Source organism: Cajanus cajan, chromosome 4 (genome assembly GCF_000230855.2).
Source record: "Cajanus cajan strain Asha chromosome 4, NIPB_CcT2T_4, whole genome shotgun sequence".
Lineage (NCBI taxonomy): Eukaryota > Viridiplantae > Streptophyta > Magnoliopsida > Fabales > Fabaceae > Cajanus > Cajanus cajan.
The window spans coordinates 69,046,529-69,164,407 of NC_138520.1; the positions used below are offsets into that span (position 1 = coordinate 69,046,529).

The 117,879-nt window shown below is 31.1% G+C and overlaps 8 protein-coding genes and 1 long non-coding RNA gene across 34 annotated transcripts in view; 5 read left to right on the plus strand and 4 right to left on the minus strand.

The window, feature by feature from the left end:
- The window catches only part of LOC109818412 (cysteine-rich receptor-like protein kinase 19), a 5,427-nt gene extending 4,239 nt beyond the window's left edge, over positions 1 to 1,188 (plus strand). Inside the window, exons 5-7 of one of the 2 annotated variants that reach the window (XM_083072913.1) lie at positions 99 to 339; positions 435 to 588; positions 706 to 1,188. In XM_083072913.1, the coding sequence (XP_082929039.1) occupies positions 99 to 339; positions 435 to 588; positions 706 to 1,038 (728 nt within the window). In that variant the 3' untranslated portion in view covers positions 1,039 to 1,188. The remainder of the gene's footprint in view (positions 1 to 98; positions 340 to 434; positions 589 to 705) is intronic. The other variant, XM_020383867.3, reaches the window with a different exon arrangement.
- A 5,488-nt stretch (positions 1,189 to 6,676) lies between these two features.
- Positions 6,677 to 10,804, plus strand: LOC109818419 (Protein kinase superfamily protein). The gene is made up of 6 exons (XM_020383881.2): positions 6,677 to 6,917; positions 7,050 to 7,423; positions 7,526 to 7,661; positions 8,667 to 8,803; positions 8,912 to 9,035; positions 9,849 to 10,804. The coding sequence occupies exons 1-6, from the start codon at positions 6,866 to 6,868 to the stop codon at positions 10,340 to 10,342; spliced, it is 1,317 nt and encodes a 438-aa protein (XP_020239470.2). The 5' UTR covers positions 6,677 to 6,865; the 3' UTR covers positions 10,343 to 10,804.
- Positions 10,805 to 11,656: 852 nt separating this feature from the next.
- On the minus strand, positions 11,657 to 20,911 carry PECT1 (phosphorylethanolamine cytidylyltransferase 1). Its single transcript, XM_020383884.3, has 9 exons — positions 20,460 to 20,911; positions 19,640 to 19,875; positions 18,683 to 18,867; positions 17,491 to 17,562; positions 16,957 to 17,024; positions 15,260 to 15,380; positions 13,995 to 14,060; positions 13,762 to 13,884; positions 11,657 to 12,215 (listed from the first exon to the last, which is right to left on the minus strand). The coding sequence occupies exons 1-9, from the start codon at positions 20,777 to 20,779 to the stop codon at positions 12,144 to 12,146; spliced, it is 1,263 nt and encodes a 420-aa protein (XP_020239473.1). The 5' UTR covers positions 20,780 to 20,911; the 3' UTR covers positions 11,657 to 12,143.
- Positions 20,912 to 44,151: 23,240 nt separating this feature from the next.
- SCR (GRAS family transcription factor) lies at positions 44,152 to 48,088 on the plus strand. Its single transcript, XM_020383896.3, has 2 exons — positions 44,152 to 46,618; positions 47,070 to 48,088. The coding sequence occupies exons 1-2, from the start codon at positions 44,634 to 44,636 to the stop codon at positions 47,527 to 47,529; spliced, it is 2,445 nt and encodes an 814-aa protein (XP_020239485.2). The 5' UTR covers positions 44,152 to 44,633; the 3' UTR covers positions 47,530 to 48,088.
- Positions 48,089 to 49,362: 1,274 nt separating this feature from the next.
- GAUT7 (galacturonosyltransferase 7) lies at positions 49,363 to 62,893 on the minus strand. Of its 3 annotated transcripts, none has more exons than XM_020383871.3 (10): positions 62,540 to 62,892; positions 61,587 to 61,615; positions 61,404 to 61,460; positions 60,911 to 60,976; positions 58,498 to 58,777; positions 58,348 to 58,397; positions 57,341 to 57,642; positions 54,625 to 54,979; positions 53,988 to 54,521; positions 49,363 to 50,188 (listed from the first exon to the last, which is right to left on the minus strand). In XM_020383871.3, exons 1-10 carry the CDS (start codon positions 62,694 to 62,696, stop codon positions 49,910 to 49,912), a joined length of 2,109 nt encoding a protein of 702 aa, XP_020239460.2. In that variant the 5' UTR covers positions 62,697 to 62,892; the 3' UTR covers positions 49,363 to 49,909. The 3 variants fall into 3 exon arrangements, with proteins under 3 accessions (XP_020239460.2, XP_082929041.1, XP_082929040.1); XM_083072915.1 differs by lacking the exon at positions 62,540 to 62,892 and adding an exon at positions 61,072 to 61,183; XM_083072914.1 differs by lacking the exon at positions 61,404 to 61,460 and having other exon boundaries at positions 62,540 to 62,893.
- A 3,160-nt stretch (positions 62,894 to 66,053) lies between these two features.
- On the minus strand, positions 66,054 to 77,099 carry LOC109818416 (putative protein S-acyltransferase 14). 6 transcript variants are annotated; one of them, XR_014433350.1, is made up of 8 exons: positions 76,543 to 77,099; positions 75,761 to 75,980; positions 75,581 to 75,672; positions 73,900 to 74,023; positions 73,734 to 73,825; positions 73,277 to 73,345; positions 72,998 to 73,096; positions 66,054 to 66,623 (listed from the first exon to the last, which is right to left on the minus strand). XR_014433350.1 is itself a non-coding variant. In XM_020383873.3 (7 exons), the coding sequence occupies exons 1-7, from the start codon at positions 76,750 to 76,752 to the stop codon at positions 66,498 to 66,500; spliced, it is 933 nt and encodes a 310-aa protein (XP_020239462.1). In that variant the 5' UTR covers positions 76,753 to 77,097; the 3' UTR covers positions 66,054 to 66,497. The 6 variants fall into 6 exon arrangements, 4 of the variants coding, with proteins under 4 accessions (XP_020239462.1, XP_020239465.1, XP_020239463.1 ...); XR_014433351.1 differs by having other exon boundaries at positions 73,277 to 73,342; positions 76,543 to 77,098; XM_020383873.3 differs by lacking the exon at positions 72,998 to 73,096 and having other exon boundaries at positions 76,543 to 77,097.
- Positions 67,956 to 70,742, plus strand: LOC145956942 (uncharacterized). 2 transcript variants are annotated; one of them, XR_014433349.1, is made up of 3 exons: positions 67,956 to 69,689; positions 69,773 to 70,442; positions 70,534 to 70,742. XR_014433349.1 is itself a non-coding variant. In XM_083072925.1 (2 exons), exons 1-2 carry the CDS (start codon positions 68,287 to 68,289, stop codon positions 69,987 to 69,989), a joined length of 1,620 nt encoding a protein of 539 aa, XP_082929051.1. In that variant the 5' UTR covers positions 67,956 to 68,286; the 3' UTR covers positions 69,990 to 70,742. The 2 variants fall into 2 exon arrangements, 1 of the variants encoding a protein (XP_082929051.1); XM_083072925.1 differs by having other exon boundaries at positions 69,773 to 70,742.
- Positions 77,100 to 84,641: 7,542 nt separating the features above from the next.
- On the minus strand, positions 84,642 to 94,128 carry LOC109818411 (carbon catabolite repressor protein 4 homolog 5). 13 transcript variants are annotated; one of them, XR_014433341.1, is made up of 8 exons: positions 93,163 to 94,128; positions 92,839 to 93,002; positions 92,360 to 92,425; positions 91,959 to 92,040; positions 89,405 to 91,728; positions 85,989 to 86,036; positions 85,653 to 85,750; positions 84,642 to 84,858 (listed from the first exon to the last, which is right to left on the minus strand). XR_014433341.1 is itself a non-coding variant. In XM_083072917.1 (8 exons), the coding sequence occupies exons 3-7, from the start codon at positions 92,958 to 92,960 to the stop codon at positions 91,316 to 91,318; spliced, it is 453 nt and encodes a 150-aa protein (XP_082929043.1). In that variant the 5' UTR covers positions 92,961 to 93,002; positions 93,163 to 93,219; positions 93,351 to 94,124; the 3' UTR covers positions 85,106 to 86,036; positions 89,405 to 91,315. The 13 variants fall into 13 exon arrangements, 9 of the variants coding, with proteins under 9 accessions (XP_082929043.1, XP_082929047.1, XP_082929045.1 ...); XM_083072917.1 differs by lacking the exon at positions 84,642 to 84,858 and having other exon boundaries at positions 85,106 to 86,036; positions 89,405 to 91,451; positions 91,682 to 91,728; positions 93,163 to 93,219; positions 93,351 to 94,124; XM_083072921.1 differs by lacking the exon at positions 84,642 to 84,858 and having other exon boundaries at positions 85,106 to 85,750; positions 89,405 to 89,515; positions 91,682 to 91,728; positions 93,163 to 94,124.
- Positions 94,129 to 108,119: 13,991 nt separating this feature from the next.
- On the plus strand, positions 108,120 to 111,195 carry LOC109802856 (uncharacterized). Of its 5 annotated transcripts, none has more exons than XR_014433346.1 (7): positions 108,120 to 108,473; positions 108,937 to 109,009; positions 109,171 to 109,284; positions 109,406 to 109,523; positions 110,074 to 110,127; positions 110,227 to 110,376; positions 110,898 to 111,195. It is a non-coding gene; the product is annotated as an uncharacterized LOC109802856 (long non-coding RNA). The 5 variants fall into 5 exon arrangements; XR_014433347.1 differs by having other exon boundaries at positions 108,122 to 108,473; positions 108,946 to 109,009; XR_014433348.1 differs by lacking the exon at positions 108,937 to 109,009 and having other exon boundaries at positions 108,133 to 108,473; positions 109,177 to 109,284.
- The last annotated feature ends 6,684 nt before the right edge of the window (positions 111,196 to 117,879 follow it).

Here is a 117,879-nt window from a genome sequence, read left to right on the forward strand (position 1 = left end):
AGCCATACCCATGTAATCTCATAAAAAAAAATAGATCAAGTGATGGATTACAAAATATGCATAGCTTAATTTTCTCACTTGCTAAAAGTTTCTTGTAGATACTCATGAGCTGCAAAAAGAATTCAGTTGGTCTAAGCGTCACAACATTATAGGAGGGATTGCTCGAGGAATTCTTTATTTACATGAATATTCTCGACTTAAAGTTATACATCGTGATCTTAAACCTAGTAACATATTATTAGATGAAAATATGAATCCAAAGATTTCAGATTTTGGTCTTGCTAGAATTGTTGAAATAGATCAACAAGAAGGAAATACAAACAGAATTATTGGAACGTAGTAAGTTTTGAATTAATACTCACTCACATCTATTTTTATCCTTTATATGATACATTTAAACTTATTTTCAATTGTTTTTATTTCTATTCTTGCAGTGGGTATATGTCTCCAGAATATGCAATGCTTGGACAATTTTCTGAGAAATCGGATATTTATAGTTTTGGAGTTATGGTTTTAGAGATTATTACTGGACAAAAGAATGCCGGTTCATATGAATTATACAATGTTGCTGATGGTCTTTTAAGTTTGGTAAGTGCATTATCTTACAAAAAATATATATTTTTATTATTATTCATGACAAATTAGTTATTTTATTATTATGGTCCAAAAAAAAGTTGTTTTGACTAACTTTACAAATTGTTATAGGTTTGGAGACAATGGATGGACCAAACACCATTGAACATATTGGACCCAAAGTTGAGAGAAAATTATTGCAAAATGGAAGTCGTTAAATGCATTCAGATTGGTTTATTATGTGTTCAAGAAAATCCAGATGCGAGACCTACAATGTTAGAAATTGTTTCATATCTTAGCAATCACTCGATTGAATTGCCATCTCCACTAAAACCAGCGTTTATTTTACGTAGTAAAATGAATCCAAAAGTAGTTGCACATGAATCAAGTTCTAGCCAATCTGCCAATAATTCTATACCATTCTCTATCAATGAGATGTCAATAAGTGAATTTTATCCTCGATAGAAATTTATTTTGTATTTGAATTTATCTAGTAATGTCTTTAATTTTGTAATAAAAATTCACTTGGTACCTTTATCGATAGATATAAAATTATGAAGTATATTTTATTTTATTTTTCAATACTTTTGTACATTAAAAATCTTTGAATGATTATTAAATTAATCTCATGAAGCAATATAAATGTATTTCATATTTCATGTTTTTTCAATGGCTTATCATTTAAATTTTTCTAATTTTTTCTGACTTTCTTAATACCTAAAAATATAACTTCGACGTGTTGTTAGAATGACACCATCATATACATGACATGTATTGCCATTATTTTAATATAAAGTTGTTACATTTAAAAGAAGATGGATAAGGGTATTTGAAGATATTGAAGACATGAAAAATGTTTTGACTTCTCACATGAAGAGCTAAACTTCAAGTCGTGAATGTAATAATTTAGTGCTCATGCTTAGAATTATTTAAGTAGAGTCATATGAATCAAGTCCATAATAACTAAAAAGTTTCTAACACAAGAAACTAAAAATAAACAAGTTAAAAGAAAAAACATGTTTTCACAAGTAAAATCAATGAAGCCAAAAAATGGTTTCAAAATGACTTTCAGTTTTTAAAGAGAAAAGAGTAAGTCTATGTTGTAATTGATTACACAAAGAAATAATCAATTATTACACGAGGTAGCATTTGTTTTGAGGTATAATGTTTGTATTCTTAGGAATTTTATACTTAGGAATGTTATACTTGTAAATGTTATCTCTTAAACGCATTTAGTTGACATTATTAATTTAAAAAAATATTTAATTAAAAAATATGAAATAATAAGTGAAAAGAGGTAGTTATTAGAAAAAAGTAACTTTCATTCCCATGGAAATATCGAATACCCATCATTCATTATGAGAATGAGAAGCATGTCAAATGTGAAAGTTTTACATTCATAGGATTAAAATATACTCAAAAATATCATTTTATAACCTAACAAATATAAGAATAGATATTCTCACCTTTACATTCCTAAAAATAGAAAAACATTAATTGAAACAAATGCATTCTAAGTATTATTTTTTAAAATGAGAGAAAAACTCTATGTTGTAACTAATTATGTAACAAAGTAATTGATTACAATATGTTTTACAAAGTCTAGAAAAACCAAAATCCTTTTTTGTAACCGATTACAAGACAAAGTAATCGATTACATAAAAGTTATAGTGTTTTTTAATAATCTTAGCCAAAGGATTCTATTAGGTGGTAATAGGAATGCATATGATCTAGGATTGATTTGGCTAGATTACTCTATAATTACTCTTTTGTTTATAGCGAATGTCTTGTAATTTGTGGTTGATTACAGAAGATTAGATGTAACTTTTATGGGGAAAGTGAATCAACATAAATTTATGTGTGATTTTCTTTTTCCCTACACTTTTAATTCTTAAAATTTCATTATATATATATATATATATAATAATAATAATAATAATAATAATAATAATAATAATAAAAAGCTTCCTTTTATGATGAAACACATACAATTCAGTATGGAACATGGAGGAAATCAAGGTTGAAGTGAAAATTGACATTTTGTCTAGATAACATGACATCAATTCAATATTTTGAGCATATCTAAAGTTGTATAATGGAACATGGAGGAAATCAAAGTTGAAGTGAAAATTGACATTTTGTCTAGATAACATGACATCAATTCAATATTTTGAGCATATCTAAAGTTGTATAAGTTCAAATGACAAGAAACCAATGCTAAAATTTCAAGTACAAAATTATTTACAACTTTCATGAAGATACATAGTCAAAAATCTCATGTCTTGACCAAGTTATTTACCATGCACATGATAAATGCTACAACAATCCTATTTTATGTTTTTGTACTTTAATTGTAATTGACTTAACCCCATTTTTATTCTTAGGTTTGAATAGACCTTTTAAAGTTTATTTTACCAAGTCTTTAACTAGGGGGAAACCCTAGGAGAAGCGGCGACTTTAGATAGAGATTGAAGACAATTTTTCTTTCTCTTTTTCTTCAACTTCAAGTTTTAATATTTTTTGTTTGTCTTCTTTTAAAATTTGGGCCTAACCCTCGAACTTTATTGATTCTTAATTGAAATATCTTTATATTTTTATGTGGTTTCTCCTTTTGATCGTAATTCTTATTATTTTATATATGCAAAGCGTTTGACCATCATTTTTCATAATCTTATATCTTTTAGGGGAGAATTGAAAGTTGAACCTAAATATTGAAGCTATAAGAATTCATTTTAAATTATGAAAGTAAGCTTAATTTATTGAGAGGATCCAATGAATTAAAAAAGAATATATTGGGTTTAATTAAACATGACTATCATAAATGTATGGTCAATTCAATTAGATACATTTTAATTAGTATCCTAAAAGATAATGATGATTACCTTAGGTTAATTACCTTCAAAAATAATCAATAAAAGGATTGAGGTAAAAAGATAAAGTCAACAAGGAGTCATGTCGTGAACACCCAATCCTAGAAGTTTTCTTTAAATTGATTTCCTCTAATTTCAATATTCTTGATATTTTTTTATCTTAATCTCCATCACTCATTTTACAATCAAATAAAATATTGTTTTACCTTCTTAAAGTATGATAATGTGATAGTTATAAAACATAATCCTTGTAATTCCATATTGACAATCGTACATTTGTGATTTTTTTCTTATCACTACTTATCAACTTTTTTATGCTTTAATGAGTGGAACAATTTTGTGTATCAATGTTAAACATCTTTATGTTGATCACTCTCTTCCTAAGGAACAAGTTTGTCTTTTTTTAACAAAATATTTTGTATTCTTAAAAATATTTGTCAATCCCAAAGAAGTTTGTTTCTTTTTGACCCATTAAGAAAAATAATAAAGATAAATGATTGAACTATTAGATACATTAATTAAATAATACTTTTAACGCATCCATCTTAAGATAGATGATGTGGTTTGTTTGTTTTGTTAAGTTCAAAAACATAGTTAGAGAGTTATTCCTTTTTGAACAATTTTCATTTGTCTTTCTTTTTATGATCTTTTATACATTAAAAATACATATCTATTTGTTATCATTAAAACATTGACTTTGAGGGGTTCTAATTCATTTTTTTTTAACAATACACAAGAGTAATATTGTTGCAATATAAAATAAGACCACATGTACCCTAAACAATGTGGAAGCCAAAAATCAAATTCTTCAACCATATAACTTAATTGGCAAGTAATCTCACAATAAATGACATACTTTGCCTCTACAGTAGAATAAATGGTGTCTGTTTGACACTTTTTCAAGAAACTACTCTTATCGGCAAGAAAATAAATTAAAAATATGCGTTTAGTCATTGGGAATAACTTACAAAATCATTAATTACCTAAAGTTGATCAAACTTCACATATGTCAACATATGATCCATAGTGTCTTTTTAAGTATTTTAAAATATTTTACCACTTTCTAATGATACAAAAAATAGGTTTCTTAAGTATTTTTCCAAGGTATTAACAAAAAAATAGAAAAGAATACAAACTTGAGTTTAAACTAGGTTGCAAATAGTTAAAGCATACAAGACATTGTCAATTTCAACCATCTTTCTCATTCCAAGGACATTGAGATATAAAAGATTTTTTTCCTCTTTCTAAACAAAAGATAATACCATGACATGCACATGGGATTTTTTTAGAGTCTTTAAAATATGGTAGTTGCGATGAAACATCTAACGTCATGGAATTAAATAATCAATTGAGAAATAATCAATCATTTATCATCCAACCTTTAAACTCTAAATTTCATCTTCACCATTAAATAAAATCTATTTGAAATCCACACCTTTGCGCCAGTAATAAAGCCTCTAAGTTTATTATAGAATTGTTGAAATGACGAGAAATTCCCCAAAAAGAAAGTGAGTTCTATCCAACTTGACTCAAGCCATTGAAGTCTTATAAAGTATTTTTATTCTTCCCGGTATTAAGAGTTTTGATGTCTATAAAAAATTGCAAGTTCAAAAAAATAAAATTCTAAAGAGAAAACTACCATTTTGGTCCCTTATTTTATAAGGAGTCATCATATATTAAAAACATAACAAATAAATTTCTCACTTTTCATTCCATTAATCATGTTGATCCTTGTTATGGTGTAGATTTTAGTAAATTGTAAAAGTCAGAGAGTATAATAATAATACGTTAGTACTCTAAGGTTTTTACATACATTTTAAGAACAACAATAAATATATCACTTTCTGATATAATTTTGCTAAACTAATCTTACTCTCTCGATAAATGCATATTACTTTTAGTTGTAGTAATTAAATAATTTATGAAAAGGTAAGTTATGAAAAATTAATTAATATTGCATTAAAAAATTAAAATATCAATTATTTTTAAATATTTTTCAAATATTAAAATTGTAGTTGATTTAGAATAGGAGAAAACAAAATTATATAAGTGAGTAACCATAATAAAAGTTGAATTTTTTTAATATTAGGTATAACAACGTAATACAAAGTGAGAACCTAAATATATGATAGTGTACACAATTTCTAAAGCTTGAAAACTTAGCATTATTTTATTGAAAATAAAAAGCATAAATCTATTAAACAAAATAATAAAACAATCATAATCGTGAGATATAGTAAGAATAACGTAATACAAGAAACCAAGACATTTCAACTATTTGATAAGATGTAAATCGAATATATTATCTCCTAATATTTCTTAATATCTTCAAAATAGTTTTTTTTCTTCTTCTTTTTATAACCATGCATTACATCAAGTTTTGATTGTACGGAGTAGAACTCGACCTTTGCAAGATATGTGAGTTACTAACCTTTACTTTAAAGAAATATGCCTCCCTGTCGTGTGATAGAACCCATAAACGTTATTCATAAAACAGAAAAAAGTTTCCTGCAATGAGTAAACAATAATGTCTTTCTGATCGGTCAAGGGTATCAATAAAGGTTTGAATTATGCAAATATTGCATTGCATATATGGAAGAAAATGCAGCAGTTTTCGCACGACGGGGACAAAGGCTAGTTTATTTTATTATTTTCATGGCATGCTTTAACTTTAAAATAAATTAATCAAAATCATAGGTTTATTACGTTTTATTTTTTCCAAATATGAGTTTGGACATTCACCAAATTTCAAAGACTTAATAAGTACTAAAAATAGTTAACCTGAAAGCAATTCAATACCTACTACTAATACTCATTTAAAACTAACACATAGTATTTATAATTTTCAATAGTTTATTTTGCTATATTATTAATATAAAAATGTGTTAAATTAAATTAGTTGAATTTGGATTCATTAATAAAACGAGATTCCCGATTTCGTTAGTAAACCATGCATTAATAATAACATAACACATCAACGCATATAATTATAGGAGCGGAAACATTAAATGTAGATTTAAACATAATTATCATTTATTAAGACACAATCTGTTTGAAGCATGAAATAGATGATTAAAAGTAGTAAATTTGTCTTAATGAAGATTCACGTATTCAAAATTCAAATTCAAAAATACGGAATAAATAAATTATAATAAATTGATGTCAGTTGGTTCACATGTTAATGTCCAGCGCTAATTATATGAAATTAAGACATAGTCTAAAAGAAAAAAAAAAAGAGAAAAAGAAATTAAGGAGAGTGAGATGGGAAGTATTAGGATTTAGGAGGAGAGAAAAAGAGAGAAAGGGTGGAAGCGAAGAATGAAAATCTGGTTCTGCCAGACACCAACGACAACAGCTACATTCCGACTCCGCAATCGCCGCCGCGAGAGTTGCTTCCACGACGTCGTTTTCCACTTGAATGAATGGGAAACTGCGGAACCAGAGAGGAATCTGCCGTAGTTTCCAACGCTCAAGGTTCAGATCTAGGGCTCTCAATTCCGCTATTACTAAATTAACCGATTATCTAACCGCATTCCGCTGAATCCAATTTCCCTGAGTTAACTCGCTCACTCACTCACTCGCATTCTTTGTTTTTGTTTGGTTCAGTTCAGCAGCTTCACCATGCGACGTCGTTGGGCGCGAGTGCGAGGAGCCAGAACGCCGGCAGCGAGAAGAGGCACGGTCACGGTCACAGGCACAATCTGAGCGAGTGCGCTTCGGATCTGAGCGAGTCGTGTTCGACGCCGCGCGGTAACAGTGGCGGCAACACGCTGCTCTACACGCACGTGATCGCGTTCACGCTGTACGAGTTGGAGACCATAACGAAGAGCTTCCGCGGCGACTACATCCTCGGCGAGGGAGGGTTCGGGACCGTTTACAAAGGCTACATTGATGAGAACGTGAGAGTGGGACTCAAATCGCTGCCTGTAGCGGTCAAAGTGTTGAACAAGGAGGGACTGCAGGGACATCGCGAGTGGCTCGTGCGTTTCGCGTCTTGCATTTTGCGTTTTGCGTTTTGCATCTTTTTTTGTTTTAGTTTGTCTGCTTAATTTTTTTTTTTTTTTTGTGTTTTGGTTGTGCAGACGGAGGTGAATTTTCTAGGGCAGCTTAGGCATCCTAATCTGGTGAAGTTGATTGGGTACTGCTGTGAGGATGACCATAGGCTGCTTGTGTATGAGTTCATGTTTCGAGGGAGTTTGGAGAATCACCTGTTCCGAAGTATGGCGAGTTTTTATTTTAGAATCAGAGTTTTTGTTGCTTTAATGCATGATTAGCTTAGGAATGGAATGGAAATATGGAATGGATTTGGATCTGAGTGAAGAAGAGAGATTCATAGGTGTTTAGGTTTCTGAGAGTAATACTAATACACGACGAATGAGTGATTTCATTAATTAGGTCTTGTTTGGACAAATCTCTCAACAGTACTTCTAGAGAAAGAAGGAAAAAGTAAAATGAATCAAACTTCTTTAATAAGTTAGGTGGACTTATGCATCTCAGTTTTTTCAGAATTTAGATGTGACAGCTTCTATGAAAGTTGAAATGCATAAATTGATTTTAACTGTGGTAAGAGGCTTGATTTGTTTTACCTTTACCTTATTTTCTTCTCCTATAAGTACGTATTGAAAAGTTCATTCAAATGAAACCTTAAAATGTAAGACTACTGGAAATTGGTTTTGTGCTGGTGGATTTGGCTTTCCTTATGTGAGGAAGCTATGGATGTTGATTTGGAAATCCATGAAGTACATTGGAGGAGCCAAATTATTGTGCTGTTCGATAAGTTTTATGGCACATTATTATAGAATCTAAGCCACTGGGTGCATTACTAATTTCTACCAAGAAAATGGATGTTTGCTTGCACTTGTCGTGCGTGGTGGGTTAAACACGCTATCAATTGATCGCACATGACAATTTTTTCTTGACTTCCAAATCGAAGTGTTGAAGATTGCCTAATGTCTATCTACTCTAGAGATGATCACTGTTGTTTCCTCAGTTCAAGATGCTAATGATGGACACACGCACTTTTTGATCAGTGTTGATTTAGAATCTGGAAACGTGGTTACTGATCTACTTCAATACATTTGATGTTTTATGTTTTGAATCTGCAGTAAAAAAAAATAAAAATAGCAAGACTGATAGTTATGAGGCTAAGATTTTTTTTTTTTTTTTTCTTGAAGTGTCTTTTCAACTTGTAGCTAATGATATGACCTTTCCTGATGCTTCCAGAAGCAACTGTTCCTTTATCATGGGCTACAAGAATGATGATTGCTCTTGGAGCTGCCAAAGGACTTGCCTTTCTCCACAATGCTGAAAGACCTGTAATCTATCGTGACTTCAAGACGTCTAATATACTATTGGACTCTGTAAGTTTCTGGTATTTTAAAGTTTAATTAACCTCTGTGTGTGTTGTATTTTATGGTTGTTATTAAGGAATACTATTTTTTTCACTGTGTTACCAAATGACTATATAGGACTATACAGCCAAGCTTTCTGATTTTGGACTAGCTAAAGCAGGACCACAAGGTGATGAAACCCATGTATCCACCCGAGTCATGGGTACATATGGATATGCTGCCCCTGAATATGTAATGACTGGTACGACCTTTGATTTTGAAATGCTCAATTTGTTGACAGAAAAAATGGAACTATAAATTGTTTGAAAACTTGGACATCCATTAAGGTTGATTGTACTTATCATGTTCAGTAATGTTAGAATTAGCTAGGATGATCTATCATGGGTGGGGCGACACAATTTAATGGTTGGTTCCCTTGTTCTGGACATAACATAACTTCACTATACAATGTTGTCCGTGTTATATATTTATGTTTTATACAATAAGTTTGTCTGCAAGATAGTATGTCTTTCTTGGCTTCACCAATAAGGAGATGTGCCGGGCATTGTGCCTCACTTTTAGTTGGAAGGACCAAGAAAGAAGGTTGGATGTCAGATGATTATTGAATTATAGTGAAAATCTGTCTCAATAATTATCAGTTAATTCCAATATTATGTAACTGTACAGAGACCAAAGATTAGTATGAATGAAATCTATTCTGGTGGCATCAAGGAATTGTTTTTATCTCATTGAGGGTCAATCCCGATTGTTTCCAGTTCTTCAACATTGCAGTTTTTATTGGTAACATGACTACAGAATTTCTCAAGACAATCTATGCTTTCCTCTTGAATAATTTACAGATCATTATCTTATTTTGTCTCCTTTCTTCTGCATCTTTCAAAACAAACATTTTTACATTGTATAGTTGCATAATTAACAATTCAAATTTTACATTAATTTTTGCTTGCACGTACACACCGAGCTTGTTATAAAATGAGTTATATGGTCTTTGTTTTGCATTTCCTCTGGTGCATGCATTGACACATCTAAACTTGACTCGTGTGAAAATGGTCAGGCCACCTGACAGCTAGGAGCGACGTCTATAGCTTTGGCGTTGTTCTTTTGGAGCTTTTAACGGGAAGGAAATCTGTTGACAAGACCAGACCCGGAAAGGAACAGAGCTTAGTAGATTGGGCAAGGCCAAAGCTCAATGATAAGAGAAAGCTCCTACAAATAATTGATCCTAGACTGGAGAATCAATACTCAGTGAGGGCAGCACAAAAAGCATGTAGCCTGGCTTATTACTGTTTGAGTCAAAATCCCAAAGCGAGGCCACTAATGAGTGATGTAGTTGAGACATTGGAACCCCTACAAAGTTCAAGTGTTGGTGCAGGTGAAGTCTCATTATCTGGATCAAATAGTGGAAGTGCTGGTCCTTTTGCGATGAACAAAATCTCTGACTACCGAATGCGTCACAAGTTTTCAAACAATGTTGGTCCTGGTGCTTCTTGTCGGTCGCCAAACCCAAATTGCTCACCAGGTGGTCCAGCAGCATTACGGGTCAGATGAGATAATCTCATGCTATGAACCCGTCTGGTGTGCTTGTCGAATCTCCCCTTAATCTCGAGAAATAGTAATTGTTGTTAAAATGTGGGTGAATCCTTGTATTTGTTGCTTTGTACATGATGATATGGTGTCAAGAAGCCCCGGTGGATAATTTTTGTATCAAAGTTTGGTCTTCGGTTCATCTGGGTGGGAATTATTGTGTGGAAATCTGTGTATTTGTAATCATCGTGGCATCAGAACTAATATAACTGGCTCCTCACAACATCAGTAGGAGTAAGACGACTCCAACACGCAAGTACTTAATGATCTTTCTTTGAGATAAGATTATTAGGGGTAAGATAAGACAGTCTTAGTTAATATTTCTATGTCATGCCCGGTTTCTTGTCTGCACGTTCCTGTCTTTTTAAAGTGACCAAATGGTATTTTGAAAAAATAAAGATGGAGGGTCATTTTCAAGCGTTTTAAGGTTTTTGTTAGTTTCCTATTTTGAAGCCTCGTAAAGGCACTCCATTATTGTATGAGGTCATTTTCAAGCGTTTTAAGGTCTTAGTTAATATCACGATAAAGGAAAACTGAATGAGGTTGTTTAACGACCTCCGCGAAAACGAAAAAGAAAAATGTGTGTAGTTTTTTTAAGAAAATTTGTGAACTTTTAAAATAAACACCTTCAAGATTTATTTCATTTGCATATTAGAGACGCGTAGATGCAAGGATACTCAAATTGCATCAGTAGAAAAAAAATACTATCGGCTGTACACGATGCGAACAAGCTTATAATATTTTTTAATGACGTCTAGTTGTAACATCTTAATATACTGGTTAATCAAATTGAACCATCAACCATTGACTTATAAGGACATTTTAGGATTATCGTAATTGAGTAATTTTATATTTACCTAAATTTATTATTTTTTTACAGCAACAAAATTGGATTAATTCCATATTAGTAAAAGCAACAATACAATTTCGATCACAATGATAGAGGTATGGACTTCCTGTGAAGTAGCACTCCTTGCAAAAAATGAGCTGTCACATTTTCTTGTCTCCTAAAGAACTTGATTAGTTTGGAAACAAAGTGAGTAATTGCTCACAATCTTCAACTACAACCCCAAATTCAGAAACATCATCCTTTGGCTAAAAGATTTCCATCTACCACCATTTTATAATCCATTTCAAACAGATTTGAATATATATCTAGTAAGTAAAACGGGTAAACTTAAGCGATTAATATCAATTCATTTATATTTATAGGTTCTACACATCCTCAATATTATGTTATCACAGTGTAATTCAAATCCATGTCCATAAAAGAAACCATAATCTTTAATAGCACAACTTTATTGATAATGACCAAATAGATATACAAACCGAAAAACTATCTCAATTGTCACTTAACTAATACATTCACTAATTTATCAAACCCACAAAAAAACAATACTAGAGCAGACAACATAATCCTCCATCAAATTCTCACACGGCAATAATACAATATAGATTATTCGAAAGAACAAAAAAACATGAAGATGAGTTGTTCAGCTTGGAGCGTAAGTTGCACATTTCAGTTTTCGAGTCTATTCAAGTATACCTCAAACTAATTTAACAGATAATTTAGTTAATCACGAATTTATTTGGGGAACGCTTTCATACGTGTGATCAACTACTGTAGGTGAAATATTGGTTAAATAAGTTTGGCAAATGATAACACTGTAGACTCGGAATAGAGTACAACTTGGTGCAGCAAGTTGAACAAAAACTCTCACTTTTCCAAGATAGTAAAAAGCTTGGCGGCCACCTATAACATAAATTAGTCTCCGGACACATGAGTCTTGTCCTCGTAGTATCTTTTCTCACTCTCCCCCTTCTTCTCATTACGTTTCTGCATGCCAAAAGGAGTGAAAAAGAAGATGAGATACAATAACAAAGAAACAAATTTGGCATACACAACATATGTAGGATGATAATCAGAACTACCCTTTACACATATGTCAAATCTTCATGCACACGGCACTGAAGTGCAACCATATAACATTTTGTCTATCACTCATAATCACGAAAGTTCAGCTTCTTTGAAATCAGCAAAGAGTGAAGTATTTTAGTAATTATTAGTGAAAGAAAAAACGAAAAACATTGTCACTCCCACTGCCAGACTTCAATGTGTACGTTACTAGTTCCAACTACATTATTTGGCCCGTCATTTATAGTGCTACAATTACCTCAATTCTTGAAACCAAATCTCATTTCAATAAGTGTGAGAAAATCAATCCACTCCTAACCTCCCAAAAAGAATTGATTCAAATCGGTATATCAACTATAAAGTACTAACCAAACCCCTGCACAAAAATACCTACGCTTTAAAGGAGTAGCTCACCCACCTTTGCTACCATATTTAGAACTAATAAATTATCTCTATAGAAAATCAATGCCACGGAAAGCCTTGAATAAAAGGTTTCTAAACTACTGAAATTAATTACCAAACAGGCCACAACAGCCAAATTGGCCAAATATCAATCACATTCTAAACTAATCAAAACAAGAGGATTAACCGAAAGGAGAAATGGGCTTCATGAAAAGGACACACTAGTAACTGCATGCTTGATCTTGTTATGAAGTTGTTAATCATTAGCTAACAAGACTAATTACGATTGTGATTTATGGATTGTTTTTTAAAATATATATACCTATCTACCCCATGATTTTGAATAATTCTCACTACAGTAATTAATAATTAAGACAGGCCCTTACAAAGTAGGATTGTGACATATTTTGATAAGTCTCATACCAAATACTTAAAAAAAAGTAATCAAAAAAATAAGCAAACTCCTCAACTACAGAAGAGGTTAAGGTGAAAATTTGTCTTGGCTAGACACACAATATCTTATTTCTAGTACAACTACAAATATAATCACAAGCTAATTCACAGACCATCATAATTAAAATGCTTAATATGCTACTCCCTCCGTTTTTTATTCATAGTCGTTTAAGGTTTTGCACGAGACTTAAGGAAATTATTGATATTTTAGTTTTCAAAAATATTTATTACTTACTTTCCTATTCTACCATCTATTTTTTTATAGTATTTCGTTGGAAACATATTGCCCTTTTAAATGTAACATTAACTTTTCATAGGTAGTTGAAGAAAAAATAGGTAGACATTAGAAATAAATAGACACATTGTTCAGTAAACATACATTAATTATCAAGGGTAAAAATGAGAAAAAAAATTAATAAGTCATTGATTTTAGTAAAATTATAATGAAAAAAAAAACGACAAATTCTGACAAAACGACTATGAATAAAAAACGGAGGGAGTAACATTCTAACAGTAACTAACAAGCATTTTAAATTGAAAAATGATAAGCCAAAGAATCCAACAGTTACTACTACTAACCAAACAAAAGAAATTGACAAATGTCTGAACAAACCTGATATGCTTCATGATTTGCGACAATCCTTCTAATTATTGTCGTAGTTGTTATATCTAAAGTACTTTCTAAAATTTTGAAGATGCCCATGCTAATAGGAACAGCATATGGATTACATTGTTCCTATATGAAAACCAATGTCAATAGTTAGAGATGCAGAAGCAACTTATCAACTTAAAGAATAAAGTAATAATTGTAAATGCATCACTGTAGCAGAGAAATAAACAATTTACCTTCTGAAAATCATTATTTTCTGCAACAGTTCCATGAACAACTAATGAGATGTCAAATGTAGTGATCTGCACTCAAATGAAATCAAACCAAGTGATGTTAGAATGGAAAGTGTTCCAACAACTAACCAAGAAACCTTATCCCAGTAAGTAGGGATGGCTATGTTGCTGCATTTATAACAGTTTAGACAGATGCAAAGAGAACAAAGTTGTTCAAGAGAAACAAGAAATGAGAGATTTGTGAATGCCATAAACTCAATCAACTTAGGCAGTATATTTATATATACAAATATAAAAGGGTTACAAGGATAATATTAGAATGACCAAAACCAACAGAGAGCAAATACAAAAAAGATAAAATAATAATAAGGCTTAAATATGTTTAGCCCCTATAAATGATCGGGTTTTGATTTTGGTTTGTGTAAAAAAATTTCTGTTTTTCATCCTTCTAAAATCTTTAAATATTGTTTTTGGTCCTAATAAAATATTTTTAGTCCTAATAAAATGAGTCAAATTTGATTTTAGTCCCTATAAAATATTTTTCTTTTGATTTTCAACTCTCTAAAATAACTATTTTTAGTCCCTAAAGATGATTTTAATGTAAAAACACATTTATTTTAAAGACAAAAAAAATTAAAAGTGTCACACAGGTCACTTAACTTTTTGATAGACAAATAAGTAATAAAAAAATGATTATATAATAGCAGGGACTAAAAATAGTGGTTTTAAATTTTATACGGATGAAAAATAGAGAAATTTTTTTTACATAGACCAAAATAAAAATTTGTTCATTTTAGGGACTAAAACCATATTTAAGCCTAATAATAATAATACAACAACACTGCCCAATCTCTAATCTCTAAGTATTCAAAATCACAACTCTTTTAAAAAGTCATAACCAGAATCCAGAGAGAAGCTATAAGCAAAATACTAACTTTATAAGGACAACAATGTAACCTTTATTTAAAATGGATAACGGAATGCTCAAGTTCCCCCTTTTTATCATACAATGAGCATCACCTAAAACAAGGCCAATCCAAAGGAGAGATATTGTGCTAATTATCAAGTACTTTGAAACTTCAGAATTTCAAAATAGGGTGATTGGGTTAATAAACTTTGCTTTAATTACTAGTATTAGCATTCAGTAATAATAATAATATTAAATCTAATGGCTCGAGAATGTTTACAGCAATAGAAAAGAAAGAATCATAATACATAACATTCATAAAAAATAAATAAATAAATAAATAAGCTAAAATGAGACTAACCATATCTTTGGACACCTCCCACGGTGCACCAATTATAACCTCATCTACATAGCGACATGCTAAAACACTTAGACTTCTTTCATGAAGATTCATGATAGGACGATGTGATCCTCTGGTTGCACTACAGAGAAAGAAAACACAAGATAAAATTTCCAAACATTACCACCCTGTATGAAATATAAACATAGACAATATTAGATGCTTAAATTATATTAATTCAAATTTATAGTTCATAATTGAAGGCAAAAAGAATTGCTACTACTGTAAGCATAGTTTTCCACAATGATGCAACCCAGTAACTATGGAGCCTCAGCCAAACACCATATAGATGGAACAAGTAAATAAAAAAGAAAGATTAATCTTTAATAAGATGCTACATAGAAGTACACGACAAATATTAGATAAAAAAAAAAACACACAATCGGGCAGCATATTTCAGAGAGAACAATTTGAGAAAATCATTAGCCCAAATGGTCATAGAGAAGCCAAGAACATAACATTGTATTTAGAATTTTAAACCACCCTAGAAAATAAACAATTAGTACATCGTCTATACTCATGGTGACAAAAGCTGCCATTATTTTTTTTAATTGTGAGACTTAGTGTAGATTACAACAGAAGCATTGAAAATTGCAATAAAATAGTGCAAACAACTTCCAACAAGCCTAAATGTAACTGTCCCCCCAGACCCTACCCCTTATAATATTCATATAGGAATCCTCCATGGCAGAGAATGGCCTGGCAGACTTTACAAAAAACCATCACTCTATCGCCATGGTGATGTGGCTTCACAAAGTGGCAACATGACAGCCACCTGATAGAAACTGGACTAGAAACTAGAATGAAATTTATTAATCAAATCCGTAATTGTCAATGAGTACCAGTGTGATTGCAAAATGGGCAAGGGAAAAATCTACAAGAATGACTGAATGAACTAGCAGGAGTATGAGAGCCTGGTCTTCCCACCCAAAACTAATCTCATCCGCTAACTTTCTCTATCATTTCCTGCCTCTATTTACAACAGACTAATTAATTACCTGTTCTAACAGATTGTGAGGCCTACTCTCTAATGACAAGGCCTAACTAAAAGGGCTCTCTGAAGAAAGTGAAATCTGGGCCTAACTCAATTTTCCAAATCCAGATTGTAAGGCAAATGTTGTTTTCGACTTATATACATTATTATAGCTATCTTAATAATCAATGTGGGATCTCCAACAAACTCATCTTAACACCATCACATCAATTGAATCATAGTGGGATAGCAACACAATGAGTAAAATTGCAACCCCCCCCAATAACCTGACCACCCAAGCCACCAGGAAATGTTACTTTGTTCAGGTTTGCACATGCTTACATAATTGTGATTTATGATATTATATTATGTTTCCTATTGGTCTTTCTTTCCTTCCTTTTACCTTCCTATTGCATTTAAATTTAAGAATGTGATACTTTCAATAAGTTTGATACGCTAAAAAAAATAGTTTGTTACTTTAGTAATTTGTGATTGTGATGCTTGAAGTATGTTATAATCTTTTGATATGGCAGCATGCCTCATAATTGCCACAATGCCATCCGGCTTAATTCCATAGTCCATTCTTGGGTTGCCACTATTCAACATTAATAACAATAAAAAATACAAAAACAAAACTTAAAAATTAAATAAGGTGGGAAAAGGCAGAAATATAAAGGTTGACAACCTGACTGTCTGATCAGTGTGTATTCCAACGAGAAGAAAATCTCCAAGACTCCTAGCAAGCCTCAAGATCTAATTAACATAAAGGTCAGTCAGTAGAATGTACAATATCCAGACACACCCATTTCAATTCTATACAATCTAAATGGTAGTAGCAGCAGAGGTAAAAAACTATTACAACAGAATAGTATAATTTAACATAGCTCACCCACCCAAAAAAAACCCTCATCTGATAACCAAGCATTTTATATTTTATTGCCAGATATAACAGTTAGGCAATGACATCAGATTATTGAATAAGTGCAACACCAAAAACAAGGACATTAGTTATATTATGTTTCTTTCTCACTACCCTCCAATCAATGTTGAGACCAAGACATTTGACAAACTACGTGCTTGTTTGGATTAGCTTACTTTGCATTAAAAACAGCTTATAATAAATATGTTACAGCACTGAGAGAGCTTTTGAATAAAAAGCTGATTTTAAGTAATGATCAAGCAAAACCAACAGTTATTTAATAGAGTATGTAAACTATACCTCCACATGTCCAGCATGAAAGAGATCAAAAGCACCATCTATATATACAATACGAGAATCAGGTCCTGGACCCTGGAAAAGCAAGCATGAGTAAATTATCAAGTGACACGAAGAAATTACTACATACGGCATATACAAAGCATGGCTCTATTGAGTTATTTTAAGGAAAATGTTAAACTATCTCTAGGTAGCAAGAAATAACAAATAAACCAACCGTTAAGATTCAATCACAACCTTAATAATATTCAGGAGACCAAATCAGCAACTTATACAGAGAGATATGCCATAGTTATTGCCATTTCTCTCAGCACGTGGGAGAAAGTCAGATAGAGGGAGAAAAATGAAGAAAAAGGAACGATATGCCTTAGTTATCCATTTCTTTCAGCATATCAATAGTGCAAGTTTCCAATGAAGGACTCGCGAGATAAGTCAGTCATGTCCACCACAACAAGCAAGCATTGTTTGTTGTGACATGTGTAGGAATTGAAAACCAATATGCTTTTTCTCTTCTTCTTTTTTTTCCAGGAAGGTTGCTATTTTAACGACTACTAAGGGTGATCATGGGCTCAGATCAACCCATCAACCTGAACAAAAAAGGAGTTTGGGGCTAGTTCAGGTAATTAGGGTTCTTTTTGGGTAGAAGTATGGCATAGCTGATCAATTTGAGTCGTGTTCATGTATTATGTTTATTCTTATAAACACACTGAACCCAACCTGGATATATTAGGTAAATGCCACAGAGAAGCTATGTGAATGCCTTGTTCACAAATCACAAGTTGATATTCTAGCATTTCTCTCCAACGGTACACACCCAACAACCACAAATTGAGAACAAGCAAAATATTTTAGCAACATGGTTGACTTTTTCATAATTCCTAGTGCCTAGCCTTCCCTGTCAATTGATATTCTAGTAAAATAATATTTCTTGATCCTCCAGCCCACATGTCTAATACATGAGCAAAAGTAAATCCTTAAAAGTGATCCAGTTGAGAAGGAAATAAGCAAACAATAATGCATTTGTCAATGATATTCAAAGACCCATTCCTGTAAACCAACATAACGATGTGAAATGAAATACATGATTCAAGCATCAGAAGACTAAAAGATGCAGAAATAATATAGAGGCGTAAGTAAATTGATAGCAAGCTTATAAGCAGTATGAAATCAGAATGAAGATTTTATATGAACATACCCTCCCATTTGAGAACTGAACAATTCTACGAGATGTAGGCAGAAAATGAGATATACGAGTTCCACTTGCAGCAGATGCACCAGCTTCAAACTTTGGACTATGGCCATTGCTGAACTGTCTTTGTAGAGAAGAATGATTATGACTGTCACTAATAGACCTTTCTCTTACACAGAGAAGCATGCGACCTGGGCAACAAATGATTATTTAACATTAATTATATATTCTATAAGTACAATAAGAGGCAACCAATCAGAATAAATATAACCTCAAGGAGAAAGCACAAACACAAGCTAAAGGTCCAAATGTATGCTTGCAGAAAGTAAAACATCAAACTAAACGACACAAAGAACCATCTAAAATGCAACAACCAGTAACAACCATTGCCAGTTGAGTGAGAATGGGCTTGAGGTTTTGTCATCAGGCTTCGGTGGACGTAACTACAGTCCACAGAGCAATAAGGAGTAAAGAGAGTAGTCTAAATAAAAGGTAAAGTCTGAAAGGTCTTTTAAGAAATTTGGTCAATTCATAGGAATGAAATTCAATACATAACGGGAAAAAATACAAATTTGAAAACTCGAGATTCACCCATTCAACAAAATTCCAAATTAAGCCTAACCAAGAAAATAACCTAAATGGAGGGAACATATATTAAATTAATACCCATTTAATAATTTGTTTATATAGAATGTGAAAGTTTATTGGAGAGAAGAGAGGGAAAGTACAACAATGAGAGTATATCCTCCCCCAAACCAGAAAAAACAAGATAAGACATAGAACATAAAACAAAACAACTATGCCCTCAATGCATATCCAAAAAGGCAACCACCTTGAAATACTCGAGTACAAGAGACCATAAACAACAAGGTGGCATTCCAAAGTACTTCTATCCAAAGAGTTAAACAGCATGCCCAATTGCACCAACACCAAAGAAAGAAATCAAAGCAATATAAATCTAACCAACAATATCAGTGCTTGAAACCCCTTCAGTGCGCTTTATCTGCTTATATCGACCAGCCTTCTTAGCATGAGCATAAGCATCAGTTCCATCGGGAAGAACACAAGGATCGTCCCCATGAATAATGTAATCTATCTTGTACTCATCAAAAAGCTTCTTCATGAACTCCTCAGTTATCGCATAGGGAGCCTCAGGAATAACCTCGTCCACCCACTTCACCGCATTAACCATTATCAACCTAACACACATTAACATCTCAAATCAAAAGCTAAACCAACATACCAAATCCCCCATATCACAATCAAAATAAACAAAGACAAAACTTAGTCTCAATTCCGTAGGTGCTTTTGGTGCTCCTCTCCAATCAAAATTAAAATCTCACTTAGGAACCTATACCAATATTTAAAGTAAACATTTGCTACGCAAACAAAATAAAACTTCAATTCTGATTAGAGAATAACCACCCAAAGCATCTATGGAATTGCATCTAAGTACGTTTTGTGCTTTTTGAACAAAACTTAAACGTAGTTTTCATAGGTGTTTTTAGTGCAGTTCTCCTGTTAGTTGAAGTTTCACCTTAGGAACCTATGCCAGCCAACAGTTAGTGTAAGCATTCATTAAACAGATTAGCAATGAAACTATAATTCTAATTGGAAAACAGCACCTACGAAACTGCATCTAAGTTTTGTCCAATTAAAGATCACAGGATAAGTAAACAACAAAATAAGGGCGTTCAAAGCAATACTCAAATCGCTACTCATGAGATCACCACCCCAGAAGAAACGGCTAATTAAATCACAAAAAGGAATATAAAACTGAAACCTTTCGTGAAGAGGGGTAACAGGGGGACCCTTATTAGCAATGATCTCTGCATCACTAACAACCCCAACGATCAACTGGTCACCGAGGGCACGAGCTTGGCGAAGGGCATTGCAATGGCCATAATGCATCATGTCGAAGCAACCGTCCATGTAGACGCGAACCGGTTTCTTGTTGCGTCTTCGGCTCTTCCAGAACATTCCAAGCTGGCCGGAGTACGCACCCAGCAGCGACACACCCACGATCACCCCTCCCACCATGCACGACACCACCCACTTCGCCGTCGCCGGCTTCTCCGTCGCCACCGCCTCGTAACTACCCATTTTCTCTCTCTCTCTTTCTCTCTCTCTCTCTCTTGCTAGCTATCACCGCTTCTTCTCCTTCCTCATTCGTAACACCGCAAATGGAATGGAGCAGAATGAAATGTGGGAATTGCCAAAGCAAAATATTCGGCCTCGATGCTTCAATTGTCGCTGTAAGATTCTGTCGAACTGGGCCTATGGAACCGACAACGTTCGAGACGGCCCATGCTTTCGCTTTTTTTTTTTTAAAATTAAATTACGACAACGTTTCAACCTATGTTTTGTTTGCCATGTACAAGGTAACATGGATGGCCAGAAACATTATAGGCCCAAATACAGGCCCGTGGGCTTTTGTCAGCGTCACTCTTCAGAAGCCTTGTTCAAGCCACGTTATTTGTACATGATTTTTGTCAACTTCAGCAATGTGGTGGGTCGAGAGACAACGTCAATACTAACGAATTTGACGTCAAAATCAAATAAATGAATGATAGAATAAGGTGACATTGTCAATACTAACACCGGCATGATTTCAATCACATACTGAGACTGTAAGTAAAATTCACTCAAAAAATTATTACACAAATAATTTTATTTAATCACAGCTACGAGAAAATCTCCCTAAAAGAATTACTGTATTGGGTGAAGTTTATTAGATAAATATTGATACTAGTTTCATGAGGTGAATCTCACATTTTCCCAATGTTTAGTGTATGCAATTATTGGTATTTGGAAAGTCTGATGCAATTTGCAGGTATGGGTGGATCTCCAAAAGTCCACATTCCTCTTCCCAATTTTCCAGATACGACTCCCCATATATGTCATAAAAATGTCCAAAATAAAAAATACATAAATATTCTCTAACGGTGCTCTCATGGCAATGATAACATTAATCATTTGACATTAATAAAATATAAATTTAAATATATTTTTTTCCATATAATTTATATTTTTTACTTTTACTCCTTATAATTTCTTTTATTCTAATATTTTATAATATTTTAAAAATAATAATCATTAATTCTCGTTAAAAAAATTATATCACAAATAGAATATATATTATAAAATTGGTTTTTTTTTCTTAGATAAAATTTCAAAACATATTTCATTATTGTTATTTTATCATATTTTTCATTTGCACCATCTTCAAGTCGTAGAATGTCATGTCTTAGTTGTTGGCAAAGTTAGATCACCAACCTCCCTTCTCCATGAGGTGTATTGTACATTATTATTGGAGCGATCACAATAGATGATGGTGGTCTTAATAGTCTTAAGCCAAATGGTATAGTTCTTCTTGGTGTTGGAGAAGGTGAGTTGGCAATGATACCAATAAAGTGGTGTATACTCTTGCAGCACATGAGCTCCTGCATAATGGGGGAGTAGCTGAGCGTGAAGTCAGATTCCTCCATAGTGAGGTGACAATCAATGGCAACCTCACAAAGACAACGATCATTGAGGACAAATTTGGAATCATTGTTAAGATTGCAATTTGTGAAAATTTGCTTAGCGTCGAGGATTAAGGTTTGGATTAAGAGCTTTAGAGTTTACATTGTTCCAGAGAGGAAAAGTACGATCATGAGGATGAACATAAGGGTTTGAGTTTCATGAAGTGCATTTTAAATTTTTATCTAAAAAAATATAATCAATTTACCTAGGTGACAATAGTAAAATGAAATATAATAAATAGTAGACAATGATATAAATAAATTTGCTCCATAAATTCTTATATGTTATAATTTATAGTTTCTACTTTATTGTGTTTGATAGAAAAAAAAAAAAAAAAGAAAGAAAGAGGGGAGAGGGGGAGAAGAGAATAGAAGAGATGGGAAGTAGATAAGAAATTGAATGAAAATTGAAATTATTTAATAAGAGAGATATAAAAGAGAAGTGGGGAGAATATATATTTTTTTAATTAGTCTACATTATACTAAAAAAATAAATATTAAAATGATATTATAAATTAAATTACACAATTCTCATTTATCTTTAATATGTTGTTTTATTTTTTTTTTATGAATTAAGTTCACATTAAAAAAATGGTCATAATCAATTGTGTTTTTCCTTTAAACAAAACACACTTGGTTATGTATGTATGAATACATAATCGATTATGTTTCTCTTAAAAAAAATAGCATAATCAATTATGTCTCTATCGTATGTAATAGTGTTTTAAACCAAAAGAAAATGACAATCAATTATGTAGCATAAGGGAATAAAACATTACAAGCAAAATAATTCTTCCTCTTCTGTGCAAATCTCCTCTCTTAATTTCAAGGGTATTAAAAATGTGAGACCCGTCATTTTATTACTTTTACTTCTTTTCTTTTTTATTACATCAAACACGACTCTTCTTCATTATTCCCTACTAATCCACATGAATGGTGGATCCCTATCTCCTAAATCAGCTGCGTTGCTTCAAGGACTAAAGATATGTTTTGTAACTCATTTATATCAATACAAACAAAAATTTACATAATCTAGCTAGTGTACCAAAATGAGAAGTGAGTTTTTTTGTCTTTTTTATTTAACGTGAATTTAGTATTTTTCTTACAGGAAACCAAACATGCATAAATTGACCATTGATCACATTTCCTCTCCAGCAGCATGTTTTCGGGCTTCTATGGCTCAGTGCATGTAGATTTATCCGGCCATTAATATATTTTTTTATTATCAATATTATAGTTTTAGTTATTATTTTTTTGAATATATATATATATATATATATATATATATATATATAAAGAGTAAGTAGTTTTTGGTTAAAATTGATGATTAATATGAAGTAGTCACATGGAAGAGTAAGTAGTTTTAGGTTAGTTTATAGTTAGTTTTAGTTGTAAAAAGAAGTAGTCACATGAAAGAAATAGAATAAGCAAGAAGAGGAGAAATAAAATGAGGAAAGAAGTGATAGAATTATTTGCATTTGATAGGAAAAGGACGAAAGAGTAAGTAGAAAAGTGAAAATGGTTGCTAGCTAGGTCCAAAAACATGCTGCAAGCAAGTTAGCTTTAAAAGCAAAGACAAAACATGTATCTCATCAATCTATCGGGAACTTTCTCTCCTATTTTGTACTACACGATGCCACAGCCACAAGAGGCTCCACCATTTTAACAACATCACCGGCGTGGAGCGAGGGAGAGGGGAGAAAAATGGAACCAGTGTGTCCCCCGGGTGTTGAACCCCATGTTACGAGTTTGCAAACATATACTTAAATAAGTTTATAAATAACTTTTAATTTTAACCATTAATTTAATCACCATATTCATCAATTAGTACAACATTATTCTATTGGAATCTCCAACACATTTTTTAAGCCAAAAATTACACATAATGGATAGTTTGATAATAACCAACAAGATGTAGCTTAATATGTCCAACATTTAATAATCGATAAAATAGACTTTAATTCAATATTATAAAATTGGTTTATAAAATTAATCATATTATTAATCAATGTAAGATGTCTCTTACATTATATTAACTCAAATTAGTTGTATTATCTATTGTAGTTTTACTTGTTTCAAATGTGATTACTTTTTAAAAAGATTTTCTATAGTCAATAAAAAAATGTACGTTTAAATTTTGGTCAGTATAGTTTTGTGAGTGTGCAATTTTGATTATTAATTTTTTTTATTACAAATTTAGTTTCTTTTTTTTAAATTAAACAATGTGAATTAACCATTAACATATCATGTGTTGTAGTATTAACTATTAAGAATTAAAAATGAAATTGTTTTAATATATTACAATTTTGAATTAAAAAAAAATTATATGTAAAAAAAATATTATGACTTACATGAAAGCTAACTAAACAATAGTGAAGTAGTATTAATATTTTTTTTAACCTTAGATAATATATTAATAGGAAATTGATATTTTTTAATTTTGAAATTTAGAACTAAATTTGTAATAAATAATTTAGACACTAAATTATATATTTGCATAATTATAAGAATTAAAAGTGAATTTGAATTATATATATTATTAATTTAATCACAATAATCTAATGGTTGGATTCTTTACATTCATTATAGGCGACTCTTTTTAAGTGTGGGGAATGAACAATGATTATTGAATTATTAAGCCACATATCCTTTGTGGAAACTTGAGCAAAATTGCATAATTCAAAAATAATTTTTAATTTAGCCATCTTTAGAATATTAAAAAATTAGTAAATATTAACTTTTACATACATATATCATGTGTGAGAAAATTAAAGTTACTTTTATCATTGAGATGAAATGACAAAATCTCAGTCATAAAACGGTTCAAGCATGAACCATCAAAATCAGTTATATATGAGGAAGAGCATGGTGGGTCAAGATCTTTTTTGTCTTAAGGTCAGCAATGTTGACTTGGGGGTCGAGGGTTATCAAGCGAATAATAGTCCACTACATGTGATCTTGATAAAACAACGTCAACAGAAATGAAATTTTTACTTTGATTCAAGAACACCTACATGATTTTGCTTTTTTTTTTTTTTTTTTGTGTTAGTGTAATAATAGTACAAGTAAAAGGAAATTGCTCCAATTATTTTAAATTAAAAAGAAATCATAAGTAAGGTACATTTTATAACATAAGGACTAAGAATAACAAAGTGTACCTAAAGTCTTGAATTCTATGTGTATCCGCAAAAACATCCATAAACAAACGAGTATTTATCCATAGTTTTTAATATTCGCACATAACAAATATGTACTCACAAAATTGTATGGATATGAATTTGGGTTAGTCACTTCATATTTATTATATATTGATATAATTAAAAAATATCTACATTATTATATTAAGGAGATATTATTACTTTTGGTTTCCTTTTTAATATAAATTATTTTAATTTTTGTTCATTTTTTATAAGTTTCTAAAATTATTTTTTCTTACATCAATGTTATTTTTTTTCTTTATTTATTGTATTATAAAACTACTCGTAAATAATTGTAATTCTTTTTGTTTAAAAGTTATTCATGAATAATTGTTCATTAAAATATTTTTTTAAATACAATGTAAGTATGGAGTACATTGTGTGCATGTATGCGTGTGTGCATGTGTATGTATAATTGTGATTTCGACGTAAATGCAATTATAACTTCACTTTCGTCAAGTGTGACATTTTCGTTGTCATTAAAGTTGGACACAACCACACCATCTATTTCTATCATTGTCATTTACACATGACCATTGTTTCATTCTCTCAGTAGCTCATCTATATCTATTTCTATTGTTTCATTCTCTCACCAACTCATCTATATCTATTTCTATTGTTTCATTCTCTCACCAACTCATCTAGACACCATCATGAATTGTGTGACATTTAGACTTAACTGTAATATTTTTTTCTTCTTGTTGGTTAGATTGAACAAAAAATATGAGGGGAAGATAATTGAATGGTGAAGGATATGTTCTATAAATATATTGGCCATGTTCTTTGTTGTTCATATTGGTGTGATTTTTACATAGGAAAGCTTTAGAGTATTTGTCACTTGTACTTTCTTGTATATTTATTTTTTTATTATTTATTTTTCATATGCAGAGATGTCATCTTTGCTCAATATAATTGTAGTAATTGTTTTAATTATTATTTTTATTATTAATCTTATATATAAATAAAGTGTGGGTCGTGAGTGTGTATATGAATATCTAGATACCTAATGATGAGGATTGAAATTAGGGATGACAAATATACTCATACCCGTGGGTATTACCTGAATTCGTCCCAACTTTGACGAGAAATACTCGGTTTGACCACGTACAGGTAAAAACTGATATATTAAATCGGGTACGAGTATTGGTACGGGAATATACTTACCCGCCCCGTACTCGTACCCGTATCCATCCCCGTTCCCATTCTTAATTTTCCATTTGGTAAAGATAGGAAAGATTATAAAGATGAACCTAGGTCCTCATGCTTCTAACTACCCCAACCCCTTCCCATTCTTAATTTAATATTCACTTTCGATTTAATTATGTTAAATAATTTTAATATTTTATTATGTGTGATTATTTATTATAATATGAGATAGATAAATAACTTAATTATAATATAATAGAAAAATAATTTAAAAATATTATATTTTTTTTACAAAAAAAATAAAATTTGACAGGTACGGGTACAGGTACGGGTATACCCGGTACCCGACGGGGACAAGGACAGGGATGAAAATTATATACCTGACTGGTACGAGTACGAGGATGGGAATGAGTTTGACTCGCAAGGACGGGGACGGGTATCATGAAACTCGTACTCAACCCGCCCTGTTGCCATCCCTAATTGAACCTTATGCGATTGGATATATATACTATTTGTAAACATAAATATTGATACAGTAAAATTTTACCTATTTTCATCCCTACTAAAAACAAAATAAATTTGAAAGAAGCTATGAATATTTAAAAAAAAGGTGAGTGTGATAAAAAGTGCCTTGAAGGATTACAAAGAGCCTCCCATAATGATAAGACTCTATTTTAAGAATTGTTTTACCGTAATTTATTCAATCTAAATATCCTATTTTGCATGGAAAAAAATTGACATTTAAATTTTGGCTTAAAAACAAAAATATGGAGAGAATTGTGATATCTATCAAATAGGGGTGAACACTAATCTAAAACTCAACCCAAAACTAAAAAAGCCAAAAGAAAAAAGGTAAATGGGTGGATTCAAATGAGTTATCAATTTAGGTAGGTTAAAAATGTGATTTAAAGTGGTTAATTTCGTTCAGGTTCAGTTTAAGTTTTTGGACCTATCAATACCCGAACTTAACCGTCCAAACAAACTAAAGGCTAAAGTAATTATCATTTAGGTCCAAAAGTTAAGCTTATTTTGGCTCATCTTTAATCTTTATTGTTAATGTACAAAAACTCTAGTTGAGAGTATAGTTTTTAATTTTCGTTTTTATACATGTGCCTAAAAATATTTATTATAATATTTAAATTATTTGAAACTTGAATAATTTTATTCATTTTGATTCTAAATAAACTAAATAATATTTGAATAGTTGAACGTATAAAAAAGGATACAAGAATTGAAAATAAAGAAATAATAAATTGGATAAAAGCTTTATTTGGGCAAATTAAATGATTCAAAGTCTAATACATCTCTACCCATAGAAAATTGTCTGATAAAATTGAGACTCACTCAAACTAAAATCCGCCTAAACCAATAAGTCATTTAGTCAGGTTTGGGCCTAAATAATGTAAACCATAGATTATATCGGTTTGGGCTAAATTGGCCCAAAATAGATCAAACCCCACTAATTTTTTTTTGATAATCCAAATAATTGAAAATAAAAGGAAGTACAAGGGGTACTCCAACCCATTACAAAAATACCACATGTGATACATGTATTACGTACCACTAAAAATATTGTTCCAAAACTAGGAACCTGAGCTAGTCCATCACATCCAAATCCACAACTTTGAGATAGAAATTGCAGAATCAGATTGTACCCCACTGTTGATCACCTCTATTATCAAATAAATTATAAACAATATTATATATTTTCTTTAGGTCATTAGCATTAATTAGTTCTCATACGTGTTAGCTTAGTTTAATATCACAAGTAATTTATTATTTCATCTATCTAACACACAAAATAAATTAAAATTTCATGTTTTGAGTAAGACTAAAAAGTATAAGCAAAACAATTTATACTTTTGTATTTTTTTTTTCTAGCCTTCATTTATATCTCATTAAACTTGTAAACACTATTTTAGGCTTGAAGATATAAATAGGAAATTATTAACCCATTGTAGAAAACTTTTATATAAAACTTTTGATGAGTGAATTTAGATAAAATTTTGTTCTTGTCAAAGAGTTGGGTGTGTCTTCTCTTAAGGTTCTTAGATTGGACATTATGGTTAGAAACATCATCTAACACTAAGGCCAGAAATAACGCCCAACATAAGTTAAATTGATTTATCAGATTTTGTCACTTAAATAAAGAAGTATGGTACTATGTCAGGATAGAACAATTTGAGTATGGGTCTACAATGACATTAGTTTGCAACACTATACCACTTATGAGATTAGCTCACTGACTACCCTTCAAATACCACAACCCTCCGATACTAGGTTAGAGACTAAGTCCCCAACCTAGTACTTTACTCGGTTGGTTGTTTTATACACGTGTGTCTCAGCCTTGCCCATACATAAAATACCACATAAGACTTAGAGAAGACAATTGAAAACAACATACCCATTCATAAGTAAACTTACTTACTGAAGGGTTCAACATAACGTATACACAATGGGATATTAAAGTTTAAAAATACCTTTAAACTTTCCTCTAATTTCTATGTATCATAGCTAAGATGTGTATCTAATCCATATATTTATAACTTATTAACTTAACAACTTATTCATCTTTCAACATTCAACTTAACAACATGCAACGTTCAGCTTTCAACTTCACATCATGTCAACTTAAATAACGTAACCAAAATACATCTTTACAACATTCAGATCTTGACAAAACAACATCATAAATCAACTTAAGCAACTAAAACGACTTACAACTTTACAACTTTTACCTTTAACAATTGTCAACATCCATCTTACAACTATAAGACAACTTAAAACATCAAAGCAATATAACAACTTAACATCAAAGTAGTTTTACAACTTTAAGCGTATATCAATGGAAACAACATCTTGACAATCAATTGAAAACAACCAAACAATTTAACAATTGAATAACTTAAAGCACAACTTACAACATGTATAGTAGTTTCAACATAACAACTTCAATCACAACGTAAAAAACTTTAAACATCCTCATACATCATCATTCATATCAACAATTTAACATATATTAACTTAGGATATCATATATTACCATATGTTATAATGGAATTAACACATCATTCTCAACATGTAATAATCAATTAACAAACCATGACAACTTCCACGTAACACAATACAATTGGAGTTTCACTACTCCAATCGACCTCATCTTTATCTCATATGAAAGCTAAAAATATTTTCTACAACTTTTGTGAAGAACTCGGGTTCTAATTCCATCATCTACCATGTTAAAAATTGTAAAACTCACAACAATTTGTCTAATTACTGGTAGCTTGACCTTTGCTCACTAAACAGGTCACAACTAGAGTTATAGACTTTTTTTTTTGTGATTCCAAAGTCATTGGAAAGTTAACATCCAAGGCTACAACTTTTATGAAGACCTCAAGACTAAATTCTATCATCTACCTTCGTCGCTACAACACTGTATTTATGTTAGCTTAGTTTCTCCCCATAGTTGTAGCGTTAGATCTCTACTAGTCCAATTTTTTCACATGGCTACAGTGTTCAACTATGGCTACAGCGCTGGATCTCAACCATCCCAATTGGTCCCTATGATTACAACACTCAACTGCAACTACAGCGTTGGGTGTTGAATTTTTCTACATTTTCATAGTTCTTCCTTTGTTTCTGAGTGACTCTCAACAATTTTTTTTCCTTAAACATCATATACAACTCATTTTTAGTACTAGATTCATACATACAACTAAAATAAAACATCACATGCATCCATCAAAACACTAAGATCACCCATTTTTATCCAACTCATTCAAGAACACCCACAACCCCAAATGACATGCAACCTACTAAACTCAATCATGAATCACATCTTTGATGATGATCAAACCACATGCAACTCAAAATATAGTAATGGTTTAAGTTTTAGCTTCCTTTACCTCTTTTGGGGAGTCAGAATTTGTCAAAAGGAGAAAAGAAGAGGAAGAAGCTCCGCTTGCTCTGTATGATTCTAAAGACAAGCCATAATACAACAACTCAGACTTCTCCACCACTCTGGCTAATGACTAACCCAATTCCAAGTTGATCCCAAGAGGAGAAGAGAAAAGGGAAGAAGAATTGCTCCAAGCTTCCTAGCTTCGTACTCAACTTCGAATGAAAGAAAAAGAAAAGGGAAAACTAGTTCTTTCTCAAAACAACTTTATGAATCTCTTGAAAAATAAGAGACGAAAATAGAGTGTTACAATCAGGGTCATGTAATTTTTTTTGGGTGGTATTAATTAACTAGCACCGGTGTGAAAATAAAGTTTATTCATCGGAAGTCATATTTTGTAAATGTAAATTAATTCTTAATTGTCAATTTTAGATGTTGGATGAATCACGACTATAAGCAAAAAAAAAAAAAGACTTAAATATGTTTTTGCTTTTATTGTGTGATTTTAGTTTCTCAATTTTATTTTAATTAAACAATTTTAGTCTCTCAAGTATCACAATTATGCAATTTTATTCTCCTTCATTAAAATTTAATAATTTTTGTTGATGCAAGGCTAATGAGGTGACATGATATATCAATATTTCTAATTAATTTCTTTCCTAATATATTTATATTTTTGTAAATGTATATTATTATATACTGATTTGTATTTATAAAATTTATAATCACTATTAGATTTTAATCCTTTAGCAACATTTTCTTGTTTACATTTGTTAAAATGTTACTATATATTATATAAATGTTATTTTGTAACACTTTTTTGAAAAATGTTATTATAGATAGAGTAACATTTTTTTATTTCAATATTACTCTTTCCAATTATTTTCAAAATCAAAGTCCCATATTGAGTAAAAAAAATTTACATAAGTTATTTTGCAACATTTTTTTGAAAAATGTTACTATAATTGCTTCTAAAATCAAAGTCCCACATCGAATCAAAAAAAATATATTTCTCTTATATCTAATTGTAACCCATAATTAAAGTCGCACATCGAATAAATTAATGACTTATAAAGAGTATATATACTGATATAGTTATATTTAAGATAAATAAAATTTGATATTCTATATATAATTAGTGGTGACTAGCTAAAAATTTATTTCCCTAAAAACTTAAGGAATTCCTAGAAGTTTAGGAGACATATCAATATAATAATTGATAGTAATATTTAAATTAAAAATAATTATTATTTTATAAGATTAACAAAATCTTGGCAACATCATTAAAATGTTACAAAAATACTACTTTGATAACATTTAAAAAATGTTACCTAATTATGCAAAAATGTTACTAAAAGTCTTTAGCAACATTAACTATATACAACATTTGATAATATGTTGCTAAAACAAATAAACAATATTTATATATAATTAAATAACATTTTTCAAATGTTGCTAAATACTATTTGTGTTATAGTGAATTTATCTACAAACATACTAATAATATTATTGATACTAATAATATAAATAAATAATTTCATTTATTTAGTAATAATAAATATATATTATTTCATATAAATAAAATTATAATATATATAATTTAAATAGGTCAACAATTGTATAATTTTAAACATTATATATCATTAAAATTATTAAATTTTCAATGAAAGATTAAAATTGGAGAATTATAATATTTAAAAAATTAAAATTATTCAAATAAAATTTGAGACTAATAAAATCATACGAGCACAATATTTAATAAACTAAAATTATTTGATTAAAATTGTAAAAATTAAAATTTTACAATCGCAATTAATAAAATGTAATAAGCTAAAAATCTGCTACGTTGGATTTTTATTTTATTTTATACGATATAGACCATTTTGGAGATACCATTACAAACACCTGAATAATCCATTTCGGATACACCAACATTGTTCAATTCGGACAAAACAAACATAATCTTGAAATTAGATTTGGTTTCATGTATGCACTACTATTGGTGTTTGGATTATGCGATAGTGATCAATGATATATAAACTATCATATGTGTACGTACTATTGATGTTTGGATTATGCTAAAGTGAATGTATATTAACTATATTTTCTTTTACGAATATAAACTATCATTTATGTAATATTAGTGTTGTTCTGGTATCTCTAAAAGTCTTACATTATTTAGAAGTTAAGGTTAAAAGTAGTTTATAAATATTTTTTTTCCTTAACTTACCGAGGTACTTTTTAAAAGATAAAACCACGCCGATCCTAGCGCCAACTTATGGTGGGAACAAGTGTCATAATCAAAGTTTAAATAATATACCAATAATAAAAATATTTTATGAATTAGTGTAATTTTTATTATTTAATTTAAGATTTAAATATATTTTAAAATTTTAAATTTAAGATAAATTTATTTTTTAATCTCTCAAATTTAAATTTATTTTTTTAATTTTTATAATTTTAAAAAAATATTTTAATTTTTATATTTAAATTTTGTTTGAAATATATTAAATATTATCGTATAAAATATATTTACAGATATTTCTATCATTAAAAATATCACTTAAATCCATTTAATATTACATACTAATTTCTATCTGTCAGTTTTAGATATGTTATTGATAATTTAAAAAATTAAAATAATTTTTTTAAAAATTACATAAATTAAAAATAATATTTTTATATTTGAGAAATTAAAAATAAATTTATCTTAAATTTAAAAAATAAATACATATTTAAACCTTAATTTAATTAAGAGTCTTATGATAGTATAATAATTAGTATGAAAAATTTTACACAATTAATCACTTAAAAATTATAGTTTATATAAAATTTTAAATAATTATTAGAAAATTCAAAACATTTATCTTTTAATAGTGAATTGAGAATGTGAACAGAAAAATACTTATTTTATACGTACTCGAAAATCCAACAATTTTATTTTAAAATGACCTCTAGTGTGATTAAAATATTTAAAAATAATTTAGGTATGTAGGTGAGGTGGTGTACGATATACAGTGATCTCATTGATTAAATGGTGACATTACCCTGAGCAGAAATCTGGCCTTTTTCGAGTGTCTGTCTCTCACGTGCTACAACTTTCTCTTACTATCACTGACACTGTCAGACTAAATACATTATTCTACACACCCACTTTATACCTTCTTTTCTAACCTTCTTAACCACATCTTAAACATAAACTTCTTTTATTTTATATTAAAACATCATTTTAATTTATGATTTTCTTTTAGGGAATACACTCGTCACAATGTACTTAAAAAATCTAATTATTTACTAGCTGTTCTAGAGTTTGTTAGGGTTTATGAAATGTATTTTATATGCCATTTTACTGAAGCTTTTTGAGGTGGATGCTAAACATTTCTATAAATGGGTGTAAAATTTAAGGCATTGTCTTCTCACTCATCTTTTATAATTTTGCAAAATTTTCACTAAATTTTTAAATTATATATATTTCTTACTTAATTTTAAAAAATTTATTCATATTATAACTCTATTTATTAATTATTTAATATTTTTAATTAATTATTAATATAAGATATTAATTGTTTACAAAATGTATTAATTGTTGATGTAGTTTGTTAAATACTAATATGAAATATTAACTTAACATAATATATTATATCAATAATTAATGTGATGTATTACTAAGCATGACAATCTAACTCATCCCCGTGGATAATCGCTCGAGCTTGCTCCGATTTGGACGGGAAAACCCGTGTTTATCGGCTTCGGGTTCGGGTTCAGATTTTTTCCCAATTGATAAAATTGGGGGCAGGGGCAGGGACGGGGATATTAATGCCCACCCCGCCCCCGCCTCGCTTAATAATATAATTAAAAAAATATTTATATATATATATAAATCAAAATTAGAAATATTTATATGTAAAAATTTATATTATTTTACTTTTCTTTTATTTTTTAAATTGTTCATATTTATTTAAAAGAAAAAAAAATAGGAGCGGGAGCGGGGGCGGGACGGGGTAACCCGAACTCTGCGGGAGGCGGAAATGGAGACCTAGATTTTACTCCTGAAAGGTATCAGTGCGGGGCCGGGGTGGTTTAAATTTACGGGCGGAGGCGGCGAACATAAAACCCGCCCGTGCCCCACCCCGTTGCCATGCTTATGTATTACCATGTGAATAATTAATATGTAATGTAAATAATAAATTAATAATAAATATTAATTAATATAATAAAAAAATATGAAAATTATGTAATAAAATATATAATTCTAAAATTAAGTGATAACATTCACAAAACTTAGTGATAAAAAGTAAAATTATAAATATACATATATATATATATATAATCTAGAAAGGGTAGAAAAGTCAATTAAGTGATTGAAAATTTGACATGTGATAAAGGTCTAACAATATTACTTTTTGAAAATATTAATAGTTTGAAAAACTGTACTTACTAGTAGTAGGGCACGCGGTACGAGAATGGCCAGAAATAAAATAAATGGAGCGACGATGCATGTACTATACATTATATATTATAATAAACAAAAAAAGTGATTTACCTTTTATTTGCTCATAGCAAGACGTTTACCTTTTTAGATCACACAAAACAGTGCATAGTTTATTGTAGTCTCGAGAGAATCCAAATAAGGACAAAATTTTTATTTTAAATATTTGTTTCTAGTGAAAGACGTTTCCCTTTCCCCCTTCATTTAAATTTTACAATTTCTCTTTAAAGAAAAATAGTCAAATTTCAGAACTTTCGGATTGGATTTTTATTTTTCATACACGCATAATTTTTTAATTAAATAAACTTTAAAATTACTTATTTAAAGAACTAATTATTAGACGCTTTTTACCCGTACTACACATTACTTTGATTTATTTTTATTATCAAGAATAGGTTAGATGCATTTGATTCAACATGTGTTTACTATATTAGTCTACATGTATTTAGTTTAACTTATCTTTTAAGAAAATCATTTTTAACTAATTTTTTTGCAATCTTTCATAAAAAATAACTAAATACAGCTTGTCAGTACTTTTTAATGTTTAATTATTGGCAAACATACTATTGCTGTTTCTTTTGGTACGTCGTAAGTAATAAAGGAAACTAGGTAGTTTCTAACTCGATTTTTGAATTAACCAAGTTTTCTTTCATACATACTAAATATCTTTCATGAAAACATCACGTGGGTACCATGAAAAATAAATGTTCGTATTAAATCCTGGAAACGTACAACTAACGGATTTAATATATAAATAAAGATAAATTTATTTATTTCAAGAGTTGTTTTTATAAAAAAAAAATTACATTAAATTTTAACAATTTAGTTATTGAGTTTATAATATTTTAATGAATATATCAATTTTAAAAACTTTAACAAAATTTAAAATAATATTTAATATTTCATTATATAAATTCAAATTAACATACAAATTGTTTGTATGATTATTTATCAATTTAAATTAATGAAATAATTTTTTTAAAATTTTATAAAAGTTAGAGATTTGATTTATTTATCAAGATTATTTAACTCAACAATTGAATCTTTAAAATTCAATATGACCATGATTATTGAGTAAGATAGTTATATATCAATAGCTATTTTTAAGATAAGTAGATCTTTTTCTCTCTATATATAGGGAGAATTCATTGAGACTAAAAACTTATACCAAATTTATATTTTTAGTAACTTTTTGTATAATGCAAATTTAACATATCCAATCATAGGATTATGTAATATTATACTCAAAATTATATATATTAAATTTCACATGATGTCAAAATTATTTGAGTCGAGTTTTTCTTTTGTTAACTATATTTTGTCATTAATATAAATATAATCTACCATTAAATTTTATTTGATTAGTCTTTTTTCTTATAATTTAACCCAAACATAATGCCAACAAAAAAAATCGATAATCTACATTTTTAAGCCTTGGTATTAAACTTAATATTATACTTGAACAATTTTAGTATACAATTTTTTAGGGGTGAAATCATGAGTATTTTTTTTAAGATATAATCTTACTTGAGTTAAAATATAATTATTATTCTTACCATAATTTTGGTAAGTGCTCCGATAGTTGGATAACATCCTCGTTGCTCAAATATTTGCGACATGAGGATACCTTTAAAGACACTCAAACGCTCAAGTTAAGAGTCTTAGAATAGTGGATTAAGCCTAAAAAATACTATTCCATTGTCTAATCTCTAGTCGATGTGGGACTTGGATTTTTACCAATACACCCCCTCACGTCCAGTGCTATTGGGCTTAGTACGTGGATAAATGGTGGGTAGCTGACCCATTTTTAAGAATTTAGGATAGCTCTGATACCATCTTAGAATAGTGGATTAAGCCTAACTCAACCCTACAAAACCGGCTTGTAAGGTGAGGGTTGCTTTCCACTTATATACTATTCAATTGCCTAATCTTTAGTCGATGTGGGACTTGGATTTTTTCCAATAAGGAGGAAGTTTAGGGTTAAGAGTTAGGTTAGGTAGAATGATACTTGGTGCCCCATATATATATGTGATTATTGTGCTATTTAGGTTTATAATGTTGCATGATATCTTTAAGATACGTCCTTGAGATTACATAAAGATATTGTTGTTGATTAGTGGAGATATTGCTCCAGATAAATAAATATATCATGTTAGGTGATCATAATGTGCCAAAATACGATATTAAAGAGGATATTCATACTGAGATTCTTGCTAGTCGTTAGGGATTTGTCACTTAGGGTTTTAATGCATGATCATGGACGAAGGGCTTGATGTGGACGAATTGGAGGATGTTAGCTTTGCTTGGCCGAGGTGACGTGGGCAAGATGGAGGTGGATAACTTGGCCGAGGTGGGTAGCACATAAGCCCCTCGAGCTCTGAGCCTATTGGGACGAAGGAGGTAGAAGGAAGGTTGCCCTTAGTTCTTCATTTACTGATATGAAAGGAGCAATTGGTGGAAGTCGTCATGTTTTGTTGAAGCTGATTGGTATAGGAGGCACAATGACCCTATGAGCTCCAAGCTTGCATTAGGCGAGGGAACTTTGTATAGTTTTGGTTGTTTGTGTTGCAATTAATGCATGGTTATTGATAGTTTTTTTTGTGCATCAATGGGTAATAAATGCATTATGTCAAATTTTGTACTTGTTGACTGTAAATAGGGTGGGAGCTTTCATTTTCTTTTGTAGTTCGTTGGCATTCTTAGCTTGGTGGTTTGCTTCTTGCACTCTACAAGTTATGTTTTTGTGTGGTGAGGATCCCGTTGGTGGCTACTACCTTGGATGACTTCTTAAGTTGTTATTTATTGTAGGTATTGGTGTATAACGGTTGGTTTTGGTATTGATGACAATGGAACGCAAATTGGTGAAGGGTTTGATGCCTTGAAAGTCAAGGTTGGCTGTTTTTGGGCAAAATTGGATAGCATGCATTTGAAAAAGGAGGCACTGGCGATCTTGCGCACGTGTTTGGAGGTTGAGATGGGATGGTTAAGTCATATGAAAGACATTTTGTGGAGGAGGGGTGTAACGACCCGCCATGGTCCCTACACTTAGTGGAATTGCACTAAAAATAGTGAACTAAGATAAATAATAAAATTGGATAACTTATAAATACAAAACATAAACAAAGATATATATATCATTAAGTTTTTTTTTTAAGTATTAGGTATTTATACAGTTATCCAAAACTACTATCTCCTAGTGCCGGTCAAGCACAAAACTGCTACCCAAGGTGACAACTCTAACACGAGGATCAAAACTCCCCGTCTCGCAGTGGTCACCTCAATTCCAAGCTAGCCCTGACCTGCTCCCATACCAAGTATGATCATCGCAGTTCCACCACATGGAAACAGAAGGGTAAGCTAGAGTTCAAAATCAAACATGGAGCAAGACATCACAAACTTCAACATATTAACAATCATGCAATAAATACATAACAATCATCATCACAAACGACCATACAATTCAACATAAAAACACAACTCATTCATACAACTTAGAAGCAACTTTAATACAACAACAACAACAACAATATACAACTTAATATTTAATGCGTCGTCACGCATATACAACTGGGAGATCTCCAACAACTGAGGTTGAGCAGTCTAGGTGGCATAAACCCTACCGAATCCAGCGTTTGACCTATCTCAACCAGGTCAGGTATAGAACAGCTTTAGGAACTCCAAAGAGAACCAGGTATAGAGAACAATAGTTGATTTCTCAGGTGTGCCACTTAGACTCGGAGGTCCAGTACTACTGTCAGGACAGAAGGGTTTGGGTATGAGCCTACCACGGCCTTGGCTAGCTTCACCAATCCACATGTGGAGTTAGCCCACCCACTGTCCTCCAAGTACCACGCACCCTCCAGTATCTAGTCAAAGACTGCATCTCTAACTAGATACCTTACTCAAATTGGTCATTCAACCATGACATGGATCGACTATTTCCATGTCGCCCACACAGTACTAAGGGATTCAACTTTAAAACAGCTTTCAACTTTAAAATAGCTTTCAACTTTAAAACAACTTTCAATTTATCACCTTAGTACTATGTATCTCAACATAGGACATATATCTTCACCATATGTCCCCAACTTTTCAACTTGAACAACATAATCAACTTTTCAGCAATAGACATCACATCAACTTTACAGTAATAGACGACTTACAACTTTATAACAACTCTCAACAATATAACTATAAACATGTTACAACAAGAGGCAACTTACAACAATAAGCATCTTTCAACAATAGGCAACCTATACAACTTTAAACAACTTTTACATAAATAACTACTTCAACTTATACATCTCAACTTATTAATAATTCAATAATAAACAACATAAAAATAACTTAATTTTACCACGTATAGCAACTTTAACAACATATCACATATTATCAACACACAACATATGAACAACTTAAGTTAACAACTTATAAACAACTTCAACAATATACAACATATTTAAAATTCATTTATAAGGTCAACTTATATAAACAACATAAAAACAACTTAGTCAATCTACACTCTAGCTTCCCTCACCTGAAGATTGGCTCAGAATAGCCAACAACTGTGAAGAAATAGAATTCTCTTCCAAAGCTCAACCTGGAACTTCAATCCTCCCAAAGCAAGCTTTCTAATCTGAATTTCAAGAAAAGCTAGAAGGCATTAGTGGTCTAGAGGAGAAAAGGAGTCAAACAGAGAAATTTGGGAGAGAAAGGAGCTCACTGACCCAGAGACCTTCTCTCTAAAACTTCTCTCTAAAAACTCACATTTTCCTGAAGGCCCCTAACCCCTATTTATAGATTTTCGGACTGCCCCAGAACGGCTCGTACCGAGTTCGGAACGGCCCGTTCCGAACTCCCAATTCACGCACAAAATCCACGCCCAGAACGACCCGTTTTGATATCAGAACGGCCCGTTCCGAGATTCATCCGGAACGGCCCGTTCTCCCTCCGGAACGGCCCGTTCTCTCACCCAGAACGACTCGTTCTCCTTCATTTTTTTAAGAAGAAGGAGGCTTTGCACGATTTTGATAAGTACGCCTTAGAAGTCAAGAACTTATCATTTAAGTGAGCGATGATGATGTCCCATGTTAGGAAGTTTATGGCTTGCATGTTTGTGCTAGAGGTCAATGCTAGTAAAGAACATGTGCGTGGTTTTTAAAGAGTTGTGTGACAAATTGCCCATTATAAGCCCAATTTTCCATGTGATAAATCAAATTTTGAATTCAATGTGGTTGATGGAGAGCTGTTGAAGGATGTTTTTTTCAACGAGGACAACACAAAGGATTTGTCGGATGAGGACATGCTGGTGGGTTGTGACGAAAAATTTGGTGATGAGGCCTCGCCTTCTGGTGTGGGCAGTGATGGTAAGGCTCTTGATAGTTTAGGGTGGTGGTGGAGTCTTGTTTTTTTTTTTGTTACTAATAAACTCTTTGATGTCTAGATTTATTTTGATATACGTGGGTTATTTTATCATGAGTAGTTGTGTGAGGGATCATTTACTAATGAGAGGTTGTGAGGCATGGAAGTTTGTTGTGCGAACATTGTGTTAGAGATCTTTCAGACATGAGAGTTCATTCAGTCATCATGTGAGAGAATGTGTAAGATATGAGAGCTCGTTTGCTCGAATATAACGTGTAAAACATCTAAAGGTGCAAGAGCTCGTCTATTCATAAATTACGAATGAGAAATGTATAACACGTGAGAGCTCGTTTGCTCAAGTATCAAATGTAAACAATTTGAAGACACGAGAGCTCATTCATTTAGAAATCACGTATGAGAAATGTGTAAGATGTGAGAGCTAATTCACTCAAATATTGCATGTAAAAAATTTGAAGACATAGGAGATCATTTGCTTAGAAATTGCATATGAGAAATGTGTAAGATGCGAGAGCTTGTTCGTTTAGACATCGTGTTTAAAAAATTTGAAGACGCGATAGCTCCTTCACTCAGAAATTGTGTGTAAAATTTTGAAGACACGAGAGCTCATTCGTTCATAAATCACGTACAAGAAATGTGTAAGATCAATAACTCATTTGCTCGAAAATCACATGTAAAAAATTTTTAGACGTAAGAGCTTGTCTACTCAAAATTAAATATATAAATAATGTATACTATAAAATAAAAATTTTAAGTTTGACTTATTATATATTATAAGTTTTTTTTTTAGGTTTGGTATGATATTTTTAAAAGGTTGGTCAAATCTATTAACTCATTTAAAAGTTTATTTTATATTAACAATATTAAATATGTCAATGAACTTAATTTTAAATAAGTCAACAAATCTATTTTTATATATGTGCGAGTCTTTTTATAATTTGCATTATAAAAAAAATAGCTTACTCTATTATTATTATTATGATTATTATTTTTTAGAATTTAAAATAAAAAATTGATGTAAGATAGACTACTTATACCCATTCATGTACATTCACGTACAAATGTGATGAAAGAGATAATCTCATTGAAAATTATAAATATTTCCTTTATCTCATTTAAATTATTCTAAATAATCAAGCATGTAGATGAAAGAAAAGAACATACAAAGATGCGGTTGTCAAATTTTCTATTTTCTATTCCTTAATTTTATATGAATAAAGAATGTAAAACATTTAAGTGTAGTAAAAATGTTAAAAATATTGATAATTTATTTTTTATTATTATAAATTTATTTATTTAATTAATTATATAGTTAATAATGTAATATACTTATATCATATAAAATATGCTTCTAAATAATCAATCAAGAAAATATAGAAAACAACATGCAAAGATGAGACTGCTATATTTTCTATTTTATATTTCTTGATTTTGTATGGACAATAAACATAAAATGTTAAAGTGTAATGAAAATGTTAAAAATATTAATAATTTGATTTTTGTATTATAAATTTAATTAATTAATTAATTATATTGTTCATAATGTAATATTCTTATATCTTATAGATAAATAGATTAATTTATTAAGTCTAACCATTTTTTTTATAAATCTAAATCTATCTTTTTCAAAATAAATAAATATTTTTTAGAAGTATAAATTTTAATTAAATAGACAAAGCAAACTAAATTTTAAATGGGTAAAGATTATGGACCCCAATTGAAGATGTAACCGTCCTATTCCCAATTTCCCATCTCGTCGACAACACATGTGTAATTTCTTCGTTCTTTCAAGGAAACATGTTCGAAACAACATAGTTGAATAAATAATTGTTGTTTGAATAAAAATCATTTTTGAACCTTGGTCTGATGGTTGGATAGAGACCAGTCAAAATTATTCCAAAGATTAAAATGAAAATTATAACAGTTCTATGATTTTAAGACAGATAAACCAAAGGGTTGTAATATAAAATGTTTATAATGTAGGTTTTCCAAAGGGAACATTGAGTGCATATTGTGAAACAAAGCTGTTTATAATTGTTTAATGTGTTAGTTTGGATGGAGTTTAAGATGAAAATGAAAGAAAGGGAAAGGTCGAGAGTTTTAATATTTGATATGGCAGGGAAATCTTTGATATGATAGTGCAGAATGTTTTGATCAATACATAGTACTCCTACAACTACAAGTCATGTGCAAAACTGAATTCTTTATGTTTAAGAACTCGTCTCAGAACAACTTAATTCTTGTTCTTTTCCGTTAGGATAGGAATCACGCCATCTAAAAATCACTATTTTGACAGAAATGCCAATGCCTTGTTTAGTGCGTGTTTGATTTTCATTTTCAAACGTAATTTTATCCTCTCTTCACGTTTATATATTCATTTACGGAGAAGTTGATATTTTTTACTTCTGATGAAACGTGATTTTTCACGTCCAGATTCCAACTCAAACACGTTCTTATTTTTCAAAGCTTTCAAGATTAATTTAATGCCAACTAAACTTGATAAAGTGAACTTTTAATATTTAAAATAGATTTACATCTATATATATATATTTTTTATATTTATTTCTAAATATAATTTTTATAAGAGGCAATTGTTTGAAATCAATTGTTTTAGTATTACTCTTTTAAAACATAGAAGAGTTTAACTGTATATATATGTCACGTAAATTACCTTTTTAAAATTTACCATTATCAGATAATTAACATCTGTTAATAGAAGTGATGCTTACGTACTAAAAAGAAAAGGAAGTTAGGATTCATACTCTTGTAACTTGCGTTCTATCTGCCTTCCATGACATTTTTAATGTAAGTGAAGTTTTTGAATTTTCTAAGATGAACAATTTTATCATGATAAATACCTAACAAAACAGTTAATTTATTTATGTAAACACTTGATAACAGTTTAAAATTTGTTTCAAAACAAGAAAATTAAATTTGTGGCCAGAAATGAGAAAACCCAAACAGTTTTTTTTTATCTCATTTATTTTCCCATGTCCTGCAAAAAGTTATGCATGTGTACCTTTTTATTTTTTTTTATAAGTAATGTTTTAAAATTGATAATTGATAGTCTGGACATAAAATTGTATACCAGTTTTGTAGAAACCAGGGATGTAAAAAGGTAAAAAAAAGAAGAGTAAAATTAAATTTGAAAATGTGAGAAAAGAAAAATGAAAAAAGTTAGAGCAGCAAAGGAAGTGGCGCTGTTCTGAGCTTCCTTTTAAGTCATTGATTTTGGTGCCAGCTTTTGGGTAATGTGTCCGTTGCAGTGGTTGGTTTGACAAAATATGTAAATGGGAAGGAAAAAAAGGAATAATAAAATGGAAAATGGGATGAAGTCAAGAGGAAAAAGCTAGTGGGTGATGCCGCAGTTGAAAGCAAAATGTCAAACACTACGATTCAGATTTTTGGGAACTGAGGTTTGACAGCTCTTCTCCTCTCCTCGTTTCTAGCGACACTAGACTTCCTCCCTATCCTCTCCCCCCCCTTTTCCATTTTTATAATTACAATTATCTCATCTGTCATTGTTTTTCCATTTTCATTTTCTACTTTTCATACAACATATAATCATTCCTAGTTCCTACTACTACTTTATTAACAATTACTATATATTTACATTATATGTTAAATAAAAATATGCCCATGAGAAATGTGTTTAATGTAAATATAGAATTTAATAAAACATTGGTTTACTAAAAGTTGAGTATGCATTAATTATTATATAAAGTGTGTTAATTAGAATTTAGCAAATAATTTTGGAAATATTGGGTAGAAAGAGAAAGGGGTATTTATTATATTTCTATGTTATAATGAGTTGTGTTGGGAAGACGACGAAATGGTGGAAAAAAATATCTGGGGGTGCCCTCATCTTGCTTTAATTTCCGATCACAATTCACAACTGCAACACTACCTACCACCGTTCGTCCTTCTTCTTTCTTTCTTTCTCTAGCCACCTTACACCTATTCTTTTAAATTAACTGCACCATATGCATATATCATATCACATGCCACATTCATTCATCTCATCAAATAACACTAACATACTTAGCAACATATAAATAAAATCAAACCGCACAAAGACGAGGCACTAAGTGTCACCCCTCCCATCCAAAAGCCAAAAGGCATAGAGAATCGTGTTAAATGGGAATCCTATTCCCACTGTCCCAATCCTCACAACGTTATCTGCTTGTAACTTTGGCCATGCCATGCCCCCCCTTCTTCAAATTCATCACACACACCACATGAACTTGTTCTAAGCCATGCCCCCTTGCTTAAGCCTCTATTTTTTCATCAACCCTTTTTCACTTTTCTAGCTATATCTCCCCAAATGGCTGCTTGTGCTTTGTTCACCACCAACAACAACGCTGCAAGTTCCACTAGTACTACTCCTTTGACCAGTGCTTCTAACTCGAGCAACATGAGCAACGATGAACAACAACACAACCTACATGCCATGCCACACCCTACTACCACTCATTGTGAGAGAAAAATGGTCAGAAAAAGAATGGCTTCTGAGATGGATGTTAACGTTCATGTTCACGCCACTCCTCCACACAACAACAACTCTTCTTCCACGAGTGATTATCCTAGGTTTCCTCGTAGAAGCAGCTCCAACATGAACATGTTAGAAAAAGGGGCCACCACCTCAGCAGCAACAACAACGATAGCCGCAGGTACTTCTAGTAGTAGTAATAATAATAATAATAATAATAACTATTATAATAATAATAACAATAGTAATAATAATAGTAACATTTCGTCAAGAGATAACGTTGCTATTCCAAATTACCCCACTGTGACCGTCACTACCAACTACTCCACTATGTTGCTACCTTCTTCCACCACCATCAATTCCTCTGGTGTGCCTCCAAACTACAGCCACCAACACCACCATTTCCAAGGACTCGTTGAAAGCCAAAGCCACGACCAGCAAAACCCTCTCCCTGCAGTGTGTGGATTCTCAGGGTTACCACTCTTTCCTTCTCAAAGCCAAAGAAACCGTGACAACAGCAACATAAGAAACAGTGGTGGTAATATTGTTGACGTGGTGGCTTCTTCTTCTTCTTCTCCTTCCATGGATGACACTTCAGCAGCGACAAGTGGTTGGATCGATGGTATATTGAAGGATCTCATTCACAGTTCCAACAGTGTTTCAATCCCTCAACTTATCAGCAACGTGAGGGAGATTATATACCCTTGCAATCCCAACCTCGCTATGGTTCTTGAATACAGGTTGCGTCTTCTTCTCACTGATTCCACCCCGCAAAACAAAAGAGGTGGCGCAGAAGGGGTTTCTCTTCCTCCTCCTGTGTCCTCAGCCAAGCTCATGAACCGTGTTGATGGCATTGTTCCTAATTTACACTTCACAGATGCTTCAGGTGGTGCTGTGGTTGTGAATCAGCACATGTTGTCCAATTGGGGTGTGCCTCCAATCACTCACCATGATAACAACAACAATAACACCACCAACACCACCAACAACAACGCTTCAGTTTCTTTGGTTACTTTGCCTTCACCACCACCCCATTATTCACCACCACAAGAGAAGCAGCCTCAAGAGGAAGATCTAGGAGCAACCAGCACTGCTGAGGTGGCACTGACAAGAAAAAAGAAAGAGGAGTTGCGGGAACAGAAGAAGAAAGATGAAGAGGGTTTGCATCTCCTCACTTTGCTGCTTCAGTGTGCCGAAGCGGTTTCAGCTGAGAATCTAGAAGATGCCAACAAGATGTTGCTGGAGATTTCTCAATTGTCAACACCTTTTGGCACTTCAGCACAGCGCGTGGCGGCTTATTTCTCAGAAGCCATATCAGCAAGGTTGGTGAGTTCATGTTTGGGGATATACGCCACTTTGCCTCACACCCATCAAAGCCACAAGGTGGCATCAGCTTTCCAAGTTTTCAATGGTATTAGTCCTTTTGTCAAATTCTCACACTTCACCGCAAACCAAGCCATCCAAGAAGCTTTTGAAAGGGAAGAGAGGGTGCACATCATAGATCTGGATATAATGCAAGGGTTGCAGTGGCCAGGTTTGTTTCACATTCTAGCTTCAAGACCTGGTGGAGCCCCTTATGTGAGGCTCACGGGGCTTGGTACCTCCATGGAAGCACTTGAAGCCACGGGTAAGCGTTTGTCTGATTTTGCAAATAAACTTGGCCTTCCCTTTGAGTTCTTCCCCGTGGCTGAGAAAGTTGGGAACCTTGACCCTGAGAGGCTCAATGTTAGCAAAACCGAAGCCGTCGCTGTTCACTGGTTGCAACATTCCCTCTATGATGTCACTGGCTCAGACACCAACACTTTATGGCTATTGCAGAGGTAGGTGAAGAAGGGTTTTACATGCATTGATATAAAGGGTTAGGTCCATTCATTCTATTTACGCACTGCATGGGTTTTGCTTATATTATGCCTAGTTATAATTTGCATGATCTATTGAGGGAGCTGAAATGAGCTGAGTGGGGGTTACCGGGTTAGTACATGTGGAAATAGTTTTGGTACTTTTTCATGAAAGAATTCCCCAAAAACCTTTTTTCACCTTTATAGGTTCTAGTACTCACTTTATGTCTCTGCCTTTTTCTTTTTCATAGGAAGATTGGGAACAATGATTATGTCTTGTTTTGAATCACTCCCTGCACACATATTAATGGGGGAGAAACAAATAAAGAACTGTAGAGTGCATATAATATGTCTTGAATGACATGGTGATGGGTCTGGTCGTTTTATTATTACTAACATTGCATTTCTTGCATGGACTTATTGTGTTATGCAGGCTGGCACCTAAAGTGGTGACAGTGGTGGAACAAGACCTTAGCAACACTGGTTCATTCTTGAGGAGGTTTGTGGAAGCCATACACTACTACTCAGCATTATTTGACTCTCTTGGTTCAAGCTATGGTGAGGAGAGTGAGGAGAGACATGTGGTGGAACAACAACTATTGTCTAGGGAGATTCGGAATGTGCTAGCTGTTGGGGGGCCATCAAGGACTGGAGAGCCAAAGTTTCACAACTGGAGGGAAAAGCTTCAGCAGTGTGGCTTTAGAGGTATATCTCTAGCTGGTAATGCTGCCACACAAGCTAGTCTACTCCTTGGTATGTTTCCCTCTGAGGGATACACCTTGGTGGAGGACAATGGCATCCTTAAACTTGGTTGGAAGGACCTTTGCTTGCTCACTGCTTCAGCTTGGAGACCTCCCTTCCATAGTGGCACTGCCATTACACATCACAACTAGCTAGGCTTTTGCGTTGGCCTTGTCATCATCATCATCATCACATTCTGATCCTATGTAGCATCCATCGTCCCTCTTTGTTTAGAGAGAGATTGTTCGGTGATTCCAAAGCATGTGATTTTTCTTGCCTAATGTGTACCACTTCAACAGTAACATAAAAAGAAAAAGAAAAATAGTTAAAATAGGAAACAGTGATGATGACCAAATGGTTGAAGGGGTGCCCACTTAAGATATAACGCAAGAAAGTTCTCTTGCTCGGGGAGCACTTGAGAGTTTTTCTAATAGTATTTTATTCAGAGAACTTATAAGGATGTTACTTTTATATTCAGAGAGTTGGATAATAGTTGCTGGATTTCTCATTCTCGCTAAATGTTTAGATCGGTTACAAGTATTACCTGCAGTTTATTACTACTGTCTAGTGGAATTTTTTGTTACCTCAAATTAATATGACCATTGTTGGTTGTTCAGTTTGGTTTGGAACAGTGGCTTGAATGGCTTCTCAACCGCGTGATATTAGCACAAAGGAAAAGCATATTCTAAATTTGGAATTTGGATACCTTCATTTTTCTTTTCCCAATAAGTCATGTTGAAAGAGATATATATCTTATAAAAGACAAAGTCACTGTAGATGAAACCACATTCATTACTTCTGCTACGAACATTCAACGATCTTTTTTGTAAGCACATTGTGCTTTTCTTTCTTATTTATAGCATATAATCTTTTGTTTGTGAGCAAGAGGAAAATCAAAAGCCGCATATTCTAAAGTAAAATGATACTTATTTCTCTGGAAAACATGGCAGTGTTCCAAATAATATTAGTTTATACACCAAAGTTTACTAAACAATATTTTGAAATTAACAAGCTATGAACTTTAATTGCTTTGGAAAACATCGTGATATTTTTAAAATTAAATAAAACGTGTACATTGAAATCCATTGCATTCGTGTTAATTTTATCAACAGTTTGATGCGTAAATAATCCATTTGTGTCCCTGAAGTAATATTTTTCTTCCAATTGAAAATGAATAATTAAGGAACAGGTTCAGTAAAATAGAAGAAATTGTGCCTGCCATGTACATCGAGTTATTTTTTCTAGTGTGGTGTGAATTTAGTTCCATACAATACGATCATAATACAGCTAAAATCATTTTTTTTAATCAGGAAGAGGGTAAAGCAAAGTAAAAGACAACGGTCTCGATTACATTTGAAGTTTGAGCCCGATAACAATTGATTTAATAGATATTGGTGCTTCCTGAATTAAGCTTTTAAACAAAATTGTTTTCGATATCTACTTTTGTTTTCTAGTAATCACGTTATTTTCATGACACTGGTAAAAAAAAAGGATATTAGTAATTCTAAAATGACTCTAACTAATGCACGCACTTATCTCGAATCCACGCCAAACCTTATTCCTTCGGTGCCATCCAAAATTTCATCCACGATAACCTTCAAATAGTAGGTAGTTTGGTTCGCCAAATGTGCCTTGCGTTCCTCCTAACCTAAGATTCAACATCAGCAGTTACCAGCGACCCTACTCTGTTAAGATGCCATAGGATCCTGATCTTCTACAGTTCAAGACGAACAGCAGCAGGAGTACTTCTCAATCACACCTTCCAATGTTTATATTAAATTATACATTTTTTTTTTTTTGGCTAAATAACTGAGCGTTTTTAACGGAGGTTGTCCATAGTTTTCCCAAATCCCATTGCCTCCGCGTGCATCTAGAGAGCAAAGTTCCACACTACGACCTTGGATCCTACTCCCCATGAAAAGCATGTTTCATTGATACAGTACACAATAATGTATTGCAAAGAGTAGTTACTGTTAAACTATTGCTAGGGGACAAAATTGTTACTTTTTCTTTTATAGAGCTGTTGGACAACATTCTTGTCATCAAATAAGAACAAACTTTGAGCAAATTATGAATGCAAAAGACTAGAACGAATAGCTCTACCTGTTTCTCAGCTACGAATAATTTACATCATGTAGAATAATAAAATCTTGAAACAAACAATTGTACTGTCTTTATATTTGAGTTATTTTTCATGGACCACTGCCTTGCTCATGTATAAATCTTCGTAGTGCCCACCGGCACAGTAGGGAAAAACCTCAACACCAATTAGCTATCTTGAAAACTGTGAGGCTACTCAGACTTCTTGATCCTTTTGCCAGAAATGCAGGGAAGTTTCCAGGTTCCTTATTGACTGATTAATTTTATAACTGGTGTGTTAAACTCATCACCACCATCGCTTCTTCCACAAAACCCCTTCGAAAACTAGATCAGAAAATTGAGCGCACCCAAAGCACAGGCATCCTCTTGTTTCTTAAGAGCTCAACCCTACAATTTCCAAAACATGCAAGCTTACACAAGGACCATAACTTATTATGAATTTACATTGCATTCACTTAAGAGTTGATCTTCTTTGTTCAGAAACTTCTTCCAGTAGCTTTTATACTGTGGAATTCCCAGATCAAGCCAAGGTTTCATTTTCCCATTATAGTGTAGCACTGCAGCTGTCTTAATGGGCTGAGTATCAATTCTATAATCATGACCCAGTCCAGACACAACCCACGACTCATTGAGTGGATATATTTTATTCTCAAAGGTGAGCAAGCTTGCCTGCCATGCATCAGCTTTAACAGAGCCTCCTTGCATGGTCAACTACATAAGGAAATAAAAAGATCAGAAAGTCTAAATAGCCCAAAATATACAACAGCCTATATCGATTGATCCAATCATTAGACATTAAAGACAATACAGCACATAAAACAGAATTTTATAGGAAACTTCATATTTGCTATGTAAACATGACCATCAAAATGTAAAAGACTTGTTCAGCTTCTTTCCCCCAAAATTTTCTCAATAGTTAAAAAAAGACAAAGAAAGAAACCAGCAGTAAGAGTGAGCCAAATAATAAAATCCAAGTTGGCAAGTTCAATGAAAGTATTAAAGAATAAATTAAGGCTTTAGAAAGTGATTAACGAATTGCTCAAGTTGGATTTTGTAACAACGCATTTTTTTTTATTAAAATAAATAAATAAATAAGTTAGAGTAATTAGAATATAATATAAAGAAAATATTTTATTAATAAAATAAAAGGAGAGAAGTTAATTAGAAGATTTTGGACTAGACGCTGGGTTCAACTTGTGATGGGTTATTTTATATTTGTATTTTGTAAAGATATATTTTTTTTATCAAAGGAGCATAATCTAATTTTATTTATGAAGTCTCTATTTATAGAAAAAAGTTGTGATACAAAATCAAATATTGATATCATCTTATTCTAAAAACAAGGAAACATCCTAAAATAATCAAAATAGATTAAATATTTGAAACATAAATAAAAGATTCTTATCAAAATTAATTTATTTTTTTAAAGATATTTAGGCATATTCCCCACAACCTGGATGTTAATTAAAATAAGTAAAAAGATGGGGATTAAATTACTATGTGCCTTCTGAAAAATCTAAAGCACTCACGGGAGAAAGAGAGACCACTAAAGGAGGTGTAGATTAGCAGTCGGAGCTACAGGAAGTGTGTTAATCCACAAGATCGTCACTCAAGGTAAGGGGGAGTGAGATTGTCAAATCTATGGACATATGAGAAATAAGGGTAGAGAGGTGATCCCTAAGCCTCTTAGGTTGATGAATTTAATCTGTGTAAAGGTATATGAATGAATTGATGATTGATTCCTATTTTACTCTATGAATTCGTGTGTTGATTCATGTTGTATTGACATATTGGTGTTGAATTGAAGTGGTGATGGGTTAGAGTAATGTGTGTATAAATTGGCACTTTTGATTTGGTGGAATATTTTGCATGATTTGATGATTATGAATGGATGAGTGACAAACAAGTATTTGACTGATTGAAGTGAGAATTAAAGTAAAAGGATGTGTATGGATATATTGGAGATTAGGGTTGTATGTATGATTTGAGACTTTGGTGTAGTTTGTTTAATTCTAAAAATTTTGGTATGAACATATCTCAGTATTTAGGTGATTTCTCTTTGTATGATTAACCAACTAGAGTTCCGTTTATTAGGTTATAAACTAGACATTTGAGGCTATAGTTTAGACTCAAGAATCATATAAAAATGTTAGGAGATGATCGAGTTATGTGAGTCATAAGACGAGTCTCACATTTTGCGCGCGAAACGTAAGTATTACGAGGACCCTTATATGATCGAATTAGGTTGCGTGGTATGTTGTAGGCTTGAATATTAGCTTTCCAATGGTGCTTAAATCACCTAAAAAGAAGGTCTAGAACTCAAGTTATGATCAAATTAGTGAGTAAATGTTAAATTGTCATAATTAAGCTAAAATATTGCAATTTTGTAATTTTTAAAAACAATAGATGGTAAAATCATCTTTTGAGATCAACATAGAAGTTGTAGATAATTTATCTTAGTTTTCTAATAAAATTAAGATCAACTTGATAGCCTAGGTATAATTCTAACATTTAAACCACATGATGTCATAAATACTCAAGACAAAAAGTGATAATTTAAGAGTTGTAATGGTGAATTATTCTTTAAGTAACTATATTTGATATGAGTAATGACAATGAATAATGTTATGGTGTGTGATGTTATAATGATGAATGTTATAATATGTGATGAATGACTGATGAGAGTGTATAGTAATGATGTGCATGAGATAGAATTGATGTATGAGAATTATATTGATGCATGAAGTGTTGAGTTACTATGAGTAATGTGATGAGAAGTGATAGTTAAGTCTGGTACTACGGACTGAAAAATGAGGAATAGAATTGTTGCATGTTTGTGATGTGATTCATCATTCATGCACATATACTTTGTTTGTGAGATAATATGAGTCTATACAGGTGGGATATCATAGCTCATCTAATAGGAATGGGATGCTGTAACAATCAACAAGACCCTGATAAACATCCCTTGGTCGAGAGTGGTTCGAGATGGATCACTATTCATAGGTGGTCTTGTTCTATGACTCTTAGGCTATTCTGTACTAATGATGATGAAGAGAAGATTGATACCACATGCATGTAGAGTTAGGAGCATGCACAACACGAGTCTTACTTTATAATTGAGATAAATTTTATGACTTGTTTAATTATAGATGATGAATGTATGACAATGATTATTGTGGATGTGTGGATAAAGATTTATATGTATTTGAGATGTACTTATTGTAGATGTGTGTCTATTCTTATGTTTCATATATGAGATGTATTCTCACTCCCTATGTTTGTGTATCGTTTGTATTTGGGTTGGTCGCCACTTATAGGAATAAATCAGGTACAAGAAGAGATATTTGATGGAAGAGAGACTTACAGCTTCACTTATTTGGGGATTTTTGCTCTAATTAGTGTGTCATCAAGACAGAGATTTATTATTTTAGTATTTTAATTGGAATTAGTGAAGTTTAATTCAATCATGTTTCATGTTGGAGTTTTGTCCAAATGGGCGGTTTGTGCCTTGTTTTAATTTTACACATTATTTAGTTATGTTTCTTTTTATTCAATACAGTTGTTGAAAAGATTTTGTGAACTCTTTTACTGACAAGTGATGAAACTTATATAATAAATGTTTGTGATTTTAAAATTTATTACAAATTAAATTCTTTATTTAAATAAATGGGGTAGAACTGTAGAAGGGTGTCACAGATTACACTCAACAGAGGAGAGTATTCATAAACATCACGTTTAAATGTATTAATTACAAGAATAATGTGACTAACAATTTTTATCCACAATTGAACTATTTCCAATACTATGATTTGCATCTAGATCAATTTGGGCTAACCCAACCCATGTGGGACAATATTTAATTCAGATTAACAAATTGTTAGCCAAGTTCAGCCCTATGCAGGCTGCCTCCTAACTTGTATTAAAAGATTTCATATTAATTGATACTCAAAATAGATAAGTATTTGTTTTAAAATGACATTTAATTAAACTTCAAAAAGAGAAACTTATTAATTCTAAGGCCAGTTTGGATAAACACCACGGTAGGCAATTATAGAAAAAGAAAATAAAGTAAACTAAGGAGTCAAAATTCATCAAACTTCTTGCAGAAGTTAAAATCAACCTATACACGTAAATTTTTTTAAAAGTTCCTTCGTCTAACTTGACTTAAAATCATGAACCATTAAAAAGCTCTCCCAAGTTAGACACGAACCTAAACTTTAGCCCTAGTGATTAATAGTTGATTTTGGCATTTTTTTAGTTTGTTGGGCTAGGCAAAATCAGGCCAGCTGTACTAGGTCAGGCCAAAATAAGTTTTTGTGTCAATTTTGTTAGGCCCAAAACAAGCTCATTTCATTGTCTTTTTGGGCCAATCAATTGAAGATTGGTTCAAATTTGACACTCTTATTGATACTACTATAATCAACAAGACTATTTCAATATTGTTATTTCAAACAACAGTGTTTTCCGAAAAGAATGTAATGCGATTGCAATAAACTTAGTCACATACCTCTTTTATCAACTTTTTGTAAGTTTGAGTAAGACCAAGCTCTCTCCACCTCACCAGGTCAATTATGTTCAACCCTGACATCCAAGCACAAGAATTGTGATCAAAACCTCTCTCACCAAGATAACTTCTCAGTTGACCCAGCTTTACCGAGCAGAACTGCACTGCACCATTAACTTTATCCCCCAAGTCCATGTTCCATAACGCAGACAAGTCTTGTTGAATAACAACATCATCATCCAAAACCACAACTTTCTTCAAATTGCTGAATAAATCAGGAAGTAAATAGTGTGAATCAGAAAAAATTGAAAGGTATTCTGTTCTAATCTGGTTCATGGATGGATTATCATAACCACGAAATGATACACGGAACTCCTCGGACAAGGATAGAAGCAATGGATTTTCCTTTTCACTGTCCAGCTCAACATTCAGCACTTGAACAGAAGCTTCCTTATAATGGTTCCTCAAGAACCAGAGCTTCATTGCATAATAATTTTCTCCATCAGTCAACACATGAAAAACCTGATTTGAACTTTCCTGAAACATTTCACAGCAACAAGTAAAATTATTATTACATCAGCGATCAGCTAAAATTAAACCTGTATCAAATCAGTAGTGCATGACTAGATGCATAGCATACCTTTGCATGAAATACAGTGGAGTTGATAACCACTGAAGTTGCAAGCACATTATTAGAGAAAATAACATAATGGTGTAATGAAGAATCAATAAACTTTTCCTCATCAGTCTTCTCTTCATAATTTGGGGATTTGAAATATTCTACAGTTAGTTTCAGTGACAGGCAGTGAAGACTCTTTGGCATTGTCTGAACATTAAGTTTATACAAGAATGCACTTTGTTTCATGTGGAAGATGGCTTCATCCTCGGCCAAATCAAATATTTGTCTCAATTTCTTGTCAACATTGTTGCAATCCACAGGTACTGATTTTGCTCTGGTAATTGCATGTTCCATCTTCTTCGAATAGCTCTCAGCCCTGAAAAATAATATTGACTACCATGTAAACTTTCTGTAAATTCATACCATTTTAAAGGAGAAAAAAAGAAGAGAGGAAACACAGGTGTAGTCAGTCCTTCTTAAGAGATGTAACAAAACCATTCACGTGCTTAAAATCTAAGAGCTTCGCTCTTGGAGAGTTGGTTCATAAAATGATATTAGAACCTCCTTCACCAAGTGATCACAAGTTTGATCCTTCCTGTCCCCCAATTCTTCTAAATGAGCTAGTGGCCAAAGTGATAAGAATCTGCCAAGGTCCAATATTTTCAAATATCCTTTTCAACCAATGAAAGACCCAATGACTAGAAGAAGATCTAAAAGAGTTCAAAATAATAATTTGAAGAATGAGCCCAACACCAATTACTAAAGATGATACAGTGAGCTGGATTTAGATGGTAATATGGTATACTTAACTTTTGGGCTTAAAAGTTACTTAATTCAATTTTCTTAATTTTAATGTAATTTTCGTATTTTATTTTAATTAAATAAATTCAGATGGATTTTCATATTTCCTAGGCCAGTTTTGAGAGATTTTAGACTTAGTGGAAAATAAATGCTAGTGGGAATTTATTTCCTAGTGAAGCTTAGTGGAAAGTTACTACATGTGAGAGGTTGTTTATCTTAGTCTATAAATAGGAGCCTCTTATAAGCATTCAAGGCAGACTTGAATATTAATCAAGTGAGTTTCTCATTGTGAGAGTTTTTTCCTTTGTTCTTGGATAAGAACTTGATAGTGTTGGTTCTACCGCCAGGTGATTGTTAGGGTCACGCTTCACTTTGATAACTTAGGTTTTACCGGTGGGCCACAACTGGGGTCAAGCTCTTTCAAATTCCTTTACCTACTTTCAAGACAGTCCAATCTTATAAAAATCGTATCACAAAGGCTTTTGCACAAGTGTATTAAGAGAGGTAATAAAACCGATGAAATGCTTACACCTAAAACCTTAAAAATTCGTTTGGTGATTAGAATATGGTAAGTTAGCATATCATAGTTAAGATAGGATAAAAGCCAAATGAGTTTTAGTCTTATTCAATATTTGATATAGACAAGGATAACAAACTAGATAGTAGATACCCATATTATACCATCTATCCTGTATTTGACATAGATCAATAGAATATGATATGCTTCATTAAAATTACATATTTTTCTAAAAAGTAATTTTTAATTTGATTTTTTAAAATTTACATATTATAAAAATTATAATTTTGATTACATTGCACAAAATTAATTTCTTGAAATTATAAAAATATGTATATAATATTTTTTAAATTATAACTATTATTTAAATATTTTCTTCAAAATAATGTATAATAATTATTTAGTTTTTAATATTTCAATTAACAATATATTTTAAATTTACATGTCAAAATTATTATATATACAAATGTGCGCACACATTATAATGGCTATGCACCGAATATAAATTGCCAACCAATTACAATTTAATGATGGTATGACTTTTTAGGTATTTATTATAAAAGTCAACAAACTTACCATACATGATGCTTTGTGATTGAATGGTACTATAAAACTACAAACTTACCATACATGATGCTTTGTGATTGAATGGTACTATAAAACTATTTTAAACTATCGATGCATAGCCTATTTTTTTCATCTCTCTATATGCAGAGAGAAACCTTATCTTATCATGTTGTTTCTTAACCTAACTCCTCCTTCAAGATAAGAAATATACTAGATTAATAAGATAGGAAAAGGGGTATAATAAGACTATCATATCCTATTGTGCAACATCAACTGATTACAACATAATAAGATGATTATACTATTATATCTTATCCACCAAACAGTCCCTAAGCTTTTAAGAGAGTTGATTCATAACTACCATGAAAGGCAAGGATGATTACTAGCTTTCGGTGTGGGGTAAAACAAAATAAAGGGCATATTAAACCCAAAGATAGCACAAAGTTGAGACAAGAAAGAAAGATAAGGCTATACTTTGGAGAATAATGTATCAAGTTAATAATTGTCCAGGGAACTATAAATGGGGTTATGGTGCTGATTCTGCTGAAATGAGTATTCAAGTAGAAATAAAGTCATATACAATTGAATTACGTTAAGAAAATGTTAAAATCAGCTGGATTCAAGAAAACAAGCAATGCAAGCAGATATAAAAACTGAAATTCAATAGTTCTATTTTTATTTTCTTTTATTTATAAAAACTGAAATGCAATAGTTATATATATATAACACTGCTTGACTGAAGGTGAGATTTTGCCCAATTGCATGAGATTCCAATAACAGCTTAAACAGAATGCAACTCAGACAAGTAAAACTTGAGGGAAAAGGAAAAATAATATGAAAATATCAGCTTACACTGGTGGAAGATCAGCATCTGTAGTAGATTCACTAAGCATATGCTCCATCTCTTGTATATTCTGCTTCAGTTGGCGAGACATTTTATCTTGTGCTGGGAGTTTTGCAATGCTAGGGTAATAAGCTCTAGCCACAAATAGTTGGTCTTTCAATTTCTTAACCAAACCATCTTTCATTTCTTGTCTATGTTCTTGTTGCCATAGGCAATAACTACCAAATGTGAGCTCACATGACTTTCCACCATCGTCATTAGAGCTTGTTTTAGGGCGGGCGACTTGTTCAATGTGACCACTTCTATGATTCTGTTTAAGAATTTAATCAGTTCAAGTCCTCACAAGAATGTCAATATATAAAATAGCTTGTAAAGAACTTTGCTGGAGATTAATGCTGCGTAGAAGTTATATAACTTTATCTTATAACTATGAGCCTGTGAGTGTTATTGGGCTGAGCTTGTATTAGTTGAACTACATTAGTAGTTGACCTATTTTATTATTAGTATAAACAGGGAGTCTAAGTCTGTTACGAATTGAACTATTCTGAGCAATCAATAATCACCAGAAGACAGTTTGAACATGGTGCATGAGTAGTAGATTCCAGTTTCCATTGTGACCTGTGTTTTCCCTGTGTTTTCCCTTCCATTGTGCAGAATAGAGTTCCCCCAAACTCTGAACTCTCGTACATTATTATGTCATAATCATCTCCTCAGATTTTTCTTAAAACCTTGGCAAAAGATTTTGATTTTTTTTTTGAGGGGGGGTTAGCTGCTTAGGTCCCTTGGTAGAGATGGGTTGGGTTGTTTTATATCTAGATGTTTTCTATGCTTGCAGTTTTACTACTTGAGGGGCAGCATTAGAGAGTATGACTTTGTCTAGATCTAGATTTATGCTTGTTCAGATTATTAGTATAAATTGGGGCCTGAATCAATATTATGAATTAAACTATTTAGAGCAGTTACTGATTAATGTGTTGAACAGAAGTTTCAACCAATTACAGTAATATATGCGTACATTTGAAGTTGGAGGTGATTGCACAACTTCATTAGGTAGCGCCTTTGAACCTGAAAAATTATTAAAAATTAAAAGTAGAAAAAGGAAAGGAAATGAGATACCAGAAGGTATCATGGATGTGAAAAAATAATATTGAATCGGTATGATCACCTTTTTGTTTATCATCATTGCCAGCCTTATTGATAGTGTCCGTGGTGCCACCTCTTTGTTTATCCTCATTGCCAGCCTTATTGATAGTGTCCGTGGTGCCACCTCTTTGTTTATCCTCATTACCAGCCTTATTGATAGTGTCTGTGGTGCCACCTCTTTTTTTATCATCATTGCCAGCCTTATTGATAGTGTCTGCGATGCCACCTATTTGTTTATCATCATTGTCAGCCTTATTGATGGTGTCATTCTTACCTTCTTGAGTATATTTGTGGAGAACATCCTGACAAAATTAGTACAGATAATTAATGATATTGCCAAAAAATTCTAGATCTATATGATGCAGTGTCCCCTCGCCCCCTTAAGTTCCATGTGTTTGGTGGATTCTTAGCCTCGTTGATCTTTCTTTCTTATCTTACAACTAGAGGAAAGAGAGGAACTTTGTGCCTCTCTACATTTTTGTTTAAAATAAAAATAAAAGAAGAGTGAGAGTGAAGGTTAAATAAAAGTACTTGATGAGAGGTTGAAACTCATAGTTTGGAAACTTAGTTGAAGAACAAAACTAATGTGGAGACAAATGAAGGTATCCCCTTTATTTAATTATTATTATTATAATTAATAGCTTTAGTTTTTAAACAAATCAGTACATTTATACCCCCAATAATACAAAAGAATCATAATCCATAGAAAACGAGTCAAGTTAATATGGAGCAAGGAGTTTAGAAGATTAAAGGATACTCAGAAGGAATTAAAACACTAACTAGATACAATAATTAATCATCTAATTCTATGGAAATCCAAAACTGCAACACTTCACGATCCGGGTAATCCTTAATTCTTTTACGTTGAGTAGACTTAAAAACAAAAAATCACACACTAAACCCTTATCCAGAATATAAAGACACCAAATAAAATATAAAAATCCCTATTGGACTAAATCTTAATCATAATAGAAAAGTACTGTTAATAACATACTATGAATTTGAGATTGGGGCCTAACTCAAGCCCAACTGGCTTGTAAGGTATGTACTGAGAACTGCCCCAGCTTTTATAAGCTCTACTTAAGTTGTATCTCTAGGCTCTAGTTGATATGGGACTAAACCACTACTCCTTGGAGTCTGCAACCAAAGAGGTCGTAACTAAGGCGAACTAGGGGTACTGCAATTAAAGCAGCTTTTCAACACTTACCCTCAAGTCCAAACCATCTTAGAATTTGGACTTAGGACCTAACTCAACTTCACAAAATTAATTTGTAATGTAAGGACATCTAAGCTTCTATAAGCTTTACTTACACTGTATTTCTAGTTGATGAGAGACTAAATCACCATCCTTGAGGCTAGCCCCAAAAAGGCTGCGACTAAAGTGTGCTAGGAGTGACTGCAATTAAGATGACTTTCCAACAGATACTACTTATACTAGTATTATCGTTTATACTATTATATATATAACCAAATTGAACAATATGCAAACTTTTAATATAAATGTGGCAAATAACCACAACTTAATTATTTATGGCATGCTTAAAAACTACATTAGACCTTCACTTTTGGGCACCAGTTCTGGCATTGGCTTTGTCCTACTTTGGAACAATTTCGAATGGCTAGGTACAAACTACAAAGGCTTCAGCAAAATAGAAGAGCCATATATTTTGTGGCAATATGCAGTTTATTTAGTCATTTGGTGCATATAGTTAGTTAGGATAGGATTATCTTGTACCTCTCAACTATGGGATAGTATAGCATAAATGATATTCTTCTAAACAGCCATTTCAAAGATGCTTATTGATCGGGCAGCATTTGATACATTGCTTTTATATTCTATTGTTCTCTTATGTATTTTTCTTTTTCTTTTCTTGTGAATTTGTCCTCTCCTTTTTACTTATACTTTTCCCCCATTTTTGTTCTAATGAATTTATTTCACCATAACTATAATAAAAACCAAAGTCCTCAACAACTTCAATAGATGAAATATTAAGATTGACATGGAACCAAAAACCTTATGAAGAAGACAATTACAGAAACGTGATTAACCCTTCAGTATGTTTGGTTCAAAGGAGGGCAGAGAAGGGATTCTAATGAGAGAAAGAGATGAAAACTAAAGTAACCTACTATTATACCCATAGAGTAAACAAATAAAACTATTAAGCTTAAAAAGGATAATTTAGCCAGCACAATTCACAAACTTTAAGCTCTCAATATTTTAGAGAAGGGATTTTCTCCCTCTTATTTCCCCTTCCCCCTTCCATTCCCCTTCAACGAAACACTGTTAAGTTTTGTTTTCAATTACAGTAGGCAACAATAAACATATACATTTTCATTCCTCAATTAAAAAAAATGAGAGAATCAGCAATTCATAGGTACAAGATTTTATCAAACAAATAAAAAAAAATTAACCACCAGAGTATTATGCAGAGAACCTTTGGAAGAGTTGGTTCAAACTTTGTGATCAGTTCCTCCACATGATGACTCGATGATTGTTCTCCCTGCAAAAGAAATTTTCGAAAGAAACATGAATTTGGGATTTGGGGAGAAAAGATCGAGCTTTTGGATGTTTGTGTAATTAGTTCTCTGGTTATACGTTTCTTTTGGACTGCATTACTGATTAATGATTAGTAATACACTATTAAATGGATGAATTGCTTGCTGCTTCTTCATTGTTTTGAGAATATCTCATCAATAATTGTGCACACCTATAAAAGAATCGAAAAGTACTCACTCAGTTGACTACTTAGAAAAACGACAAAATTCGCTGGAACTTTCATTTTTTTATGCAATTGGTGACAACTGTAACTTGACCAGCGACCACAAATAAATCAGTGACGTTACTACAACCAACAATATTTCACCTAAGAATGCTATAGAACAAACGGACAGCTAAAAATAGCTAGGGGAGGGTGTAAACCACCATACCTCAGACTTATTATGGCCAACATCATGTTTATCATATCTTTCAAGAGTTTTCTGATTCTGAATTGGAAAAGAACATAAGCAAAGGGAGAAAAAAACAATAAACACAGTGACATCAATACAATGTTAATACACTGAGCTGGAAAACTGTAGCAATTCACAGATACATTTAACTTAAAATCTTACCGAAGGAGAATTTCTCTGTTCGATATATCCTGCAAAATCACAACGAAAAATGGAGTCCATGAGTCAGAAGAAAACAAAAGAAATCAAGCCAGTGCACAAAATCTCTGACTAGCAAAGCAAATTCAGTAACAAATAATGGTGCATTTATGATCACTGCTAATAAGTACACATAAATATCTGCTGATAAATACATATAAATATATCCAAAGCGAGACATAATTTTTAAGATTCCACTACACTACAGATATGTATTTATTAACACAAGATCGCTATTTGCAAAAATATGTAGAACGCAGATTCTCCACGTAACTAAAAATTGAATGAAATTACTCCATCCAATTATTTCGCTCACAACTCTAAAAAAACAAAATAAATCAAACCATTGATTGTAACATATACGTCTTGTGTGGCGTTCGTGTTCCAATTATACACACATTTAACTTTCCCTCGTAAACACGTTCTTACTATTATTATTAGAGCAAAATTTAGATGCAGTGTACCTTACGTGCTTTTAGTGCTGCGTTACAATCAGAATTAGAGATGAATGATGACATTAATGCAAACCTTTATTACACAAATTAACGAAGTGGAACTCCAATTCAGATCAAACAACAGCACCAAAATCACCTAACTAACTGTATCTAAGTCTCGTCCATGTTATCATTATAGTTTATTACTTTTTCACTATCGAAAAGAAAACGAACACAGATCTTTATCGACAGCAAAAGCGTTTCGAGCTCGAAGTGCTGCAACAGGCGAAAAGGAAACTCGATTGATTGATTAAAAACATGCGAAGATTCGGCGACGCAGCGTGGGAAAACAATAGATCTAGAGCATAGTGCAGCGTGGCGAGCGAGGAAGAGTGCGAATCGACGCGGATCTGCCGCGAACGGAGAATGTGGGAGAAGGGAAGGGAAATCATAGAGAGGAGAGAGATCTCGGCGAGATCATACCGGGAGAGTGGAAACCGTTGTGGAGGCCTAGTAAGAAGACAAGAGGGACGAGCATGGAGAGAATGACGAGACCGAGCACCGCAATTACGAGCCCTCTCCACCGTCGTTTCGCCGGGACGCCGTACGACGGAACCGCGCCCATGCCACCGCTCTTCATCCTTTTTTGTTACTCTTTCTTCTCTCTCTCTCTCACGCGCTCTCTCTCTCTCTCTCTATGGAGATGATATATCTCTGTGTCTCTCTCTCTCTCTTTCTTTTTTTTCTTTCTTTCTTTCCCTCTCACTCCACTTCTTGCTTTTTAGTTTTTAATAATTAATTTTTTCTTTTTGAGATATTCGTGATCGCATTGGACATTGGACTCCAGCATTCTTTTTAATTTTTCGAAAATGGTTTTTATTTTTGGTCTGTATTATTTTCTCAACCGCCGAGTGCCGACTCAGGGAGTTAAGTTTTATTCGGCAGCGTTTGCCGCTCCTCTACGCGCCTCCATTTGTGCGCTTGACGTAGCCGCGATCCCAGCCCTACGATTTTGATCTGCCAGTTATGAAATTGGATCTAGTGGTCGGCTACGTTTTGTAGCAACGGCTATGGTAGGTAGAGATGGATCTAGTGGTGCGCTGAGATGTAAATTTTCCTACGACTATTTTTTATTAATTCTCCTAATATTTTATATATAGTATTAAATATTAAATATTTTATGTTTGTAACGTATTAAATGTTTATTTTTTATTTAATACTTTGCTTATAAAATAGATCGAGAATTTGTATAAATATTTATAACACAACAATATTCTTATGGAAGAGGTTGATAAATCGATCTAATTAATATAAATTATAATCATTATAATTATAATTTAAAGTTTAAAATAAGTAACAAAAAAATAAATTAGTCCATACTTAAAATATTAGTTTAGAGTTTAATTTTCTTATTTGGTTAGTTTAAAGATTTTTACTGCAACCAAAAAGAAGTTTACAGATTTTCACACTATCAATTAATTAAACATCACTTAAAGAATAACTTTCGTAGTAATTATTACAAAAATCAACGATTATATCATGCATGATCATTTATAATTAAATGATAGTTATAAAATAAAAAAAAGTTTCACCCTCTCTAGGTTTATATACCACTTAACAAACAACAAACTGAGCAAAAATTGAAGGAAAAAAAATGCATTTTGTATCCAATTGGGTGATATTGGATTTGAATTTAAAACCCAAATTTGATAAAATAAAGTGTATTTGAATACATGTTCCCTTCCGTTGAAAGTGAATGATTTGTGAGTAGAATTTTGTTCAAAGTGCATTTGAAAGTAGAAAATCCACAAATCAGACAATATTGAATGCCTAAAGCTAGCCTTACGACATAAGTTTTTTTTTTTTGGGGGGGGGGGGGGGGGTGGGGGTTGAATATACCAAATTTGAAATTGTTTTCAACAAATAAATGCATAAGGAAGGATTAATACACTTTTTAGTTTTTAATTAGTTGTGAGCATGCTTTGTCTTTTGAAGTCTTTCGTTAGATTGATTTTAACGAGTAGTCGCATTATGCCGTTGACATACCAAAACTTGTAAAGGAGATCAGAGAGAGTGAATTTTCATTGGGAAGAGAGTCGCTCTCATTTTTTTGTGTGCTTGTTTTGTTGACAGCACACATTCTTAAACATTTAAAATGAGAGAAAACTTTAGAATCAATGTACGTCTGTCCTTTCACACTATCAATTTTTGTGCACGAGAAATTCATTTGTGGGTGGGTTTTGATAAAGGTTGCGGGTTTGGATTTTCTTCAATTTCAGAATTGAGAGAGAGCTTTTGTTGGTTTTGAAATCTTTGTATCTTTACTGTATTATATTATTACTCGTAGATATAGCCCATATGGGTGATCAACGTTAGATATTTGGTGTCTTGATCATTTCTTTGTGCTTCTATGAATCAACGTTGTTGTTTGGTTTTCTTCTTCTCTTTTTTGTCTTCTACTATCATAACTAATATCAAGAGCTACCAAGATTTAGGAGCTATTGGTGGGTTTGATTGAGAATAGAGAAATTAGATTGTCGAAGTTTTGTGGAGAATGTTCTTTCTCTAGTCACCACCTAGAAAATTTCCATCGAACAAGTTGTCACATAGCATTAAGATTGGGAGGAAGGAAGAAAGGGAAACGTTCTGTTAAGATTAAATTTTGTTCCTTCAACTGTTTGTTTTGGTTCCATGAGAGAAGAAATGTCCCAAAAGTACTGGGACTCATATTTGCAATCCATCCAAAATGTACGAAAGCCAGAGGGGGAGTTGTTCCTTTTATATAAAATGACCAATTATTCTTTTACATGACAAAATCAATTAACCAGTTATCGTTGAAGGAAAAATCTTCCTTGAAGGATCATTTGCATAGGTTGAACTCAATGATAATTGGTTTGCACAACAAAGACATCTTGATTGATGATGAAGATGCTGCAATGGTATTGTTGGTATGTTTCGTTACCTCCATCATATGAGAAATTCATAAATGTTATCAACATGGGTAAAAGATAATATCACATAGGAAGAAGTGAGGGAGAGCCTTCATGAAAGAAAACTTTGATAGAAGCCATTTGACACTGAGGAGGTGCAAATTGCTTCTCTTCATTACTATCTAATGGTTGGCAAGAAATGTAATGGTGTCATATCACCCAGCATATTGACGGTTGTATGGAAAAGACTACATGCCCCACATCATGCATGATTTTATTTCATGTGACTAATTAGATTTATTTATTTTTATAACTATGTTATTAATACAAAATATCTATTAATTTTATTGATAATTATTATCTGTTAGAGAACTTGAATGTTATTTATTTTAAACCTAAAAATTGATTCTAGTGCTATATAATAAAAAAAATACACATCAAAATATGTAATTCAAATTAATTTACACAAACATCACAATCACATTCAACAGTTCAAAACCAATTCTGCCAAACTCCAAACCAAACTGTTACCAAAAACTACAAACCAAACAGATAACAGGTGTAGATAGTAGTGGACATTGTTGTCAACATGTATATAAAAATTCTTGATTAAGAATTATGAATTGGTGGCAAAGCCTCAAGCACCTGTGGTGCATATAGATATGTGTTGGAGTAGGTAGATTTCTGATTGAACATCCTAATCCAGATGTGAGGTTCCATCAGTGAGGTTAGTCTACTTACATGAAACTTCAGAATTTTTCTTCGGTTCTCATTGTAAAGAAAAGCATGATTCCTTCTCCTTATAGTTAATTTTTCGACCGTTCTCATTGTTACTTAAAGCATGATTCTTTCTCCTTCACAGTTATTTTTTTAACAAACACACTCGCAAACACTAAGTGTGATTGTACTTTGTATACAAGTTAAAAGTATTTTTTAAAACTTTTTTTATTGAAAAAAACTCTTTATTTAATTATTTTCAATAGAAAATTTTTCAAAAATACTTATAATATTGTATTCAAACAAGATCTAAGTAATAGAAGCATCTTAAGAAATATTAGACATTGGGGTAAATGAAACATGAATTGCATATATTTACAATAACGTAAAAGTTGAATTACATTTGAACATCATCTATGCAACGAACAGTTGATTGTAGAACTTAATCAACAAACATTCCAAGCAACATCAGTATGACCAATGAAGGGTAAAAAAATTTAACAGGAGAAAATTCCTTCTTGTACATATCCTAATCCTGAATGAGATAACGTCATCAGGAATTTGAACACATTAACTAGTCAAACCTTTAAACCCTGTTCCTCATTGCTCATCATATGAAATTGGCGCAACCACACGTCTCATCAGAGAAAGAAAAATAACATCAACCATACCAAGTGCCTGCGCAAATGAATTGCTACTGGGACTCCCAGCAACCAAAAGGAGATGCTTTGGATGCTCCATGTTTTCTGTTACAAAGGTAAATGCAGTTTCTCATGATGTGGCAATGCTAGCTCTCAGAACTCTTGTGCGCTGAAGCCTGGTGTTGATGGATACTCAAGGCCCTGAAGAACAGGCATCCTTCTTATATCTTCTTCTGAATAAGCAGGGATGAACCAGTACCCCTTGTCCATCCCAAACACCTGGTACCACCACAGAACCATAAATCATATAATGTAGAAACTTCAAAATTCTGAACTTGTTCAAAAATGATTTAATGTAACAAGCATGGAGAATTAAAATGAACATATTATCTCAGAAGAAATATAAAACACTATTTTCTTTATCTTCTGAAGTTATAAGAGAGAGCATCTTAATTCTCAAATATCAAGGCATGGCTGCAGTGGAAGTTTAACATAATCTCTTGGAAGTTTCAAACCTTGCAAATTTTTTATTATATTATTTCCATTTCCACATCTTGATACTCCAAAACTCCTTAGCTTCACACACATAAAGCAACTGAGATACTAAATATTCATGTGGGTCAATAAATGCACATACATATATTTTACCATACACACCACAAATCAATAGTTTTGCCTGGAAGAAATAAACTTAAGCCTTGTTTACATAAATTTCTTAACGAACACGTATAGGAGAAGGTAAAGGAACTAAACTTCTCCCATAAATTAAATTTGAACTTTTATGAAAGTTCTCCCTTTTAAATTCTTCAAAAACTGATTTTAACTTACGTATAAACTAATCTACTCCTAAATAATAAACATGAATCTTCATCTCAAATGAGTGTTTTCAAGAGTCATTGTCATTCTTCAATAAGAATGTTTTCAAGATTTTTTTTTTATATGAGTGTGTTTATGAGAATTATTATTGCTCTCATTGAGCCAACATGTCTTATCCTAATCTCACATATTGGGTATTTAGTTCTAAATTAAATTTCAATATTTTCTTAAAATAAATTATCAATAACTATAAGTAACCTTGTATAGCTGCTATCACAATGTAAATTACTTATCATAAATCTAAAATATAATTATATATTCAAAAAGTATTTATATATTATAAAATTTAGTTATAGAAAAATAATCATTTATCTTGTACATTGCATAGGCCATAAATATTGGTTTTAACCATGGTAGTAAGAATCGCACGATACGCGATATGTATCGCACGATACGATACGATACGGAGCCTCTGCGATTCGAATCGCATGTGGAATCGTTTTTGATTACGAATCGTATGCGAATCGCTTGTATCGTGTTCGGAATCGGAAAATCGCGATTCATAGGAGAAATCGCACGATTCTGGACATTTGCGGGTCACCTCCGAAACCGGGTCGGGTCATGTATGATCCGGTTCTAAAAACCCTAAAAAAATGATTTTTTTTTTTAAAAAAAAAACGAAATGAGACAGAAACTCCCGCTTAGACTCCATGTACATGACCCACTTAGTGGGTTTCACTTTTTGTGGTCCATTTGCGTGATTCAACTTCTCTGCTTCGTTTGTTTGGGTTGCTTCGTTTGTTTGGGTTGTTGTTTGTGGTCCAAGGTAAGGGCTTCCTTCTTGTTGCTGCTTGGGTTGCTGTTCGTGGTCCAAGGTAAGGGCTTCCTTCTTGTTGCTGCTTGGGTTGCTGTTCGTGGTCCAAAGTAAGGGCTTCCTTCTTGTTGCTGCTTGGGTTGTTGTTCGTGGTCCAAGGTAAGGGCTTCCTTCTTGTTGCTGTTTGGGTTGCTGTTTGTGGTCCATTCCTTCACTTGTTCTCTATTTTTTTCTTTCTTATTCCCTCTACAACTTCCCTCTCTTGCTGCTGTCTAAGTTTCTATTTATTGGTACTTGGTAGGCCATTAAAAAATGGGTCATTCAAAAAGAGAGCCCGATATCACTTGGAATTATTGTGATAGTATCCCTCCAAATAGACTCAAAGTAAAATGTAAGTTTTGTTCTCATGTTTGTTGGGGTGGTATTTCAAGGATGAAACATCATCTTGCTGGAACAAAGGAAAATGTGATTGCTTGCACAAGTGTCCCGGATGATGTGAAGGAAATATTTGTCAAGCTCTTGGAAACTAAAGATAAAAAGAAAGAGGATTGCTTGAATATAGAGAATGGGACAGTAAAAGGAAAAGAGGGAACATCTAAAATTTTCCAACAAAAGACAATGAATGAAGTTTGTAAAGATAGGGAATTTGTGATTCAAGAAATTTGTAAATGCATTTATGGTAATGCATTACCATTTAATTTGGTAAGGAGTCCTCTTTTTATTCAAATGTTGAAGGTTGTTGGAGAATATGGGAGAGGTTTGAAGCCACCAACTTATCATGAGGTGAGGGTTTCTTTTTTGAAGAAAGCTGTTGATAACATCCAAAAAAGCTTAGAGAAATATAGAAGTGATTGGGAGAAATGGGGATGCACCTTGATGTGTGATGGTTGGACGGATGGGAAAGGAAGATCACTCACTAATTTTCTTGTTAACAGTCCAAGTGGGACTGTTTTTTTGAAATCTATTGATACTAGTGATGTGATAAAGGATGGGAAAAAAATGTTTGAATTGTTAGACAACATTGTTGAAGAAATTGGGGAGGAGCATGTAGTCCAAGTTGTGACGGATGGGGCTTCTAATCTTGTGGCTGCTGGACAAATGTTAATGGAGAAGAGAACCAAACTATTTTGGTCCCCATGTGCAGCCCATTGCCTTGATCTAATCCTTGAGGACATTGGAGAGCTTCCGGTATTCTATAATACCATTGCTAATGCAAAGAAGATTACTACCTACATATATAGGCATACATGGGTCCTTAATTTGTATAGACAATATTCCAATGGAGGGGAATTAGCAAGACCAGCTGTGACAAGATTTGCAACTTCTTATCTTACACTAAATTGCATTAAACAACAAAAGAATGCTCTTAGATCAATGTTTGCATCGGAGGAATGGGCTACTAGTCCACATGCTAGTAAAAGTGAGGCAAAGCAAGTCATGAACCTAGTGTTGAGTGATGATAGATTTTGGAGATCAATTACATATTGTCTAAAGTGCGTGATTCCACTTGTGAAAGTGTTAAGGCTTGTAGATGGTGATTCAAAGCCAGCCTCACCATATATTTATGAAGCAATGGATAGGGCTAAAGAGAAAATTGCTCAAAACTTTCAAATGCAAGAGTCAAGGTATAAAAAAGTGTGGAAGATTATTGACACTAGGTGGAATCTGCAGCTTCATAGGCCTCTTCATGCAGCTGCCTATTATCTCAATCCTAGGTAAATTATTTAAAAATAATTATCATTTTAAGAACTACTATTTTCTTTGTGCCTAGTAGCTAAGTTATTTCTTATTTGGTTAGGTATCATTATGACAAGAACTTCAATCCGGATAGTGAAGTGTTAATTGGTTTATATGAAACCTTTCAAAGAATGGTTCCGGATATAAGGACAAGAGTTATAATAGATCAACAACTTGAAAAGTTTAAGGGAGCTAAGGAGATCTTTGGAATGGACATGGCAATAGCTACTAGAGATAAGAAACAACCGGGTATCCCTTTAATTTTTACTCTTTATTAATATCATAAACATAATACATAATAATTAATAACTACATTTGTAAAATAAATACATTTTTTTTTGTAGCTCTTTGGTGAGAGAGTTACGGTGGAAGAGGTAAAGAGTTACAAAAGGTGGCCATGAGAATTTTGAGTCTTACATGTAGTGCCACGGGATGTGAGAGAAATTGGAGTACATTTGACCAAGTGCATACTAAGAGAAGAAATCGATTGGAGCAACAAAGATTAAATGCACTTGTATATGTCAAATATAATCTTCAACTTGAGATGAGGCAAAATAGTAGAGAAGAGAATGGAGATACCTATGATCCCATATGTTTGTCAGATATTGAATCCGATGATGAATGGATCACCGAAAAGGAGAATCCTTGCTTGCCTATTGATGCCTCATGGATGGATGTACATGAGTGCTTTGGTGTTGATGAGGGAGCTCCAAAGAAGAAAAGAAAGAGAGGTAATTATTTATATTTAAAAGTTAGTTTAGAACTTGGAAGTTGGAATTAGAACTAGACCTTATTATTTTCTTATTTCTTTTGATTACATAGGTCCAAGAAACTTGAATGCCAAGATTGGTAAGGGAAAATCAATAATAGAAGATGAGGATGAAATTGAAGATAATGAAGAAGAAGAACTTTTGATATTAGAAGATGAAGATGACTTGAGTGATGTAGATCTTGGGGTTGGGGATGATGAATGATCTTGGATAGGGGCATTTTGTATAGATTTTTTGAGGCTATATGACTGAATTTGTGTGGCAGTAGCACCACTTGTTGTTGAGTTTATGCTGCAACAACACTAATATTTTTTTTGGGTAGCTATATTGCTGAATTAGAGTAGCAACCAGTCCCTGGTATATGCATATATTTAGCAACAACAATGGTTTTTGTTGTAGGCTTTGTTGTTGAACTGTGCAGTCATTTCTTTTGGCCTTGAGACTGTTTTTATTTGTATAGTTGTATCTTTGTTTGTATTGAAGTTTATATGTTACTAATTACTATATATTTATGTATGACTTCATTTTTATATGTCTTGTATGCATATATATACACTATGTTTTTATTGATCATGAATCTTACGATTCACGATACGATTCGATTCACGATTCAAAAAATAAGCCTTCCGATACATTATTTGTATCTCGATTCAACTACCATGGTTTTAACTTGTAGAAAAAGCTTAATTCATTTGACCTTTTTATTCTCTTCTCTTGTAAGTGCTTAGAAGTTTATCTAAATAGAGACTTAGAATACTTTTAAATCTCTATCTTATTTATGCCAGAGTCAATTTATCAATCCTACTCTCCTACTCTCCTACTCGCATAGATAGGAACAAGTACAAAATGATGGTACCATCTCTAATGTGGAAAGATCAAATTATAGTTCTAAAATATACACAACTATGAGTCTGTTTGGATACAAACTTAGAAGCAATTTTGAGAGTTTTTCTATTGAAAATTATTTTCAGTAGAGAAGCTCCCAAAATCACTTTTAACTTGTACCAAATAAACTCCAAGTGAAACAAAATAACATACGTATTTTAATATTTGCATTAGAATCAGAAAATATAGACAACTTCATGCCACATTTCTTATTGCAGAAGATGTTCATATTCATCATCTTGAAGCTCCATGCCTTCATCTACTTAAACTATCAACTAGACCTATGAATGCTAGTTTCGGAATGTTCTATCCACTGCTCCTGCCGGAACCAGTAGTAGGTTGCTCATATTAACCATGCGTGGACTAAAACATCTTTGGAACTTATAACAGTTGGCTAAAGTATTTGTACAGTTGCACTTCCTTATTTAAGAAAATGGTGCTATGCTATGGTCATTAACTAGAATAGATTAAAGTCCAAATCATATGACTATATGGAGCTAAGCCCATCTCAATTTATATTTTAAGGTTATAAAAAAATTCAGGGAAAGAGGAAACTGTCCTAGTCAGGCAGGCCTTGTTGCCAACTCTATTCAAACATATAAAGCCATTGGTCATTAGCAGCCTACTCTGGAATCAAGTTAATTTCCAATGTACTTTCAAGAGAAAATTATAATAATATCTGGATTCGTTTGCAAACATAAACACAAATAAGTGAATATTTGCATTAATGTTCAAACAAATCTACATGTTATACATTTAAAAAAAAATCTTATGGAATCAAAGTCTAAAAGTGGTCTGGCTGGCATACCAATTTATTTGCAACATCAGTGGTGCCCTAGTATAGCTGCTTAATGAGAGAAATTAGGATGGCAAAACAATCATGCCAAAACTAGTTTATGCCGCATGGAGATGCCATTATATTCTAATTTCAATGAAGTATAAAACACCAAATGTAACAGATTTCACTCCTTAGAGACAAAATTAGCAGTCAAACAAACTACCTTCCGCAGCTAATAATATACATTTGACATTTTAAGAAAATTTCATGTTTGGATTATATTGGAAATTGATATCTTTTTGCGGTAAGATAAGAATCAGAACCCAGCTAAAGAGCTATCTAAGGGTATTTGTTAGGAAATATTTAATACTACTTACATTCCTAAATATAGGAAACAAACGACCGTCTTATTGTGCTCCTAATTATAAGAAACATGGATCTACTTTAAAATGTATTAATTGATAATTTTCTTTTGCCCTTAATTTATTATGAGATTATTAATGAGTCTTCTACTCGTTTTCCATAAAAGTGAATGTATTTATTGGGAAATTAATACTATAAGTCATGTTCATTAGTCGAAAAAATTATTTCTTGACTTTTGAGTAGTGCCATTAAATATAATGACTATCTACACTATTTAATTCTAGGAGTATTTTTGAAATAAAATTTCAAATTATGACATTACTAACTAATTTAACTATTTTCATTGATCTTGATGAATTAGGAATTTGTTTTTTATATATAGAAACGATTGTAGTACATTTTATTAAATAGTTCCAATTGCTTAAAAAGCAAGAATAAAATGATTTTTTGTGTCTTCACTATAATGAATGCTTTCCTTTTCATTAAATACCTCTTATTTTTGTTTCCAATTCCATAACTAATTCCCTATGGCCATCAATGATGTTCTCCCAACAGATCAGAGTGAAAGAGAGTCTTAAATTGAGCTTCCCTACATAATTTTGTTCAATTGCATTGAGGAGATAGAATTAGTGCTTGAGTAGTTAAAACACATTGTAAAACTCTGTTAAAATCATTTATTAAGGAATTTGATCGCAGTAGGTTTAATACCAACTGTAAAGAACATCAAAAATGAAAATAAAAACAATACCAAAAAGCAACATGCACAAACCTGTTCAAAATTTTTTCTACGACCAAGGTCATAACGCCATTTTGGAGCAGTCCTCTTCTCATATGCCTTCTTACAAGAAGGGAGAAAATTCCATCAGTACCCACATTATACAAGCTATCCTCCCATTATGATAAAAATTAGAAAGTATTATATAGAATACAATAATGTTTTCACAACACATGGCAATGCACATGCATGTGCACATAAAAGGAATTTACCTCTTTTTCAGAATGACTAGCGCAAGCATTATCAAAGATTCATAATTTCAAAGCAATCAAACACTATCATTCAACTAAGACCAGAACTGTTTCTTGGGTAAAAAACAAAAAATGTAAGGTAGAGACATCCCAAATCAAACAAATAAAGGCAAGTTGCATGAAAACTGAGTTCAAACTCTTTCTTGTTAAGATAGACAGATTGACAGATTTCTGAAGTAGAAAAGGATGCAAAATTATACCTCATTAGTGGTTGCATTAGCAGCTACCAATAACATGTGCATGACAAGAAATCCCAAGAGACTCAAGCAAAAGGCCAGATTCAAAACTGCAGCTAATCCAACAGTGTTATAGAAAGTCAAATATGAAACTCACAAATCAATTAGAAACCATGTTTCAGGACCTAACCAAAAGTGAGAAAAGTTGTGGCAAGAGTGCCAGGTGTTCCAGGAATTTCTCCATCAGTAAAGAATGCTTTGAATTGTGGCAGTAATGTTATAGTCACAAGAGTGGTCTCAAGGAAAGTATAGAACTGTAATAAGATTAAACATTATAATATATAATTATGGAATTCCAAAATGACAGGTACAAATAACCCAACATATTCACAATATCATAAATCAATTAATAATTATATGTTATATGTTTTATACTAATATGACTTCTCATCTTGAAAATGATCAAAACTAAAACATCTTTTTCAAAATACAAATACCCGCAAAAGAATAGTAATTTCATGTCTAATTAGTGTCAGAGATATACTTGTGTTGGGGGTACTGGTAGGTAAGTTTCTAGTTCAGTGGCATAAACTGTTTGCTTCTGTTGTATTGTAACACTTAGCTATTAGTTCTTCAAAGTCTATCAGTGTTAGTTAGATGTTCTATCAGCGGTATCCAACTGTATAACAGACTCTAATAAATGTAAGAACTCAACAATGAGTTTAGGAGAATACAAAAAACCTAGTTTGGTTAGTTTCTCAGACTGGTATCTGAATTTTACTCTTTTCACTTTCTCTCAGTTTCCCACACTTCCTTTTATTTTTTCACATGCTCATATTCTTTCATGATATCTAGAGCCTGATGTCAGTCATGGTTTCACCATTACATCCTTTCCAGAATTAGGAAAACCACATCCTCCTTCGCCAGCTTTGGCAACAGCTCTAGCTACTTTTTTGCACTCAATTGGAGTGAGATTAGATGAGGAAATTTTTGTAAATCTGGAAGCAACAAGTGGTGGCTGTGATTAAAGGTCCCTGGCTTCATTGATTTATCATAAAAAGTTCCTGACTGTTTCTTCCATGAAGACCACGAATATGGCAGAGCCAATGAGGAGTGCTAGCACTGGGAACAAGAAGTTCTCCTGGCTTCTCTCTTTGTTATCAAAATTGTTACTTATTTGGGCGGTTATTTCATTCATGGAATCTATGGTATGAAATCCATCATTTATTCAATTCACAAACCAATGTCTGTTTGTTCCATCCTGAGTTAAGGAACAGAAAGAAAGGTAGCAGATCTACCTCCAACTATCTCAAGGATCATGGATCTCATTGGCTCCTTGATCATTGGTTTTTCCAGTTTCACAGAAAGAACATCACTGAAGCATATTCAGGGGATACATTTTGGTGTTTCTTTCTCTTCAACTTAGGAGTTAGGAGTAGAATTCTATATTTGAATTCTAGGTGGAGTGGTGGAATTGAATCCCCACACACAATTTTTAATCCCAAATAGTTACCATCTATTTCAATAATTCCTCATTCCATGCAACCCTAAAATTTAAGCAATTCCTGGGCTGCAATAGTGGAAAATTCAGGAAGTATCTTGCATTTTAATGGCAACTTGAAGCAGAAGGGAACATTAAGGAAGATCATACTGCACTTCAATGGAGATACTATCATTAAATATTATGGATCCAATGAAGATATGAATGAAGAACAAACCATTTCCACACTTACTAAGGTATGAAAATTAGATATTTGTTTCTTTCTTTTAACAGAAAGCAATTGGGATACGGAAGATGTTATGAAAACAATTCAATTCACATGAGTGATCACTAATCAGTTTAATAAGTTTTTGAGCTAAGGTGTCCATACCAAGAAAAGAAGGAAATACTTGTAATTCAAAGCCCCAACACAGTTGACTACCCAAACACAATGGTGGTCCATCTTCAGTACACATCGTCCACCTGGCATCAAACCAGAAAGGGTAAAAGTTATCCTAACTTGTTTCAATTTACCTTTATATAATCAAAACTTTTGTGTGCCAAAACTCACAAACAGAACAATGATGACATCGGGGTGGCTTGGGCTGGCTGCACTTCCGACAGTATCTAATCCGTTGATTTGAAGGATCAGATTGCAGATTACTTAATTCCACCTCATTTAATGGATCAACCTCTCCTCTCTCCTCATCAACGGAAGGCTTCCAGTTATGAGGAACAGTCCCCGGATCCGTAAACACAACAGCAAAGTAACTCCACAATAACATAACCAACTGCATAATCAAAGAGAAATATTATATGACCATATTCATTCAGTCCACATACTAAAAGACATAATACTTGAGTGATCTCCTGATGTAATTATTCAAAAGATTTCTTCTTGAGTAAAACTGCGTATCTTAATATGAAATGCAGAAGAGAAAGGGCTCCAAAACACTTTTATTCAATTACTAAACAAAAAGGAATAATATACCTAAGAAATTGATTTTTAACCATATTTAATGATTTAATGACGCCGTGTGATCCATGCCAGCTACACCTAGTGTGTTGTTGTACTTAGAAAATTCAAACTTTCCAAAATCACCATCAAAATTAAATACTCTAACCCACCATATAATCCCAAAACATCATAATGGTCATAACAGGCAAGCTAAATTTAAAAAACTGGCCCACTTCTTCCCCTGAAATTTGTTTTGAAAAGGTTCATTCTTTCACAGACAAATTCAAAACCCAAATGCCAGAAACACAGATTAACTCAATTCCCCATCCAAAAATAAAATGAAAACTATAATTTTGAATTGTTACAAAAAAAAAAAAAAAAAATTTAAAACTTACCAAAAAATGAAACAAAATCAACACCGCCAAGGAGATAAGAGTATCAAGGCCACCGAGAAACAAGGCAGGTCCATAATTAGTCAAAACGACAGCGTAATAGGTAACACCCACAAGCCCAAGAACCATCAATATCATGATCGAGCCTAATCCTCTCAGGGAAGTGCAAAACTTAAACACGTTCCAACCCATGACAACCCCGGATCTATACATGGCTAGAAAAAAAAAAAAGAAAAAAAAAAAGAGGAATCACAACACAATTTAGCGCCAAAAGATTGTTCCTTTACGCACTTGGCGGTGATCCCAGAAGCGGAACACAACACCAGCTGCCGGTGACGGAACCGGCAGAATCATCAATGTCCTCGAACAAGGAAACACGCGGGAGGATATGGCAGTGCTCCAATTCTGGAGAGAATGAAAAAAGAAAAGTTTTTTTTTTACTTGCGTGAATCTAGGGTTTATGCAGAATTGGACGGAAGATTGGGAATGTTTTGGACAATGACTGAAACGTGGAAAACTTGAAATTACCGATCATAGAAGACATTGTATCGGTATCATTGGTATAATCAACGTTCAAGTATTGCATGTGATTAAACTATTTATTATATTTTATAAATTTAAATATGTTTTTAATGCAACAAAATTAAATGGGTTTAGATTTTGGTTGTGTATTTTTTTTTATAAAATATTTTTTTCACAAAATAAGTAAATTTTAATTTCAGTTCTTGAAATTTTTTTTTTATTTTCATCTTTTAAAATTTAAAATTGTGACACTCTCTATCCCAACATATATATATAATAATAAAAAGAAATATCTTATTGGATAAAAAAATATTTAAAATTGAAACGACAATTCTAATAATCATGTGAGTAGAGAATTCATATTCATGTCCTTAATCCAAATAGCAAATAAAATTACAAAGAATAAAAATTGAATTTTTCAAAATATATACTTTAATAAATCATAAACAATGTCATATTCTAATTCTATCTATGTCTTGATGTCACATGTCTTATCAGAACAAAATCTCACATAGAAGCCTAAGCTCCATGTCCACATCCTGAGCCTCATGCAACTAATGGTCTCTTATATATCAAACAAGAAAAACAACACAAAAAAAGGGAGTGAGAAACATCTCACTCTGGCTCACAGTGTAGGAACGCACACCGGATAGCCAAACGCAAACAATAGATCAATCAACAATAGTTTATCTAATCATCCAAGTCATACAAATAGTAATTTATCATCATTTAATAATAAGAATGCATATGCATGGACACAGACTACATATTATCATGCATGTAACGCCAGTAAAACATCACATGGCATATTGCCGCTAGCAATACACAAAGAGTAGTCTAGGAGTACATGTCGGGTCACACCCTCTGCGCACTCTCACTAGAAGGATATACTACCAGAGTCTCGTCAGGATAGCTAAGCCGCGCAAGATACATCCCATGCACACAATGGGCGAGACTGGAACTTCCAAACCGAGCTATCCTCAAGGACTAATCCCCAAAGCTTTTACACTAGGGAGCCTTCTCTGGCGATGTATTCCATATCGTACCCATAAAACATTATGCAAATGATGCATGTCAAACAAGACCCTATGCATTAACACATCACATTATTATCATCACATCTCATCATCACATTCACATTATCACATTATCACATTATATTCACAATTCTCACAGAGCACTTTAATCCATATTAAAACTCATCTATTTGCGAAATTAAACAGATATTTACACTCTGCAAACATTAAGGAACACAACAAAGCAATCTGAAGGCAAAATAGAAAACATTCATATTTTGCCCGTTTTCTCATAGGATTTCCTGTAGGAACCCACAGAGCACTCTAATTCATATAAAACATATTTGTTTTCAAAATTAACAACATACTCATGCATCACATCCAACAAGGAACACAACAAAGCAATTACAAGGCAAAATAGAAATATTCCTATTTTGCCTGCTGCTCATAGGGTTCTCTCAAGAACCCATAGAGCGTTCCAATTTATGCAATAAACATTTAAAGTAAGACAACTCACGTATATAATTATTATCACAATTAAATTTACTCATACAAGCACCAATGCACTCCCTTAGAGTTTCCCGTAGGAAGCCATAGGAATACCAAATTCCACAATCATAGCCTAAATAAAGTTTCTATTCATACACGCATATTAATTAAGTAATTGGAATATACAAGAAAAATATGACATGCAACAAACACAAGATTGGGGGTCAATCCCACTACCCAGCATACAATCCCACACCCAGAGCGAGATTTCTAACTCCCTCCTTACCTCGATAAACAGGGGTTGAAACTGAAGCAGGATCTCCTCCTCCGAGTTCCCCTTGGTCTCCAGAAAGTGTAGAAGAAAAAGGGACAAAAATGAAAAATGCATTTTTCTAGAGTGCCAAAATGACATCAAGATTTGGCCAGAACGGCCCGTTCCGAATCCGGAACGGCCCGTTCTGGGCACATAGAACATGTACAAAAGCCTCTCTCAGGCCCGTTCCAAAACTAGAACGTCCTGTTCAAAGTCAATACTTTATTCTTTAAAACCACATCCGGAACGGCCCGTTCTGGGTTGAAATTTTACCTATGCATGCTTGAGTTGGAACGTTCCGTTCCCAAATTGGAACGGCCCGTTCCGGGACTATGAAATAAATAAATAAATAAATAACACACACACACACACATATATATATATATATATCAAATTAAAATAAAATATTAATACAATTTAAAACATGATTTTCTTCAAATAATAATTATAACAAAATATCATAATTAATAATATTATACAAAATAATTTTCATAAATGATTATTATTAAAAACTTTTAAAAATTCAATCAAACCCATTTAATTAATCAAAATAATTATAAAGAAATAATCTTCATAAATGCAAAAATAAATAATAATTATTCGTAGTATTAGTAGAAAAATTCAGGGTGTTACAAAAATCATTATACTTTTTTACCTTAACAACAATTTTAATGTAGATAAATAATATTTAGTTAAGATTTTATATATAAAAAAAATTAAAGATATCAAACTTAATATGATATCACCAATAATGTTTAGTATTATATGAAAGGATCACTTAGACCTTTAATAAATAAATAAGTTAAAAAGTAATTAAATAATAAAAAAGACTAAAAATATTTATTCTAAATTTAATGATGAAAAATAAAAATAAATTATAAAGACTAAAATCAAAATTTATTTATTTTGCGAGTATTAAAAATATATTTAAGTTTATTTTATATTTATGTGGTGTAAATTTAGGTATTTGAAAATATAAGTCATCCTTACTTTAATTCTTAAAAATAAAGAAATTATGAATGAGTTCTTAAAAGTTTTAATAGTTTCGTTTAAGTCCCTAAAAGTGATCAGTTATTGTCACTTTATTTTCTAATATATATTAATATTATCATTTAACTAAAAAAAATTAATTTTAAATTAAAATGAGTAACATTTTACACTTTATGAGATTTTCTTTTATATTTCCAAAGATTAAAGCGATTATGACATATATTTTTAAGGATTTGAATGGTACGTAGTATTTATGTGTGTTTTATTTATTTAAAAACTATTGTAACACATGGGCATATTAAGTTTAGGATTTTAGTTTTATAATATTAATTCTTTTAATTATTCTTTTATTTTTATAGTTTCATCAATTTTATTTTTTAGTCTTTATAATTAAAGATATTTTATTTTATTATTATACATATCATGTTTATTTTCTTTTAACTTTTGGCATCTATTTTTATAGAAACTAAAATAAAAAAATTTATAGAAGTATAAAAACTAAAAAAAATAAAAATGTAAAAAAAAAGAAAATAAAAATAATATATAAGGACTAAAATAAATTATTTTTAATTGTAAAAACTAAAAAATATGTGTAATAAATATTTATCATGTACATTTCGCATGCTAAATGTTATATATATATATATATATATAAATAATATATTATATATCAAATAAATACTATACTTTAAATATATAAATTATATTTAAATTCTTTATAATACAAACATATAAATTTATATTATAGTACAATCTGATTTTAATTATTAATTATTTATTTAAAAATATTATATTTTAATTTATAAATAAATAATAAATAAAAATATTGAATTATATAAAAAATATTGAAACCAATTAAATAATAAATTGTAAAAAAATTCTAAAAATATTTATGTCAAATAATAGTCCCTAAAAATATTTTTTTAATTATATAATCATTCACAATTAATATATAAGGGTTGTTTGATTTGGTTATTTTTAGATTCTCTATATTGGTATTTAAATTAATTCAGGTCAAGCCAATATAAATTTTTTTATAGCAATTTTAATGTCATTTCATGAGTCAAAGTAGAAAAATACTTTCAATATTGATTATTGGGCAAGTTTGCTTACACTTAAAAAAGGAGATTATAAAAAAAGTGCTTCTTAAAAAATTATTACTTTTTTAAAAGTAGATAAAATTTACTTAATAAAAAACAAAAATTTACCTATTTTAAATCGCATGGATAACAATCATATTAGATTATTATTTCATGTCATCATCCATATGCACCATATTTTAATCTCTATTCATAAGAATTTAAAAAAATATATAATTTTTTTAGTGAAAAGAATTATAGAATATTGAAGAATTTTAATGGGTAGCTATGAATCAAAACTTAAAGCACATGAATGATGACAGAAAATACTAATTTAATGCAATTGTTTAAATATAAAGATATAAATATTATTTTGTGAAATTTTATAAATTATAAATGAATTTTATCATTGGAGAATAAATTATAAAAGATAAAAGATAAAAATTAATTATAAGCATAAGAAGTATTAAATCTTTAAATTTCAAACTCACTACTTCAACACATAATTGAATGCATGTGTCGTATAGGGATGTGAGAAGCTTTCCAATTTTAATGCCAATACCATATGCATCTCTCTCTTTTCCCTTACAAAGTTTAGGTAATTTAGGTTAATGGTGCTACACATATATTATTCAAGTTTGAATTCTCACTACATTTCTTATCCATTCCATAAGTTTTTAGTGTATAAGTAACATTAATAAAAGTCATTAGGAAAAAATATTAATGTCTACATTAAAAAATATAGTAATGAGCAAGAATTACACACAGAAAAATAAAGAGGTTTAAATTCATGTTATCTACATTATGTATGATCTTCATATCACCGGCAAAAATCAAACAAAGCCCTTAAATATGCATTTGGATGAGAATTGAAGGAAATTAATTTTAAATAATATGATTTAAGTTTAAATGTTTTTATTATAAAATTGAATTAACAGTAAAATCCTGTATAAATTTTTTATTTAATCCAAAAAATCACCTAGAATCACTTCAACTTAGAATCAAACATGCACTAAATTAAACAAGTCATCACTTTACAAGTAAAGTAAGGTTATATTAATTAATGAAAATATTAACCAACGATGTATGTATATGCTACACATGAACACGAGGTAAACTGTATGTTTTTTTTATGTAAGTGTCACTTCGAGCTTAAGTGTTGTCATGTGCATTTGTATGAATATTATCTATTTGGGTGCATAATAAAGATTTTAACTTTCACTACAAGAAAAATGACATGGAGTGATAGATAAAAACTATCACTAAAAAACCTTGTAGGTACAATTCAATTATACATCTATTCATGGACATTTTATTTATACATTATGAGAGTCTTATAACCACATTTATATACTGTCACTATAATCTTAATTAATTTTGATTTAATGTATTGGCTTCATTATTCGCACGTAAAAGTTGTTGGTTTGCACTTGCAGATCTTAGATGTGGATAAAATTAAAATTATAGAAAAATAATAATTTATACCTACAATTTTCATTTATCATTTAATATTATTTAACTAACTTAATTATTTTTTAATATTGCATAATTTTTTGTTAATATTAATTATTTACGTATTTTCAATAAAGTATAATTTAATATGATTTCAATTTTTAGATATATTAATAGAAATAGTTGTGAAATGTAGTATAATACAATTTTTAAGCGAAAAATGTTTAACGAATGACTTAAATATATATATATATATATATATATATATATATATATATATATATATATATATATATGCGTGTATAAATTTTAAGAGCATAATATATCAAATTTTACATCTATAAATTTATTTGTAATTTATTCATATGGATACACTACAAAAAATTGAAGTTGGTCTGACTCAAAGCACTACTGATGAATTTGAAATTTTTTCTAATGATGTTGTTGGTAGAGTGTTTGGGCGAGAACACTCTGGGAGAGTGAGATGCATGGGTATGGGAGCAGCTCCTATTAATACATTTCGTAATACTAGGCTTCGAATTAGTGATTTGAGCCTCTCTTCATCCAATGTTGCTTCATCATCATCATGTTCTAACCAATGCAAACAAAAGTTCAATCTTTTGGAATCCCAACTACAAGGAACCTTCAATGCCCTTAAGGCCTATATGATAATGAAGGAAGGAAAGATTCCTGATGAACTGGTTAGCTTTTTTGTTTCACAGGTAAAGTATTATGACTTATTATTTGGTGATTGAATGTAATGTTGGATGTGACTAAATAGGCTCAAGTTACTTGTTTTTGCTTTCTCTTATTTGTTGCTTCAACACCATATAGAGGTGACAATTTGATACAATTTTATTTCTTAAGATATTTATTAGTTTGATCTTGGAGATTGCACTTGAATTATGGAATTATATATTAGGACTAAATTGCACTTCCTTTATCTCTAAACTGTGCTGATACTAATTTATTTTTCTTATTTCATCCTAGTGATGTTGGAAGTGAACCTGAATCGTCGTTAGATACTAGAGGATCATCTGGTGGTAGCAATAGCTAGTCTAATATTTAGACCTAGTTTTTTTTATATTATGGACTGCTTTAGGTTATCATGGTTTCTGAATTTATAAAGTGTTATAAAAACTTAGTTTCTTTTGGTTATATATTGTGGTGCTCTACTTGTTGTCAACTTGGACTTCTAAATTAGCTTTTATTGTTGTTGATCTTTTGTAGTTATGTTACTTTCATTACTACCAATCCATTGTCGATGACTATTATGTTGGAGTAAAAATTTGGCTTTAAGTTGTGCACTCAATGTATTCTTCTTGTCTCAGATATCAAATGTTCGATTACTACTATTTTTTAGGTTGTTATTGTCTTTTTTATTTGGCATCTTGTTGCCTATATGGGTTCTTTGTATCGGTAGCTTGTACTCCCATTAATTCCTTTTTTTTCTTATAAAAAACTTAGTATTATCCAATGGGATTTGGATTATGTTATGGGCACCTCTTTATTTTTTTTGTATACAGGTTAAATGTAATTTAAATTAAAAAATAAAATATGTTGTGAAATTAAAAAAAAATCATTCAAATTGAAGAGGTTTTAAAACGCCGCAAAATTTGTTTTAACCCCCTTAATCAAAACATTTTGGATGCTACATAAACCCTGCAATTGAAAAAAAAAACTTTGCAAATAGAGGAAGTCAAAAACCCCTCAAAATGAAAAGGGTAGCGAAAGTTGGTAAAAACTGTCATATAATACTTGTGGCAAATGTAACTGCGACAATTTTATAATATGCCATTAATTATTTTAAGGGGGTGAAAACCGCCGTAATATGAAAAAAAATCCCCGCAAAATGACGAATTTCTTGTAGTGATAATATTTTATGTACATAACTTTAACTTTTTAATTCTTCAAATATTTAAATGTATTAGATAAACATAATGAGTTTATTGTTTACTCTAAAAGACACATAATTTTTATATTAAAATCTTCTCTTTGATTTTTTTTTAATTCAAAACCACAAAAAAACACTAAACAAGTATTGATAATATTGGGTATTTAAATGAAAAAAAAATGTATTCTTAATTTATAAAATGTTAATTACTTTATAATTAATTTTTTTTTTGTAAAAGTTTAATTATAATCTTTCATACCTCTTGAGCTATAACATGTAAATAATTGTTGATTTCTAGATCTTTTAAACATTTTCTTTGAAAAACAATAATAATATTTTCGAGCAACTTCTCTAACTTTTGAATTCTAAATTTTGCATTAGATTTTTTAGATGAAACACTTGAATTAGGTATTTTATAAAATCTACCTTTCATGTTTCTTTGTATAAAATCTAACTCCATTACAAATATAACCACTATTTTCTCACAATTTATAGTGGGCTACGTGCTAACCACTTGATATCATTTGTGACAATAGCACTACCTTGCTCCTCCAAATATGTAACCTACCACAATTTTAATAACATTCAATCACAAATTTCAAATCGTGATATTAATAATGGATGTTTCTAAACACTTCCATTCACGAAACCAATTCGGAAATGTTTGATTATGAATTTTGTCAATTTCATATAGAGATAGTTGATAATTTCATCTCTTAATAAAATTAATATGTTCTCTATGTAACAAAAAAGGTTGAACAATTTAAAAAAGAAATAAAGGTATAACAAACAAAATTTTAGTAACTAAATATAAAAAATGAAAAAAGTCATCTTACTTTTGAAAGGCAACAACATTATTGCTATAAAAGCACATATCTATGTGTTTGAAGCAATGTTCTCTTATTAAAAGACTTTCAAGAAACTTTTTTTTTTCACATTGAACCTAACTTGACCTTTTCTCTCCAAAGGTCTACCTCTTGGGTTTCTACAAAATGAGAATCATCATTTCAACTATATCTGTTAAAATGAGTTTCCACCTCTAGAAAGATATCATGAACAAAATATCAAGTATTCATGAGCTAAATGTCCCTTTGAAATAGAACCCTCTAGATGTGCTCAATTATGAACAAATGACTTTAAAGTATAAAGGAATCTAAAAAAATATTTTAGGTTACATTATATGATAATATCATTTTACTATATAAATCTAAAATTTTATTAAATTACTATAAAAAGTACCTTTCAATGGGATACATCCATCAATAATGAACTGGAACTGCAACTTTTGTCTTATATGCCAAATGGATCACTAAATGTACCATCACAATGAAAAAAGATTGAGGAAAAATTTACTCTACCTGACACAATGTTTTTGCTATTTGATGCTACAAGTGCTCCAAATTATGCTCGTTAAGCACCTTACCACATAACTCTTTGAAGAAATGACAAATATCAACTATAACAAAGCTCACTTTGTCAGGCAAACAATATTTCATAGCTATATGAAGAAACTCTTGCATTATAAGATGACAATAATAGCTTTTGAGACCAAATATTTTGTGTTACTTCACTTGTACACATCTTGAAATATTATAAAAATATTCATCTAAAGCTTTTATTTATTTAAGAACTTCCAAAAATGTTTTTCTCATTTGATTTCATTTGGTAACAAGCTCTAGGAAAATATTAGTTACCTTTAATTTGATGCATCTTGGGATGAAATTGACTTCTAATGTTCATGCCTACAAGATCATAATGTGTGCCTTATCATTATCATTTGGTTTCCCTTCTAAAATCAACAATGTTCCAATAATATTATCACAAACATTTTTTTCAATATGCATCACAGAGATTATGACAAAGAATATTATATTGTCAATAAGGCAATGAGAAAATAATAGTTTTAAATATCCTATATTTTAATCTATGTATAGTATGTAGGATAACATACACATGCAGAAATAGTCTGTTCTACAGAAGTAATATATATATATATATATATATATATATATGATGTAAACTTACAAATCTATCTACACAATGTTTGTTTGAGGCACAAAATTATGGTTGAGAAGAAGTGGACGTATTGGATGACCATAATCCATGACTAGTGAAATTCAATGGTATCGGTTAGGGACATTTTTTTTCAATTAAATTTGAAGATTATAATAACTTTTAGGTCAACTTTAAATATTTGTAATTAGTGTATGAATGCTCAACAAAAGAATAAGAGAAATAATTATAAGAGGCATAATAAAAAAATTAGTGAATAGCTACCAAGTGTATTTCAAGAGAATGAGTAGAAAAATAAAAAGAGAAGTAGTGTTATTTATACAAGTTTGAAGGGTGCCACATTTTTAAAAGAAGTGGACTTGATTTCTAAGCTCAAAGGAGGACGAGTCATTTGATTAACACAAAAATATTGCAAGAATTGGCAACAACAGTTATAGGACAAGTTTAATAAGGTCATTCTAGACATTTTATTTTAGAAAATTTGGCTCCATGAGATAAACTCCAAATTTGGAGAGGGGGAGGGTAGAAGTAAATAGGATTCAATAATGGAATGAGATTGATAAGGTCAAAATCCCATCCTTTTCCGTCAGCTCTCCCATCCCTCACTTTTATAAACCAAATAGAATTTTTTTCCTATTTGTGAACCAATTTTATTGAGGTATCTTATTCAATAAGGTACTAAACTTAAATCGCCAACCAAGCTAAAGGTACAAAAAAATGGAGTTGATGTATCCTATTCACATAAGTCTATGGATGTAGCATTTTGGATCAATTTTATTAACTTGAGATCCAATTCTGCTTATAACCAATGTTAAGTTAGCTTGGGAGCATGACTATGTTATATTTGTTCGCTTGGATGTGATATATATAGACTCACTAGATATTTTTTAAAAAAATAAATAAATTATATTTTAACTTTATAATAAATAATTTATATTGTAGTACAAAATTATTTTTATTTATCGATAATCTATTTTAAAATATTAAAATAATAAATAATAAATAATTTTGATCAATAAAAACCAAATTATATATAAAATTTAAAAAAAATCCTTAAAAAGCCTCTCATTAAAAAAAAAACTCCTAAAAATACTTTCGTATAAAATAGTGACTCGTGTTTTATATATATGAATTAATTTAAAATATTAAATTTTAAATCATAAATGAATATGACAAGTACTAGCTTGGATACCTATATAACAATAAAATGCATATATATTTATTCGTACTTGTTCTCATCTTCACTTTAAATTTTGAGAAACTTAATTATTTTTTTTAGAATTTACTTGAGATTTATGTAAGATAAAATGTAATTAATGTAATTTTGTAATTTTCACTCTATGTTGAATTTTTTTAATATTAAAAAAAATCTAATTAATTTCTAGGCAAGTTTAGAGTATACAGTACGAACTTGGAAACGAGGACAATGATATTGAAACTCGCACCTATTCCGTCTATTGCCATCCTTGTATCCAAGGCAACATTTATCATATTCATTTATGATTTAAAATTTAATTTTTAAAAAATAACTTCTATATCTAAAACATGAATATTTATTTTACATGAAAATGTTTTTAGGAGTTTTTTTTATGAGAGGATTTTTAAGAATCTTTTTAACTTTATATACAATTTGGTTTTTATTTATCAAAATTATTAATTATTTTTAAAAAAGGCTATCAATAAATAAAAATAATCTTATACTACAATGTAAATTATTTATTATAAAACTAAAATATGATTTATCTATTTAAAAATATCTATCAAATCTATATATATCACATCCAATCAAACAAATATAACATAGTCATGCTTCTTAGCTAACTTAACATTGACTATAACCAATAACGAATCTCAAGTCAATAAAATTGATCCAAAATGCTACATCCATAGACTTATGTGAATAGGATATATCAAGTTCATTTGTTGAACCTTTAGCTTGGTTGGCGATTCAAGTTTGGTACCCTATTGAATAAGATATCTCAATAAAATTGGTTCATAGATAGGAAAAAAAATTCTTTTTGGCTTATAAAAGTGAGGAATGGGAGAGATGACAGAAAAGGATGGGATTTTACCTTATTGATCTCATTCCATTATTGAATCTTGTTTACTTCCACCCTTCTTCCAACTTTGGAGAGTACATTGCATTATTAAATCCTATGTACTACCACCCCTTCTCTAAATTTGGAGTTCATCTCATGGAGCCAAATTTTATCAAATAAAATGTTTAGAATGACCTTATTAAATTTGTCCTATAATTATTGGTGTCACTTCTTATAATTTTTGTGTTAATCAAATGACTCATCCTCTTTCGAGGCTTGGAGATCAAGTCTATTTCTTTTAAAAGTGTGGCACTCTTTAAACTTGTATGAATAATACTACTTTTCTTCTTATTTTTCTACTCATTCTCTTAAAATACACTTGCTAACTACTCACTAATATTTTACTATACCTCTTATAATTCTTTCTCTTATTATTTTGCTGAACATTCAACTTTCATACTCTAATTATGAATATTTAAAATTTTCCCAATAATAACCTAAAAGTTATTGTGATCTTCAAATTTAATTGGAAAAGAAAAACATATCCTAAACTTTAAATCCTAAACTTAAAATAGATAATATCATTATAATAAATAAAAATGCGTATAGGTGAAAAAATTGAATTAAGAAAGCATTATATAAACAAAATACATTTTCCGAATGTTTTATCAACAATACTTGCAATACAATTTGTAGCACTAAATCAACAATCCCAAGTTTAAATATTGATTAAATAATTATATTAAAATGTAGTAATAGCTTTTATCACTTTTAACCATCTTACCCACTCAGTTTGACTAGAGGTTGGTTAAAAAAATTATAAATGTGAGAGGAGGTAAAGTTAAAGAAAAGAATCACACATAATTCTTGTATGAAACATTTTAATAAATAATAGTTGTAGTGTAATTAGCTCATTAATTCCTAACAGATTACTAAAAAATTATGCTGCTTTTAATGTTAATTCTCTATAATATCTCTAAGGAAAAGACAATTAACAGACTAATAATGTGAACTTTTCAAACCAAAATTTTAGGAGTTTGTTGATGAAATATACACACCACAAGTAGATCCGGATCCTCAACTTGATCTTATTATTTTGCTTTAGTCCAGACGAACAATTATCCCCTCAGAAAGGCACAAATCTCAACTCTGCCAGCTGGTCTCTCTTGCTAATTAGAGAAAATGGCCAAAGAAAAACATTAGAAAATTTAATATATCAAACAAGGTAAGAATAAAGTTAGTGGATATGTTGCAAGTCAACGATAGTATATATTATATTATCATCAAATCAAGGTCATGACTCATAATGTGGCAGTAAGTGTTCATTGGAAAGCTATATATTGGTAAAATATATAGCAACTACTGAATGAAACAAATTAAAATACATAAAACAAACTGAGATTATGACAAAAAAAAAAGCTTCTTACAATATTAATTACCCTCTACCTCAAAGGTCAGATCTAGCTGTAAAAAGTGGGCCTATGGAAATTTCATAATTTTATAAATGAAATATAAATTAAACAAAGCTTAGAAACATGAAACAAGGCAATCAGAGACTTGTTTTATGATAATTAATATACAGTATACAAAAAGATAACAGACCTCAATGATTACTAATTAAAACCACTCCATTATTTAAATCCTATATAGTTACCCAAGGTTGCTATGCTTTATTAAGCTTTAGTGTAGTATTGACTACTATGGTTTAGAAAATCCTTCGTGTATGTCAATTCAAATTTTATTCACCAATAAAGAAAGATTATGAGAAATCGACCAATAACATTTTACACAAAAATGTGTTATAATGATATCAATGTCTTCACAGGTGACAGGTAGCTTTCTCGCATCTATAAAACCCTACAAAATGGAGAATTTGAAAACTTCCCAACTAGAGCCTTCATTCTCTCTCACTCTCACTCACTAACAGCCAGCCAACATTCTTTCTCACTCTCACCTTCACTTACTAAAATTATCACACACGCAACTACAGCAACACATGCACTTTCATACCTATATTCTTTTCACGTAGACTGACACATAGTATTGAGAAAAATTTAAGTCTTACATCGACTAGAGATTAAGTATATAAGTAAAAAATAACTCTCACCTTACAAGCCGATTTTGTAGGGTTGGATTAGGCTTAAATCCACTATTCTAAGATGGTATCAGAGCTATTCTAAATTTTTAAAAATGGGCCACCCACCATTGATACATGCTGTTAGACTCTTGTGAATATAAGAGAAAAAAAAGAAGTCAAGTCTTGTTCATTGGATAATAACCGAGGCTAATAAATAGCATTACATGAGGATAAAAAACTGCAAAACTACCTAAGCGAATATCACATGCACCATGGACATGAGGGGGTGTATTAAGAAAAACTCAAGTCTCTCCAATTCTAGATTATTAAAAAGGGTCATCTACCATTTATCCATGTACCAAGCCCAATAGTACTGAATATGAGGGGGTGTATTGGGAAAAATCCAAGTCCTAAATCGACTAGAGATTAGGTATATAAGTGGAAAGCAACCCTCACCTTACAAGCCAATTTTGTAAGGTTGAATTAGGCTTAAATCCACTATTCTAAGATATGGTAATCACACTCTACACTCCTATATGGAGGAAACACACACTAATTCTTTCTTTCACGCTCTCACCACTATACATATTTACTCTTGGAGGAAGCACATAGTACTCAACCTAGCTAATTATCATTATTAAATAGTGTCATCCTTAGCACCATTGACAAAACAGTGCCCTCTTGAAGCATCCACTTCCACTAGACTCGTTTCAAAACACCATTGATACAAGACTTGTAATGTATTAACTATTAAGGTGTCACGTGGGGCATGGTAAAAAAATAGTGCTAATACACTACTACAGGAGGGACATTTTACATCGGTTCTCTAAAGGCATCTACATCGGTTCTAAAATCGATGTAGAATAGGGCGACGTAGAAAATATATACATTTTTACATCGGTTTTCTTGAGAACCGATGTAGATTGCATTTTTTTTTATAAAAAAAAATCATGCTTATTTTTGGATTATTTCTTATTACTTCTAGAGCACGACCAGTTTTCAAGGATTTTAATAGTGCTTGGCAGTACCTGAAATCAAATAACAGCAATAAGATAAGAGACCATATAAAAAGAATTATCGCAATTAAAATAATGTTATATGAACTTACTTCAATGAATCTGAAACCTTCCCCACTTCCCAATCTTGGACCAGATAATTAAAATAATGGAATAGAAATACTCCAAGTGGTATGCAAAAGATATGTCACAAACAACAAATAATTGTGTTCATATTACCATTTTAGACATGTAAAGCTTACATTGTTGTTACGTTACACGAGTCAAATTCTTTTTTATCATGGTTTGCCTGTAAATTGATAATGAAACAAAGAGTAATAAGATATAAAAAAAAAACCTAAAACAATTGGTTTCATTGCAGCAATAACACATGTATACATACGAGGTAAAACAAAATTTTGGGTGGGAGGGGGGAGAATTGCATCACAGATGATAGATTCTTCCGATAAAAAAGAACATAACAAATATAAAACATAGGAGGGAAACAACTTAGCAAAATAAAAAACAAAAGCTAAATACCTCAAAAACACAAAGCTGAGCAACATTATTACGCATGCCAAATCTTTGGAACTCTATATCTTCTTGATGCAAAAGATTGAATCTGCATTCACATTCCAAAATATACTTTCAATTGGCAAATTCGGAATTCAATAATTTCTTAATTTCTATGTTCTATTAGCACATTTTTGAGCTATTGATATTTTGGTGCTTCAAGGAATACTTAGGCAGCTCATTTACTTATTGGCAAAGGTCAACAACGTAAGATATTCAATAAACATTTTTGAGCTATTGATATTTTGGTGCATCAAGGAATACTTAGGGAGCCTGTGACGAATGAAAATAATAACCCAGATAAGCTACTTGATTAAATATTTGGAGTTTAAAACTTAAACTATAGTTTAAATATGTACGAAATATACCTTGTAAACACCTTTAAATCCACTGTTTTGGAAAAGATCATCCATATCATTAAACTGATCAACCTCCTTTAAACACAAGATTTATGAGAAAACAATTATTGACAACTCAATTCTACGATGCATGATGTTAGCTTACAATTTCAAGCAGAGAATAAATACTAAATTGGGTAAATTAAGAAGTTTGTTTGGGCAAACTGAAATTAACACCAGCATAACTTGTATATCATGAAATCCTATAATGTAACATGCTTAGAATATTAGAGTCACAATCCCCCTTGTCATATGAATACATGTAATCAAGAGCTATAGCTAAATAAAAAACTATGTGTCAGTTATATCTGTATCTTTAGCTCTTCTTTTCCACCTTTCAAAGCTTAAAAGAGATGCATAAATCCTAAAGACAAAAAATGGTTGCAAGTTTGTACCAAATAGTGTTGCTACTCAATGCATAACACCAGGAAGGACTGTTATTAAACTACCTGGAAACAGAGTATGTTGGCATTATAGTTATTAATCTCTTCAAGTATGAGCCTTTTCCGCCTGTTCCACTCCAAGAAACTATGTGGAATATTAGAATACAAATCCAGATGCTTTGATGCATTTTCAACACCAAGTATATTGTATGAAACAATCACAACCTTATCTGCAAGGGAAGGAAAGGCTCAGAATAGTAAATGAGATAAGCACAATTTAATCTAAAGACTAAAGACTAAATGACACAGTTAACATTGACACCCAAATGTAGAGTAAGGTATTAGCTATATCCATCACGGACTGTTAGTTAATAAGGAAAAAAAATATACCCATAAGCAAGCATATTCCATCTTGTTGATAAATGTATCACCCCACTCCTAAAGTAACTGAAAATTTGTGAGAAGGCACAGACCAAAATGTATTTGTATATGTAGAATGGCATCTGATAATTAAATTATCCAGTTTTGAATATTAGATGACAATCTTTACTAGAGAAATGTAACACAAAAATGCTAACCTTCTCCATAAAAGGAAAATGACCACAACAAACTGTATCAACTGTTCTACTAAAAATCAGATGAAAACACAAAAATACACATGCACATGCGCCCACGTGTTTGATGAATTTGGATGACATTTGAATCCATAATTTCATGGTGAAACAAAATTTGGATGACATAAGTGTCAGTGTTGACTTCATGGACACGTACGAGGGCCTCGGCGGGTATGGTTGCGGAAGGCAGGGCAGAGGGCCTCGACAAGTATGGTTGCGGAAGGCAAGGAAAACGGTGGGTTTCCATTGCGAATCCAAGTTGTCGAGACCCAATCTGCCGTAATCGCCGTTTCCCCAGAGTGCGAACCTCTTCCCCGATGCGGACGAGAGCGATCGCGTGAAAAACCCTAAAGGCGAAGCGCGGAGGGGGAGTCTGGAGACGCTTCCCAACCTCGACCCTAAACCCCAAATTCAAGCCAACCTCCTTCACCTTCGTCTCGACGGCAGAAACGAAGCGCGGAGACGAGCTGCGAGAAGTAGCGGCACGCGAGGGACTCCGGAAGGCGGCCGCGGCGGGAGAGCTTGGAGAAGAGCTCGCCGCCGCAGGCGAAGTCCACGATGTTAGGGTGGTGCTGGAGGCGGCGCATGCGTCAATCTCGTGCGCGATGCGGGGCTCCATGGCTTTTACCGCGACCGTGGCGCCGTCGAGCAGCGAGTGCGCCTGGTAGGCCTTGGCTAAGTGAGTGCTTTAGGTTTGAGAGCGTTTTAGGCTCACTATTTTCATTTCTACATCGGTCAGTCGTATAACCGATGTAAAATCGGTTTTTAGAATAATCAATATTTTTATTTATTTAAATTATTTATAAAATTGTTACTGCACATTTTTTTATATCGTTTCGTAAGGAGTCGATGTAAATATGGTAACGTAGAAAAGCTAATAGTGATAATAAAATTGAAATAGTTAACTCATATCTATCGACAGGTTATAAATTATATTTGTGTAGGTTGGAGTTATAGGAAAAGAAGTAGAAATGCTGAATATGTTTATATTACCTTCTTACATATCCTGAAGCAATAAAATCTGCAGAAAAGGAAGTAGAAATACTGATATGTTTTTATAACCTCTTACACATCTGAAGCAATATAATTTGCAAGAGCATGTCAATTGCACTTGTGAGTATCCAATATCACTCGGTAAACTACACAAAATTGTCTAAGTAAACACATATACAGGAAATTAACTCTTAAATGTTTGAGTTTTGATGCAATAATTTTGTGCAGGGAATTTGGTAAACTACACAAATTTGTCTTAAATAAACAAATATGTGAGGGATTAAGGTTTATATGTTCAAAAGAACTTAAGATTTCATCCAGATTATCAACATATTATCACAAATCAAACTCGTGACTCCCTAGTCATCTATCATGAAAAAAGCTCCAAGACTTTGCCATCAGGAGTTGTGGTTACTTTCACCTACTGAATCGTAAGTTCAAGCTCCGATGTTACGCCTAAATAATATTTTGACAAAAAGAAAATCAGAACAAAGACACCACACAGAACATCATTTCAAGTGAAGAGTATTTCCATTACTTTGTAACAATTCGGCAACAAAAATTTTATATAATTAAGAGAAGACTAAGCAAAAGGACAATTCGGAAAACAAATTGCAATGAAATAAAGAGTTCTAGAAAAAACTGAGTAGAAGAACACGAATGTTAATAGATCTGCAAATTTGGGACCAATCCTTCATATTGTATAAATAATGCGTGAAATAGAGACTTGAAAAGAAGAATTTGAAATCAAACATTGAGATTGTTTATGTTTGAAGTAGTAAACAAATTATATGAAAAGTGAAATTTTTATATATTGATTTAAATTAATAGAATGAAGTATTAAATGATTTTTAATTTTTTTAAAATTTTGCATACATAATTTATGCATTAATAATTTTAAATTCAACAATTAGACTAAAATTTAATATAAAATATGAGTTATTGAACAGAACAAGTTTAAATAGATTATATAATCTATAACATTGACAATAATTTAATTTAATATACACATCTTTTAGATAATTTTATCCTTAAATTTTTAAATAATAAAAAATAATATTAAAAATTAATCTTTCTTATACATATAAAACTTAAATTTAAGACAATGAAGTTTAAAAATCACACATAATAACAATTCATCTAATAAATATTAATAATTTATATAAAACTACCTTATGTCTCGATCTTAATAATAATAATGATGTTGAAGATTTAACCTTAGCAGCTGGCGCCGCCACTGCCACTTCCTCCGCACCCTCCACGGCCAGTGCCACAGGCACATGCACTGCCACCAGTTCCATGATGATGACCTGTGGAACCATGATGATGATGAGTTCCACCAGAAGTTGTGGTTGGTGCTGTTGAAATGAGCATGGAGGCACGACGTTGATGTCTTGTAGGTGGTGGTGGAGCTTTCACTCCTCCACTGCTCTTGTGTTTGTCATCATCTTGGGAGAAAAAACATCCCATGGCTTCGATGTACCAAAGTTTTCAGCCTCACACTCACATGTAAAGTCCGTAACAAAGTCTCTTGTCCAGAGAATATAAGTCTATATCCCGATATGCAGTTGATCTTGAGCTTTTATAATCGATTTAACTTAAAATTATAGTTCATCGGTGGAAATAATGTTTTACATAAATTAGTATTTGATTGTCAAATTTAAGACATTATATGGATATTGTACCAACCTGATCTAAAACCGAGCTTATGATAGAATTTGACCGAGTTGATAGCTCGATTTTTGAGAGTAAACGCACGAAATGCCAAGGTGATGTGGAGAATAAGTATGTCAGACCAGACATATGGTATTGGCAGTACATCTTGACATATTGATGACGTCAGATACATGACTTATCATAATAATGATCAACTCAATTCTATTAACCTTCAAAAAGTAATCGTATAACAATTACATCGAAAACAACCACATGGAACAGGTAATGATATAACTAAGACATGGAACATATCAGACAACTAACTTGATCTTCGAAGTCCTTTTTACAAATACACCTGAAACACTTGAGAAGAAAGAGAACTAATCTTAAGAGACCAACTTCAGAAGACTAAAAGAAAGGAAATGATCAGAGGAATCAATCTGACCTGAAAGACCGACTTGATTTTAGTAAGAACAGATATGTTGATTATTATAAAAAAATTTCAAAATAGCTAATTAAATACAAAAATTATATATATATATATATATATATATTATTCATAAGAATATTAAAATTTAAATTTAAAACTGTGTGTATATTACTCTAATCTTACCAACAGGTACTCAACTCCGATGTTAGTAATTGTAGTCCCATAGTGCTACATGAACACACATATATAAAGACAAAAATAGAATTTTATTCTCTTACTTTTACTTTAAATTTAGTTTCTTGTTTAAAAAGTTTTACTTTGATTTCTTAAAGTATTTTTACCAGTCAAATTGATCATTCTGTTGATTTTTTATACTAACAATATTAATTTTGGCTAATGTAGCATTCTAACAACTTGTCACATGTTATTAAATTGACCAAATTAGTAAAATAATTAAATTGACAGTAGGACTAACTTGATCTAACATAGATACTTAAGGGATTAAAGTAAAACTTTTTAAATTTAAGGGACTAAATTGAAATCCAAAATAAAAATTTAGAACTAAAATTATATAGAGAAAGATAAAGGTGGGATCGACTTATTCCAAGAGTAAATCAACCTACACTTACGTCATTCAATACCTTATATTTTACATTAAATTTTAACAATTCAATCGTCAAATTAAAGATTTTTAATATATAGGTTGAGTCTGTAAAGTTTAAAAAATTTAAAAAACTATTTCATACTTTGTTTTATTAATTTAAAATGATGGATAATCGTAAAAATATTTTATTCATTTATTTGAATTAATGAAACAGAGGATCAATTAATTTTTAAATTTTTTAAAATTTTGCAAACTTGATTTATGCATTAAGAACTTTTAATTTAATAGTTAAATCATTAAAACTTGATATGAAACATGAGTTAATGAGTAGAGTATATCTTGGTAGACTTATTTCACTTAATAACTTATAGTCTACAACGAGTTTTAACAATTCAATCATTGAATTAAAAGTTTTTAATGTACAAATCAAATATGCAATTTTTTTGAAAAAAAATTAAAAAATATTAGATACTTCATTTCAGTAATTCAATTTGACAGATAATTATAAAAATATTTTATCCATCAATTTGAACTAATGAAATAAAATATCATATGATTTTCAAAATTTTAAAAAATTACAAACTTGATCTATATATTAAGAATTTTTAATTTAACAGTTAGATCATTGAAATTCAATGTAAATGATGAGTTATTGAGTGATGTAACTCTACAAAAACTTACTCTTAGAGATAGTGAATCTCCTCTCTTTCTATATATATACACGTGTGTGTATGTGTGTGTGAGAGAGAGACACATAGAGAGAGAATGGTTCAAATTACTCCAAAAGTAACTTTGGATCAAATTATTTCACTTAATAACTCATGATATGTGTTAAATTTCAATGGTTAAATTTCAATGATTCAATTATTATATTAAAAGTTTTTATTGTATAGATCAAGTTTACAAAATTTAAAAAAAATTTAAAAACTATTTAATACTTTATTTCATTAATTCAAATTATTGAATAATCATAAAAATATTTTATACGTTAATTTAAATTTATATAATAAAATATCATATCATTTTCAAATTTTTAAAAAATTTATAGACTTGATTTATATATTAAAAAAATTTAATAATTAAATTGTTAAAATTTAAATATATCATAAGTTATTAAATAAAATAATTTTATCGAAAGTTATTTTGAAATAATATAATCTCTTCTTTCTATATATATACACACAAGGAAAAAGAGAGAACATGTGAAGAGATAACGAAAGTAGAAAAAAAATTACAAAAAGAAGTAACGTACTATACTATCCTTCAATTAAATGAAATACTTAGAATGGAGGGGGTAATAATGTCACTTAAAGAGACTTGGATGAGAGTAAAAATAGAAATTGGGGGGTGGGGGGGTCCAAAACTGGATGAGATCATAAAAATTCAGAGTTACAAAGAAGGGAAAGAAAAAAAGAGAATAAGAAGAATAGAGCGGGAACAAACCTTTAATTAACACTTATTCATTACCATTAAAATTGAACTACATTATTTTGAATTAATGTTTTTAAAAAAAATATATTTCTTTAAATTACATATCAAATATAACAAATTAACATTTTTACTATTAAATTATTCAAAAATTAAGAATAAGACATTTTTTTTATTCACACAAGTTAAAATACGTGTAAATGTTTTTCCAAATTTTGGATATAACTTGCACTAAACTCAAGTCAGATTATGTCTATTTCAATGTAAATATTAAAATTTCACTATAATAAAATTATTATATAATGATACACATCTTACAATGACACAATATATATCATTAAAAATTACTTTTACCTACACAATCAATATAATATATGTTGGTATATATATATTTAAAAGGTATGGGTATAAGTTATAGTGACACACAAAATATATATGTTGTTAAATCTCATTCAAAAACAATACTAAAATTGTGTGTAACTAGCTATATGCCAAATAGATATATACATACATATATTATACTTATAATGACACTTTTTATATTTCACTATATGTAACATTTATTGTAGTATTTTTTTTTTTTAAGTTTATTTTATTAAAAAAAGTTTAAATTTAGGTGATTCAAATTTAAACATAATAAACTAACCTATTTAAATTTACACTTATATATAAAGATGATTTTCGGTTTTGATATACACATTATTTTTTACAATTCTAAGTTTTTAAAAAGAAAAATAAAGAAAATTGCACGACTATTATTAATAAAAGTCGGAAAAAATTTGGTGCACAAATTTTATTCTTAAAATTGTTACTAAAAAAATAACTCCACATTACTCCATTAACGGGTTGAAGTGACGTCTTTCTTTCTAAAATTTAATAGACTTTATTATTAAGTAAATTTAAAATTTATGGTAAAATTTTTATTAAAAAAATAATTCAAAATTTAAAGAAAATTATATAAAATAAGTAAGTAGATTAATTCTGTCATATTTTTTAAGGAGATTAATTTTCATGTTTGATAAGAGATACTCTTTGATAATGAATAAAAAATCAACTTAAGAATTAAAAAAAAATGTCCAACTTAGAATATTTTTTTAAAATTTTGTGAAACTGATTGTGCATTTGGATTCACGTTTAATTATTGTAAATCATGTTGAAATATCAACTAACATGATTTTAGATAAATATTTTTTTATCTGATTATTGGTCTTGAAATAACTTTAAAATGCTTTTATGTTTGTTAAAAATTGCATGCTTACTTTTATTACCAACTTAGTTTAAAATAAATATATTTAAACATAACTCACTTTACTTCAAAATAATTTTTAATCAAAAATCAATTTTACAAATCCTAATTCAAACACAAACAATCCATTTTTATCTTACCCTAGTGTGAAAGAGAGAGGTGATGTCGTGCAAATTAAGTTCTGTTATTTTTACTAACTACAAATTAAGCCCTTATCGTGTTATCATTTGTGCAGAAAAGAAGTTTGTGCATTTCCAGAAACAAATACACTATATTAAACATTCCACAATTAATGTTCCATTCAGATTGAATACTGTAATGAATAGTAATCAAATTTTAAATCGAAAGTTGATCTTACACAAATACTTAGTACATCTTTTAAATTTCTATGTCTTAATTAAGTCGAACATGTCCCTCTCTATATATATAAACTGAAAATGCATCTTCCCTCTGCAAGACCAAAATAGTGTATGAAGAATGGACCACTCTATAATTTTTACCCTTTAATACGTTATTATTGGTCAAAACTTTATATATATTATAACCCGAATTTGGAAAAGCTTGCTCTTTGTAGAGAAAGATAGCTTTGAACTACTGGTTCACTGTTGTTTCACATTGAAAGTATATAATTAATATAGTACATAATTTTATGGTACCTTTCTATCAGAAATTTCTCTCTCATATTGAAGTCTTTGCTCTTTATACACGTATTTTTCGCCTGTAACTTAGTTTTCCTTGTGTCTTTGCTTTGATTATCTGTGTATTTGTCAGTGGTCCTAGCTTCCCCCTCACACTCATGTAAAGAATAGACATAATTATTTATTTATTTATTAAAATTATAATCACGATACTATGATTTAAACGTAAGGCTTTTATATATATTATTTTAATTCTATTGGATTTATATGACTTATATAGTTAGTTATTTTTGTTTATTTTCTAATTTCCTTCTCTTGTATATATATTGGCTTTGTCATTCTAAAATGAGAGACTTAGATGTATTTTTCAGTCATTCACTTTTTCTTTTTTTTTCCTCCTCTCATCATAATGTTCAACTTTATCATTCTTCAGTACCTTTGTGTGCATCTCTGTGCATGTATGTGAGTTCAACATGGTATCAGAAGAGATTATTCAATACGATCCAAGATCCATTCCCCAACACTCAAACTGCCACTCTGATTGATTTCCTTATCCACTCATGACTGATCAAGCAAAAGATCCAAGCCAAAATGTCTCCAATCCTCTTTTTCTACATCATTCGGATGGGTCTGGCCTTGTTCTCACATCTCAACCTCTTGATTATAAAAATTACACCACCTGGAGCAGAGCAATGCAGGTTGCCCTTTCTGTGAAAAACAAATTGGCCTTCATTGATGGTACCCTCCCGAAACCTGCGAGTACTGATTCAACCTTTGCTGCTTGGAATCATGCCAATAATGTCGTCATCTCTTGGCTCTACAATTCTGTCTCCAAAGATATTATTACTAGCATCCTGTTTGCGTCTACTGCCCAAGAAATTTGGGACGATTTAAAAACAAGATTCTCAAGAAAGAATGGTCCTCGCATCTTTCAACTCCGGCGCCAATTGATGTCTCTCCACCAAGGCATGGATGATATCAGCACATATTATACCAAGCTCAAGTCAATCTGGGAAGAATTATCTGGCTACAAACCAACCTTCCAATGCACCTGTGGAGGACTTCAACAACTTCAATCATTTACTGAATCTGAATATGTGATGTCATTCTTGATGGGTTTGAATGACTTTTTTTCTCAAATCTGGGGTCAAATTCTCCTTTCAGACCCCTTACCCAACGTGAAATTGTTGTCACTTCTTCTTCTCCCCCTGTTGCTAATTCAGATAACATTGCCTTTACTGTCAACTCTTCACAACCTGCAACTAGTAGGGATAGATTCACCAAGAAAGAAAGGCCCAGGTGTGCACACTGCGACATATTGGGGCACACCAAAGATACGTGTTACAAGTTAGTTGGATATCCTCCAAATTATTTCAAGAATCGTACTACCAATACTGTGAATCAGGTTACGGGTAGCCCTGATAACGTACTTACTTCTCAGTCTTCAAATTTAACTCCTGATCAGTGTCAACAATTAATCAACTTTCTAACAAATCAAATGCAAGCTGATACTACCTTAGATGCAATTGCTACTAATGTGACAGGTATCTGTATGAATGTTGCTCTAGATAATAATTATCATACATGGATCATAGATTCTGGTGCAACCTCTCATATTTGTTGTTTTAAACACTTATTTCATTCTTATACTGCCATACATGATTCACATGTCCTTTTACCAAACTCCACAAAAGTTAAGGTAGAAGGTATTAGAAGTATCAAGATTAATGATGATATTTTCCTTCATAATGTGCTTTACATACCTACATTCAGATTTAATCTTTTTATCTCTTCTAACGTTAATCACTGAAAATTCTTTTAGATTTACTATGGAACCTAACTCTTTCACTCTCCAGGACCTCAAGACATTGAGGAAGATTGGCACCGCTAAACAGCAACAAAGATTACTGGTTTTTGAGTTTCCTACATGCACTTTTCCTTCTAATTGTATCAATTCTTGTAATGTTGTTACCTATGATACTTGGCATAAGAGATTAGGACATGTGCCTAAATTTGTTTACAGATTGATTGCTAATAAAACTGATCTCAGTTCTATTGATTCTAGTTATCACTGTAGTATTTGCAATATTGCTAAGCAAAATAGATTACCTTTCTCTAATCCTAATAAATTTAGTCCTAATTGTTTTGATTTAATCCATGCTGACATATGGGGCCCCTTTAGACAACCCACCTATGATAGTTTTAGGTATTTCTTGACTTTGGTGGATGATAAGAGTAGATTCACTTGGGTTTACATGCTTCGCAATAAATTTGATTGTATTCATATCATACCCCAGTTTTTTGCCTATGTTGAAAATCAATTCCATACTAAAATCAAAACATTTAGATCTGACAATGCAAGAGAACTTAATTTCAAAGATTTTTTTCTACAAAAGGTGTTCTGCACCAATATTCTTGTGTTGAAAGGCCTGAACAAAATAGTGTTGGTGAACGCAAACATTTACACATATTAAATATTGCTCGTGCCTTAATGTTTCAATCTAACGTCCCTATGACCATATGGGGAGATTGTGTTAAAACTGCTGTTTTTCTCATGAACAGAACTCCCAGTCCTATTCTAAACCACAAATCCCCTTATGAAATTTTATATGATAAATTGCCTAATTATTCTGATTTCATAATTTTTGGTACTTTATGTTATGCCTCTACATTACTATCCAGCAGACATAAATTTAGTCCTAGAGCCACTGCAGCTGTTTTCATTGGGTATCCTTATGGTTATAAAGGTTATAAACTTCTCAACTTGGTCACACACCAAACCTTCATCTCTAGAGACGTGAAGTTTTATGAAAACATATTCCCATTCCAGACCAACAACTCCTCTGCTCCTACTCTTGATGTTTTTCACAATCACATCACACCCAATCTGATACACACCGAATCTTATGATGATCCTGATCCTACACCTACCATCATCAATCAAAACATTGCAGAACAACAACACATGATACCTCCTGCAACTCCCCCTGAACAACACCACCCAAGAAGGTCCAGCAGAGTTATCAATCCTCCTGGTTACCTCTCTGATTATCACTGCTACAATGTGACCACCAATAACAGTCCCCTCTATCCTATTCAAAACTCCATCAGCTATTCCAATTTATCCAAAATTCATACACATTACCTCTGTCAAGTTTCAGCCAATTATGAACCCCAAACTTATAAGCAAGCCATCAAATTTCCTCACTGGAAATAGGCAATACAAGATGAACTTACAACTATGGAAGTAAATAACACCTGGTCCATTACCCCTCTTCCTCCTGACAAAAAGCCTATTAGCTGCAAGTGGCTCTTCAAATTAAAGCTCAATTCAGATGGCACTGTTGCCAAACACTAAGCCGGATTAGTTGCTAGAGGCTTCACTCAACAATATGGATTGGATTTTCAAGAAACTTTCTCACCAGTAGCAAAAATAACCACTCTCAGGTTACTTTTATCCCTTGCAACATCTCATCATTGGCACCTTGCTCAACTTGATGTCAACAATGCATTTCTAAATGGCAGCCTTGCTGAGGACATCTACATGCAAATTCCTCCAGGTTATACTCATCACATCCTTCCTACTTCCTGTGCCCCCTTAGTATGCAAGCTACACAAGTCTATATATGGCCTCAAACAAGCCTCAAGAAGTTGGTTCAATAAATTCAGCACCACACTAACTTCTCAAGGATTCAACCAGTCCAAGTATGACTACACCTTGTTCACTCAAGGTATCAATTCAACATTCATTGCCATACTTGTCTATGTTGATGACATTGTTATTGCTAGTCCAAACCTTGCTGCTATCACTTCTGTCAAAGACATACTCCACCGACACTTCAAATTGAAGGACCTAGGTGATTTAAAATTTTTCTTGGGTTTGGAACTATCAAAATCTAAGTTAGGGATTTTCATGTGTCAAATACATTACACTCTTTCCATTCTTGAAGACTGTGGAATGTTGGCCTACAAACCCTCATCTGTTCCTATGGAAGCTTCGTTGAAACTACATGCTGAATCTGGCACAACACTCTCTGATCCAGGTGCATATAGAAGGCTTATAGGGAGGCTCTTGTATTTAACCATTTCTAGACTAGATATTAGCTACACTGTTCACAAATTGAGTCAGTTTGTCTCTGATCCTCATTCTGGTCACATGGATGCTGCTCTTATGTAGGGGTGAGCAACGGGTGGGTTTGGTCGGGTTCAGGTGAAAAATGTCCAACCCGTTGTAAACCGACTTTGAAAAAATGTGACCCATATCCGACCGACTGAGCTTTCGATTTGAGGTGGTTCGGGTTGAAACGGATTCGGATTTAAGCGGGTGGGTATAATTGGGTTTGAATTTTTTTGTAGACCAATTTATCTTAACGAAGATGAAGCTTAAAACGATAAAAAGATATTTTTAAAATAGTGTATAAAAATAGAATGAAGGTGACAATAGATGGTGTAAATAGATTCGTAGTTGAAACATTTACAAACTAAAGAAGCAAAAATAAAAGATAACAAAATTCATAGTTGTTATATGGAAAAGAAATATAAAGTTAGATTACAAAACCATAAGAAATCACAGTCACACAAAATGTACTCAAAATGGAGATAAGAAGATGGAAAAGAAAGACAAAGAAAGAAGCAAAAAGATAACTCTAAAAATGGACTAGTGTGTTGAGAAGTTGAATGAGGAAGGAGAAGACAAAATAAATATCTAAGTTATGAGAAAAAGGAAAAAAATAAGTTACAAATTGATGGCTATATTATACTTGAAATAAAGACTTTTAAATTTGGACCATTGTTGTTTAGTTATACAAAAGTAATAAAAATTTAAACTTATCTCATTTTCGGTTGAGTTCGGTTTTTAGCGGGTTTAAAAATTCAAAACCGAACCCGCCCAATATAACCCGTATAAAATCAAAATTTTAACCCGATTTACCCATAAAACCCGCCCGAACCCACCCAAAAGTAATATTTTTTTTCGGGTTTTTCGGGTTCGGTTCGGGTGTCGGTTTAATGCTCACCCCTACTCTTATACTATTAAGATATCTTAAACACACTACTGGTCAAGGAATTTTATTTAAGACCAATTCTGACACTAAACTTCATGCATATGTGGATGCAGATTGGGGTTCTTGCATTGATAGTAGAAGATCCACCACCGATTTCTGTGTTTTCTTTGGAAATTCTCTTGTTTCTTGGAAAGCTAAGCGGCAGAATACTGTTAGCAAATCCTCCGCAGAAGTAGAATACAGATCTCTAGCATCTGTCTCTGCTGAGCTAACTTGGCTGAGGAATTTACTCACTGATTTCAACATACATATTCCATATGCTACTGTTTACTGTGACAACCAGGTTGCTATTCACATTGCTTCTAACCCCACATATCATGAAAGAACTAAACATCTTGAAATTGATCTTCATTAGGTCAGGGAACAAGTGGACAAAGGTGCTCTCAAGTTAATCAGTGTCAGAAAACATCATCAACTAGCTGATATCTTCACTAAGTCCTTACCCCGTACTGCGTTTCTTAATATCTTGTCCAAGCTGGGAGTTGAGAACATATTCCTCCCATCTTGAAGGGGGGTATTGGATTTATATGACTTATATAGTTAGTTATATTTGTTTATTTTCTAATTTCCTTCTCTTGTATATATATTGGCTTTGCCATTCTAAAATGAGAGACTTAGATGTATTTTTCAGTCATTCACTTTTCCTTTCTTCTTCCTCCTCTCATCATGATGTTCAACTTTATTATTCTTTAGTACCTTTGTGTGCATCTCTATGCATGTATGTGAGTTCAACAAACTCACCGTTAAACAGATCCTAATACGTAGTTTATAGACAAGATAATTTAAAATGTTTGTAGTTGTGATCCTTTGTTATTTTAAAATTATTTAACAGAAAGGATACTAGTTGAAATATAAAATTTTGCGAAGAAGCTTTCCGGATTCTTTTACTGCTCAGATTAAAATTGTTCATGCTAGAAAACACTCTTACTCTTACGTTGATGTTCTCTAACACTTTATCTTCTTCTAAGTTGATGTGATAACTTGTCAAATTCTTGTCCCGAAAAGGGGGGGAAGATATCTGTAAAGGTACTCTGATGCTCAAGTTACTACTCAGTAGAGAACAATAAATATTGTAGTATTAAATAATCATACTTGCCTTTCATGTCCCATCAATCTCCTATTTATAGTGACGTATTTGAGCCTGATGGGCTTTCTTGATTGTGACTTGGATAATTAGTAAATTAAATCTTAATTCATGGTGTCGTGGGTGTTTATTATTTAATTTACTATTAACGTGGGCCAGATTAATCAATGAAGATAACTTATTCTTTGTTGGTCGGGTACGTGCTCGGCTTGTGCCATGCCCGGATAGGTATTCGGTTGGTGTCCTACCCAAAGTATCTTTTCTTGGGTTCTAGGATTTAACCAAGTGTATGCTTGGGTCATGTCAAGGCCGGATGGGTATTTGGTTTGCACCATAGCCAAATAGTTTACGTGTTGCTTCATCAATCAATTTATTCCTGGCTTTCTTGTCTTCACATGTTGGGGTTATTCGGTTTATCCCCTGGCCGAAGGGATTGTCCCATTTCTAATACAGAAACTTAACTGTCTTCATTCAATAATTTGTTGTATTATGAATTATAGTTAGTAATTGAAATTGAAATTTAAACTATACATTTAACTTATAATTATTAACATTTTCTTTTTTAATATGCATTTAACTCATATCTATTTGTATTCTGCAATTGTCCATATTTCTAATGAAACACTCGATTACAAAAAATGAAAAGATCAAATGTAAGTTACAACTTCAACTCTCAAACTTTTTGCTTCTTCACATTTTTTCTATCCAATCAAACTATATATATTTTTCAACCATTAACAAACTAAAATTATCTTGTATAACACTTCTTCATTTTCATTGAAACTACCTCTATTATTTTAGATTTTCATTTTTATTTCATCATATATCATTTGAGTGTAGGTTTACATGAAAAAAAATTAGATGTCATTGATTTCAAAGGAGTTTTGAGGGAAGAAGTTGTTTGTTGTGTTGTTTGTGCATAATGGGATGTCATTAACTTCGACGATTAGAAGTCATCATTACTTAAACACAAAAGACCAATGGAAAGTGATTGTTTATTTGTGGATGAGATCATAAGTGGTAGAGGATGAAGAAGATAATGAATGGTGAAAAACACAAATATGGAAAGAGCGGTATAAATCATTCCATCATGTAAAAAAAATAATTTTTATTATTACTATTTTAAAGATTTTTGAGGTATGCTTTGTTCAATTTGATGTATTAAACTATTTGCTTGAGTTATTTGATTTTTATAAATTGAGTGATTTGATATCACATTTGAGATTATCAAAATATTTGGTTAATGTTGTAATTATTCTTAATTTATATGTTTATATTTTGTTTCTTTTATTGGTATATATTGTGTTCGTGTTATTAATTTTTAAATTATATCCATTCATCATAACTTATTGTCAAATTCAAAAATAAATTTATATTAATTAATATATTCATATCCTCATGCATCACACGAGACTACAAACTAGTTTATAATCACATGATAAATTGTAAAAATGTCCTTACTACTACAAAAAGAATAATCTAAGTTGCTCAATCTAAGTCGATTTACTGAAAAATGATGTAGAATAAGATGCGGTAGCATTTTTATAAATAAAAGAAGTTAATACTAGTATATCTACGACAGTTTTTGGTAAAACTGACTTAGATGTGAAGTATTCTACAACGGTTTTTGTGTAAAACCGACTTAGATGGAGACCCAAAATTCATGTCTTCCCCCTCCATTCATGCGCGCCGTTCAGTCTCGAAGAATTTGCCCTAACATTATTTCATAAACGAAGCATTTCCCCCTTAAGCCTCTTTGACTATCACTGCGCACACCGCACAAGACAACTTTCCTAAGGTATTGAGAAACGAAGCACGCTCACGCTATTTCCTAAGCTATTGAGAAACGAAGCACGATCACGCTTTCCTTTCGCTCTCCGTGCGACGTCGTTTCGCCAACAAACAACGGCACCGACACTCCTTTCTTCTTCTCTGCATTTCTACGGTAATCATTCTCAACTTCAAATTAGACTTTGCCTATTTTAATTTCTTGTGAGAGCACTTCCAACCAAGGGTTTTTGAGTTTCGACATTTTAAGTATTTTTCAGCATTATGGACAAATAAATAGTTTAAGCTTTAGCATTCATCTTTGCATTCGTCATTTATAAAAATTTGTCATTTGTCTACTTGAAACAGAGATGGGAAACAAATATTTGGCTGAACATTCATTACCTTAAAGTCTTTTGCTTTTGCTTTTGGGACAAGTCTTTTGCTATATTGGGTGTGATTTCAGTGTTCAATATTATATTTTGTTACTTTTTCAATTAGTGTTGTATCATGTAGCTGCTTTAGATATTTAGTTTGTTGCTGTTCAGTTACTAGTGTATCATTCACTATGTGTGATTCATGAATGTATGTCCAAAAACAAATATCAAATAGTAGTAATAAAAGAAAATTGAACATGGTAGATTCGGCAGGGAATTGAGCTGGTCTTGGGAAGCACTTCTGCAACCCATGTATGCGAATGGAACATGAGAATTGGTATGCCCTACTCAAGGATTTATTAAATGTGATATGGATGGTAGTGTTCTAAGCTCTCCAAGATATACTGCATGTGATGGTATCCATCGAGATAGTTTGGGCACATTTTTCGGTGGTTTGGCATCTTATATTGATATTCTTATCGTTATGTGTTGAACTAGTTGCAGTGAAACATGCACGTGAAGTAGGTTGGAATAGTCTTTGGCTGGAATGTGACTCTATGTTGATTTTGGTTGCTTAAGAGAATCCATCCTTGGTGTCTTGGATCATTAAAGGTGCGGTGGCATAAATGTCTCTCCTTATGTGCTCACATGAGATTTCATATATCTCACTTTTTTAAAGAAGGAAATCAACCTGTAGATAAATTTGCTAACTTCGCTTTAGCTAATTGTTTAGTGTTTGTCTCGTGGGATACTTCACCAGCTTTTGGAGGCATCAGGATTCTCAGCAGACCAAGAATTCCAGTACCCTTCCCTGATCCCTCTGGAGATTACATTGTTCTCATTGGAGATTGGTACAAATCCAACCACACGATAATTACACTTGTGTCTTTCTGTTTTTCACATTTAGATATATAGCAGCTTTAATAAATTTAAGCCCAATTTTGTCATAATTTTTTAGCCCTGACCAAAAACATCTTATATCCACTCTTTCTTTATTTTGGACGTGCCTAGTTCACACAGTCCCACACCGCCGCTTTCTTTGAGTGAGTGGCAAGTAAAACCCATTATATATGCATTTTACTTTTAGTTTTTTTAATTTTACTTTACTTTGCATAACTAATGATTTTTCAAGAATTATATATTATTTTAAAATAGAAGTAATATGCGATTGAGACGGATCTTGTGAAGCAGTATTCATGACTCATGCGCAGACTGCAATACTGCAGTGACTTGGTTTGGTGGCAATCTCACAGGCTTCTCATCATTTCTTTATATTTTCTATCTGTTTATTTAAATTAAGGAGGAATTTATAACTCCTCAATTAAAGTCTCTCTTTTAATCTTTTTGAATCCCTATAAATATACTATTCTTATCATTTTAATTATCCGATGCATATATCAGGTGTCTCCAGACTTATATGGAGACAGTAAAACGAGATTAACTGGCTTTTGGAAAGTAAGGAATGCAACATATTATTTTTCTAGATTATTTCGTGTCTGAATTAATTTCTTTAATGATTTACATATTTTGTGCTAATGAAATATATACTCTTAGGTCCAAGGAGATCAAAAATCTGTTGGATGCTTTAATGTGCTGTGCCCGGGTTTTATCCAAGTCCATCAAACTGTTGGCTTTGGAACTATCCTTGAGCCTTCTCAAACTGGATCGACAATAAAATTATATTTAAATTTTATAATCGAACAGGTAAATTTTTTTTTTTAATAACATTCAACTGGTAACTTTTAATGCATTTAAGGATACACAACATATATATACTTCTTTTTTTTTTATGTACACATTTTTACTTCCATGATAGTAAAGTCTTTAATATTTTGTAGAGAAGGGGGGAGATTAATTTCATTCTAGTTTTAGTAATTAGATTTAAAATGAAAGTGGCAGGATATGTTACTACAACTCAATGCTAAATAACTATTAAGATTGATATTTATTGGTGGGAGTTAGATAATATGTATGAGATCTCAGGTTCTAATTTTAGCATCATCACCATTATAAAGAAACCAAAAAAATACTAAATAATTTATTTCTTGAGACCAAATCTTCAACCAAGGGTTTATTTGATATAAATTAATATCTCTGAGAGAAAGGGAAGACCAGAGAGAATGATTGAACAACTCACATCTCTTGTTTAATATTTTATTTATTTAAAAATATTTATTTTAATGTTTTTTATGATGTAACTAATATATGATGTATATATGTTGCAGCTTTTTGAAGATGCTACACCATTGGGGGAAACCAAATTGGAAGACATTCGGATTCATTGGAGAAATTTGTTTTCATAAAAATTTAGAAATAGATCATGTTGAAAGGTCTAGTATTACATGTAAAATTTAGAAATAGGTGAATGTGGTTTCAGTATTAGGTTGCCCAGTGCATATCTAATGTAGTGTGACCTAATTTTTTTGATCTTCTCTTCTCCTTGTAAGAGATATATATTATATAATGATGTAATTGAGTCATTTCTATAATGATAACGATCCCAAATTAGTCTCTGTTGGTTTCTCTTGCATTGGATAATTGAATCAATTTTTGCAGGTTATTTATAATTGAATCAGATTTATTTTAAAAATTAACCAGGTTAAAAAAAATACAATCTACAACGGTTCTAAGCAAGAACCGACTTAGATGTATATATGCACATCTAAGTCAGTTTTAAATAAAAACCGTCTTAGATGTGTATATATACATCTAAGTCAGTTTTGATAAAAATCGACTTAGATGTATGTACATATTTAAGACAGTTTTGTAAAAACCGACTTAGATGTATAAATACATCTAAGTCGGTTTTTACGCAACCGACGTAGATATGTTCATTCATCTACGACGGCCTTATCTAAGTCGATTTTAAAACCGATGTAGATATGGCAAAATAACCGACTTAGAATACAATTTTTCTAGTAATTTTTTAAAATTTCAATGAATATATAGTATTTCTATCATTTCGCTAGAGTACTTTTCAACTTACTATAAAGTTGAGTAAGAAAAGTTTAGTAGCACACTCTCTAGTACATTTTTTTTTATAACAATTCTCTTTAATTGGTGATGGGTTTTACTCTTTACGAGGAAAGAAAAAGGAGAGATAAATAAAAATAAAATAGCAAATGGAAAGAAAAAAGGTACAGGAGATTTTTAAAGGACTCAATGAAAGAGAGAAGAAGAAAAAATCTCCTTAAACTATAGTATCTATTTTGTTACGCATGTTGATTATAAAAGTCATGTATGTTTTTATTTCTATTAAGAAGAAACCAAAATGTAGAAAGTTTTGAGAGAAAATCTCATTGTTTGCATGTGAGAGATAAATTCTATTGAGAGACAAATTCAAAGGAGAGTTTAGCCACCAATATCTTTTGTGAGATTATTATTACAACTTGTGTGATCCCATTAATTTATAATGGAAGATATTTTTGTTGTCTTATTGTGATCTTAATTATTTCTAGACTACTTCAAACACAACTAAATAATTATGTACATACAATTCATCTATAAATAATAAATACTTAAATAACTTTTTGATCCCATAAAATAGGAAATTTTTTATTTTATTCTTTTTTAAAATTCATTTTTTGTCCTTGTAAAAATTATTTGTTTTATTTTCATTTTTGTTGCTAGATTGACTATTAAATTTAATAAAAAAAATAATGACTAAAATATAAAAGCGAGAAAATTATAGAGCCTAAAATGAAAATAGTTAAAATTATGAGGATTAAAAAAAAAGTAAAATGATTAAAATTAAAATAATTTTATTTTAAAAGAACTAAACTTCTATTTAAGTTAAATTTATAAGGCTTAAACTTTAATTTATAATAAATATTTTATTTTTAATTATTATTTAAATAAATCAAATCTCAAACATTAAACTAAATAAAATTCATCCAATAAAATAACAATCACCTTCAAGTTATCAAGTTATGAAGAAAATATAACAAATAAAAAGTAATAAAAATAAGGCTAAAAACCTAATTTGGTCCCTTATAATCTTTTTTTGTTTCAATTTAGTCCCTCATTAATTTTTGGTCTCAATTTGGTCCCAAACTAATTAATTAGTTTTAATTTAGTCCCAAATTAATTAATTAGTTTCAATGTGGGACTTCCGTCCAAATTATTTAAACAGAGTTAACTTTTGGCCACGTGGATGCCACGTAGATGCATACGTGGCATCCACGTGGATGAGAATTTTTTTTTGAAAACACCTGGACCGGAACGGCCCGTTCTGAAACCGGAACGGGCCGTTCTGGTTGCAAAATTAAAACACCATCAGTGACGCATAACGAGCTGTTCTAAAAACAGAACGGCCCGTTCTGCTTTCAGAACGGGCCATTCTGGATTCAGAACGGCCCGTTCCAAAACTGTTAATAAAATATTTTTTGCTTAATTGTGTTTTTGATATTATAATTATGCAATTTTGATCTCTAAAGTTTTAATTGAGTAATTTCAGTCCTTAAAAGATTATAGTTGTGTAATTTTAATCTCACAATTTTTAATTGAACAAATTTAATCTCTTAAATATCATAATTGTTCAATTTTAGTCTTTCTCATTAAAAATTTAATAATTTAATAATTTTAATATATATATATATAATGTTTTAAAACTATATAATTGTTTGTTTATTTAAATTAACGTATATTATTTTTTTTAATGTATCAAATGATATATATTTATTATTACTAAATAAATAAAAATTATATATTATTAGTATTTTAATATTACTGATAAATTAATATCAATAATATTTTTACTATATTTATAAATAAACTAATAATTTGATAAATATAACTTAATATATATTAATATACTTTTACAAAAATATAAATATATAAGATCAGATATATATTTCAAATTAATATACTTATATTTTTGTAAAAGTATATTAATATATAACAAGTTATATTTATCAAATTATTAGTTTATCTATAAATATATTAATAATATTATTGATATAATATCGAAAATTATAATATACGTTAATTTGAATAGATAAATAATTATTTAATTTTAAAACATTATATATATATATATATATATATTAAAATTATTAATTTTTAATGGGAGAAACAAAAATCATACTATTATGATATTCGAGGGACTAAAATTGTTCAATTAAAAATTGAAGGACCAAAATCGCGCAATTGTAATTCTTTAAGGACTAAAATTATGCAATTAAAATCTTGGAGATCACAAAACTGCACAATTGTAATACTTGAGAGATAAAAAATGCAATTAAACCAATATTCTTGATTAATTTTATTAAAAAATATAATAATTTTGAAAAATATTTTTTTATAGTAAAAATTTTAAAATTACTTATTTTCATAAAATATAATTATCTTATAAATAGAGTAATAATTTTTTTCTTTCTCTTTCTGTTTGAAGAAATATTTAAATATCACTTTATAATTTTTTACAACTTATTTAAGATTAAAAGAATAAAATGATAAAAATTAATAAAATAAACATAATAAAATAAAATATAAAAATATTAATATATTTATTTTATTAGATATAATAACATAATTAAAATATAATTAATAATATATATTTTATAAAATTATTAATATTTTATATATATAAAAAATAAAATAAAACCGGAACGGCCCGTTCTGAAACCCGAACGGGCCGTTCTGGTTGCATTTTCGTTGTGTTAATTTTGCACCTGGAATGGGCCGTTCCGGATGCAAAATTAACACACCAAAAGTGCACCCAGAACGGCCCGTTTCGGTTTCAGAACGGGCCGTTCTGGGTCCAGGTGTTTTAAAAAAAATTCTCATCCACGTGGCATCCACGTATGCATCTACGTGGCGTCCAGTGGCCAAAAGTTAACACCGTTAAAGCAATTTGGACGGAAAGTCCCACATTGAAACCAATTAATTAATTTGGGACTAAATTGAAACCAATTAATTAGTTTGGGACCAAATTGAGACCAAAAATTAATGAAAGACTAAATTGAAACAAAAAAAGATTATAAGGGACTAAATTAGGTTTTTAGCCTAAAAATAAAATATCATTTGATAGAGATGTCAAAATAAGTAATATATAACACATCATGATTTATTTTTTTTATCTCTATCTTATTTTATGTTTAGTTTTTTATTCTACTTAATTCTTATATTTACTTTTAGTACATTTATAAGGATAATTGTGTTATTATATAATTTTATGAAGTTGTTCGTTTAATTTTTATAATTTTATTGCTAGTCATCAATACATTTGTTATAGTTATTTTTTTTTAATATTATGTATTAGTGCATTTTTTTATTTAAAAGTTTAAATTTAATAAGTTTGACTCAAGTAAATAAGGTTGATTTATTTTAATTCTTTTAATTTTTTTTTGTCCTTTTAAATTGTAGTTGTTTTCATTTTGGCCTTTTTCTATTTTGATTCATATATTTTTGTTTTTACTTTTTTCTATTAAATTTAACCATCCATATGATAAGGACAAAAAAATGAAATAAAAACTTTTACAAAGATAAAATGAAAAAAAAAATACATTAAAAGATTAAAAACAGAAGACCTTATTTTATAGGGACCGAAAGTTATTCAAACCAAAATTAAGAATCATTATAGAATACTACAATTCAAGCCCTTAGCCTTAATCAATGGTTACTCTAGTCTCTAACAAACTTGTTTCGTATTCAACTTAATTATTAGATATCTTAAAAATTAAACTTCAAAGACTACGCGACCGTTGTTCCAATTTCATTTTTATTAAACTCAGACAACACTCGTATAGCTGAATGGCCCAATTTTTCCTACTAAATCCATATTTGTGGAAGATGAAAGCACCATTTTCTAGTTTTTAATAAAACTCATCCTTGTAATTCCAACTATTTTTATAAATAAAAAAATCCGAAACCTTTCAAAGTTACGGATGAATTGTGACATTTGTCGACAAGATATCAAATATTTTATTCTAGTTTGAATATTCACATCAACGGGCTAATATTTTCGGAGTTGTACAAATTGGACTTTCATTTTATTCTTTTTTATACAATTATTATAATAATAAGTTAATCACTTATACACTGTTAGTGTAAAGTTTTTTTATAATAGTAATCAATTATATCGTATCACGTCACTATAAACATATTTACTCTTAACATTGATATAATACAATTAAAAAATATAATTAATTGTTAATATAAAAAAGTTTACACTGACAGTGTATATAGGTGATTAAGTCTATAATAATAAATGAATAAAGAAATTGACGCCAAAAATTAAAAGGTTATGGCATGGCGGCTAAGGCAACGTCCACTGCGTCCTGCAGCCGTAGAAATAGAATACGCAGCAAGTGACACTCGGTTATGTGTGCCAAGTTCTATTCTTTTATTTTTTTTATATTTAAAATATAACTAATTTTCTTGCTTAGAAGATATTATTTTAGGTTAATTTTTTTTATTCGGCTGTTTCTAAGGTACACTTCAATTTTTTATTATTACAAATTTAGTTTTAAAATTAAGCAAGTACTTTATATTATTAACGTGTCATTTAAAATTAAACAAAAATATTAAAGTGTTCTTGAGAGATATTATTTGGTAGTTACTTAATCATGTTGGTTATGTTGATTTACATATAAAAAACCATGTTGATTTTTATGCATATATGTTATTTTTTAATTAAAATTTATGATTAAATTTTTTTATTTTATTTTTTACTGTACTATTTTTCTACGTGATTAACAAATTACATACAAAAAATTTATAAATACTTGTTAATAATTTTTGTTTAATTTTAAATAGCATGTTAATGGTAGATTAATATTGCTTAATTTTAAAATCTAATAAAACTAAAATTATAATATAAAATAATTGAGAGACTAAATCAATAGTTAAATCAAGAAAAGTGAATTTTAAATTTTAATATTATTATTATTATTATTATTATTATTATTATTATTATTATAACTATTGATGAGTACTAGAGAATCTAACTATCCCACATTATACCTTTGTTTTGTTGAGAAAGAAAAAAAAAGTAGAAGGAAAGAACGTGAAAAAAAAAAAAAAGAGCGAGATGAATTTTTAGTTGTTTGATACAAAAGAAAATAAAAAAGAGTAAAAATTTTCTTCTTCTTTTTTTTCTTCATCTTATTTGGCTGATGAGAAAATAAGAAGGAAAAAAATATAGTTATTAAATGATATAAATATCCTTAAACAAAGATGACATAATAATAAATAATAATAACATAAAATATGTTTTAAATAATAAAAAAAAATTACTAGTTAAGACATAAGATAAATCAAGAAAATAATAACTTTATAAAAAATATTTTATTATTTATTGTAACAACCTAGTAAGTCATCACACTTGTTACTGAGTATCTACAACATAGCGGAAGGTTAATCAGAATTAGAGTTTACAATACAACTAGTAGTTTATCTCAAATATATACATACTATATACAATACCAATTGCAAAATAAATCTAAAAGTCGGTCATCATTTATACAAAACTCAGCTATATAAGAGTAGCACTAGTGAAAAATTAGTATATTACGTCACCTCTTTAACGTCGGAAATACGAAAATCCGACGTAAAAAAGACGCGGTGTTATTTTTGTAATTTTCGTGAACTTTTTTACGTCGGACCTGGTATGATCTGACGTAAAATGTCAAATCTACGTCGGATGTATGTTGTGTCCGATGTAGATTTGACATTTTACGTCAGACCCTACCATGTCCGACGAAAAAAAAGGACGCGAAATTGAATAAGAGAGTGTCAGACACACCGTGCGCATTCACTCTTCATCACTTTTCGTTTTTTTTTTTTCTGTAAACTCTCTCCCTCTCCTTTGTTACTGAATCGTTTTTTTGTCTTTTGCAGAGGGGTGAACTCTTTGTTACTTATTCCCACACTATTGCAGCTCATCAGATATGAATCAAGGTTTTGTTAACACTTTTTTGCTTCGCATTGCTATTGTGGCTATCTGTTCTATTCGCATCTCGCTAATCATGTCTTGTTTTCATATAACGTATGATCATCGTAGTTCCAACCACAAGAAAAACACAGGGTAAGCTTGTGAAAAGAATTCAACATAATAATTTATAAAAGTATCATCATATTAAAACATTTCAACATAAACACGATATCATCATAGCAACTTAACATCTCACAACATGTTCATCATGTCAACCATTGTACATATACGTCATCTAATGCATCGTCACACATTTCAACTACAAAGATCTC

Coding starts and splice junctions, on each gene's coding strand:
- GAUT7 (XM_020383871.3), bottom strand. CDS start 62,696: ATGAAGAGCGGTGGCATGGGCGCGGTTCCGTCGTACGGCGTCCCGGCG. Junction 61,616..62,539: donor CAACGGTTTCCACTCTCCCG/GTATGATCTCGC, acceptor GTGATTTTGCAG/GATATATCGAACAGAGAAAT. Junction 50,189..53,987: donor ACAAAAAGTTGATAAAAGAG/GTATGTGACTAA, acceptor TTCCTTATGTAG/TTGACCATGCAAGGAGGCTC.
- LOC109818419 (XM_020383881.2), top strand. CDS start 6,866: ATGGGAAACTGCGGAACCAGAGAGGAATCTGCCGTAGTTTCCAACGCT. Junction 6,918..7,049: donor CGTAGTTTCCAACGCTCAAG/GTTCAGATCTAG, acceptor TGTTTGGTTCAG/TTCAGCAGCTTCACCATGCG. Junction 8,804..8,911: donor CTAATATACTATTGGACTCT/GTAAGTTTCTGG, acceptor ATGACTATATAG/GACTATACAGCCAAGCTTTC.
- LOC145956942 (XM_083072925.1), top strand. CDS start 68,287: ATGGGTCATTCAAAAAGAGAGCCCGATATCACTTGGAATTATTGTGAT. Junction 69,690..69,772: donor GCCTATTATCTCAATCCTAG/GTAAATTATTTA, acceptor TTATTTGGTTAG/GTATCATTATGACAAGAACT.
- SCR (XM_020383896.3), top strand. CDS start 44,634: ATGGCTGCTTGTGCTTTGTTCACCACCAACAACAACGCTGCAAGTTCC. Junction 46,619..47,069: donor ACTTTATGGCTATTGCAGAG/GTAGGTGAAGAA, acceptor TGTGTTATGCAG/GCTGGCACCTAAAGTGGTGA.
- LOC109818411 (XM_083072916.1), bottom strand. CDS start 94,005: ATGGAGCCCCGCATCGCGCACGAGATTGACGCATGCGCCGCCTCCAGC.
- LOC109818416 (XM_020383873.3), bottom strand. CDS start 76,752: ATGTATAGATCCGGGGTTGTCATGGGTTGGAACGTGTTTAAGTTTTGC. Junction 75,981..76,542: donor TGATTTTGTTTCATTTTTTG/GTAAGTTTTAAA, acceptor TTGATTATGCAG/TTGGTTATGTTATTGTGGAG. Junction 66,624..73,276: donor GTAGAAAAAATTTTGAACAG/GTTTGTGCATGT, acceptor TGGTGGTACCAG/GTGTTTGGGATGGACAAGGG.
- PECT1 (XM_020383884.3), bottom strand. CDS start 20,779: ATGGGTAGTTACGAGGCGGTGGCGACGGAGAAGCCGGCGACGGCGAAG. Junction 18,868..19,639: donor TTCAAGCACTGATATTGTTG/GTTAGATTTATA, acceptor TTTGTTGCCCAG/GTCGCATGCTTCTCTGTGTA. Junction 14,061..15,259: donor GGGAGGTGTCCAAAGATATG/GTTAGTCTCATT, acceptor ATTTGAGTGCAG/ATCACTACATTTGACATCTC.